Source organism: Salmo salar, chromosome ssa04 (assembly GCF_905237065.1).
Source record: "Salmo salar chromosome ssa04, Ssal_v3.1, whole genome shotgun sequence".
In the NCBI taxonomy this organism is placed as follows: Eukaryota; Metazoa; Chordata; class Actinopteri; order Salmoniformes; family Salmonidae; genus Salmo; species Salmo salar.
Genome location: NC_059445.1, coordinates 41,694,690 through 41,829,320, shown reverse-complemented (window position 1 = coordinate 41,829,320; position 134,631 = coordinate 41,694,690). Strand labels below are relative to the sequence as shown.

Here is a 134,631-nt window from a genome sequence, read left to right as displayed (position 1 = left end):
TGTCAGCTTTGCCTTTTTGGAGACGGAGGGTTAATCAAACCACACAATTTAGTTTTGGTGGGAAATACATAGTTGTGATTAGTTCCAGGTGCAAAATGTTCATATGCCTAATCATACAGGTCTGTATTGGGACCTGTTAATAACTCCAATAGTTTATAGACAGGTCATGGCACCGACGTGATTATGTTCCCTTCTCCCTGATAAGAAAAGGCGTGTACCTCTATTCCAAAAGGACCTGTAGGCCACAGAGGTAAAATTAGTTTTATATCAGATATTAGGTGAATATTCCGTTTTCTCATCAATAGCTATTGAACCAAGCATTCCATGACTATGAAGAAGGCATATTCTGTATCTGTATTTTATTTTTTATAATACGATTTAGGATTTCAATCTTCAATAGCTCTTACACAAAGCATGACATGACTATGAAAATTAAATATTATTCTTACACAAAGCATGCCATGATTATGAAAATGATATATTCTGAATCGGGGGATGATGGACATAAATTCACTTATATCTTTGAATTTTTTAGCAGGAATACATTTTTTCTTCTAATTAAAAAAAAAAAAGGATTTCTGTATAATATTTCCTAGGATTTTTTACATGCAGCAAACCTAGTGTATCATGCTGGAAATAAAAAGCAAACTACACCCTCCAAAAAAAACGAGAAAAAGCATGGCCCTAATCGTGGTTCAAGTCTCAAATGCTGCGTTTACACAGCCAGCCCAATTCTGATCTTTTTCCACTAATTGGTCTTTTGACCAATCACATCAGAGATGTCAAAAGACCAGTTAGTGAAAAAAAGATCAGAATTGGGCTGCCTGTGTAAATGCAGCCAGATACAGCTGAATAGTGGTGCATGTACGGAATACCCGTGTTGTACACTTTTTAAACTACTAGATGGCACCACCTCTGCTGAAAGTTGACAGAGGAAGTTAACTGTTTCAAAGGGTAACGTGAGCATAAAGCCCATTTTCCAATCGTTTTTTGGTCTCAGAGTAAAACAAAGTAAAACACACCAATCCCAGTCCTAATTTCAAAGTAGGATATCTCACTAAATCTGGTTGTGAAACTGAGCCAAATATTTTGACCTATTTGCAACTTCAGTACCTAAATGTTCTTGCTGCTCCCACGGATATCCTAAAGCTGAAAGTAGAAACTGGGTTCAAAAGCCCTCATAGGGGCTTGACAATTTTGTTGGGTGTTATGCTGGCCCAAAGATTCCATGGCCACAATAAAACGAAATAATGCATGATAAATAATGTCATGGTAATTTTAATGCCAAGTTGGAGAATAGTTTGCCTCACTATGGCTCTGTCCCTACCTAATATTGATGTTGCTGCTAATGGGCTAAGGGATGGTTTCCCAGACACTGATTGAGCTTAGTCCTAGTGTTAAAAGCAAGATCAAGGGAGATTATTCATTTAAAGGGCTTTTTAGTCTAGGACTAGGCTTAATCTGAGACAGGGAGATCTGATCAGTTGTACCACAGGTACCCTTTACTTTCATCTAGTGTTTTTTTTAGACATCTCCTGGTGCAATGTATATAGTGTTGCATATTGCTGTATCTGTTTACCATTTACGGTTGTATTGCTCGCTTCTTGATAGTATAGGTTGCTTGTACTAACACTACATTTAACATGTGTTTTGGTAGAGATACAGTACATTTATAAAATGACTTGTACTTTTAAGAATCTCTGTCAGTATGATATCTAGTGGCCTTTTTGGGTTCTTCAATTATCCGCTGGTGTCCGAGGTCTTTGTGTGGCCTTGTCTGCCCGCTAATGTTTGTGGAGATATGCTTGAAAATGAAAGGTCAGGGTTGAATGCATTGAGTTGCAGATTCGACAAGTCATCTTGGCTATTAGGCAATACATCAACAATAGGAGCGCAAGCCTTAAAACAGCAATAATACTACCACTGCGGTGCTACAATATAATGAAATGTGTGGTTTAAAGCATTGGACCAGTAACTCGAAAGGTCGCTTGTTCGAATCCCCAAGGCAACTAGGTGAAAAATCTGTCGATGTGCCCTTGAGAAAGACATGTAAACCTAGTTGCTCTGGATAAGAGTTTATGCTAAAATCTATACATTTTCTAGTGCATTTCTTTGATGCAATTCAGCCAATACATTAGTCCAGAAATGACAACACACATCCCCCGGGGTCTGGCTTCCCTGTCTTATAAGCTCTCATCACTGACCATACAGTCTTTTATGATCTACAAAAAGCCTTTTGGGACAGATAGAGGATCCGTTTTTACTATATTGTATTGACAATGGAGACCTTCTCAGTGAGCAACAATCTGCCTTCCTCAGGCTTTGAGAATACACGCCTACATTGTCACAGCTGTCGTAGGAATGAGAGGGCCAAGGTGCAGCGTGTGTATCGGTCCACATTTTATTTACTCTGTGAAACTATGCAATAAATAAACAAAACGTGACGCAGAGGTGAAACAAACACTACTCAAAAATAATCACACAAAACCCAGGAAGAAAAACCCCTACTTAAGTATGATCTCCAATTAGAGACAACGAGGACCAGCTGCCTCTAATTGGAGATCATCCCAAAAAAAACAACATAGAAATACAAAAACTAGAACCTAAGAACATAGAAATAGAACACAGAATAAACTCCCCTGTCACGCCCTGACCTACTCTACCATAGAAAATAACAGCTTACCATGGTCAGGACGTGACAGTACCCCCCCCCCCCCCAAAGGTGCAGACTCCAAATGCAACAAAAAAAAAAACACTAAAATAAAAAATAAGGGAGGGTAACCAGTGTATGGCGGCTCTGGTGCAGTACCCAGAACCTTATCATCCAGCGCATTGTTACGAATCCCTTTGGCCCTGCAGTCTAGGGGGGATGGCAACAAAACCCGTAACATAACTCATGCAAATTATAACAGTGAAAAAGTAACAGTGAGAACAAAAACCACAGAACTTAAATTTACCATCAAACTCTATTGGTTTATTGCCTAAAAACACAGTAATGGGGTGTGGGAAGAGGGGCTGAGCTGGCCCCACGAAATAAACAATAATCCAAAAACACCCCTAAGCTAGACTAGCCTATTTCAATAACAGCTAGCTTACTAACCAAAAATACAGTGGCTGGTCCGCCCAGTTCTAACTAGTGCATTTAGACACTGTATTCCTACGTGTAATGTAGGCCCATGGGCGACTGGTCTTTGTACCCCCTTTTCCCACCATTAAACAAACAGTCAAACAAAAGAATACTCACAGGTACCGGACAAATGTGACATGTATGGGTAAAAACAAACGATCTGCATACAAAGAGAGATTGAGCTTGAGACAGAGATTTAACACAGAGAGATTGAACTGTTGAGAAAACTACTGACTGGGTTTTTAAACCAAGGGAAAGGGGATGTGATTGGTTGACGGAAAAGGAGCAGGTGTCTTGGTTGGTGACTGATTGCAGAATGATGATTGTCACCTGTGAGGGGAGAAGGAGAGAAAAGAAGCACAGGATACATACTTCCTGTATCCGTAACAGCATCCTCCAGTAGAGGAGGCGGCTCTGGTTCGGGGCGTGCGGCTCTGGTTCGGGGCGTAAACCCCGCTCCGCCCGCTGATCCCTCTGCTTCTGTGCCACCGGACCGTAGACCATTGCCGGAGGTTTCGGGCTGCAGGCCATCGCCGGAAGCTCCGGACTGGGAGCTGTCGCCGGAAGGTCCGGACTGGGAATGCACACTGGAGGCCTGATGTGTGGGGCTGGCACAGGTGACGCCAGACTAGTAACATGCACCTCAGGGCGAGTGCGAGGAGCAGGCACAGGACGTACCAGGCTGGATAGACTTACTGGAGGCCGGGTACGTGGGGCAGGCACAGGATATACTGGGCCGTGGAGGCGCACCGGAGGTCTCAAGCGTATAGCTGGCACAACCCATCCTGGCTCGATGCTTACTTTCGCGCGGCAAACGCGGGGAGCTGGCACAGGACGAACTGGGCTGTGAACACGCAGTGGCGACAGTGCGCAGCGCCGGCGCAGGATATCATGGACCGAGAAGGCGAACTGGAGACCAGGAGCGCTGAGCTGGCACCACCCTTCCTGGCTGAATGCTCAACCTAGCACAGCGAATGCAGAGCGCGGGCACAGATCACACCGGGCTGTGAATGCGCACTGGCGACAGTGCGCATTACCGCATAACACAGTGCTTGCTTCTTCACTCACTCCACCTGGTAAGCACGGGGAGTTGGCTCAGGTCTCCACCCTGACTCTGCCAAACTCCCCGTGTGCCCCCCCAAAAAATGCCTCTCGCACTTGCCTCGTGGTTGGTATAGTGCCTCATAATAACGCCACTGCTTTTGCTGCCTCAATCTCCTCCCTCGGGCGGCAAAACTCCCCAGCCTGACTCCCGGGTCCTTTCCCATCCAGAATCTCCTCCCAGGCCCATCCCTGATCCCGCTGTTTGGTCCTTTGGTGGTGGGTGATTCTGTCACGGCTGTTGTAGGAATGAGAGGACCAATGTGCAGCGTGTGTGTCGGTCCACATTTTCTCTGTGAAACTATGCAATACATAAATAAACTGAATAAACAAAACAACAAACCATGACGCAGAGGTGGCACAAACACCACTCAAAAAAAATCACCCACAAAACCCAGGAAGAAAAACCCCTACTTAAGTATGATCTCCAATTAGAGACAACGAGGACCAGCTGCCTCTAATTGGAGATCATCCCAAAAAACAACATAGAAATACAAAAACTAGAACCTAAGAACATAGAAATAGAACACATAGAATAAACTCCCCTGTCACGCCCTGACCTACTCTACCATAGAAAATAACAGTTTACCATGGTCAGGACGTGACAATTGTCCATAACTTTTATGTGTAAGTGCACCCAGTCATCTGTTTGTTGGTTGTGACTGTCGGTTTGAAGCCTGGCTGACGTGACCCAAATGACCACACTATGAAGAGCTGGGACTCACTGGTCTGGACAGGAGGCCGTTTGTTATTACAATATTCGCTCAGAAATTGTGCAGACTCATTGATTGATTCTTTCAAAATGGTAGTTTTTTTCTGGGGGGCTGTGTGTGGCTCTGCCTGTGGGTGTTTGAGTGAGAAAGACACAGAGGAGAACCAATCGGTAAAAGAGCACAGCCCCCTTTATTATCAACACATCGTGCTGACAACATTAAAAGAGCCTTTCCAGACCCTGAAGTCAGGAGGACTTTGAATTAGGCGTCAGCCAGGCTAGTAGGTTCGGGCCTTTGGCTATGAATCTCTTTTACTCTAATCCATAATCATGCAGAGCCGCAGCAAACCTCTCATATTACACTTCTTTGGAAAAGACCCAGTGAGACAGTGTAATTACAATTTTTTTAGGTTATACTATATTGCGCATGGTTGTTAGTGGCCTACAGGATTAATCTGCATTTGAGGTTAAGGTAAACTACCCCTAAAGAACAAAGGTTGGGCCTCTAATCACTATTTGAACTGGACCAGGTCAATCGTGTTCCTGAGGTGGGTAACACATTACTGCCAACAACTGGATGAAAAATCAGTAACTTCAACCCTTGTCAGATTTAAGAAGTAATCAAGTAATATACGACTGGCTCCGTTTCATTGATCATCAGCCCCCCCAGACAATGGGTATGTATACATTCAGAGAAGTAGGCCAATTGCCACAACAATAGTCTTGTTCACAACTGAAGAGTATAGTCAACGTCTGCCTCTCAGTGAGTAGGAAAGGATGTTTGTATACCCATACCAATAAAAAGGCTCACTTTAACTTACTGTATTGGCTGATGGAACTAAATTAAGTTCATGATGATCTGCTCAGATGCCATACTGTGCCATACTCCTACGGGCACATTCAGCACACATACAGTCGGACACACACATACACACACACACACACACACACACACACACACACACACACACACACACACACACACACACACACACACACACACACACACACACACACACACTGACGATAGCTTAATTTGATATTGTTGTATGTGTAAGCAACAGGTATGTTATCTATGCAAAGTGCCAGATAGGTAACCATTTACAGTAAATGCAGTTGATTATTACTCAGTCAATTATCACCATCAGCCAGCCAGAAGATCAAGCTAATTCAGCTACAGAAAGCAATGGCGAAATCTCACCTTTCTGCAGCAGATAGCGCTGGAAGGGCAGCTAAATCTTGTAGCATGTTGAGGTATTAACTACTACTAGCTACAATGGTTCTTTCGTTAAAAGTTGTGCCATATTGCAGCACAGCTTGAGGGCTGTCGCAGAATTCTATGGCACTTTATTTAAGTGTCAGCCATTGTTGCCATTAATGCTAGTTAGTGCTAGTTTGACCACCAGAGGGCATCTTTGAGAAGCATTTGACTGTTTTAATATTGGCTGTACTAGAGAATTTAAAACCTTTTTTTGTAAGAACATAGTATATGGGATTGATTTTAAGAAATGTAGCTTAATTAATTTGATTAATATTATGGTGTTTCTATTCCAAGAAAAACGAAAAACGAATCTCTCAGGGTTTTCGTTAGGAAAATATGGCGCTGAATGTGAACATTCGGGAGTAGGCTACTAAGTGACTGTGAGTGAAGAGCAAAATAATCTTAACATTTCCACACCCTAATTGTAGGCTAACCAATACCCAAACGTAGATTCAGTGAAAATAAAAAATCGAATTGATTTATTAAGACCAGTCCCCATGCTTGTCTCAGAGGAGCGTGAAACGGTGCTGAAATAGTTGACCACACGTGGGTAGGCTATTGCTTCAAATTCTATTATAACAATTGGCTATAATACTGTAAAGTAGACCTAATAATGCTAAAAATAATGCTTAAATAAATCAACTGCTGGTCTTTACTGTCTGCTGCACATTTTTTAATTGTATTTCATTTCCAGCGAGACTATTCATGCCATCAACTCACTGATGGTTGAAGATGATGAGCGATCAGCAAAGGCAATCTGGGATCTGCTGGCATCACGGCTCAACATCACTCTAATCACAGTCAGAAGACAGTTGAAGAAACTTGAGTGGACTTATGGAAAGGCTCTGTAAGACATATATATATATATATATATATATATATATATACTCACACAATCGTTCAAAAGACTGGGGTCACTTAGAAATGTCCTTGTTTTTGAAAGAAAAGTTCATTTTGCTTATTAAAATAACATCAAATTGATCAGAAATACAGTGCAGACATTATTAATGTTGTAAATGACTATTGTAGCTGGAAACGTCTGATTTTTTTATGGAATATCTACATAGGCGTACAGAGGCCCATTATCAGCAACCATCACTCCTGTGTTCCAATGGCACGTTGTGTTAGCTAATCCAAGTTTATCATTTTAAAAGGCTAATTGATCATTAGTAAACCCTTTTGCAATTATGTTAGCACAGCTGAAAACAGGCCCTCCGATATGACACACTGAACTCTATCTGAGAAGTAGTTGGTGAACCAGGCGAGGCAGTCATTTGAGAAGCCAAGGCTATTGAGTCTGCCGAAAATAATGCGGTGATTGACAAAGTTAAAAGCCTTGGCCAGGTCGATGAAGGCGGAAGCACAGTACTGTCTTTTATCGATGGCGGTTATTATATTGTTTAGGACCTTGAGCGTGGCTGAGGTGCACCCTTGACCAGCTCGGAAACCAGATTGCATAGTGGAGAAGGTACGGTGTGATTTGAAATGGTCGGTGATCTGTTTGTTAACTTGGCTTTCGAAGATTTTAGAAAGGCAGGGCAGGATGGATATAGGTCTGTAACAGTTTGGGTCTAGAGTGTCTCCCCCTTTGAAGAGGGGGATGACCGCGGCAGCTTTACAATCTTTGGGAATCTCAGATGATACGAAAGAGAGGTTGAATAGGCTAGTAATAGGGGTTGCAACAATTTTGACTGATAATCTTTAGAAAGAGAGGGTCCAGAATGTCTAGCCCAGCTGATTTGTAGGGATCCAGATTTTGCAGCTCTTTCAGAACATCAGCTGTCTGGATTTGGGTGAAGGAGAAGCGGGGGGGGGGGGGGAATTAGTTCTACAGAATGCACATTTCTGTTTGAAAAAGCTAGCCTTAGCTTTCCTAACTGACTGAGTATATTGGTTCCTGACTTCCCTGAAAAGTTTCATATTGCGAGGGCTATTCGATGCTAATGCAGAACGCCACAAGATGTTTTTGTGCTGGTCAAGGGAAGTCAAGTCTGGGGTGAACCAAAGGCTATATCTGTTCTTAGTTCTACATTTCTTTGAATGGGGCATGCTTATTTAAGATGGTGAGGAAGGCACTTTTAAAGAGCAACCAGGCATCCTCTACTGATGGGATGAGGTCAATATCCTTGCAGGATACCCGGGCCAGGTCAATTAGAAAGGCCTGCTCACTGAAGTGTTTTTAAGGAGCATTTGACAGTGATGAGGGGTGGTCGTTTGACCGCAGACCCATTACGCACACACGCAGGCAATGAGGCAATGATCGCTGAGATCCTGTTTGAAGACAGCGGAGGTGTAATTAGAGGGCATGTTGGTCAGGATCATATCTAAGAGGGTGCCCATGGTTACGGATTTGGGGTTGTACCTGGTAGGTTCCTTGATAATTTGTGTGAAATTGAGGGCATCTAGCTTAGATTGTAGGACGGCCGGGGTATTAAGCATGTCCCAGTTTAGGTCACCTAACAGTACGAACTCTGAAGATAGATGGGGGCAATCAATTCACATATGGTGTCCAGGGCACAGCTGGGGGCTGAACGGGGTCTATAACAAGCAACAACTGTGAGAGACTTGTTTCTGGAGAGGGAAAGAGGGGTCAAATACTTATTTCCCTCATTAATATGTAAATCATTTTATAACATTTTTGACATGCGTTTTTCTGGATTTTTTTGTTGTTAGTCTGTCTCTCACTGTTCAAATAAACCTACCATTAAAATTATAGACTGATCATTTCTTTGTCAGTGGGCAAACGTACAAAATCAGCAGGGAATCAAATACTTTTTTCCCTCACTGTATATATGAAGAAAAATATATATACATGGGACGGGACAAGACATGCAGATGTCTGACTGCTACGCCATCTTGGTGTCACGTCCTGACCATAGTGAGTGTTATTTTCTATGGTAGAATAGGTCAGGGCGTGACAGGGGGTGTTTGTCTGGGTTTTGTATGTCTATGTTTTGGTTCTAGGTTTGCATTTCTATGTTGGTGGTGTTTGGCATGACCTCCAATTAGAGGCAGCAGGTTGTCGTTGTCTCTAATTGGAGGTCCTATTTAAGTTAGGTTTGTCCCACAGGTGTTTGTGGGTGATTGTACTTCATGAGGTTTATGTTCCTCCAGCGTCACGGTTTGTTGTTTTGTATTTACTTAAAGTGTTAATTGGTGCATTCGGTTTCACTGATTTAAATAAAACATGTGGAACTACGAAAACGCTGCCTCTTGGTCTGCTCTTTCAAACAGCCGTGACAGAATCACCCACCAAAGAAGGACCAAGCAGCGTAAGAAGGAGCAGCAGGAGGAATGGACATGGGAGCAGATATTGGACGGCAAGGGATCCTGGACATGGGAGGAGATCCAGAAGGGATGGAATCACCGTCCTTGGAAAGAAGTGGAGGCAGCAAGAGCAGAGTGGCGACGAGAGGAGGCTCTAAATGCACCTAAAGGCAAGACTGAGAGGCAGCCCCAAAACATTTTTAGGGGGGGGCACAAGCGGAGTTGGGCAGAGTTGGGATGGAGTCCTGAGACAACTTCCCGGGCTTACTATGAGGAGCAAGTGATGGAGCAGACACCGTATTTTGCGGTGACGCACACTGTGTCGTCAGGGTGCGTACAAAGGCCGATGCGAACTGTGCCCGCACCCTGCAGTGATCGAGCGGAGTTGAGTATCCAGCCAGGGCAGGTTGTGCAGGCCGTGCGCTCCAGACCTCCAGTGCGCCTCCAAGACCCAGTGTACCCTGTGCCTGCTCCGCACACTCTACCTACAGTGCGCCCCCATAGCCCAGTACGCCCTGTTCCTGCTCCCCGCACTAGCCTGAAGGTGTGTGTGACTAGCCTGGCGCCTCCTATGCCAGCCCCACGTAGCAGACCTCCAGTGCGTCACCAGAGCCCAGTACGTCCTGTTCCTGCTCCCCGCACTAGCCTGAAGGTGTGTGTGACTAGCCTGGCGCCTCCTATGCCAGCCCCACGTAGCAGACCTCCAGTGTGCCACCATAGCCCGGTAAGGCCGGTGCCTCCTGTGAGCATGCGGTCCGAAGTACGTCTCCCCAGTCCGGTGAGACCAGTTCCAGCACCCCGAAGGAAGCCTCTAATGATGGTCAATGGTCTGACGTCTCCAGCGATAATCCATGGCATGAAGCCTCCAGTGATGATCCATGGCCCGGAGCCTGTAGTGTTAATCCATGGCACGAAGCCTCCAGTGATGATCCATGGCCCGGAGCCCGTAGGGATGATCCAAAGCACGAAGCCTCCAGTGATGATCCATGGCCCGGAGCTTGTAGGGATGATCCATGGCACGAAGCCTCCAGTGATAACCCATGGCCCGGCACCTCCAGTGATGATCCATGGCACAAAACCTCCAGTGATTATCCATGACGTGGAACCAGTAGTGATGACCCATGGCACAGAGCCTGCAGCGAAGGTCCCCAGTCTGGAGCCTCCAGCAACCCTCTTCAGTGCGGAGCCTCCAGCGACGCTCTTCAGCGCGGAGCCTCCAGCGACATTCCTCAACCCGGAGCCTCCAGCGACGCTCCTCAGCCCAGAGCCTCCAGCGACGCTCCTCAGCCCGGAGCCTCCAGCGACGCCTCCCGGTCCGGAGCCCCCAGAGACGGCATGCAGCCCCGAGCCTCCAGAGACGGCATGCAGCCCCGAGCCTCCAGAGACGGCATGCAGCCCCGAGTCATCAGCGGCGGTCTGCAGCCCCGAGTCATCAGCGGCGGTCTGCAGCCCCGAGTCATCAGCGGCGGTCTGCAGCCCAGAGTCATCAGCGGCGGTCTGCAGCCCAGAGTCATCAGCGGCGGTCTGCAGCCCAGAGTCATCAGCGGCGATCTGCAGCCTGGAGTCATCAGCGGCGGTTGGTGGTCCGAAGAATCCGACGAGGACCCATGGTATGGTTCCCCCAGTCATACAGAAGCGGGGGGATCAGCGGGCAGTGGAGTTACCACGCCCGGGAACCAAAGCCGCCGCCATAGACAGTTGTCACCTACCCTACCCTCCCTTTGTGTTATGTTTTTTTAGGCGCGGTCAGAGTCCTCACCTTTGGGGGGGGGTCCTATCACATCCACCATAGTGAGTGTTATTTTCTATGGTAGAATAGGTCAGGGCGTGACAGGGGGTGTTTGTCTGGGTTTTGTATGTCTATGTTTTGGTTCTAGGTTTGCATTTCTATGTTGGGGGTGTTTGGCATGACCTCCAATTAGAGGCAGCAGGTTGTCGTTGTCTCTAATTGGAGGTCCTATTTAAGTTAAGTTTGTCCCACAGGTGTTTGTGGGTGATTGTTCTTCGTGAGGTTTATGTTCCTCCAGCGTCACGGTTTGTTGTTTTGTATTTACTTAAAGTGACAATTGTTGCATTCGGTTTCACTGATTTAAATAAAACATGTGGAACTACGAAAACGCTGCATCTTGGTCCGCTCTTTCAAACAGCCGTGACACTTGGATCACTTCACTATATATCACTATGACACAGCTGTCAATTTCTTTGGTCCTTAAATGAAACTGGTATATATTTTTATTTATCACAATTTTCTTTAACCAATTTTGGTCTTTAATGCAGGGCCGAAAGACAAGTTCCTTACTTTCCCCCCCTTCCACTTGATAAAGCTTCCAATTGATAAAGTATTTGAATTTAACCAAAATATTTGTTGTATTATTTGTTCTGTCTTTTCTGGTGGATTAAACTGAAATTACAACCAACTTCCATGGCTTGTTTAAAAAGTAACGCTATTTTGGAGATTATTTCATTTTCAAATAACCGAAAGTGAGCGGTTGTAATCTGAATAAAGGGAAAAAGGCCATTCTTCAACATGGGGTGAGACAATAGGCCCTTTTAATTTTGTCTGGCTTGCCATTCCAAATAAAATAAAAAAAATGTTGCTCATAATTTACACAGTTCGCTAGGTGTAGGCAAAACCATAAGAAAATAGATAAACTGTGATATGACTAAAGAGTTAATCAGGGTATTTTCATCAAGGTGTCCACAAAAAGGAGGTGGAGTTCCAGAGCTCACAGGTGTGCCTGGCATGGATTGGGACTCCATCTCGTTCCTCACCCTCTTCACCGCGTCATTCTCCGCCTGACTGTCTGCCAATACCGCCTGACTCTCCGCCAATGACGAGAGACTCTCCGCCAATGTCACCTGGGTCTGGACCAATGCATCAGCTGATTAATTTACAATCACGGCTAAAGCGATTTAATTAAGGGTTTCAGTTAGGACAATATGGCTCTGTACAACGGACCGGTCGGAAGTAGCCCTTAGCTGCTAAGGGACTGCAAGTGAAGAGCAAAATAATCCTAACGTTTCCAAATACAAATCTGATTTATCAGTGGTGCAGCAGTCTAAGGCACTGCATCTCAGTGCAAGAGGCGTCACTGCAGTCCCTGGTTCGAATCCAGGCTGCATCACATCCGGGTATGATTGGGAGTCCTATAGGGTGGAGCACAATTGGCCCAGCGTTGTCCAGGTTTGGCCGGGGTAGGCCATCATTGTAAATAAGAATTAGTTCTTAACTGACTTGCCCAAGACCAGTCCCCGTGCTCTGTCATTCAGTGATATTTATTCCCTATTGTCCTGCTGATAGTTGAAATAAACATCTGCATTTTGAAAGAGTATTTTTATCATTTTATTAACGAAAGCATAAATTCTGTACAGTATATGCTTGATCTGACATTTTGCGGTTACATGAGGTTACTAGTTATACATGTAAAACTTTAGAGTACTTAATACATTGCAAATTTGGGGGATTTGTTTTTCACACCTACAGTAGCCGAGCTATTACACTATCCTTTTGTAAAGGTTGAAGAGTCTATTGTCTTGCTAATAGCCCATCCTGGAAATGGTATTTGCAGCACTCACAGCCTGCTACGCTTGTGAAAAACAAAATGCCTCCAGCTGTCCATCACTACTGTAAATAAAAACACAGATTATTTTAGGGGCTTTTATATATTTATAATGCAGGGTTAATAATAATAATAATAATTTTGACACAATAAATGAGAAATCAAGTCAATTTCCGATTTTCGTTTTTCAAATGCAGAAACAAAAAATGAGCCGTTTTCCGTTTTTCCAAGTCATCTTTTGAATCAAATAACCAATAACCAGCACATTGACCATTTTTGTCCAACCTCCCCTTAATCAGAATATATCATTTTAATAGTCATGGCATGCTTTGTGTAAGAGCTATTCAAGATTGAAATATTAAATCCTATTATTTAAAACAAAAAAAGTGTGGATTTTTATCCCTCCAACCCTGTTTCAGAATATACCTTATTCAAAGTTATGGCATGCTTGGTTCAATAGCTATTTACGAGAGAAAACCGAATATCCACCAAATATCCAGTAAAAAAAGAATTTTGCATCGGCGCTAAACCGAGCCCACGCCCTCTCAGAAGCCCTTCCCCTAACGTCTAGCCTAAAGTCCCCGGAGTCTCTGCCTTGTGCGCATGGGCAGAGAAACTACCGCTTGTTATTATTGTAAGAATAATTCCTCTTATGAAAATGGCGTCGAGTCAGGGAGGTGTGGGAGCTGTAACGGCTCTTCCAAACCATCACTTATCCAACGGACCTCACTGGAACCCGGGGATCAACCAGCATCAGCTCCACACGGCCCGGAGTTTAGACCGCGCTCTGGAGGATGCTGTGTGCTCAGGAACGTTGAATCTTAGCGGGAGGAAGCTGAGAGACTACCCTGGACTGTGCTATGATCTTACTGATACAACGCAGGCAGGTGGGTTTCCGAAATGCTGGCTGCTCCTGAGACCCGCTGGCTTCAGCTGGTTGAACAAATAGGCGTGCCATACAACAAGGTAGAAAAATATGTATACAATTGAACGTGGTGCGCACTATTATATTAGCCTACCATGGGATATTTTCACAAACAGCTCTGTTTGATTAATAGTGCATTAGACACAGTGTTGCATTGGCTTTCTTATCGTGGTGTCTTCGCAAGGAATAGAATGGCTGAGCTGAATGTGTAAAAATGTGCCTTAGTATTTACGTTATCTACAATTGTGATTGCAATGCTGCGGCAACGGCTTGTTTAGTTGTTTTGGTCGTTTACTCCCCAATCGCTCCCTTGTTGATACCATATGCATGCATGAATGAAATGACAAGCGCAACCCAGTCAGGGCGATAGAGCGGCTTTACATTAACCTACATTTAGATGGTGAGTAGCCTGGCTAGGTGAAGCAAATTATTGGCGAATGGGAAGATGAATCGTAAAACCTTACCCAATGAATATTTATGCATGTTCACTGAAAGGCTATTTTGTCTCCGGCAGACGAAGACAAAAGATAGGCCGTCTCCATAGCCCCAGTGGTGGGTGTATTACGCATTACCCCCTTAGGGATGTACGAGATCGATTTGGATTGAACAGACACATTCGTTTAATTTCTGTTGAATCAAAATTCTAGTAGCTTAATTTTAAGTTATCAGATATGAAATTAGTAAATTTATATTTTATTCTCAAGAGGTCAAATATCACATGTCGATTTGAGAGCACAATGTATGCTATTCATGTGGTTGAACACATAGCAGGCCTATACTATACACTATCAATAGCCTACAGTTTATTGAATCCATGTAGATACTGTAGCTTATGTATGTTTTGGCAGAATGAAGCATTAATTTGTCTTATGAAAGGATGCTGTTGGTTTCCCACACTGCATGGTCTATAATAGCCAACTGTACATCATGCATGTGGTGCCTGATTGTGTGGCCTCTGAAGCCAGGTGGTGGAATCATTGATGGTGGTGATGAGAGGCAGAATGCAGTTCAACATACTGAGCTCCATGCTTGTTATTACTTGGCTGGACAATTTTTAGGGCCTTCCTCTGACACCGCCTGGTGTAGAGGTCCTGGATGGCAGGGAGCTTTGCCCCAGTGATGTACTGGGCAGCACGCACTAACCTCTGTAGTGCCTTGCGGTCGGAGGCCGAGCAGTTGCCATACCAGGCAGTGATGCAACCAGTCAGGATGGTGCAGTGGTAGAACATTTTGAGGATCTGAGGACCCATGCCAAATCTTTTCAGTCTCCAGAGGGGGAATAGGTGTTGTCGTACCCTCTTCACGACTGTCTTGGTGTGATTGGACCATGTTAGTTTGTTGGTGATGTGGACACCAAGGAACTTGAAGGTCTCAACCTGCTCCACTACAGCCCGGTCGATGAGAAGGGGGCGTGCTCGGTCCTCTTTTTCCTGTAGTCCACAATCATCTCCTTTGTCTTGACCACGTTGAGGGAGAGGTTGTTGTCCTTGCACCACATGGCCAGGTCTCTGACCTCCTCCCTATAGGCTGTCTCGTCGTTGTCTGTGATCAGGCCTACCACTGTTGTGTCATCGGCAAACTTGATGATGGTATTGGAGTCGTGCCTGGCCATGCAGTCATGAGTGAACAGGGAGGACAGAAGGGGACTGAGCATGCACCCCTGAGAGGCCCCTGTGTTGAGGATCAGCGTGGCGGATGTGTTGTTACCTAACCTTACCACCGGGGGTAGCCCGTCAGGAAGTCCAGATCCAGTTACTGAGGGAGGTGTTTAGTCCCAGGGTTCTTAGCTTATTGATGAGGGCACTATGGTGTTGAACGCTGAGCTTTAGTCAATGAATAGCATTCTCGTATAGGTTATTCCTTTTGTCCAGGTGGGAAAGGGCAGTGTGGAGTGCAGTAGAGATTGCATCATCTGTGTATCTGTTAGGGCGGTATGCAAATTGGAGTGGGTCTAGGGTTTCTGGGATAATGGTGTTGATGTGAGCCATGACCAGCCTTTTAAAGCATTTCATGGCTACAGATGTGAGTGCTACGGGTCGGTAGTCATTTAGGCAGGTTACCTTTGTGTTCTTGGTCACAGGGACTATAGTGTTCTGCTTAAAACATGTTGGTATTACAGACTCGGACAGGTAGAGGTTGAAAATGTCAGTGAAGACACTTGCCAGTTGGTCAGCGCATGCTCAGAGTACACATCCCGGTAATCCATCTGGCCCTGCGGCCTTGTGAATGTTGACCTGTTTAAAGGTCTTACTCACATCGGCTGCGGAGAGCGTGATCACAGTCTTCCGGAACAGCTTGTGCTCTCATGCATGTTTGTGTTATTTGCCTTGAAACGAGCGTAGAAGTCATTTAGCTCGTCTGGTAGGCTCGTGTCACTGGGCAGCTTGCGGCTGTGCTTCCCTTTGTAGTCTGTAATGGTTTGCAAGCCCTGCCACATCCAACGAATGCCAGAACCGGTGTAGTACGATTCGATCTTAGTCCTGTATTGACGCTTTGCCTATTTGATGGTTCATCTGATGGCATAGCGGGATTTCCTATAAGCTTTCGGGTTAGAGTCCCGCTTCTTGAAAGAGTCAGCTCTAGCCTTTAGCTCAGTGCGGATGTTGCCTGTAATCCATGTCTTCTGGTTGGGGTATGTACGTACGGTCGCTGTGGGGATGAGATCATCGATGCACTTATCGATGAAGCCAATGACTGATGTAGTGTACTCCTCAATGCCATCAGAGGAATCCCGGAACATATTCCAGTCTGTGCTAGCAAAACAGTACTGTTGCTTAGCATCTGCTTCATCTGACCACTTTTTTTATTGATCGAATTATTGGTGCTTCCTGCTTTAAGTTTTGCTTGTAAGCAGGAATCGGGAGGATAGAATTATGGTCAGACTTGCCAAATGGAGGGTGAGGGAGAGCTTTGTATGCTTCTCTGTGTGTGGAGTAAAGGTGGTCCAGAGTTTTTTTCCCCTCTGGTTTCATCTTTAACATGCTGATAGAAATTTGGTAAGACCGATTTATGTTTCCCTGCATTAAAGTCTCCGGCCACTAGGAGCGCCGTCTCTGGGTGAGTGTTTTTCTGTTTGCTTGTGGCTGAATACAGCTCATTTAGTGCAGTCTTAGTGCCAGCATCAGTCTGTGGTGGTATGTAGACAGCTACGAAAAATACAGACGTAAAATCTCTAGGTAGATAGTGGGGTCTACAGCTTATCAGGAGATACTCAGGCGAGCAAAACCGTAGATATTGTGCACCAGCTGTTATTTACAAAATGGCATAGTCCCCCGCCCCTTGTCTTACCAGATGCTGCTGTTCTATCCTTCCGATACAGCATATAACCAGCCAGCTTTATGTTGATAATGTCGTCGTTCAGCAACGACTCCGCGAAGCACAAGGTATTACAGTTTTGAATGTCCTGTTGGTAGTTTAATCTTCTCCGTAGGTCATTGATTTTATTTTCCAAAGATTGCACGTTTGCAAGCAAAATGGAAGGCAGTGGGGGTTTTCTCCGCCTTCTCTTCACGCAAATGACGGAGATCTGGGCCTGTTCCCGGGAAAGCAGTATGTCATTCAGGTTGGGCTCGTCGGACTCGTTAAAGGAAAAAAAGGATTCTGCCAGTCCGTGGTGAGTAATCGCAGTTCTGATGTCCAGAAGTTATTTTCGGTCATAAGAGACCGTATCAGCAACATGTACAAAATAAGTAAGTTACAAACATCGCAAAGAAACAAACAAAAAAGCACAATTGGATAGGAACACGTAAAACGTCAACATTCTTCTCCGGCTCCATCTTAGCTGGCAAGCCTGCAAAAATCACTGAAGCTGGAGACCCATATCTCCCTCACTAGCTTTAAGCACCAGCTGTCAGAGCAGCTCACAGATCACTTCACTTGTACATAGCCCATCTGTAAATAGCCCATCCAACTACCTCATCCCCATACTGTTATTTATTTTATTTATTTTGCTCCTTTGCACCCCAGTATCTCTACTTGCACACTCATCTTCTGCACATCTATCACTCCATTGTTTAATTGCTATATTGTAATTATTTTGCCACTTTGGCCTATTTATTGCATTACCTCCCTTATCCTCCCTCATTTGCACACACTGTATATAGACCTTTTCTATTGTATTATTGACTGTATGTTTGTTTATTCCATGTCTAAGTCTGTGTTGTTGTTTGTGTCGCACTGCTATGCTTTATCTTGGCCAGGTCGCAGTTGTAAATGAGAACTAGTTCTCAACTGGCCTACCTGGTTAAAGAAAGGTGAAATAAAAAAAGCCTGCTGACACCGTTGGTAGACTTTAGAAAAGAAAGCAATTACAGAATGTACTGAATAAGACTCACATTCTTTTCAGTCTTTTACCAAGATTTGAGCAGAGATGCACAATTTAGTTTATATAAAAAACAACTACCAGTCAGGAGGATGCAGATAAATTATTGTTGACATCAATTAAGCATAATGTTTATGGCTCTAGATTGTAGGAAAAAGTTGTTTCATGTGCTTGAAAAATGTTTCAATTTTCCAACTTAGCCCACCTCTGGTACAACCAAAGCCTTCCTCATGTAATTTGTGCCCCCTCAGATTTTGGGGGTGCATGACTCTCCTGGTGTACAGTACCGTAGTGGGCTTAATCTGTCAATTCTTCTGTGAATAGGACAGTGATCTAGTATGACAATGATTCTAAAGGGCTATTCATAATGTGCGTGTATGTGAAGTTGTCTGTTTTGGTTGCAGTCAAGGCCTCTGATGGAGTTAGTGTCCAATGTGTTAAAGCAAAACTAGCTGTTGTTTCTGGGTCAACCCCCCCCCCTGTCACCTCCTGAATTAACACACCCACTGTTTCCAAACAAGTCACTAGTTTCAGAGGAACAGAGTCTTCCTTTTGCAAACCCAGGGTAACTAACTCAAGAGGAAGTGACTGTATATGAGTTGGTTTGTGTTTCTGTGTGTTTGTTTGTATTTGTTGTTTGGGTGTCTAATTATGTCATTGCATGGTCTTGGTGGGCAATGTAGGCTATTCGGGTGAGCTAGTTGACAAATGCAAACACTGAGAAGTATGATGTCTCATATCAAATGAAGGGGAAATGGCAAACACCAGCCTAGTCAGCAGCCTCTTGTTCAGATTGAAAATAGCTCCTAGCCTGTGATGTTAGGGAAATGATTTAAATTGGGTTTCACAAAGGTCTTAGTTAAAATGAATACAGAGTAATGAAGTTCATTCCCACTGGGCACGTACTGGTTTCTGTTGAACCAACGTGGAATAGACGTTGAATTGAGGTCTGTGCCCAGTGGGTTGTGATTTATGGTGTACATTTAGGTAAAGAATTGTGTCCTATATGCAAGAGTCCCCTCTACTTATACTGAACAAAAATATAAATTAAATGCAACATGCAAGAATTTCAAAGATTTTACTAAGTTACAGTTCATATAAGGAAATCAGTCAATTGAAATATATTAGGCCCTAATCTATGGATTTCACATGACTGGGAATACAGATATGCATCTGTCGGTCACAGATACCTTTTAGAATAAGGGGCCTGAATCAGAAAACCAGTCAGTATCTTGTGTGACCACCATTTGCCTCATGGAGTGTGACAAATCTCCTTCACATAGAGTTGATTAGGCTGTTGATTGTGGCCTGTGGAATTTTGTCCCAGTCCTCATCAATGGCTGTGCAAAGATTCTGGATATTGGCAGGAACTGGAACGCTGTCGATTCAGACCATACCAAACATTCGCAATGGGTGACAGTTGTGAGGCCGGTTGGAGGTACTGCCAGATTCTCTAAAACCACGTTGGAGGCGGCTTATGGTAGAGAAATTAACATTAAATTCTCTGGCAACAGCTTTAGTGGACATTCCTGCAGTCAGCATTCCAATTGCACGCTCCCTCAACTTGAGACATCTGTGGCATTGTGTTGTGACAACTGCACATTTTAGAGTGGCCTTTTATTGTCTCCAACACAAGGTGCACCTGTGTAATGATCATGCTGTTTAATCAGCTCATCTCAGATGCATTTGTTAGCTGCTAAAAACAAACATACTAACTTCACAGTTTTATCAGTTGTAGAACTGATGATCTGACTGATTTCAATCTTGTGACATGATGACCGTGTGAGTTGGTTTCAGCACATAATAATAATAATAATAATAAGTGTTAAATGTATACTGTTGCTATGGTCTATCACTGGAGAAGAATACCAGAGCGATGTGTTAAAAATAATGCATCATACCGAGTCATGAGAAGCTGTGAATACAGGAAGTTTGTGTGCACTATTTCTGGCCTGTGTGTGTGTAGTGGTGACAGAGCAGGCTTATTGTCTTATCAGGTAGTATGTAATGTTCCCATCAAAGGCAAGACCTGCCAGTGAGAAGTTACTTGACAAGTTATTTAAGTATAAGGATAGTGAGGACCTGTGGAGGTATGCCGTCCATGTTGAGATTGAATGCATGCAGTGTTGATAGTAATTTAGAGTATTGTTGCAGATAGTATATAAGGCAAGAAGACAATTGGCTGAATATACTGCTATGGGTGTGGTGTGTTTGGTCAGTGCTTCTACATGAACCTTTTTCTCTCCTCTACAAAATGATATATTTGCTGTAGATTAGTGCTGCTAAAGGAAGTGAGGACAAGCAGTGCCTTTCAGATGGATAAAGATGGCTGTTTTGTTTTATAGAAGGTGCATTTCCATTCACACATGATTGTAACACCTTGTAGTTTAGAATGTGAGGATAAGTGAACAGTGACGAAAAAGGCTTTTGCATGAAAGGAATAGGCTCTGCCAATTTTTTTCTCCCTTTTTGCCATTTTCCACAAGGGATTCCTCATGATGATGACTTTGTCATCTTTGAGAGAGAAAAAAAATGAAAGAAATGGAAGGCATACATTGTTTAAGCTGGCAATATCAAATCTCAACTGGCAGATGGAGATAGTCCTGTTCAAAGAACACTGTTGTGATGAAAGGAGAAATGTGTCAGTTGCATGAATAATGTGTTCTATTTCTACGCTGATTTTTAAGTCCAAGTACATGACTTCTGGTTCAGAAAACGAAACCTCTCTATTTTGGTTTTTGGGTCGATGTAGTACTTTGAATAGCAGTTAACAGACGGATCATGTAAAGAGTAGGTTTTAATGATTTTGATTTCTTTATCCATGATACTGTAAGTCAGTAGACAATTCTTGCACATGACACTGACAGTCATGCCTTGAAAATAATTGTCATTACTTCAGAAAAACACATTACAGATAGATGGTTGGACGAACTAGGGCAGGCACTTTGATAAGACTCTCCTCTTCATGGAGGATCTGTTCATGGTAATTTCCATGTAGAAGGACACATGAGCACCAGGGCATTTCCATGTAAAAGGACACATGAGCACCAGGGCATTTCCATGTAAAAGGACACATGAGCACCAGGGCATTTCCATGTAAAAGGACACATGAGCACCAGGGCATTTCCATGTAAAAGGACACATGAGCACCAGGGCATTTCCACCGTGTAGAAGGACACATGAGCGCCAGCAAGTTAAATTCATAGGAGTATATCAAATTGGGTGTCAAATGAAAGCTGAGAAATGAAGGCATATATTGTAAATTTTTCAACAATTTTCCATCTTAAAATTTGGAAAAAGCAAAGGATTTTTTTTCTGGTCAAACAAATAGAAAAGGAGTCTTAGAAAACATCTAGCAGAAAAAGTCTTAAAAGGTACTAGAAATACATCAAACACAATAATGTTGAAGTAAAGACACCTGACAACTAATATCAACGCTTTTATATTTAGTTTGTGAGAAATTCTGTTAGCAAAAATTTTGCACCACCATCAAACCCTGCACCTATACACTATCCCCAAAACCCACCACCCCATCCCACTACTTTGTCCCTAAACAATCCTACACCAGGCTGTTGGCCTGGGAGGATGGAACCCCTTCTCTCATCTCAAAACTTCCTGTAGATTTTCTGAACTAAAATATCTCTTACATTTCTCTGCTGCCGCAACTACCACATCCATCTTCTGTGATTTCCGCTCCTTCAGCGCAGTGCAGTTGATCAACATGGCTATAAATGCAAGAAATCCAATCTTACTTAACCTGTTAGGGCTAGGGGGCAGTATTGACACGGCTGGATAAAAAACGTACCCGATTTTTATCTGGTTACCACTCCTACCCAGTAACTAGAATATGCATATACTTATTACATATGGATAGAAAACACCCTAAAGTTTCTAAAACTGTTTGAATGGTGTCTGTGAGTATAACAGAACTCAAATGGCAGGTCAAAACCTGAGAGATTCCTTTTACAGGAAGTGGCCTGTCTGACCATTTCTGGAACTTCTTTGCCATCTCTATCTTTTACTAAGGACCTCTGCTCTAACGTGACACTTCCTACGTCGTCCATAGGCGCTCAGAGCCCGGGAAAAACCTGAATGTCGTCATCCCAGCCCCAGGCTGAAACACATTATCGCCTTTCTCAAGTGGCCGATCAAGGGACTCTGGGCTTAGGCGCGTGACCTGACCGCCCCCGTCTTTGTGATTTTCTTTCCCTCTGTTTGCCGAAAAGGAGATTCCCGGTCGGAATATTATCGCTTTTCTACGAGAAAAATGGCATAAAAATTGATTTTAAACAGCGGTTGACATGCTTCGAAGTACGGTAATGGAATATTTCGATTTTTTTGGTCACGAATTGCGCCATGCGCACGACCCTTCTTTACCATTTCGGATAGTGTCTGGAACGCACGAACAAAACGCCGCTATTCGGATATAACGATGGATTATTTTGGACCAAACCAACATTTGTTATTGAAGTAGCAGTCCTGGGAGTGCATTCTGACGAAGACAACAAAAGGTAATCAAACTTTTATAATAGTAAATATGATTATGGTGAGTGCTAAACTTGCCGGGTGTCTAAATAGCTAGCCCGTGATGCCTGGGCTATGTACTTAGAATATTGCAAAATGTGCTTTCACCAAAAGCTATTTTAAAATCGGACATATCGAGTGCATAGAGGAGGTCTGTATCTATAATTCTTAAAATAATTTATGCTTTTTGTGAACGTTTATCGTGAGTAATTTAGTAAAATGTTAGCGAATTCCCGGAAGTTTGCGGGGGTATGCTAGTTCTGAACGTCACATGCTAATGTAAAAAGCTGGTTTTTGATATAAATATGAACTTGATTGAACAAAACATGCATGTATTGTATAACATAATGTCCTAGGGTTGTCATCTGATGAAGATCATCAAAGGTTAGTGTTGCATTTAGCTGTCTTCTGGGTTTTTGTGACATTATATGCTAGCTTGAAAAATGGGTGTCTGATTATTTCTGGCTTGGTACTCTGCTGACATAATCTAATGTTTTGCTTTCGTTGTAAAGCCTTTTTGAAATCGGACAGTGTGGTTAGATTAACGAGAGTCTTGTCTTTAAATAGCTGTAAAATAGTCATATGTTTGAGAAATTGAAGTAATAGGATTTTTAAGGTTTTGAAAATCGCGCCACAGGCTTCAAGTGGCTGTTACGTAGGTGGGACGAATTCGTCCCGCCTAGCCCATAGAGGTTAAACGTGTACTTTCTGGATCTCTCTCTCTCTTCAGGCCTACTCACTGGGGGGCTCCCAGTCGAATCACTAACGCTTGGGCTATCCTCTACTTTCTTCACTGCGTCAGCATAGGAAACTTATTGCCCCACGCAAACTCTGGCACTCTCTCAACCTGTCTCTCTCTCACAGGGTACTTCGAATCAGCAAGTGTGGCAACTGGCCCAAATACCTTAGGTGAAGCAACTGGCCACAATGCTTCATCAAGCGCCACGACTGGCCCAAATACCACTCTCTCTGACTATGCCCTCCTGCACATTTCTCACATCATGGGTTCTCCTTTCTACACACTGCTGCAACATGTCCGAATCCTTGGCACCTAAAGCAACGTAGTGGGTCCGGGATTTTTTGTTGTCAAAGACTCCAGTCACCCAAGTCATAGACTGTTCTCTCTGCTACATGTACAAATTACCTCGGCTAACCTGTACCCCCGCACATTGACTTGGTTCCAGTACCCCCTGTATATAGCCTCCTTATTGATATGTAATCTTACTGTGTTACTTTTTATGACATTGTTTTAAATTTAGCAAATATTTTCATAACTATATTTCTTGAATGCATTGTTGGTTTAAGGGTTTGTAAGTAAGCATTTCACAGTAAGGTCTGCACCTGCTGCACATGTGACACTTTTTTAAATTTGAATATAGGCACTCACAGAATAACAAATATAACCTGACCTGACCATGTCAGGTAGAAACTCTAAGGGTTTCTCATTACCGTGCTCTGAGTGCATTCTCCAAGGATGTTCTTATGCGGACGAGAGTGTGGACAACGCATAAAACATGGATGTATTAACATATCAAGATATGCCAGATGATTCTGTGTTGTCATTGTATGCTGTAGCGTTAAGATTTCCCTTCCCTGGAACTAAGGGGCCTAGCCCAAACCATGGAAAAACAGCCCCGGACCATTATTCCTCCTCCACCAAACTTTACAGTTGGCACTATGCATTCGTGCAGGTAGAGTTCTCCTGGCATCTGCCAAACCCAGATTTGTGATTCATAACTCCAGAGAAGGTGTTTCCACTGTTCCAGTGTCCAATGGCAGTGAGCTTTACACCCACTCCAGCCGACGCTTGGCAATGCGCATGGGGATCTTTGGCTTATGTGCGGCTGCTCGGCCTTGGAAACCCATTTCATGAAGCTTGCTTCCAGAGGCAGTCTGGAACTCTGTAGGGAGTGTTGAAACTGAGGACAGAATTTTTACGCAATACGTGTTTCAGCACTTGGCGGTTCTGTTCTGTGAGCTTGTGTGGCCTACCACTTCACGGCTGAGCTGATGTTTTGTGTCGGCCAAAAAGCAGGAGTCCACTCTTTCCAAAACTCTCACTCCCACCGGTCCAAACTCTTCTCTGGTAGGATTCTACCACACCTGTCGCTGCAGGTAGACCCACTTCATCCTGGTCTGGCTCAGCTTCAGAGTGCTCACCACTGCCAACCTACTCCATTTCGGGATCCTCAAGGTTCTGAGGAGAGCAAGAAGACCTAAAGATACGGTTTTTACTTGGTTTGTATTCAGGAGACGACGATGTGTACTCCGGAGACAAAGGTCCAAACTTAGCAGCATTCTTAAGCTTTCACGTCATAGGGCTTGGGCCAAGAAACATGAGCAATGGACATTAGACCGGTGGAAATCTGAGATTTTTGGTTCTAACCGCCGTGTCTGTGTGATGCAGAGTAGGTGAAAGAATGATCTCCACGTGTGGTTCTCACCATGGAGGAGGAGGTGTAATGGTGTGGGGGTGCTTTGCTGGTGACCCTGTCAGTGATCTATTTAGAATTCAAGGCACAGCATGGCTACCGCAGCATTCTGTAGCGGTACACCATCCCATCTGGTTTGTACTAAGTGGGATTATCATTTGGTTTTCAACATAACAATGTCCCAACACACCGCCAGTCTAAGGGCTATTTGACCAAGAAGGAGAGTGATGGAGTGCTGCATCAGATGACCTGGCCTCCACAATCACCCAACCTCAACCCAATTGAGATGGTTTGGGATGAGTTGGACCGCAGTGTGAAGAAAAAGCATCCAACAAGTGCTCAGCATATGTGGGAACTCCTTCAAGACTTGCAAAGCTGTCATCAAGGCAAAGGGTGGGTACTTTGAAGAATCTCAAATAGAAAAAATATATTTTGATTTATTTTCCACCTTATGGTGGAAAATAAGTATTTGGTCACCTACAAACAAGCAAGATTTCTGGCTTTCACAGACCTGTAACTTCTTCTTTAAGAGGCTCCTCTGTCCTCCACTCGTTACCTGTATTAACGGCACCTGTTTGAACTTGTTATCAGTATAAAAGACACCTGTCCACAACCTCAAACAGTCACACTCCAAACTCCACTATGGCCAAGACCAAAGAGCTGTCAAAGGACACCAGAAACAAAATTGTAGACCTGCACCAGGCTGGGAAGACTGAATCTGCAATAGGTAAGCAGCTTGGTTTGAAGAAATCAACTGTGGGAGCAATTGTTAGGAAATGGAAGACATACAAGACCACTGATAATCTCCCTCGATCTGGGGCGCCACGCAAGATCTCACCCCGTGGGGTTAAAATTATCACAAGAACGGTGAGCAAAAATCCCAGAACCACACAGGGGGACCTAGTGAATGACCTGCAGAGAGCTGGGACCAAAGTAACAAAGCCTACCATCAGTAACACACTACGCCACCAGGGACTCAAATCCTGCAGTGCCAGACGTGTCCCCCTGCTTAAGCCAGTACATGTCCAGCCCCGTCTGAAGTTTGCTAGAGAGCATTTGGATGATCCAGAAGAGGATTGGGAGAATGTCATATGGTCAGATGAAACCAAAATAGAACTTTTTGGCAAAAACTCAACTCGTCGTGTTTGGAGGACAAAGAATGCTGAGTTGCATCCAAAGAACACTATACCTACTGTGAAGCATGGGGGTGGAAACATCATGCTTTGGGGCTGTTTTTCTTCAAAGGGACCAGGACGACTGATCCGTATAAAGGAAAGAATGAATGGGGCCATGTATCGTGAGATTTTGAGTTAAAACCTCCTTCCATCAGCAAGGGCATTGAAGATGAAACGTGGCTGGGTCTTTCAGCATGACAATGATCCCAAACACACCGCCCGGGCAACGAAGGAGTGGCTTCGTAAGAAGCATTTCAAGGTCCTGGAGTGGCCTAGCCAGTCTCCAGATCTCAACCCCATAGAAAATCTTTGGAAGGAGTTGAAAGTCCGTGTTGCCCAGCAACAGCCCCAAAACATCACTGCTCTAGAGGAGATCTGCATGGAGGAATGGGCCAAAATACCAGCAACAGTGTGTGAAAACCTTGTGAAGACTTACAGAAAACGTTTGACCTGTGTCATTGCCAACAAAGGGTATATAACAAAGTATTGAGAAACTTTTGTTATTGACCAAATACTTATTTTCCACCATAATTTGCAAATAAATTCATTAAAAATCCTACAATGTGATTTTCTGGATTTTTTTTTCTTCTCATTTTGTCTGTCATAGTTGAAATGTACCTATGATGAAAATTACAGGCCTCATCTTTTTAAGTGGGAGAACTTGCACAATTGGTGGCTGACTAAATACTTGTTTGCCCCACTGTATATGCATATTCTAGTTTCTGGGCAGGAGTAGTAACCAGATTAAATCGGGTACGTTTTTTATCCTGCCGTGAAAATACTGCCCCCTATACCACAACAGGTTAACACTTTTGTTTTTTACTACATGATTCTATGTGTTATTTCATAGTTTTGATGTCTTCACTATTTTTCTACAATGTAGAAAATAGTAAAAAATAAAGAAAAACCCTTAGACACACCTAATCTTTCAAACTTCAGGGTCGTCCGTTTTGGCCGGGGTAGGCCGTCATTGTAAATAAGAATTTGTTCTTAACGGACTTTCCTACTTAAATAAATAAAAAATATAAAATGTATTCAGACCCTTTGCTATGAGACTCAATTGAGCTCAGGTGCATCCCGTTTTCCATTGATCATCCTTGGCGTTTCTACAACTTGATTGCAGTCCACCTGTGGTAAATTCAATTGATTGGACATGATTTAGACACCTGATATAGACACCTGTCTATATCAGGTCCCGCAGTTGACAGTGCATGTCAGAGCAAAAACAAAGCCATAAGGTCGAAGGTATTGTCCATAGAGCTCCGAGACAAGATTGTGTCGAGGCACACATTTGGGGAAGGGTACCAACATCTTTCTGCAGCATCGAAGGGCCCCAAGAACACAGTGGCCTCCATCATTCTTAAATGAAAGAAGTTTGGAACCACCAAGACTCTTCCTAGAGCTGGCTGCCTGGGCAAATTGAGCAATCGGGTGAGAAGGGCCTTGGTCAGGGAGGTGACCAAGAACCCAATGGTTACTGTGACAGAGCTCCAGATTTCCTCTCTGGAGCTGGGAGAATCTTCCAGAAGGACAACCATCTCTGCAGCACTCCACCAATCAGGCCTTTATGGTAGATTGGCCAGATGGAAGCCACTCCTCAGTAAAATGCATATGACAGCCTGCTTGGAGTTTGCCAAAAGGCACCTAAAGACTCTCAAACCATGAGAAAAAAGATTTCTGGTCTGATGAAACCGAGATTGGAATCTTTGGCCTGAATGCCAAGCGTCACACCTGGAGGAAAACAGGCACCATCCCTACGGTGAGTCATGATGGTGGCAGCATCATACTATGGGGATGTCTTTCAGTGGCAGGGACTGGTAGACTAGTCAGGACCAAGGGAAAGATGAATGGAGCAAAGTACAGGGAGATCCTTGATGAAAACCTGCTCCAGAGTGCTCAGGACCTCAGACTGGGGTGAAGGTTCACCTTCCAACAGGACAACGACCCTAAGTACACAGCCAAGACAACGCAGGAGTGGCTTCGGGACAAGTCTCTGAATGTCCTTGAGTGGCCCAGCCAGAGCCCGGACTTGAATCCGATTTGAACATCTCTGGAGAGACCTGAAAATAGCTGTGCAGCGACGCTCCCCATCCAGCCTGACCGAGTTTGAAAGGATCTGCAGAGAAGATTTGGAGAAACTCTCCAAATACAGGTGTGCCAAGCTTGTAGCGTCATACCCAAGACGACTCGAGGCTGTAATTGCTGCCAAAGGTGCTTCAATAAAGTACTGAGTAAAGGGTCTGAAGACTTATGTAAATAAGGTATTACTGTTTTTTTATTTTTAATATATTTGCAAACATTTCTTTAAACCTGTTTTTGTTTTGTCATTATGGGGTAGAGTGTGTCTGTCTTAAGGAACAATTAAAACATATTTTTTTTAGAATAAGGCTGTAACAAAAAATGAGGAAAAAGTCAAGGGGTCTGAATACTTTTCGAATGCACTGTAGACGCACCCTATGTTTGAATAAAATCAATTATACAGTATGTAGGCTAATTTGACTGATGCTTTAAGCACTGAAATTTAAAAATGAAGACACACAAATGACTAAAGAGGGAGCCAGAAACCAATACAACCTAACCAGAAGAAAAAACACAGTTCCCCACTGCTGCTAGCCTTCGTGGATTTTTCTACACCAGCGGTCAGCAACCTTTTCCATTTGGAATGCCATGTCATTGTACCATTTCTACTGATCTGTGTGCTAGTAATGATTTCATATGCACATTTTGGAACAGTTTCATTTAATTATAAAAAAAAGTCTTCATATTGCGAAATCAATGTTGTGGTTAATACAAATTATATCTCAATGAAAATTATACAAATCTAAAAGTAACTTATTACAAATATGTAAAAATAGCCTACATAAAGTCAACAAACATTGCAGCCCGCAGGTAGAAAATAACCTATAAATCACATGGGCTATGAATGGCATGTCGGCAAGGAAACATATCAAAAATTAACTTAGATACAGCCTGAGGTTCACTCTAGCAACACTGTATAAAATGGTCTGAGCCCTCAGTTTCCTGTGCCAGCAAGCCCTGTACAGACAGACACAGCCGTAGGCTAATTGCGCAAGAGATGAGTAATCAGGTAGGCATTTTCTTTCTTTTTCACAGGATCATCCCCGCGGCCTCAGCAATGGACTTGTCCGTGAATCAGACCGGTGTCTCGTGCGCCATAACATTTAAAAAAATATATATATTTGCTCGGCTAACAAAAATCTATCGACCAAACAATCTACCTGTCAACTAAATGGGGTCAGCTCTTGACAGAACCCCCCCATGGCAGAACCTGTCACGGCTGTTGTAGGAGAGAGAGGACCAAGGCGCAGCGGGTTGCGTGCTCATTATTATTTCTTAAAATGTGAACACGGAAAAACAATAAACAAAGAAACGACAGGAACAGTGTTACAGGCTATAATAACAAGCAGTGCAAAATCAACTACCCACAAATCCCCAGGTGAAAACACGCAACTAATATGACTCCGAATCAGGAACAACGACGTACAGCTATTCCTGATCGGGAGCCACACAGAAATAAACTAGAAAACCAACCTAGAATACAAAACCCAGAACATACACCAAAACCCCGTAATACATAAATAAAACACCCCTCTACAATACTCATAACCCCCGAACCACATAAAACAAATACCCTCTGCCACGTCCTGACCAACCTACAAATACAAATAACCCCTATACTGGTCAGGACGTGACAGAACCCCTGATGACAGAACCCCCTGATGACAGAACCCTATATATAATCCGTAGATAAACCTCCCAAATGGAATCCTCAGCAGACAGAACTCTCAAACAGAATCATCAAAGATGGAATGCTGGAGCATGAAACCACATCACAGAATAGAATCAGAGGACTTTGAGAATGCTTCACAACTTAGAGCAGCACAGCAACAGTGTTGTAAAATAATTAGAAGAAAAATGCTATTTCCATTGTTCTTTAGTGGTTGGGTCCTTGCAGGAGCTGTCAACATAGACCTAGGCCATGTGTTCATGCAAAACTCATGAGATGGAGCGTGTGTGTGTGTGTGTGTGTGTGTGTGTGTGTGTGTCGTATTTACGTGAGATGCATACAAAGACCGAGAAAGGCAAGCTGACACAAAGTGTGTGTGTGTTTGCAGTATGTTGTTGACAGTTTGCCGGCAGTCCAGTTTGTTTTCCCATGGCAATGTGAGAGCTGTAAGCCGATGCCCTGACCTTCGAGAGGCTGGAGAGCAGAGGCCCAACCTGGCCAGATGTTTGAGCCAACATGCTGTATGACCCTACTCTACGCTATGCAACTCTACCCTACCCTACGCTACCACAAAGGGCACCAACACGCTGCGCTGCACATACAGGAGAATGAGAGAGACTTTCCCTCCAACAAAAAACAATGATAGGATGGGGGTAAATGCTGTAGATATAGGATATTTGAACATGAACATTTGGTTCTGTGATTGTTTCATTGTGTCGTGACTCCTGAGCACTATAATATTTCACTTGACTTTCTGTCATGTGATCACTTACAACCAATGGAAACAAAAGAGGGTATGGTTATACTGGACACCAGCACCCTCCATAGTCCCCTCAACTACAGTACCACCTCCCCCACACACCAACACCCTCCATAGTCCCTTCAACTACAGTACCACCTCCCCCACACACCAACACCCTCCATAGTCTCCTCAACTACGGTACCACCTCCCCCACACACCAGCACCCTCCATAGTCTCCTCAACTACAGTACCACCTCCCCCACACACCAGCACCCTCCATAGTCTCCTCAACTACAGTACTACCTCTCCCACACACCAGCACCCTCCATAGTCCCCTCAACTACAGTACCACCTCCCCCACACACCAGCACCCTCCATAGTCTCCTCAACTCACAAGAGACAATAATACAAGAAACAACACTTCTGTAGCTTGTCAACTATGCGTCTGTCTATCCCTGTTCTCTCCTCTCTGCACAGGCCATACAAACGCTTCACACCGCGTGGCTGCTGCCACTCTAACCTGGTGGTCCCAGCGCGCATGACCCACGTGGAGTTCCAGGTCTCCGGCAGCCTCTGGAACTGCCGGTCTGCAGCCAACAAGGCTGAGTTCATCTCAGCCTATGCTACCCTCCAGTCCCTAGACTTCATGGCGCTGACGGAAACATGGATTACCACAGATAACACTGCTACTCCTACTGCTCTCTCTTCGTCTGCCCACGTGTTCTCGCATACCCCTAGAGCATCGAGCCAGCGGGGTGGTGGCACTGGAATCCTCATCTCTCCCAAGTGGACATTCTCTCTTTCTCCCCTGACCCATCTGTCTATCTCCTCATTTGAATTCCATGCTGTCACAGTTACCAGCCCTTTCAAGCTTAACATCCTTATCATTTATCGCCCTCCAGGTTCCCTTGGAGAGTTCATCAATGACCTTAACGCCTTGATAAGTTCCTTTCCTGAGGATGGCTCACCTCTCACAGTTCTGGGTGACTTTAACCTCCCCACGTCTACCTTTGACTCATTCCTCTCTGCCTCCTTCTTTCCACTCCTCTCCTCTTTTGACCTCACCCTCTCACCTTCCCCCTCTACTCACAAGGCAGGCAATACGCTTGACCTCATCTTTACTAGATGCTGTTCTTCCACTAATCTCATTGCAACTCCCCTGCAAATCTCCGACCACTACCTTGTATCCTTTTCCCTCTTGCTCTCATCCAACACTTCTCACTCTGCCCCTACTCGGATGGTATTGCGCCGTCCCAACCTTCGCTCTCTCTCTCCCGCTACTCTCTCCTCTTCCATCCTATCATCTCTTCCCTCTGCTCAAACCTTCTCCAACCTATCTCCTGATTCTGCCTCCTCAACCCTCCTCTCCTCCCTTTCTGCATCCTTTGATTTTCTCTGTCCCCTATCCTCCAGGCCGGCTCGGTCCTCCCCTCCTGCTCCGTGGCTCGACGACTCACTACGAGCTCACAGAACAGGGCTCCGGGCAGCCGAGCAGAAATGGAGGAAAACTCGCCTCCCTGCGGACCTGGCATCCTTTCACTCCCTCCTCTCTACATTCTCCTCTTCTATCTCTGCTGCTAAAGCCACTTTCTACCACTCTAAATTCCAAGCATCTACCTCTAACCCTAGGAAGCTCTTTGCTACCTTCTCCTCCCTCCTGAATCCTCCTCCCCCTCCCCCCCTCCTCCCTCTCTGCGGATGACTTCGTCAACCATTTTGAAAAGAAGGTTGACGATATCCGATCCTCGTTTGCTAAGTCAAACGACACCGCTGGTCCTGCTCACACTGCCCTACCCTGTGCTTTGACCTCTTTCTCCCCTCTCTCTCCAGATGAAATCTCGCGTCTTGTGACGGCCGGCCGCCCAACAACCTGCCCACTTGACCCTATCCCCTCCTCTCTTCTCCAGACCATTTCCAGAGACCTTCTCCCTTTCCTCACCTCGCTCATCAACTCATCCTTGACCGCTGGCTACGTCCCTTCCGTCTTCAAGAGAGCGAGAGTTGCACCCCTTCTGAAAAAACCTACACTCGATCCCTCCGATGTCAACAACTACAGACCAGTATCCCTTCTTTCTTTTCTCTCCAAAACTCTTGAACGTGCCGTCCTTGGCCAGCTCTCCTGCTATATCTCTCAGAATGACCTTCTTGATCCTAATCAGTCAGGTTTCAAGACTGGGCATTCAACTGAGACTGCTCTTCTCTGTGTCACGGAGGCTCTCCGCACTGCTAAAGCTAACTCTCTCTCCTCTGCTCTCATCCTTCTAGACCTATCTGCTGCCTTTGATACTGTGAACCATCAGATCCTCCTCTCCACCCTCTCCGAGTTGGGCATCTCCGGCGCGGCCCACGCTTGGATTGCGTCCTACCTGACAGGTCGCTCCTACCAGGTGGCGTGGCGAGAACCTGTCTCCGCACCATGCGCTCTCACCACTGGTGTCCCCCAGGGCTCTGTTCTAGGCCCTCTCCTATTCTCGCTATATACCAAGTCACTTGGCTCTGTCATATCCTCACATGGTCTCTCCTATCATTGCTATGCAGACGACACACAATTAATCTTCTCCTTTCCCCCTTCTGATAACCAGGCGGCGAATCGCATCTCTGCATGTCTGTCAGACATATCAGTGTGGATGACGGATCACCACCTCAAGCTGAACCTCGGCAAGACGGAGCTGCTCTTCCTCCCGGGGAAGGACTGCCCGTTCCATGATCTCGCCATCACGGTTGACAACTCCCTTGTGTCCTCCTCCCAGAGTGCTAAGAACCTTGGCGTGATCCAGGACAACACCCTGTCGTTCTCCACTAACATCAAGGCGGTGACCCGATCCTGTAGGTTCATGCTCTACAACATTCGCAGAGTACGACCCTGCCTCACACAGGAAGCGGTGCAGGTCCTAATCCAGGCACTTGTCATCTCCCGTCTGGATTACTGCAACTCGCTGTTGGCTGGGCTCCCTGCCTTAGCCATTAAACCCCTACAACTCATCCAGAACGCCGCAGCCCGTCTGGTGTTCAACCTTCCCAAGTTCTCTCACGTCACCCCGCTCCTCCGCTCTCTCCACTGGCTTCCAGTTGAAGCTCGCATCCGCTACAAGACCATGGTGATTGCCTACGGAGCTGTGAAGGGAACGGCACCTCCATACCTTCAGGCTCTGATCAGGCCCTACACCCAAACAAGGGCACTGCGTTCATCCACCTCTGGCCTGCTGGCCCCCCTACCTCTGCGGAAGCACAGTTCCCGCTCAGCCCAGTCAAAACTGTTCGCTGCTCTGGCACCCCAATGGTGGAATAAGCTCCCTCACGACGCCAGGACAGCGGAGTCAATCACCACCTTCCGGAGACACCTGAAACCCCACCTCTTTAAGGAATACCTAGGATAGGATAAAGTAATCCTTCTAACCCCCCCCTTAAAAGATTTAGATGCACTATTGTAAAGTGGTTGTTCCACTGGATATCATAAGGTGAATGCACCAATTTGTAAGTCGCTCTGGATAAGAGCGTCTGCTAAATGACTTAAATGTAAATGTAACTACAGTACCACCTCCCCCACACACCAACACCCTCCATAGTCCCCTCAACTACAGTACCACCTCCCCCACACACCAACACCCTCCATAGTCCCCTCAACTACAGTACCACATCCCCCACACACCAGCACCCTCCATAGTCTCCTCAACTACAGTACCACCTCCCCCACACACCAACGCCCTCCATATAGACGCATAAACACTCTTAGATTTTCCCAGCCGACCAAATTGCACAACCCACCACTCCCACACTCACACATATAAATACACATTCCACTGGCTCCAGAATGCTAACACTTTCCCATTTTGCGCACATGTATTGACTCATGAAGCTGCTACGCTCTTGGCAATCTGATTGGGACTTTCACAGATGGCTGAAAATCCCAACTCCCATTTCGCCCCTCGGGGTTCTGTGTAGATTTGCTAGTCTGCCTCAACATGTCTGGGGGAGAAACAGTCTGAAAACATGTACACCTGTCAGACCAGAGTTCTATTGTTTAAATATTTAGTTGATAAAGTCTACGTGCTCATTGTTAACATACAATAACATTAAAGTGAATCAGATATCAGTCTTTTTGCCAGTGACAATATTATATTTCCAAAACGGTTGATTTATACATTCTATGCCACTTTTGCATTAATTGACACTTATCCATGCTAGTCCATTAACACTTATCCATGCTAGTCTACTAATTTGTTACAAGTAACAGAAAGGATCATGTGAGAAGGTTAATCCAGTACACAAAATGAAATGATGGAGGCCTATATTAGGCGAGAAGAGCTCTCACCGTCACCCACTGTTTCTGTTGATGCCTGGTGTGCTTTAGACTGCTGATCATTCTATTAAGGACAGAATTCTATTTGGGAGTTTTATCTCGGTCCAAATGAATGTGATTAGCCGAGGAGAACATTGCTTAGAATGTGTTTTAATTTGAAGCCATGTGTGTGCTGTGGTAACTGCAGAGGGCCCTGTGTGCGGAGCAACTGCCCACGGGTCTTCTCCCTCGATCAGCAGCTAGCATTCTGGAGATACACATCAGATTAGCCTAGCAGCCCCAGTCAACCAACCACTGGTACGATACTGTTTCCTTTGTTAAGCTGCTTTGCAGGAAAGGCAAACGGACCGAGTTGCTACATTTCATTGGGGCCAATCTCTCTTGCTCCATACAATGTACCATGGTCGCATAAGGCATTTTAAGACAGAATTTACACTAAAAACTGAATTGAAAGGAAATGTTCCAGTAAAAGGTGACATTTGTGCCTCTTCTTCATCCACCAACGGTGTGCTACCCTAACCTTGGTGATAAATGGCAGCCATTTTACAGCTGAGCGCACCCCACGCCTCAATGCCTTATGGCTAAGTGAAGATTTATTCTGCCACGCTACCGGAGGGGTAATTATCTGATGGTAGAACCAGATAGTATGAGCTAAATGTCATGGTTTGGTTAAGTCCAGTTCATACTTCCACTAAAATCAAGCCTTGCCTAGTCACATATCGAGCCTATCTTAAGGCTAATTTACATCGGTCTGTTGCGAGACAATAGGCCACATCCACTGGAGAAGGTGTGACGGGGGTATTACCTTTTCACATTACAAGTTCATTCAACCCTCCTACCTCCTTCTGCTCTCAGCGTCACTACCAGCCAGGCTTCATCTATTAGGTTGAATGTCCTTTGAATTAAAGAGCCCTTTCTGGACTTGATGAAGAGGCTGCAGCATGATGGTTTGGCTGGGGGGGGTAGTCAGCCTGGCCGGCCGTGTTTTGCTGGAAGTCTGTGGGCACTAACAAAGGGCCTGCTGTCTGCCTGCCTGCCTGCCTCCCTGCCACAGATGGCGTTTGGTCAGGGGCAAGGATGGAGACAGAGAAACGGACAGCATCACAAAAGCAAAGCAGCACTCTTCTCCCTACCCCCTTCGTCATCGACTCCGTGCGCTTCAAACGCACCCCAAACAATAGTGGCTAGGCCTTTGTTGAGCCCGGCGGGGGGGGGGGGTCCCCTTCATGTACAGATGGGAGCCTGCATCATCAAAACCTCCAGTTGTAGACGAGGGCCTTGGCCAACTTTGGTCTTCCCCTCAGGGGGAAAGGGGAATTGGGCTGATGTTTTTACATTGGGACATGTCTGTCAGTTGATTTTTATTTTATTTTTAATGGGAGAGATCCCTTTGCCTTTACATTCACAGCACATCCACCCGACCTTTCTCTTCCTGTATATATTATCAGAAGAGCGACGTGATGCTCGAATCTGTCTCTCTCATGTCTGTCTCTTATGTCTGTCTAGCCGGTCTGTCTGCGCCCATGATCCTCTCTGTCTTTCCTCCAGCTTTGTCCGTCTATCTCTCTCTGTCAGTCAGCCATTCTCACTGTCTGTGTCTGTGGGTACGGTCTGGGTTATGTTCAGTCAGTGGAAAGGGGGATACCTAGTCAGTTGTACAACTGAAATGTGTCTTCTGCATTTAACCCAACCCCTCTGAATCAGAGAGGTGCAGGGGCACTGCCTTAATCGACATCCACATCATCTTGGCCCGGGGAACTGCCTTGCTCAGGGGCAGTACGACAGATTTTTACCTTGTCAGCTCGGGGATTCTATTCAGTAACTTTTCAGTTACTGGCCCAATGCTCCAGGTAGCTAGGCCCTGTGTGCCTGGGCCATGTGAGAGAACAAAGGCCTGTAGGATGGACTGCTCTCACTCGGCGCTCCCATGCAGCGCTCCTACGCTCTGACCTCACAGGATTGGGACGAGGGGGTAATATCTGCACACGCATACATGCATTTTGGATGCGTTTTCATGCCAGGAAGTGGAAATCAATGCTCACCTATGCTGTACAACATGAATGATGCATGTAGGAAGACTAGCTCTCAGCATAGAATTGGCCGCAAAGCCTTTACTAGCTGTTAACCTGTTGGGGATAGGGGGCAGTATTTGCACGGACGGATAAAAAACATACCCGACCTGCCCAGTAACTAGAATATGCATATAATTATTGGCTTTGGATAGAAAACACCCTAAAGTTTCTAAAACTGTTTGAATGGTGTCTGTGAGTATAACAGAACTCATATGGCAGGCCAAAACCTGAGAAGATTCCATGCAGGAAGTGGCCTGTCAGACAAATTGTGTTTCATCTTGGCTCTTTTTATTGAAGACTGAGGATCTTTGCAATAACGTGACACTTCATACGGCTCCCATAGGCTCTCAGAGCCCGGGAAAAAGCTGAACGATATCGAGGCAGGCTCTGGCTGAAACACTTTATCGCTTTTGGCAAGTGGCCGATAAGAGTACTATGGGCTTAGGCACGTGCCCGAGTCGACCGAATGCTTTATTTTCTTTCGTCTGTTTACCTAAACGCAGATTCCCGGTCGGAATATTATCGCTTTTTGATGAGAAAAATGGCATAAAAATTGATTTTTAAACAGCGGTTGACATGCTTCGAAGTACGGTAATGGAATATTTAGAATTTATTTTGTCACGAATTGCGCCATGCTCGTCACCCTTATTTACCCTTTTGGATAGTGTCTTGAACGCACGAACAAAACGCCGCTGTTTGGATATAACTATGGATTATTTTGAACCAAACCAACATTTGTTATTGAAGTAGAAGTCCTGGGAGTGCATTCTGACGAAGACAGCAAAGGTAATAACATTTTTCTTATAGTAAATCTGACTTTGAGTGCTAAACTTGCTGGGTGTCTAAATAGCTAGCCCTGTGATGCCGGGCTATCTCCTGAGAATATTGCAAAATGTGCTTTCACCGAAAAGCTATTTTAAAATCGGACATATCGAGTGCATAGAGGAGTTCTGTATCTATAATTCTTAAAATAATTGTTATGCTTTTTGTGAACGTTTAATTCGCCGGCAGTGTTCGGTGGAAATGCTAGTCACATGCTAGTCACATGCTAATGTAAAAAGCTGGTTTTTGATATAAATATGAACTTGATTGACCAAAACATGCATGTATTGTATAACATAATGTCCTAGGGTTGTCATCTGATGAAGATCATCAAAGGTTAGTGCTACATTTAGCTGTGGTTTGGGTTTATGTGACATTATATGCTAGCTTGAAAAATGGGTGTCTGATTATTTCTGGCTGGGTACTCTGCTGACATAATCTAATGTTTTGCTTTCGTTGTAAAGCCTTTTTGAAATCGGACAGTGTGGTTAGATTAAGGAGAGTCTTATCTTTAAAATGGCGTAAAATAGTCATATGTTTGAAAAATTGAAGGTTTCGCATTTTTGAGGAATTTGAATAACGCGCCACGGGATTACACTGGCTGTTGAGTAGGTGGGACGCAAGCGTCCCACCTAGCCCATAGAGGTTAAAGCTGTGCCAGACACCTTAAGCCTCCCATTTGGGAGTCCAAGCGAGAATTTATCTGTCTGTATGTTTATTTGTTATCTTATTTAACCTTTATTTAACTAGGCAAGTCAGTTAAGAACAAATTCTTATTTACAATCACGGCCTACCCTGGGGTAGGCCCCCTAACCCGGACGGCGCTGAGCCAATTGTGCTCCGCCCTATGGGACTCCCAATCCCGGCCGGTTGTGATACAGCCTGTAGTCGAAATAGGGTCTGTAGTGACTCCTCTGGCACTGAGATGCGGTGTCTTAGACCTCTGCACGACTCGGGAGCCCTAATATGTCTCTGTGTTTAGTCTGAGAGACAGAGATAAGGACAGTATTGGCTATGTGTTTGTGTGGGAGAGAAAAGAGATGTTCCTGAATCTACATGACTCTACATACATACAGTACTTCCCAAAAGCTATGGGCTTGTATTCAGTTAAGCCAATTAATGTATTGACCAATAGTTTATTTGGTGCTGCTGTACTTATGTACTTGTATGTACTAATGGAGATTGTGTGTGAGCAGCCATAAAGAGAGTAATTGAAAAGCCTGTGCTGTGTGTGTTTACCAGGGGCTGTGCAGCTCCTTAAAGGGGTCTCTAATTACTGTATCAGCTCAGGCCCCAGCACACACAGGCCCACATGGGCCAATTAAACCTGCATCACCAGCACACACACATGAAAATATGTGTGTCGAAAGTGGATGAGTTTCTGGGAATGGGCGTGTCTTAATGCATCTCATAAATGCGTCAGAGTTTGTGTGAATAAACATTTTTCTTTAGAAACGGTGCAAACAAGGCATAAATCGACTCGCAACCTTCCAATGTTTATGAGATTTGGGTGCAAGGACATGAGATAATTTGAGGTCCATCTACTGACCTGGCAGGGTTCCAGTCTAAAAAATGTTTTCAGTTGGTGGCAGCAACCCATGATTTGGTCGCCCCATTTTTGGTTGTTGTTGTGACGTATAGTTACATTGTTGCTTCTGTTTGCTGTGAGGAAACAATCGAATCTTATTTCTGAAAGTCGCATTTTCATTCAACCGGCATCTTAGGTCATTCACAGTGCTTTATTAAGAAGTGTAATAGACTACTGAGATGGTTTTCAACAAATGTTTTATTTAACATGGTGCGATTAAAAATATTTGAATGTGCAACCTAATCCAGTGATTGTCATGAATTGTAAGTTGACAATGTTATGTTTTACTGTTTAAAATAGGGCTCCAAAATGTTCCGATGTTGTTTAGTAGATTCATTTGCCAGCATCTATGCGCACTGATATCAAAGGCTACTTTATTCAGGGATAATTCACCACCTCAGTAGGTGGAAAGTTGTGCATTTTGCGCGCTCTGTACCCTAAAGCCATATCAAATATATTGGTTGTAAAATAGTCGCTATTGAGCTCAAACATTATACCTACACAAAACTGAGAACCTCTTCGACTGTGACAGCAGTTGCTGTGTTTTCCCCCGCAATTGGATTTGAAAATGTTATACAGTCGGACCACATTTTCTTTCTCACTGGGCAGCTGTATTGCGGTGTCTCCGGCGGTAGCTAGTAATGTGGCCCATTTTTCTCCCCTCCCAAGATTATATTTCAAGTAGGTAACAGTTAACACAAGAAATATACATATACACTGAGGGTACAAAACATTAGGAACACCTTTCTAATATTGAGTTGCACTCCCTTTTCCTCTCAGAACAGCCTCAATTAGTTAGGGGCATGGACTCTACAAGGTTTTGAAAGTGTTCCACAGGGATACTGGCCCATGTTGACTCTGTTTCCCACAGTTGTGTCAAATTGGCTGGATGTCCTTTGCGTGGTGGACAATTCTTGAGATCACATGGGGAAACTTGAGCGTGAAAAACCCAGCAGCGTTGCAGTTCTTGACACACTCAAACCGATGTGCCTGGAACCTACTACCATACCCCGATCAAAGGTACTTCAATCTTTTGTCTCGCCCGTTCCCCCTCTGAATGGCACACATACACAATCCATGTCTCAATTGTCTCAAGGTTTAAAAATCCTTCTTTAACCTGTCTCCCCTTCATCTAGACTGATTGATGTGGATTTAACAGGTGACATCAATAAGGAGTCGTAGCTTTCACCTGGTCAGTCTGTCATGGAAAGAGCAGGTGTTCCTAATGTTTTGTGCACTCAGTGTAGATGTCACTGTGATAGTCTACTCAATGGGGAGAGCATTAACGGCAAAAACACTGAGACACAGTGTCCCTCACTCCTGTTTTCCAAGCACTGCTATCCCACAATGCCGTGGGACGTAGCTACAAGTGTAGCCAATGCCAGGGGGTGTCAGTATCAGCAAGCACACTCATGCAACGCATCTAGCACTCATCAGTACTTTCATCAAAAACACTAGTCGGTTTTACTAACTGAAACTGTACAATTATTTTGTGTGTAAAACTAACAGTGAAATCTGACTCATCCTCTCTGGCCAAGTCCGAACTCTCGCAGTAGTTCAATGGTAAACTCGTCAATAAAACGGGTTGCTACTGCGACCCGTAAAACGAGGAAGTAGCCAGGAGCCAATGTAAAGACTGGGTGGGTTTTCCCTGGAGGGTGCTTGCATGCTCAGGTAAGAACCGTCCAGGACGATTCGCAGTCAGACCATATTGAGTGAAACCGGCACTGGGGCAGGCAGAAACTTGAATTACAGGAATCACGAGCAACTTATCATGGTTTTAGCCTCCCAAAAAAATAGGATGTTTTTAAGTGAGGTGACCATGTACAATGTTCAGCTCGCACTGATGCCAATAATTAAAATCAAGTGGTCACAGTCTGGAGCCCTGCTTTGGTCAGGACTATTTTTAATTCTGATTAAATCACCTAAAAACAGAGTATGTAGGTCAAGGTTGTGGTGATTAATGAGGGCTGGGGGTTGCATCTCTGTTGTGGTCCACTGCCCCCAAACAATGCTGTGGGCCTGCTTTCTCCCCTCATCCCCTCTGGCTATTAGAGGAGAAGAGCCCTACATGTATCCATTTGCAGCTCTGTCTCTGGAGAGGTGTAAGTGATACATCCTCAGTTTGGGGGGCAGGTTGTGAGTGGGAGTGATATAGGGTGACCCTGCTGTGGAGGGAGATGGTCCATGGAGGGGTGATGTGGGGCAGGGGGATTATACCCCCCTCTGGTACACAGCTGAGACGATTGGTACCCCGCCCCTTTCCATCATGAGCAGCCCCGAAACACAACCCTCCACTTGAAAAGCTGTGAAATAGGCCACGGCAGCGACTAATGTGATTTCTCTACTTTACAGAAACACACACGCTAAGCAGTAAGGCAGTATCAGGGGTTAGTGTGTGTGTGCTAGCCCACCACCAGGGTATAAGATCTATTGGTGTATTTGCCTGGCTGTCTCTGTCATGTAGCCAGGCAGGCCAGGGTTATACAGCAGTCCTCTCAGGCATGTCATGCCCCACCTCTCTGGCTGTGTTGAATAGGAGGTTGAGGATTAGAGAAGTCACTGTCACATGGGGTTCCCAACACTGCCTCTCCCTGCTGTCTGTCCTGTCCCGTCCGTCCGTCTTTGTCTCTTTCTTGTCTGTCTCATGCTAAACCAAAGGACAGTGTTGCCAGGTCTAGAACACTGCTAGTTTGATCTTTGTTATAAAGATTATCGCTAACGAATGCATTTTGTAATTATTAGAGCAATTCTTTCTATGTTTGGCAAGGATGGGGTTTAGCTTAGGTTGAGGAACTGTTGTCTGCTTCTCTTCCTGTGTTGCTCTGAATGATTCCTCTCGGTGCTGTGCTCTACATGTCTACAGCCAAGTTGATGATAGGGTGTGGAGAAAATCAATGGGACTCTCAAGACATGGAGCACGCAGGAAGGGGATTTCAGATACACATAGAGAATGGGGAGGGAGAGTTGTGGGTAATGTAGTTTGGTTTGGGGACACCCATTTCCCACATTGTGTGGGTGCTGGCTCCCCTCTCTATATCCCATAAGGGCTGAAATCTAGGCCAGCTCTGAGTGCATGCCTGAGCTCATGTTTCGCTTGCTCTTTCTCGCTCTTGCGCTCGCTCTCATATGCGTGCCAGTCATATGCTGACCTCACTGAACGGGCTGCCGTCTGAATATTTGAGGTGCCCAGGTTTCCTGCAGGCAGGAGTAGAGGAACGGGCTGGTGCTGCTGCTGTGGTTGACTGGTGAGAGGCAGGAAGGGTCTCTTATATTATGGTAATCACTAATCCTCATGTTGTGGAATGGAAAAGCACACAGTCTCCAGACCCTAGTTGACTAACTGGCATTCCTTCTCACTGATGAAGTGGGTCAAGTTCACCTGTCAAGGATAGTGAATTAGCATTATTCATTATTCTACAAGGACACTGATTTTGATATTATATTGGAATAAGTGTATGTATACAGTACCAGTCAAAGGTTCAGAGAGTCCTATTTCCAGGGTTTTTCTTTTATTTTGACTATTTTCTACATTGCAGAATAATAGGGAAGACATCAAAACTATGAAATAACATGTATGGAATCATGTAGTAACCAAAAAAGTGTTACACAAATAAAAAAATATTTGATATTTGAGATTCTTCAAATTAGCCACCCTTTACCTTGATGACGGCTTTGCACAATCTTGGCATTCTCTCAACCAGCTCCATGAGGTAGTACCTGGAATGCCTTTCAATAAACAGGTGTTCTTTGTTAAAAGTTTATTTATTTCCTTAATGTGTTTGAGCCAATCAGTTGTATTGTGATAAGTTAGGGGTGGTATACAGAGGATAGCCCTATTTGGTAAAAGATCAAGTCCATATTACGGCAAGAACAGCTCAAATAAGCAAAGAGCAACGACAGCACATCATTACGTGAAGGTATGTCAATAAGAAGAGACTTGCTTGGGCCAAGAAACATGAGCAATGGACTTTATACCGGTGGAAATCTGTCCTTACTGTCCAAATTTGAGATTTTTGGTTCCAACTGCGGTGCCTTTGTGAGACGCAGAGTAGGTGAACGGATGATCTCTGCATGTGTGTTTCCCACCGTGAAGCATGGAGGAGGAGGTGTGGGGGTGTTTTGCTGGTGACACTATCAGTGATTTATTTACACTTAACCACCATGGCTACCACAGCATTCTGCAGCAATACACCATCCCATCTGGTTTGCGCTTAGTAGGACTATCACTTTTTAACAGGACAATGACCCAAAACACCTCCATGCTGTGTAAGGGCTATTTGACGAAGGATAGTGATGGCGTTCTGCATCAGATGACCTAACCTCCACAATCACCCGACCTCAACCCAATTGAGATGGTTTGGGATGAGTCGAACCGCAGACTGAAGGAAAAGCAGCCAACAAGTGCTCAGCATATGTGGGAACTCCTTCAAGACTGTTGGAAAAGTATTCTTCATGAATCTGGTTGAGAGAATTCCAACAGTGTGCAAAGCTCTCATCATGGCAAAGGGTAGCTACTTTGAAGAATCTCAAATATAATTTTTTTTTTTTATTTGTGTAACACATTTTTTATTTTTTTTTGGTTACATGATTCCATGGGTGTAATTTCATAGTTTTGATGTCTTCACCATTATTCTACAATGTAGAAAAATAGTAAAAATAAAGAAAAACCTTTGTCTGAGTAGGTGGGTACAAACTTTTTACTGGTACTGTATGTCTTGAGGACCCGTCTCACTGGAATGCAGATTGTGTTTCCTGTACTACAGTCTTTTTATTTTTTATTTTTATTTTTTATTTCACCTTTATTTAACCAGGTAGGCTAGTTGAGAACAAGTTCTCATTTGCAACTGTGACCTGGCCAAGATAAAGCATAGCAATTCGACACATACAACAACACAGAGTTACACATGGAATAAACAAAACATACAGTCAATAATACAGTAGAAAAAGTCTATATACAGTGAGTGCAAATGAGGTAAGATAAGGGAGTTAAGGCAATAAATAGGCCATGGTGGCGAAGTAATTACAATATAGCAATTAAACAATGGAATGGTAGATGTGCAGAAGATGAATGTGCAACTAGAGATACTGGGGTGCAAAGGAGCAAGATTAAAAAATACAGTATGGGGATGAGGTAGGTAGATAGATGGGCTGTTTACAGATGGGCTATGTACAGGTGCAGTGATCTGTGAACTGCTTTGACAGCTGGTGCTTAAAGCTAGTGAGGGAGATATGAGTCTCCAGCTTCAGTGATTTTTGCAGTTCGTTCCAGTCATTGGCAGCAGAGAACTGGAAGGAAAGGCGACCAAAGTAGGAATTGGCTTTGGGGGTGACCAGTGAGATATACCTGCTGGAGCGTGTGCTACGAGTGGGTGCTGCTATGGCGACCAGTGAGCTGAGATAAGGCGGGATTTACCTAGCAGAGACTTGTAGATAACCTGTAGCCAGTGGGTTTTTGCGACGAGTATGAAGCGAGGGCCAACCAACGAGAGCGTACAGGTCGCAGTGGTGGGTAGTATATGGGGCTTTGGTGACAAAACGGATGGCACTGTGATAGACTGAATCCAATTTGCTGAGTAGAGTGTTGGAGGCTATTTTATAGATGACATCGCCGAAGTCGAGGATCGGTAGGATGGTCAGTTTTACGAGGGTATGTTTGGCAGTATGAGTGAAGGATGCTTTGTTGCGATATCGGAAGCCGATTCTAGATTTAATTTTGGATTGGAGATGCTTAATGTGAGTCTAGAAGGAGAGTTTACAGTCTAACCAGACACCTAGGTATTTGTAGTTGTCCACATATTCTAAGACAGAGCCGTCCAGAGTAGTGATGCTGGACGGGCGGGCAGGTGCGGGCAGTGATAGATTGAATTGCATGCATTTAGTTTTACTTGCATTTAAGAGCAGTTGGAGCCCACGGAAGGAGAGTTGTATGGCATTGAAGCTCGTCTGGAAGTTAGTTAACACAGTGTCCAAAGAGGGGTCAGAAGTATACAGAATGGTGTCGTCTGCGTAGAGGTGGATCAGAGAATCACCAGCAGCAAGAGCGACATCATTGATGTACACAGAGAAGAGAGTCGGCCCGAGAATTGAACCCTGTGGCATCCCCATAGAGACTGCCAGAGGTCCGGACAACAGGCCCTCCGATTTGACACACTGAACTCTATCAGAGAAGTAGTTGGTAAACCAGGGAGGCAATCATTTGAGAAACCAAGGCTGTCGAGTCTGCCAATAAGAATGTGGTGATTGACAGTGTCGAAAGCCTTGGCCAGGTCGATAAATACGGCTGCACAGTAATGTCTCTTATCGATGGCGGTTATGATATCGTTTAGGACCTTGAGCGTGGCTGAGGTGCACCCATGACCAGCTCTGAACCCAGATTGCATAGCGGAGAAGGTATGGTGGGATTCGAAATGGTCGGTAATCTGTTTGTTAACTTGGCTTTCGAAGACCTTAGAAAGACAGGGTAGGATAGATATAGGTCTGTAGCAGTTTGGGTCTAGAGTGTCCCCCCCTTTGAAGAGGGGGATGACCGCAGCAGCTTTCCAATCTTTGGGAATCTCAGACAATACGAAAGAGAGGTTGAACAGGCTAGTAATAGGGGTTGCAACAATTTCTGCAGATAATTTTAGAAAGAGAGGGTCCAGATTGTCTAGCCCGGCTGATTTGTAGGGGTCCAGATTTTGCAGCTCTTTCAGAACATCAGCTAACTGGATTGGGTGAAGGAGAAATGGTGGGGGCTTGGGCTGGTTGTTGTGGAGGGTGCCGGGCAGTTGACCGGGGTAGGGGTAGCCAGGTGGAACGCATGGCCAGCCGTAAAGAAATGCTTATTGAAATTCTCAATTATAGTGGATTTATCGGTGGTAAGTGTTTCCTAGCCTCAGAGCAGTGGGTAGCTGGGAGGAGGTGCGCTTATTCTCCATAGACTTTAGTGTCCCAGAACGGTTTTGAGTTTGTACTACAGGATGCAAATTTCTGTTTGAAAAAGCTAGCCTTAGCTTTCCTAACTGCCTGTGTATATTTGTTCGTATCTTCCCTGAAAAGTTGCATATCATGGGGGCTATTCGATGCTAATGCAGGACGCCACAGGATGTTTTTGTTTTGGAGGGCGAGTTAGTTAGGATGATATCTATGAGGGTGCCCGTGTTTACGGATTTGGGGTTGTACCTGGTAGGTTCCTTGATAATTTGTGTGAGATTGAGGGCATCAAGCTTAGATTGTAGGATGGACGGGGTGTTAAGCATGTCCCAGTTTAGGTCACCTAGTAGCACGAGCTCAGAAGATAGATGGGGGGCAATCAATTCACATATGGTGTCGAGGGCACAGCTGCGGGCAGAGGGTGGTCTATAGCAAGCGGCAACAGTGAAAGACTTGTTTCTGGAAAGGTGAATTTTTAAAGGTAGATGCTCGAATTGTTTGGGTACAGACCTGGATAGTAAGACAGAACTCTGCAGGCTCTCTGCAGTAGATTGCAACACCGCCCCCTTTGGCAGTTCTATCTTGGCGGGAAATGTTATAGTTAGCTATGGAGATTTCAGGGTTTTTAGTGGTTTTCCTAAGCCAGGATTCAGACAAGGCTAAGACATCCGGGTTGGCAGAGTGTGCTAAAGCAGTGAGTAAAACAAACTTAGGGAGTAGGCTTCTAATGTTAACATGCGTGAAACCAAGGCTTTTACGGTTACAGAAGTCAACAAATGAGAGCACCTGGGGAGTGGGAGTGGAGCTAGGCACTGCAGGAACTGGATTAACCTCTACATCACCAGAGGAAGAGAGGAGAAGTAGGATAATGGTGCTGCTAAAGGCTATACGAACTGGCCGTGTAGCACGTTCGGAACAGAGAGTAAAAGGAGCAGGTTTCTGGGCATGATAGCATAGTGTACAGACAAAGGTAAGGTGGGCATTGAGTACATTGGAGGTAAACCTAGGCATTGAGTAATGATGAGAGAGATATAGTCTCTAGAGATGTTTAAACCAGGTGATGTCATCGCATATGTAGGAGGTGGAACAACATGGTTGGTTAAGGCATATTGAGCAGGGCTAGAGGCTCTACAGTGAAATAAGACAGTAATCACTAACCAGGACAGTAATGGATGAGGCATATTGATATTAGAGAGAGGCATTCGTAGCCAATTGATCGTATGGGTCCATTGAGTGGTTGGGCTGGCTGGGGACACGGCGATTCAGACAGTTAGCAGGCCGGGGCTAATAAGCTAGCAGTTAGCAGGCCGGGGCTAATAAGCTAGCAGTTAGTAGGCCGGGGCTAACAAGCTAGCAGTTAGCAGACTGGGGATAGCAAGCTAGCAGTTAGCAGACTGGGGATAGCAAGCTAGCAGTTAGCAGACTGGGGATAGCAAGCTAGCAGTTAGCAGACTGGGGATAGCAAGCTAGCAGTTAGCAGACTGGGGATAGCAAGCTAGCAGTTAGCAGACTGGTGATAGCAAGCTAGCAGTTAGCAGACTGGGGATAGCAAGCTAGCAGTTAGCAGACTGGGGATAGCAAGCTAGCAGTTAGCAGACTGGGGATAGCAAGCTAGCAGTTAGCAGACTGGGGATAGCAAGCTAGCAGTTAGCAGACTGGGGATAGCAAGCTAGCAGTTAGCAGACCGGGGCTAGCAAGTTAGCAGAAGGGCCTTTGGGACTCGTCGCGATGGGGGTAAGTCTGTTTTTGCATCTTCGTGCGGCGAAGTCGATGGACCAGTCGTGGATTAGTGGGGTTCCAAGTAGCTCTAGGTAGCTAGCAGGCCGCGGTTAGCAGAATGGGCCTTCAGCGGACTTCGCGCCAGAGGGGCCTGTTGGAATCCTCTGGCAGATTGTCAGTATTCCTGTCTTAGAGGATCGGCGGGGTTCAGTGCCCCGTACCGGCAGTAGGAGGGGTCCGGATATTGTAGCCCAGGAGTGGGCTGCGGTGGTAGCCCAGGAGCCCTAGCCGGGCTAGCTTTAGGCTAATTGGCGCTTGCTCCGGGATGGAAACGATCACCTGGAGTAGTCACCCGGGATTGCGGTTAGCTAGTTGCGAAGATCCAGATGAAAATGTTCAGAGTTTGCTGTAGGAATCCGGGGATATGGAGAGAAAAAAATAGGTTCGTTATGCTCTGGTTTGAGTCACGATTGTACGAACTGGCAAGAGCTTTCCGAGCTGAAGGTTAGCTGATGACCCCTAGCAGTGGTTTGCTGGCTGGTAGCTAGTTAGCTGACTAGCTTCAGTTGAGGGATTCCAGATCCGAAGTAAATAGAAATACTTTAGAAAAACACTGATCCACGCCACATTGGGTGAGGCGGGTTGCAGGAGAATATTTAGAAGTTGAAGTTTAGGAAAATATTTTAAAAAGATATATACAAGGGACACGACAGGACAAAGATGTCTGACTGCTACGCCATCTTGGATATTAAGAAGTGGTGTGCTGACATCTCTGAGGAGGTTATTGGGGTTTTGTCACATTTCATTAGTTGTGTGATGTGTTCGACTGAACAGCCTGGCTGGTGCTCTGTGTGATGGAGAGACAGATCTGTTGGTCTCCTCAGCTCTATTTTTGGTCTGTACCTTTTGTACCGGACTGTGTGCTTGTGTTAGTGGTGGCTGTTGTTCTGTGGAGCAGGGATGTATCTCCGCTCAGAACTCTCCCATCCCACTGCCTCAGGAATGGAGTTAAACACAAACACTTCCTTATGCAAAATGTCTCCCACACAGTTAATGCTGCAATTTGTAACGGGCTTGCTCAGAGATGGCCCTCCTTATGTTCGGCCAAAACAACTTGTCACATCTCTTTCTCTCTGAACAGAGAGTGGGTGACTGAGTAAGAGAGTGGGTGACTGACAAGTATTGATTTTTGTTATGTTCCCACTCTGCCTTTAATGGCTTGTCTGCCATGTGGGATCTGACTGGATGGCCCCAGGTTCCTCTTATTCTCATTTGCCTGACTGGTTATTCCCAGAAAACCCGAAAGAAAGGAATACGTTTCTTGTGAGTGGAGGAGATCAAATTGGAATTCATCCTGATTGGGCTTTAACTGAGCTTAAAGATGTACATGAGACTCAGTCAAATATCTGGATTTTAGATTTTTTTTAAATGCAACGATTCCTTGGGCATCTTTATGCAGTCTTGGGTTTAGTGATGAGAGAAAAATGAGGCCATTATATCAGGTAGGCTGCCAAGGCCTGTGAGTGGCCTAAAGTTTTAGTCCTGCTGCATCTGCCCTCTCTCTAATTAAATAGCCAACGTAGTTTTGGCAGCTAACACCCTCCTACTCGCCATGCTGAACACTCGCCCCTACACACAGACACAGGGCTGGGGTCAGTTTATTAGACTGCTCAGGAACCAACTCCCTCTGTATTTGGGGAACTCAACCTATGTTAAACTTTCATTTAGAAATCAGTTGTATCAGCACAACCTCCTTCCCTCTTTTGCATGCGCTACTGAAGCAAACAAAGACACACATAAATGCGGATAAACGCACACGTCCCCTCACGTGAGCATCTTGCAGATTCAGTTGCTTGCCGCTCCCCTTCACTCTGCGTATAGTTGCCATGGTATCGGTAGCCAGGGCCTTCACATAATCCTTCACGGAGCACTGCAGAGCTCTCCTTCACAGACCTGCCTGTGCTCTACAGCAGAGCCCCAGCCTCAGGGACACAGCATCTACTGGGTCCCCAACAACCCGGATGTTCCAGGGCAAATGGAAAGGGAGCCTGTGAAGTGACTTTCACTTTTGAAGTTAAGGCGACACTCCATCTTAACTCCTCCTCCACTTTTACTGGATTGGTAGAACAGTGCAGAAGAGAACCTCCACCGACAGTTTTTCTTCTCGTCAAGACCAGTATGTAGGGGATCTAGTTTCAGGTGTTTCTTTTACGCCTGCTACGTTAGGGACACACAGGCAGAGACTAGACTACTGATTTATGGGATCAGACACTAATAGGCTGCAATTGGACTCTGGAGCAGTGGAAACGCATCCTCTGGAGTGATGAATCTCGCTTCACCATCTGGAAGTCCAACGGACGAATCTGGGTTTGGCAGATGCCAGGAGAATGCTACCTGCCTGAATGCATAGTGCCAACTGTAAAGTTTGGTGGAGGATGAATAATGGTCTGGGGCTGTTTTTCATGGTTCGGGCTAGGCCCCTTAGTTCCAGTGTTACGACCCTCCCACTCTGTCTGCCGTATTTTCTCTCTTTGCTCTTGTTCCTTATTAGGATGCTGGTGGGCGGAGTTGGGAGGGTCGTCAGCTACATGGGAAACACCTGGGCCCGGGTGTGTCCCAGGATAAAGGCACCTCTTCCACATTCATTGGGGAGACTCTCTCCATGCAGACACCTTGTTGTTTTTGGTTGTGCTAGTTGTGGCTTTTTGGTTGCTTGCTTTGGCACCCTTCAACACCTTGCATTATTACATTCAGGTATGCAAAACACTCACTTACACTACTGATTACACACACCATGGTTCATTGTTCTTAGGTTACTTTATTTAATAAATATATATTTTGATACTCCTTGTCTCCACGTTGTCTCCCTTTTGTTGCGAACTCTGAGCCGGTTCGTAACACCAGTGAAGGGAAATCTTAATGCTACAGCATACAATGACATACTAGACCAGGGTTCCCCAACTGGAAGCCCGCGGGCCAAAGTGGTTTTGGCCCCACAAGTTTTTTTTGTACATATGTTATTTTAATTTTGGAAATATGTTCCAAAGTATTCACATACATAATAGAGGGAAGGAATTGTATAATAATTGATTGGATTTATATAGTACTTTTCTACTAAATGAGGTACCTCAAAGTGCTTTACATAGTAGGGGGAATCTCACCTCCTCCACCGTCAATGTGTAGCACCCACCCCAGTGATGCACGCCGACCATTTTTGTGCCAGAACGCTCACCACACATCAGCTATCAGTTGATTAAGGAAAGGGGGGATTCCTAGTCAGTTGTACAACTGAATGCCTTCAACTGAAATGTGTCTTCCACATTTAACCCAACCCCTCTGAATCAGAGAGGTGCGAGGGGCTGCCTTACACTACATGACGTGGATGTCGATTATCTAGACGTTGTTAGAATAGACAGAATACATAACGAACAGAGGGATAGTAAGCATTCCAATTACAGTGTAAACTAGGTGACGGAATATCAGTTTTATAATGTAAAGTGTGGTTGTGATAGAGTAGTGTGTAAATAAGAATTGAGGTGGTAAACCAGAGTAGCCAGCTTGTTGTGAATGGAGGGGTTTGAAGTAGGTATCTACAGTAGTTGTATTGCAGACAGTGTTATTTGTGAATGGAGGAGCTACAGTGAGTGTGTTTTTAATATTTCCTTTTTATTTAGCAAATATTTGTCTTATTTTCAGTCTGTATTGTTGGGAATAGGCTCGTAACTAAGCATTTCACTGTAAAGGCTGTTGTATTCGGGGGATGACAAATTGTATTTATTATTTGATTGGAGGAGGAGGCTCTTCCTCCAGGCAGCGCCTGATTCGCTGGCTCGTAGAGAGGCAGTGGGGGCTGCCAGATAGCACAGCTGGGGCTGAGGAGGGGTACAGTAATCTGTGCTGTGCACTCCACTGGCTATCACATTAATTATTGGACAGAGGGATGGGCCTCCCGCATCACAACAATACCATTTTATCTGAAGGGGACAGTGACGTGTTCTTTGTGGCTGTCTGAAATTAGTGTTCGCTCTGTGAGTCTAATTAATTCAGCGAAATATTTGTGTAATGAGGGAAGCATAATTATACACTCCTTACCCTAACCTTTTGTTGTAGCGGGGTTAAATTGTACCTGTCATTGAAGCCTATGAAATATTATGTGATTTCATGATGAGGTCTGAACTCTGGCTGATTTTAAATGTCTCAGATTCACCATTGGTCAGTGAATCCCTAGCATATATTTTATAAAAGTATCCACTGCAACAGCGCCGCAAAGGAGCAATTGCACAGATACAGCAGCGGAATAGGCCGGACTACTGTAACTCGATCGATATATCGATATGGGAAAGACTGACTGGATCTGGTGGTAGTCTGTGTGTAATATAACTGTGCTAAGGCCTAGTGTCATTTCAGCTCTGTCTTTGAGGATCATGCCTTGTTCCCATCGATCGCTCATTCAGACATATTGATCAGTCAAGACTGCCTGGTATCAATCTACTCTCCCAGAGGATTTCATCCGACTCAGCCTATAGCAGTTTCTGGAGCCACTGTTTGGATCCTTTCTTACACTACATTTGGATACATATTGCACACCTGATCTGTGCTGCTTGATGAAGAATGTTATTTACCATATATACAAAAGTATGTTGACACCCCTTCAAATTAGTGGATTTGGCTATCACACTCGTTGCTGAGAGGTGTATAAAATCTAGTAGAATGGCCTTACTAAAGAGCACCGTGACTTTCAACGTGGCACGCTCATAGGATTCCACCTTTCCAAAAAGTAAATTTGTAAAATTTCTGCCCTGCTAGAGCTGCCCCGGTCAACTGTAAGTGTTGTTATTGTGAAGTGGAAACGTCTAAGAGCAACAACGGCTCAGCCGTGAAGTTGTAGGCCGCACAAGCTCACAGAACGGGACCACTGAGTGTTGTAGCGCGTAAAAATGATCTGTCCTCGGTTGCAACACTTACTACCAAGTTCCAAACTGCCTCTAGAAGAAGCAACAGCACAATAACTGTTTGTCTGGAGCTTCATGAAATGGGTTTCCATGACCGAGCAGCCGTACACAAGCCTAAGATCACCATGCGCAATACGAAGCGTCGGCTGGAGTGGTGTAAAGCTCAGCACCATTGGACTCTGGAGCAGTGGAAACGCCTTATCTGAACTTGACTGGCTTGCACAGAGCCCTGATCTCAAACCCATCGAACACCTTTGGGATGAATTGGGATGCTGACTGCGAGCCAGGCCTAATCACCCAACATCAGTGCCCGAGCTCACTAATGCTCGTGGCTGAATGGAAGCAAGTCCCCGCAGCAATGTTCCAACATCTTTTATTTTTTTATTTAACCTTTTTATTTAACTAGGCAAGTCAGTTAAGAACATATTCTTATTTACAATGACGGCCTACCAAAATGCAAAAGACCTCCTGCGGGGACGGGGGCTGGGATTAAAATAAATACATAAATAACATAAATATAGGACGAAACACGCATCACGACAAGGGAGACAACACTACATAAAGAGAGCCCTAAGACTACACCATAGCATGGCAGCAACACATGACCACACCGCATGGTAGCAACACAACATGACAAAAACATGGTAGCAACAAAAAACATGGTACAACCATTATTGGGCACAGACAATAGCACAAAAGGGCAAGAAGGTAGACAACAATACATCACACAAAGCAGCCACAACTGTCAGTAAGAGTGTCCACGATTGAGTCTTTGAATGAAGCCTCTTCCCTGTGGCTCAGTTGGTAGAGCATGGAGCATGGTGTTTGCAACGCCAGCATGGTGTGTGCAACGCCAGGGTTGTGGGTTCGATTCCCATGGGGGGCCAGTACAAAAAAATATATATATTAAAAGAAATGCATGAAATGTATGCATTCACTACTGTAAGTCGCTCTGGATAAGAGCATCTGCTAAATGACTAAAATGTAAATGTAAGAGATTGAGAAAACTGTCCAGTTTGTTTGTTGCAGCTTGTTCCAGTCGCTAGCTGCAGCGAACTGAAAAGACGAGCGCCTCAGGGATTTGTGTGCTTTGGGGACCTTTAACAGAATGTGACTGTCAGAACGGGTGTTGTATGTGGAGGATGAGGGCTGCAGTAGATATCTCAGATAGGGGGGAGTGAGGCCTAAGAGGGTTTTATAAATAAGCATCAACCAGTGGGTCTTGCGACAGGTATACAGAGATGACCAGTTTACAGAGTATAGAGTGCAGTGATGTGTCCTTTAGGAGCATTGGTGGCAAATCTGATGGCCGAATGGTAAAGAACATCTAGCCGCTTGAGAGCACCCTTACTTGCTGATCTATAAATTATGTCTCCGTATTCTAGCATGGGTGGGATGGTCATCTGAATCTGGGTTAGTTTGGCAGCTGGGGTGAAAGAGGAGCGATTACGATAGAGGAAATCAAGTCAAGATTTTACTTTAGCCTGCAGCTTTTATATGTGCTGAGAGAAGGACAGTGTACTCTCTAGCCATACTCCCAAGTACTTGTATGAGGTGACTACCTCAAGCTCTAAACCCTCAGAGGTTGTAATCACATCTGTAGGGAGAGGGGCATTCTTCTTACCAAACCACATGACCTTTGTTTTGGAGGTGTTCGGAACAAGGTTAAGGGTAGAGCAAGCTTGTTGGACACTAAGAAAGCTTCGTTGTAGAGTGTTTAACACAACATCCAGGGAGGGGGATGAGAGAGCTTCCTACTGCCTGAGCTATGTTGTTGATGTAAATTGAGAAGAGCGTGGGGCCTAGGATCGAGCCTTGGGGTACTCCCTTGGTGACAGGCAGTGGCTGAGACAGCAGATTTTATGACTGCCTTCCAAGCAATGGGAACGAGACAGGTTAACCTCTATGGGGTGTGGGATGTTACCGTCCGACTCGGCCAACATCCAGTGAAATTGCAGAGCGCCAAATTCAAAAACAGAAATACTCATTATAAAAATTCATCAAACATACAAGTGTTATACATCGGTTTAAAGATTAACTTCCTGTTAATCCAACCACGGTGTCAGATTTCAAAAGACTTTACGGGGAAAGCAAACCATGCGATTATCTGAGAACAGCGCCCAGGAGACACATCATTACAAACAGTAACCAGCCAAGTAGACGAGTAACAAAAGTCAGAAATAGCAATAAGATTAATCACTTACCTTTGATCTTCGTATGGTTGCACTCACAAGACTCCCATTTACTCAATAAATGTTGGTTTTGTTCGATAAAGTCCCTCTTTATATCCAAAAACCTCCATTTTGTTCAGTAATCCACAGGCTCAAATGCAGTCACAACAGACAGATGAAAAATCTGAAAAGTTCGTAGAAACATTTCAAATGATGTTTATAATCAATCCTCAGGTTGTTTTTAGTCATAATAATCAATAACATTTCAACCGGAAAACAAAAAAGGCACGCTCTCGGTCGTGCGCAGAAAACGGGTCTGGCGACTTCCAAGGGTCCACTCATTCAGACTGGTCTTACGCTCTCATTTTTCAGAATACAAGCCTGAAACTATTTCTAAATACTGTTGACACCTAGTGTGGTGTTTGCAACGCCAGGGTTGTGGGTTCGATTCCCACGGGGGACCAGTACGGGGGGGGAATTTTTTTTAATGAAATATATGCATTCACTACTGTAAGTCGATCTGGATAAGAGCGTCTGCTAAATGACTAAAATGTAAATGTAAAAATGAAGTGCAATTTGAGTCCTAAGTCAATGGATACTTTAATGCCATTCAATAGAAAACTACAAACCTAAATCCATCCAGGAAGTGGGATTATTTTTTCTCAGGTTTACGCCTGCCATAACAGTTCTGTTATACTCATAGACATTATTTTAACAGTTTTGGAAACTTTAGAGTGTTTTCTCTCCAAATCTACCAATTATATGAATATCCTAGCTTCTGGGCCTGAGTAGCAGGCAGTTTACTTTGGGCATGCTTTTCATCCAGACTGGCTATCGTTCAGGCAAATGAGAAATAAGTGTACTCAGGCTATCCGGAAGGCCAAAGTTAGTTACTTTAAGGAGCTCTCTCTGTGTGTCTAACCCCAGGAAGTTCTGGAAAACGGTGAAAGACCTGAGCTCAGCCATGTGCTTCTTGTCAGTAACAACCACATCATACATTTTAAGGGACATGGGCAGCTGTGAGGAGGAGGGTTTATTCTCCAGGTCTTTAACCGTTTTCATTACATTACATTACATTACATTACATTACACTGATGCCTATCAGGATTATTTGTGAGGATAACATCAAGGAGAGTAGACTTTTCTGTGTGTTTGGAGTAATACCTTGTGGGATTGGTAATAATCTGAGAAAGATTTAGGGAGTCCCATTTGCTTTAGGACTTGGTCAGGTGGTTTAAGCATGTCCCAGTTTAGGTCACCTAGCAGGACAAGTTCAGACTTTGTAAGGGGCCAGGAGAGAGCTTAGGGCAGGTTGGGTACAGCCCGCTGCTGATGGAGGACGATAGCACCCAGCAGCAGTCAACAAAGAGCAATTTGAAAGTTTAATACTTAAAACCAGCAAATCAAATTGCTTGGGGACAGACTTGGTGGAGACAACCGAACACTGAAGGTGATCATTGGTAAAGATTGCCACTCCCCCACCTTTGGAAGATCTGTCTTGCCAAAAAAGGTTATAACCAAAAAGGTTAACATCAGTATTCAAAACACTCTTCCTTAACCACGTCTCAGTAATGACCAACACATCTGGATTGGAGCTGCGAACCCACACTTTCAATTGATCCATTTTAGGTAATAAGCTTCCGGAGTTAACGTGCAGAAAACCCAGGCTTTTACGGGAGAAGAAATCAGTGAAGCAGATATCAGCACACAAGTCAGAATTGGGGCAAGCAACAGTAGATGGGCCAGGGTGTACATGCACATTTCCAGATATCATCAACAGTAATACAATCAAGGCACGGCATAGTACAGGGAGAGCTCTGCAGTGCTGATTTATGAATGTGTATCAGATGGCAACAAGATCATATTGTACAGCAGTTTCATCAGGTAACATGAATACAAAGCCGGCGAGAGGTGGTTAGAATAGGATGGGAGGCCAAAAGTCTGTGTAAACAATAGAGAGTCAGAGTCCTGAGTGTGGGAACAAACATAGTGTGTCCCACGGTTGGGTGAAGAAAGTTCGTAGTCAACAAAGCATGCAGGAGTCATGAGGCTCATAGCAAAATGCACAAGGAAAAAAATACAACATATAATGACTTGGGGGTAGCCATTTGTAAATTTAGAGTCACTCGCCCCAACAGTGCATGTGTGCTGGAGGCGAGAGATAGATGGGGGAGAGATAGATGGGGGAGACAGGCCAGGGCAGACGGTGAACAGATCGCCATGTGGAATCCAAGAAGTAGTGCAGCAGGCAAAGGGAGTAGGTGTCACCCACTTGGGGTAGCCTGCCATTTGTTGGGCTAAAAGGCTTCGACACCTCTCGCTTCACACGTCAGTGCTAATTGAAGTTGTATCTCTTTGTCCTAGCAAAGCTTGGTAGCCTGAGCATTCAGTCCTTTTTAAGTAGAATATAGAATTGAAATGTATTTTTCTTCTTGGCTTTTGAAAGTAAAAAATTTGCTTACGACTAAGTGCTACTCACTCAGCTCCAGGTTGGATGGGTTTTTCAGGTCTCAGCTTGTTTGCCAGAACATTTGATGTATAGGTTGGGAAAAATAATCATTGAGTGTAGGAAACAAGTCATTCCAGCCAAAATCAGGTTGTAGGTTTGGAGTTTCGATTTGGAATGAAGGTTATCTTGTTTAGGGTAGCATCTTATAAATCTCCATCCCAAAAAATCTAAGTTTGTCTAAATATCTATTTTTAAAAACATGCTGAAAAATGTGGGAGCTCATCTGCTTTAGTGGAAAGCCTTCCCAAAAGAGTGGAGGCTGCCATAGCAGCAAAGGGGGGACCAACTCCAATGACACTAAATTCTAGCCGATTTTCGGCGAGCAGGTGTCCACATACTAATGATCATGTATTGTACGTACAGTACTGTGTATATAGTTCCTGTGTACCCATGACCCTCACCTGCTGTCTGTCTCTCTCTTTCCCTCCCCCAGATCTGTCGAAGAACAGGCTCACAGAGATTCCCCCAGAGGTGTGTCTGTTCGCCCCCCTCGAGTCCCTCAACCTATACCACAACTGCATCAAATGCATCCCAGAAACCATCATCAACTTGCAGATGCTGACCTATCTCAACATCAGGTCAGTGATGACTCGTGGAGCACTGTGGTGTGATCTGTTGATCCAGTGACCTCATACTGTTTGATATCAACATGATATCACCAAGAAACAGGAAATACAAAGGCCCACATTAAGGTGTTCACAGCAAAGCTTTTGTTATACTTGGATTATTTTTTTTCCCTTTGACATGGTCAAATAACTCAGGCATAGATGGCAATGGCACCGATTGGCCTTAAGGTGGAGCTGTTATAAGCACTCTCACTTAAACCCTCATATCCACCACCCCTTTTGACTTAGGGACTTTAAACTTTGTATCTAGGTATCTTCTCTCATGCGGAACAAATTTGCTTGAAGGACCCATAATGTCCGTCAGGATAGATTTTCCTCCATCTTGGACATTTTGGATAACCTTTTGAAAAATGTATTCTCATGAACCAAAAGTCCAAGTAACACCAGTAATTAAATCCAATCAAATTGTATTAGTCACATGCGCTGAATACAACAGGTGTAGACCTTACAGTGAAATGCTTACTTACAAGCCCTTATTAAGCAACAATGCAGTTTTAATAAAAATATCAACAAAAAAATGAATTAAAAGTAACAAATAATTAAAGAGCAGCAGTAAAATAACAATAGTAGGCCCATATTTTAAATCCTTTGTCAATCCACTTCACAATGGCCTATCAACTTGAAACTTTTTAGGTTAATCAACTACATTACCATGATGAACCATGTTACCGTCTTACAAAATAAGGAAACTATTAACGATTCACTTTTTGACTGTGTAACTAATGCTTAAAATAATCATAACATATATTTTTCTCGTGGACTAAAAGTCAGATTCACTACAAATTTGGTCTTTGGACTCATTACAATAGTCCCTAAAGAGTTTGAGAAAATAAACTTGATGCATTCAAAGATACCACACTATAAATAAAAAAATAGTCTCATGAAGTCATAGGACAAAATAACACCAAATTCTAGGCCCATGGTATATATCTTAACTGAGTTTGAGAAAAGCTAACGGATTGGTCAAAAGATGGCTGAGTTATTTACAAATATCAGATTTGATGTCTATTTAAACCACTGTAAATCCACTCCACAGTGGCCTATCAACTTGAAACTTGTCATCGCTGTCATGGACATCCCTAAGATGAACCACACTGTATTTGGTATTCATATCTCAAACTATTAGCAACTCATTCTTTGCATAAGTAACGCTCCAAATCATCTTCTCCTCGTGAAACATACGTCAGATTCACTCCAGATTTGGTATTTCTGAATAATTAGATTAGAGAGTTTTTTTCCATCAGTGTTTGTTGGTAATGAGAAATAAGTTGCTGCATTTTAATATGGCCGCACTGTACCTATAGATGCACATTAGCACATATGCTAATGCTCAAAATCATCTTCTCATGAACCACAAGTCAGATTGACTCCAGATTTGGTTTATAGACTCAATGAATTAGCCTCAAATGAATTTGAGAAAGATAACCAACATACAGCACTAGACTGAACTTCAACCTACAGCACTAGACTAACCTTTATTGCACATAAAGAAAGACAAGGAGTTGCAGTCAGTTTTAGAATAACAGTAATAAACTGGTCATGAACATCTCCAAAAACGAAGAGCATTGTGTTTGGTACAAATCATTCCCTAAGTTCTAGACCTCAGCTGAATCTGGTAATGAATGGTGTGGCTGTTGAACAAGTTGAGGAGACTAAATTACTTGGCGTTACCTTAGATTGTAAACTGTCATGGTCAAAGCAAAGATTCAATGGTTGTAAAGATGGGGAGAGGTCTGTCTGTAATAAAGAGATGCTCTGCTTTTTGACACCACACTCCAAAAAGCAAGTCTTGCAGGCTTTAGTTTTGTCTTATCTTGATTATTGTCCAGTTGTGTGGTCAAGTGCTGCAAGGAAAGACCTAGTTAAGCTGCAGCTGGCCCAGAACAGAGCAGCACGTCTTGCTCTTCATTGTAATCAGAGGACTGATATAAATACTATGCATTCCAGTCTCTCTTGGTTAACAGTTGAGGAGAGACTGACTGCATCACTTCTTTTTATAAAAAACATAGTTGAAAATTCCTAATTGTTTGCATAGTCAACTTCAATACAGCTCTGACACACACACACTTACTCTACCGGACATGCCAGCAGAGGTCTCTAAATCCAGAACAAATTCAAAAAAGCATACAGTATTATATAGAGCCATTATTGCATGGAACTCCCATTTCATATTGCTCAAATGAACAACAAAACTGGTTAAAAACCCCCAGATAAAGCAACATCTCACAGCACAACTCTCCCCTATTTGACCTAGATATTTTGTGTGTTTGTATTGATATGTACAGTTGAAGTCGGAAGTTTACATGCACCTTAGCCAAATACATTTAAACTCAGTTTTTTCACAATTCCTGACATTTAATCCTAGTAAAAATTCCCTGTCTTAGGTCAGTTAGGATCACCACTTTATTTTTAGAATGTGAAATGTCAGAATAATAGTAGAGAGAATGATTTATTTCAGCTTTTATTTCTTTCATCACATTCCCAGTGGGTCCGAAGTTTACATACACCCAATTAGTATTTGGTAGCATTGCCTTTAAATTGTTTAACTTGGGTCAAACATTTCGTGTAGCCTTCCACAAGATTCCTACAATAAGTTGGGTGAATTTTGGCCCATTCCTCTTGACAGAGCTGGTGTAACTGACTCAGGTTTGTAGGCACACGCTTTTCCAGTTCTGCCCACAAATTTTCTATAGGATTGAGGTCAGTGCTTTGTGATTGCCACTCCAATACCTTGACTTTGTTGTCCTTAAGCCATTTTGCCACAACTTTGAAAGTATGCTTGGGGTCATTGTCCATTTGGAAGACCCATTTGCGACAAAGCTTTAACTTCCTGACTGATGTCTTGAGATGCTGCTTCAATATATCCACATAATTTTCTTTCCTCATGATGCCATCTATTTTGTGAAGTGCACCAGTCCCTCCTGCAGCAAAGCACCCCCACAACATGATGCTGCCACCCCTGTGCTTCACGGTTGGGATGGTGTTCTTCGTCTTGCAAGCATCCCCCTTTTTCCTCCAAACATAACAATGGTCATTCTGGCCAAACAGTTCTATTTTTGTTTCATCACACCAGAGGACAGTTCTCCAAAAAGTACGATATTTGTCCCCATGTGCAGTTGCAAACCGTCGTCTGGCTTTTTTTATGGCGGTTTTGGAGCAGTGGCTTCTTTCTTGCTTGATGGGCCTTTCAGGTTATGTTGAAAAACTAGTTTGAATGACTTCAACCTAAGTGTATGTAAACTTCCGACTTCAACTGCACGTGTTATGTGTGCCATTTTTAAATGTACGCTACCGGTCAAGTTTTAGAACACCTACTTATTCAAGGGTTTTTCTTTATTTTTACTATTTTCTACATTGTAGAATAATAGTGAAGACGACATCAAAACTATGAAATAACACATGGAATCATGTAGTGACCCAAAAGGTGTTAAACAAATCCAAATATATTTTATATTTGAGTTTCTTCAAATAGCCACCCTTTGAATGCTTCACAGAGTTCAAGTAACAGACACATTTCAACATCAACTGTTCAGATGAGACTGTGTGAATCAGGCCTTCAGGGTCGAATTGCTGCAAAGAAACCACTACTAAAGGACACCAATAAGAAGAAGACTTGCTTTGGCCAATAAACACAAGCAATGGACCGGTGGAAATTTGTCCTTTGGTCTGGAGTCCAAATTGGAGATTTTTGGTTCCAACCGCTGTATCTTTGTGAGACGTGACACGGATGAACTCCGCATGTGTATTTCCCACTGTGAAGCATGTAGGAGGACGTGTGGGGGTGCTTTGCTGGTGTGACCATGTCTGTGATTTATTTAAAATTGAAGGCACACTGAACCAGCATGGCTACCACTGCATTCTGCAGCGATACGCCATCCCATCTGGTTTGGGCTTAGTCCCACTACCATTTGTTTTTCAACATGACAATGACCCAACACACTTCCAGGCTGTGTAAGGGCTATTTTACCAAGAAGGAGAGTGATGGAGTGCTGCATCAGATGACCTGGCCTCCACAATCCCCCGACCTCAACTAAATTGAGGTGGTTTGGGATGAGTCGAACCGCAGACTGAAGGAAATGCAGCCAACAAGTGCTCAGCATCTTTGGGAACTCCTTCAATACTGTTGGAAAAGCATTCCAGGTGAAGCTGGTTGAGAGAATGAAAAGAGTGTACAAAGCTGTCATCAAGGCATAGGGTGGCTATTTGAAGAATCTCAAATATAACATATATTTTGATTTGTTCAACACTTTTTTTTCAGTTACATGATTCCATATGTGTTATTTATTAGTTTTGATGTCTTCACTATTATTCTACAATGTAGAAAATAGTCAAATAAATAAAAACCCTTGAATGAGTAGGTGTTGTAAAACTTTTGACCGGTAGTGTATGTAGTTCTGTCCTTGAGCTGTTCTTGTCTGTTAATGTTCTGTATTATGTTTCATCTTTTGTGTGGACTCCAGGACGAGTAGCTGCTGCTTTCGCAACAGCTAATGGGGATCCTAATAAAATACAGAAAAATATAGTTGCTACATGACAGAGTGCTTGCTTTGTCATTGCTTTGTCATCCAACTGATCATGTGTCCTTTGTCATCCTGTGAATCCCGTTCATTGCTGATCACAACTATATTCAGTTTTATTCTGCTTTATCTCAGGAGAATGGTGTTCCCCTTTCAGGGACTCCACAGGATCAAGTAACAAGAGCATTTCCTCTTTCATAGTGTGAGAAATACACTGTGATGTTGTTTTTAAAGTTTTGATGATTATAGCTAGAGTCTAGATTCTAGACAGTAAGGTTGGTTTCCTAGACACAATTAGATGGCAATCTCCTCTGGTCCTCTGTTTCACTAATATTATTTTAAGACCGAGTCCTTTGTTGCTTGATCTTTTCCTGATGTATCCAGATACTGCCCCTTGCACACAGGATAAAGCTTGTATACTGACTATAGTGTATATGTGTATTTTGTGTTTCTGTAGCCGGAACCTTCTCTCAACATTGCCAAAATACCTGTTTAGCCTCCCCCTCAAAGTGCTGGTGGTGAGCAACAACAAGCTAGTGTCCATCCCAGAGGAAATTGGGAAGGCCAAAGAGCTGATGGAGTTGGTGAGCACTGGCCCAGAGCAGTGTGTGTGTGTGTGTGTGTGTGTGTGTGTGTGTGTGTGTGTGTGTGCGCGGGTGTCTTTCCACATGTATTTGTGATCCATGTCCAGTTATTTGTAGGCCTCTGTATGACCACCTGCTCTCGGTCTTCCCCCTGTAGGACATCAGCTGTAATGAGATCCAGGTGCTGCCCCCTCAGGTGGGGAGGCTCCAGGCCTTACGGGAACTCAACATCAGGAGGAACTGTCTTCACATGCTGCCTGAGGGTATGTAGCAGTTTACGTTCTCTCCCCTGGTCCTCTTCACTCTTTCTCCCTCCCCAACACCTCTCTGGACCCCAGAGCAGTGACAGATACCAACTATATAGGTTTACCGTACTCTCTCTCCTTATTCTATATCCAACCCCATGCCTTTTATGCTTTCTTTATTTTTCTCTACCCCTCGCTCTCTCTCCCTCCAGAGTTGGCGGACCTGCCACTCACCAGACTTGACTTCTCCTGCAATAAGATCACAGAGATCCCTCCTGTCTACAGGAGACTCAGGCAGCTGCAGCACATCATCCTCGACAACAACCCCATGCAGTCCCCACCTGCACAGGTGTGTGTTCTTGTGTGGCAACATCTGTGGTAGTTTGGGCTGTACTTGACATTTGGCGCAGCATGGGAATATCCGCTGCCATCTGGATGTGTTTCAGGGATGTGGTTACAGTAATACACAGGTTAACCTCAGCTCGGCAACGCGCCTAGAACCCCCCCCCCAGCTGTGACAGTATTCATGAAATACCACCATCTCCGAGGAACAGTTGCACCATCAGTTGGACACTTCATTTAATCAGCTATTTGTGTATTTCAGATCTGCCTGAAGGGCAAGGTGCACATCTTTAAGTACCTGAACATCCAAACATGTAGGCTGAATAAGAAGCCTGACTCTCTGGACCTCCCCTCCCTGGGCAAACGCTGCCTTCCCCAGCCTCTGACAGACAGGTACACTCTTATATCATATCATACTACTACGTATACTACAGACAAGACAATAGACCATATGCATCATGAATGGTGTGTTCCATGAAACTATAATGACAACTGGTATAACATATTTGAAGATTAATGACACAGGTTCGACATATTATGAAGTGCTTATGATGTCATGATTGTGACTTAAACGAAACTGTCTGACTCTTTCATTTCCGACTATCCCTTTATATGTCTCTGCAGCATGGAGGATTTTTACCCCAGTAAGAACCACGGTCCTGACTCTGGTATCGGCAGTGACAACGGGGATAAAAGACTGTCTACGACGGAGGTCAGAGTTCACCCACTGTAGTGAGGCTTAGACTGTACGAAGCCTATTGGTGTGCGTTCAACCACGGCAAATTGATACTGCCCCTTTGTATTTATTCTATAGTCAGTGCTTGACTTGGACTGAAGTAGGTGCCGGTACTCATTTTAGGTGCTGGAACACTACAATATTTTGCAGAAACTAAAGCAGTAGAATATTTGAGGTGCCTGTACAATCTTCCTGTCAGCTCCGGCCCAAGTCAACCACCTTCTGTAGTACGTGCAGACATGTTCAGTACACTCGTTTATGGTTCATGCTCACTTACCTCTTAAGTTCCCTTCTCCTCCTCGCCCCTCCCTCCCTTCCTCTAGCCTTCTGACGATGACACCATCAGCCTGCACTCTCAGGTCTCAGAGACGGCCCGCGCCGACGCCCTCTCTCTCCTCTCCAAGATGGACTCAGGCAAAGGTGAGGCCTGTTTTTAGATGCAGTGGATTTGACTGTTAGGAAACGGTATTTGAGCAATATTGTGCTCAACTGGCAACAAGCAGATAGTCTTGAGGTTCAACCTGGTGTGTTGTGCCCGTAGATCAGGAACCCTATGATTTCATCGAGCCCAACCCAGAGGAGGATAATGCCCTGTCAGAGGGGGACGGGCAGCAGAGTGTTGGACCCTACATCTCCTGTATAAAGGTACGTCACAAGAAATCCATAGGGAGCTGTATGGCCACTACACGTACACCACTAACTAGCCTGTCTTCCGCTGTCGAGCTATCCGCGGGTGAGGTACTGTCCTACCACTGCCTGTTCCTTTTCCACTATTAGCTCTGGGGTATAGGAGATTGTCAGTACAAGCTTAATCCGTGCTTAAAACTAATCATACCTTTCATCAAGTCATACAACTTGAGATCCCATGCCTGGCATTCACAGCTCTTAAGTGCCCTAAATCAGGCAAAGAATTAAAGTACAATACATTTAAAAAATATATATATATTTAACCTTTTATTTAACTAGTGTTTGGTTGTGAAAATATGAAATATACTTATTAATGTCACTGAGGGAGAGAGGGTGATGTATAACGTTTACATTATGTCATGATATGTTATTGTTAGCCATCAGGGATCCTCTGGGAGGAGAGGAGACACAGTCTGGTACGAGTCAACATGACAGCCGTGAGTTGGGGAGGAGTGAGCACTTTGGGGCAGAGGTCAGGTTAGAGGAAGTGAGGAAGAATAAATATCACTAAGGTTCTGTCTAGCAACAGAGATGCATTGGCTGTTCAGATGTGTAGGAGGAGACTCGGGGTTAAATATCAGTGCTTGTGTGAATGTCTTTTGTCTTATATAGCTGTATGGACCCAATGGGTGAATAAACTTGGTTGGAGCTTTCATAGTGTCCGTCGATTTCTTACTCTGATATTTAGAACCTAACACTAGGCAAGTCAGTTAAGAACAAATTCTTATTTACAATGATCGCCTAGCAAAAGGCCTCCTGCGGGGATGAGGGCTATGATAAAATTCCCAGACTATTTGCAGTGCCCCCCCTTTACACCACTGCTACTCTCTGATGCCATCTATGCATAGTCACTTTAATAACTCTACCTACATGTACATACTACCTCAAATAACCGGTGCAGCCAGCTACCCAGACTATTTGCATTGCCCCCACGCTGCTTCTACTCTCTGTTGTTATCTATGCATAGTCACTTTAATAACTCTACCTACATGTACATAATTACCTCAACACCGGTGCCCCCCCAACCCCGCACATTGACTCTGTACCAGTACCCCCTATATATCTTAACTGCATTGTTGGTTAAGGTTTTGTAAGTAAGCATTTCACTGTAAGGTCTACTACACCTGTCGTATTCGGCGCATGTGACAAATAACATTTGATTTGATTTGAAAGAAGGTAGAGACAACAATAGATCACGCAAAGCAGCCACAACTGTCAGTAAAAGTGTCCATGATTGAGTCTTTGAATGAAGAGGTATAACTGTCCAGTTTGAGTGTTTTGTTGCAGCTTGTTCCAGTCGCTAGCTACAGCGAACTGAAAAGACGAGCGACCCAGGGAAGTGTGCGCTTTGGGGACCTTTTAATTAACAGAATGTGACTGGCAGAACGGGTGTTGTATATGGAGGATGAGGGCTGCAGTAGTTTGGCAGTTGGAGTGAAAGAGGAGCGATTACGATAGAGGAAACCCAGTCTAGATGTAACTTTAGCCTGCAGCTTTGATATGTGCTGAGAGAAAGACAGAAGTATGTGGACACCTGCTCGTCAAACATCTCATTCCAAAATCATGGCCATTAATATGGAGTTGGTCCCCCCCTTTGCTGCTACAACCACCTCCACTCTTCTGGGAAGGCTTTCCACTAGATTTTGGAACATTGCTGCGGGGACTTGCTTCCATTCAGACACGAGTATTAGTGAGGTCGGGCATTGATGCTGGGCAATTACTCCTGGCTCACAGTCAGCGTTCCAATTCATCCCAAAGGTGTTCGATGGGGTTGAGGTCAGGGCTCTGTGCAGGCCAGTCAAGTTCTTCCTCACCAATCTCGACAAACCATTTCTGTATGGACCTCGCATTGTGCACAGGGGCATTGTCATGCTGAAACAGGAAAGGGCCTTCCCCAAACTGTTGACACAAGTTGGAAGCACAGAATCATTTAGAAGGTCATTGTATGCTGTAGCATTAAGATTTTGCTTCCCTGGAACTAAGGGACCTAGCCCAAACCATGAAAAACAGCCCTAGACCATTATTCCTCCTCCACCAAACTTTACAGTTGGCACTATGCATTCGGGCAGGTAGCGTTCTCCTGGCATCCGCCAAACCCAGATTATTCCGTCGGACTGCCAGATGGCATTGTGCATGCTGAGCTTAGGCTTGTGTGCCACTGCTCAGCCATGGAAACCCATTTCATGAAGCTCCCGACGAACAGTTATTGTGCTGACGTTGCTTCCAGAAGAAGTTTGGAACTCTGTAGTGAGTGTTGCAACTGAGGACAGACGATTTTTAACGCGCTTCAGCACACGGCGGTCTTGCTCTGTGAGCTTGTATGGCCTACCGCTTTGCGGCTGAGCCGTTGTTGCTCCTAGACGTTTCCTCTTCACAATAACAGCACTTACAGTTGACCGGGGCAGCTCTAGCAGGGCAGAAATTTGAGGATCTGACTTGTTGGAAAGGTGATATCCTATGCCACGTTGAAAGTCACTGAGCTCTTCAGTACAGGCCGTTCTGACTTGCCTAGTTAAAAAAAAACTTTTAAAAAACGGGCCATTCTACTGCCAAATTCCCCCCCACAAAAAAACCTAACAAGATGATCTATTTGCCTATTCCATTTGTAAGGGAGGCCATCCTTTTGGTGGAGGTTTCAGTGATGAGGCAACAAGAAGAGTAAGTACAATGTCCAGGTTGGACATGTATTTACAGTACAGGAGTGGCAAACTGTACGCTACGTATAAATGTACAAACAACTAAACAAACAGGACGTAGACAGGTATCATAAACAAACAATAACAGAAAATAAATCAAAAGGTTGAGCCCAATAAATCAAACAAACCCCAATTATGCCTGAAACCAATGGCAGCATTCCATCCTTACCCTGTCTCTGTCTGCCCAACAATGAAATGACAGGGCTTAAGTACTGTAAATTCCGGACTATAAGCCGCAACTTTTTCCCCAGGTTTGAACCTCGCGGCTTAAACAATGACGCGGCTAATATATGGATTTTTCCCGCTTTCAATTTTTAAAAAAAATTAAAAAACACATTCTGTGACGTGCTCAGTTTTTTGGCGGCATGAAGCTTTCATTAGAACAATGAAATTGCCGAACGGGTTAAGGTCAAACAACTTTTTTGTTTACTGTTTAGATTAAATCGAGCGCTCTCAAACTTCCCATCATTCTGATTACGGTAGTCATTTTGTCACCCTCATCATGGCAAAGACACGGAGAAATGCATATGATGCAGCTTTCAAGTTGAAGGCGATTGACCTGGCTGTTGGAAAAGGAAATAGAGCTGCTGCACGGGAGCTTGGTCTTAATGAGTCGATGATAAGACGTTGGAAACAGCAGCGTGAGGAATTGACTCAGTGCAAAAAGACAACTAAAGCTTACTGCTAATTATAAAAAAAATGTACAAGCCGTGTTTCATTAAAGCCTATTTATTTTTGTTACAAGCCGTGTTTCGTTAAAGCCTGTGTAAAGTTAGTTTCAATGTACCGGTAGGCACTGGCGGCTTATAGACATGTGCGGCGTATTTATGTTCAAAATAATACTTTTTTTAAAATTCAGTGGGTGCGGCTTATATTCAGGTGCGCTTAATAGTCCGGAAATTACGGTACATCTCAACACGGCCTTCACCTTGGAAGAAACCACTTCCGACCAATCACAAATACACGGTCAAAAATACATACTTGAAATCATCAATAACCACAATAAGGTAACCCCATTGACATTTCATAAATATGCACACTTCAATTAATAGTATCACACCATGCATAAAGCAGAAATAGATGCATGGTTGTGAGCTCAATTTTGTACACCTGCCAGCAACACCTGTGAGCTGAAATAGCCAAATCCACTAATTTCAAGGGGTTTCCACATGACTTTTGCCATGTAGTGTAGATTAGTGCGATTGTGGAGTTGTCACAGAGCTGGTGTCAGCCTGTATTCTGTTCATATATACTCTGTTACAAACTTACGTGTTAAGCATTGTTGATTGAAGAGGTAAATTATTTCTTCCTGCTGCGTCCGCAGTCTGAGGTCCACAGTCTGAGGTGCTAGATATCCTGTGTGTTGGCTAGTGCCAAGCTGGCCAAATCCAACAGGGGAGCTAAATGATACCTACTATCTATTTCTGCTTTATGCATGGTGTGATACTATTAATTGAAGTGTGCATATTTATGAAATGTCAATGGGGTTACCTTATTGTGGTTATTGATGATTTCAAGTATGTATTTTTGACCGTGTATTTGTGATTGGTCGGAAGTGGTTTCTTCCAAGGTGAAGGCCGTGTTGAGATGTACTTAAGCCCTGTCATTTCATTGTTGGGCAGACAGAGACAGGGTAAGGATGGAATGCTGCCATTGGTTTCAGGCATAATTGGGGTTTGTTTGATTTATTGGGCTCAACCTTTTGATTTATTTTCTGTTATTGTTTGTTTATGATACCTGTCTACGTCCTGTTTGTTTAGTTGTTTGTACATTTATACGTAGCGTACAGTTTGCCACTCCTGTACTGTAAATACATGTCCAACCTGGACATTGTACTTACTCTTCTTGTTGCCTCCTCACTGAAACCTCCACCAAAAGGATGGCCTCCCTTACAAATGGAATAGGCAAATAGATCATCTTGTTAGGTTTTTTGGGGGGTATATTTTGTGGAATAAGCCAAGGCACAGCGCTTAAAGGCCAAATGAAATTTATCTCGGCCTGACTTGTATCGATAATGGAAAACAGGCTTGTGATTGAACCTGGATAGTAGTGTAGGGGTTTTACACATCTAGTTATAAACTGGGAGGTTCGAACCCTGAATGCTGATTGGCTGACAACCGTGGTACATCAGACCGTATACCACGGGTATGACAAAACATTACTTTTTACTGCTCTGACTACGTTGGTAACCAGTTTATAATAGCAATAAGGCACCTAGCAATAAGGGCTCTATCCAAGCATTCTGCGTTGCGTCGTGCATAAGAACAGCCCTTAGCCGTGGTATATTGGCCATATACCACACCCCCTCTGGCCTTATTGCTTAACTATAACTTTAAAAAAATAAAATGTTTTATTGAATTAATGAATCTGACTTTTTGTTCTGTGTTTCAGGAATTGGAGAAGGTTCTTAACAAGTCACACCAAAGCAAAGATAAGGAAACCTGGAAAGAGGAGTCTGGGTAAGTCCTCACTACACAGATAGACAGGAGGAGGAAGGGAAGAGAATTCACCTTCAAGTTATTTAAGTCTGAACTGAAATAATATTGATCTATCAGTCTCCTTAGATCATTTATTTACAACCCTGGTTAATGTACTGTAGGTGAGTTGATACTTAGCAGCTAGATGATAGCGGTAGTGAAATAATAATAGCAACAGGCCGGGACAGTAGACATGCTGAGAAGGCCATGTCGTTGGATAGATGCCACTATAGTATGGCCACGTTGTGAGTTCATGCTATTACATTGAGTGTGAAGCAGTTGGTGTAGGTTTCTAACTGTCACGTCCCTGTGGCCTGCAGCTCTGATAAAGATCAGCTAGCTGAGGAGGAGGAAGAGGAGGAGGAGGAAGAGCTGAAGGAGGTGCTGGACCTGAGGAAGATTGCCGTCCAGCTTCTGCAGCAGGAGCAACAGAACAGGTGAGAGGCTGACCTCTGACCCCATGGTTGTTCCCTCCTCTCCTCTCTGACCTCACCTCACTCTGAGCCCTGCTCCTAACCCCATATCTCTCTGTCCTCCTCGCCTCTGCTGAGCTCAGCATCCCCCACCCTCACCTCTGCTCGCGCTCTCTCACTCCATCCTTGACCCCTTATCAGTGACAGGGCAGGAAGATCCTGGGATGTTCTTAGAGGAGAGGGTTGGGAGGGGGAAGGACTCTTCTTTTCATTCTCCAAGACAGGAAAGAAAAGGACTTGATTTACAACCTTGACAGTCATGGGTTTCTGACTGGTTATTGGGGTTCTACCCATAGTTATTAGGTTAACAATAATCAATTGTCAGCGTGAGCCAGCCATAGCTGTTGCAGACAGCAGGTGATACGTGAAGAGTGCACGTTATCATTTCTCTTGCATTAGGTGCTTATATACACTCTCAGAAGAAAGGGTTCCAAAAGGGTTATTCGGCTGTCCCCATACGAGAACCATTTTTGGTTCCAGGATGAACCTTTTTGGTTCCATGTAGAACCCTCTGTGGGGAAAAGGGTTCTGCCTGTAACCAACAAAAAAAAACGGTTCTTCAAAGGGTTCTCCTATGGGGACAGCTGAAGGACCCTTTTAGGTTCTAGATAGAAAAAAAAGGTTCTAAGAGTGTATTACCTGTATTTTATCCATTTCCAGACATTTTACTACTCTTCTTTCTCCTGAAGTTACCCCATCACCATGCTCTAACTATCTCTATTCCTGCTCTGCATCTAACGAACCTCCCTGTCATTGGCTCCCCTCTTCTCTCCTCTTCTTCCCTCCCTGCTTCATCCATCTCCTGCTCCCCCACCTCGCCTCTTCCTTGGACCTGATTGGTGCACACATGATGTGTGGCTACCAGACGACGGTCCTTAATTTGTAGAGCAGAGAGTCTAATTCATCGAAGGAGAGTTGCCGGCCGTGCACACAGGTAGAGACAGATGTGAGATTGTGAAAGTTTAAGGAGGTGGATGTATATATAGAAAACTAATGTGGTGTCTGTTAATTACAATCGTGAAAAATGTCAAGCTGGAGAATGAAATGCATGTTTCTGTGCCTTGTGAGATGAATGCACACCCTTAGATTGTCTGTTGTTCTCCAGTTCTTAAATCCACCCGGAACCCGTACCATATCATGGCTGCCTGAACACATTGTGCCTGCAGAGAGAAAATGGAGAGATGGTACTAACCACCGCTCTGTCTACCTGTCCAGGTTCCTCAGTCACTCTGGCAGCTCCAGCAGCAAGCAAAGGTCCCCCTCTCAGGCTATCCGCAGGTACGTGCAGCACAGCTCTACCTAAACACATTACTCCTGCCCGTTACACTCTAAGACCTTGGGTCGCTTGCATAAAACTATCCGGTTTCCTGGGCGCAAGTTAACCCTTGTCATAGACTCAAAAGCATGCCATTCATGCCTCATCGAAACTGTCCCCATGACTCGTGTTATAGGATCTTGTCTCAAAATACAGTGCATTCGAAAAGTATTCGGACCCCTTGACTTTTTCCACATTTTTGTTACATTACAGCCTTATTCTAAAATGTATTAAATAATTGTTTTTCCTCATCAATCTACACACAATATCCAATAATGACAAAGTGAAAACAGGTTTTTAGAAATGTTTGCACATTTATTAAAATAAAAAACAGAACAACCATATTTACATAAGTATTCAGACCCTTTGCTCTGAGACTCAAAATTGAGCCCAGGATCATCCTTGAGATGTTTCTACAACTTGATTGGATTTCACCATGTGGTAAATTCAATTGATGGGACATGATTTAGAAAGGCACTCACCTGTCTATATAAGGTCTCACAGTTGACAGTGCATGTCAGAGCAAAAACCAAGCCATGAGGTCGAAGGAATTGTCTGTTGAGCTCCGAGACAGGATTGTGTTGAGGCACAGATCTGGGGAAGGGAACCAAAATATTTCTGCAGCATGGAAGGTCCCCAAGAACACTGTGGCCTCCATAATTTTTAAATGGAAGGCGTTTGGAACCACCAAGACTCTTACTATAGCCGGCCGCCCGGCCAAACTGAGCAATTAGGTGAGAAGTGCCTTGGTCAGGGAGGTGACCAAGAACCCGATGGTCACTGTGACAGAGCTCCACAGTTCCTCTCTGGAGATAGGAGAACCTTCCAGAAGGACAACCACCTCTGCAGCACTCCACCAATCAGGCCTTTTATGGTAGAGTGGCCAGACGGAAGCCACTCCTTAGTAAAAGCACATGACAGCCTGCTTGGAGTTTGCCAAAAGGCGCCTAAAGGACTCTCAAACCATGAGAAACATTGTTCTCTGGTCTGATGAAACCGAGATTGAACTATTTGGCCTGAATGCCAAGCGTCACGTCTGGAGGAAACCTGGCACCATCCCTACGGTGAAGCATGATGGTGGCAGTATCATACTGTGGGGATGTCTTTCAGCGGCAGGGACTGAGAGACTAGTCAGGATCGGGGGAAAGATCAACTGAGAAAAGTACAGAGAGATCCTTCATGAAAACCTGCTCCAGAGCACTCAGAACCTCATACTGGGGCGAAGGTTCACCTTCTAACAGGACAACAACCCTAAGTACACAGCCAAGACAACGCAGTGGCTTCGGGACAAGTCTCTGAATGTCATTGAGTGGCCCAGCCAGAGCCCGGACTTGAACCCGATTGAACATCTCCGAAGAGACCTGAAAATAGCTGTGCTGTGATGCTCCCCATCAAACCTGACAGCGCTTGAGAGGATCTGCAGAGAAGAATGGGAGAAACTCCCCAAATACAGGCGTGCCAAGCTTGTAGTGTCATACCCAAGAAGACTCAAGGCTGTAATCACTGCCAAAGGTGCTTCAACAAAGTACTGAGTAAAGGGTCTGAAGACTTATGTAAATGTGATATTTACATTTTTTTAAATATATAAGTTAGCCCAAAAAATTACAAAAACTGTTTCTTCTTTGTCATTATGGGGTATTGTGTGTAGATTGAGGCGAAAAAACTATTCAGTCCGTGTTAGAATAAGGTTGTAACATAACAAAATGTGGGGAAAAAGTCAAGAGGTCTGAATACTTTCTGAATGCACTGTAGGTATAACTACGAGTAATTACATTTTACATTTTAGTCATTTAGCAGACGCTTTTATCCAGAGCGACTCAGTTAGTGAGTGCATACTTTTTTTTGTACTGGTCCCCCGTTGCAACCACCATGCTCTACCAATTGAGCTACACCAAATCAAGTCAAATTTTATTGGTCACATACACATATTTAGCAGAAGTTATTGCCAGTGTTGCGAAATGCTTGTGTTACTACTGCACTGGAGCTAGTATCTAACAATTCACAACAATACACACAAATATAAAAGAATGTTATTAAGAAATATATAAATATTAGGATGAGCAATGTCTGAGTGGCATTGACTAAAATACAGTAGAATAGAATACAGTATATTCATATGAGATGAGTAAGCAGTATGTAAACATTATTAAAGTGACAAGTGTTCCATTATTAAGGTGGCCAGTGATTCCATGTCTACGTAGTAAAGGCTCCATTGTCTGTCTGTCTGTTATTGATTGTTGGCTGCCCTAGTGATGACACACTGTTCCATAAATGAGGGTATTGTCCATGAAGGTAAATATGTGTGAGTCAGTGTGTTTTTCTTTCTCTCTCCTAGTGCCTCTCTAGATGAAGGGAGCAGTGGCACGTCAGTGCTGAGTGGGCAGGTAAGGACTTAATGTACTTCTCTGTTTTCTACAGGAAACATGCTACTCATTCTTCCCATTTTGTGCGAGTAATACTACATCATGGTCGTGTTTTCAGTTCCACTTTTTAATGTGTCCGTGTGGGAGGCCTTGGTTTTGGTGTCTGGGTTTCACTCATGTTGTTCACCTCTCTCTGTCTGTCTCTGGAAAGGACCCTGACTTCACAGACGACGACGCCGCTTTCTCTGAGGTCCCCCATTTTTATTCGTGCCTTTTGTTTCCTCACCCTCATCACCGTCCATGTGAAGACGTGGCTGTGTGCATGTTAGCCTTTTATAACTGAGTGACGTAGGGAGAGGCTTTAGGTCAATCATCTCTTTAAATGAAATGCTAGTGCTGCCTAAACAAAGGGGGTTTTGTCCATTATTGCGTTGCCATTTGGTTAATACAGTGTCCCAGTATCTTGACCTGTCTCTCTCTCTGCAGCCCTCCTCTTCATGCTCCTTCGATGGCAGCCTGAAGTCCGAGTCAGACACGGAGCCAAAGTGGCCAGAGGTTCCACCTGTACTCAACCAGAATGAGGAGCGCAGGAGGAACAAGTATCTGAGGAAAGATTATCTGAAGGTAGGAGACCATGGCTACCGAGTTGCACTCTGAATCCCATGATGTTGATTTCTATATGTATTTATTAAGGATCCCCATTAGCTGTTGCCAAGGCAGAAGCTACTCCTCCTGGGGTCCAGCAACATTAAGGCAGTTTTATATACAATTCTAAATATTATATTACATTTCATAACACTTTTCACAACACATTAAGTGTGTTCCCTTAGGCCACTACTCTACTACCACATAGCTACAATACAAAATCCATCTGTACGTGTGTGTCTTATCATGTGTATGTTTAAGCGTGACTGTGTGCGTCTCTTCACAGTCTCCACTTTCCATAAGGTGTCTTTAAAAAAAATATATTATATGATTCTACTGCTGGCATTAGTTTCCTGATGTGGAAAAGAGTTCCATGTAGTCATGGCTCTATGTAGTACTTTGCGCCTCCCATACTCTGTTCTTGACTTGGGGACTGTGAAGAGACCTCTGGTGGTATGTCTTGTGGGGTATGCATGAGTGTCTGAGCTGTGTGCTAGTAGTTTAAACAGACAGCTTGGTGCATTCAGCTTGTCAACAATTCTTACAAAAACAAGTAGTGATGAAGTCAATCTCTCCTCCACTTTGAGCCATGAGAGACTTACATTCATGTTATTAATGTTAGCTCTCCGTGTACATTTAAGGGCCAGCCGTGCTGCCCTGTTCTGAGCTAATTGTAATTTTCCAAGGTCCCTCTTTGTGGCGTCTGACCACGCCTGTAGTCCAGGTGCGACAAAACTAGGGCCTGCACGACCTGCCTTGTTGAGTGTAGGCAGAGCAGCGCTTTATTATGGACAGACTTCTCCCCATCTTAGCTACTGTTGAATCAACATGTTTGACCGCGACAGTTTACAAACCAGGGTTACTCCAAGCAGTTTAGTCACCTCAACTTGCTCAAATTCCACTTTATTAATCACAAGATTTAGTTGAGGTTTAGGGTTTAGTGAATGATTTGTCCCAAATGCTTTTAGTTTTTTTAATATTTAGGACTAACATATTCCTTGCCACCCTTTCTTAAACTAACTGCTGCTCTTTAAATGCTGAGCTGTAGTTGATGAACAGCTTTCTTACATAGGTATTCCTCTTGTCCAGGTGGGTTAGGGCAGTATGCAGTGTGATTGCGATTGCGTCGTCTGTGGATCTATTGGGGCGGTAAGCAATTTGGAGTGGGTCTAGGGTGTCAGGTAGGGTGGAGGTGATATGATCCTTGACTAGTCTCTCAAAGCACTTCATGATGACGGAAGTGAGTGCTATTGGGCAATAGTCGTTTAGCTCAGTCACCTTAGCTTTCTTGGGAACAGGAACAATGGTGGCCCTGTTGAAACATGTGGGGACAGCAGACTGGGATAGGGATTGATTGACTATGTCCGTAAACACACCAGCCAGCTGGTCTGCGCATGCTCTGAAGCAGCGGCTAGGGATGCCGTCTGGGCCGGCAGCCTTGCGAGGTTAATACGTTTAAATGTTTTAGTCACATTGGCTGCGGTGAAGGAGAGCCTGAAGGTTTTGGTGGCGGGCCATGTCAGTGGCACTGTATTGTCCTCAAATTGAGCAAAGAAGTTGTTTAGTTTGTCTGGGAGCAAGACATGGCCTTTCTCTCGCATTTCAAAGATGATGGTACAAAAAAATACAAAAGAACAGGTGTTTTTTTTATTTGTATTATGTTTTACCAGATCTTTTGTGTTATATTCTCCTACATTCCGTTCACATTTCCACAATCTTCAAAGTGTTTCCTTTCAAATGGTACCAAGAATATGCATATCCTTGCTTCAGGGCCTGAGGCCGTTATATTTGGGTATGTCATTTTAGGCAAAAATGGAAAAAAAGGGTCGATCATTAAGAGGTTGTTGCAGTCATTTCACTCGCTGTAGTAGCTTACGTGTACAATACAGTACATTTGGAAAGTATTCAAACCCCTTCCCTTTTTCCAAATTTTGTTACGTTATACAATACCCCATAATGATAAAGTGAAAACAGGTTTTTAGAAATGTTGGCAAATGTATTAAAAATAAAAAACTGATACCTTATTTACATAAGTATTCAGACCTATGAGACTCAACATTGAGCTTTTAATTGAGTTTCTACAACTTGATTGGAATCCACCTGTGGTAAATTCAATTGATTGGACATTATTTGGAAAGGCACACACCTGTCTATGTAAGGTCCCACAGTTGACCGTGCATGTCAGAGCAAAATCCAAGCCTTGAGGTCAAAGGAATTGTCCGTAGAGCTCCGAGACAGGATTGTGTCGAGGCACAGATCTAGGGAAGGGTACCAAAAATAGTCTGCAGCATTGAAGGTCCCCAAGAACACTGTGGAGCTGGCCGCCCGGGCAAACTGAGCAATCGGGGGGAGAAGGGCCTTGGTCTGGGAGGTGACCAAGAACCCGATGGTCACTCTGACAGAGCTCCAGAGTCCCTCTGTGGAGATGGGAGAAGCCAGATGGAAGCCACTCCTCAGTAAAAGGCACATGACAGCCCACTTGGAGTTTGCCAAAAGGCACCTAAAGTACTCTGACCATGAGAAACAAGATTCTCTGGTCTGATGAAACCAAGATTGAACTCTTTAGCCTGAATGCCAAGCTTCACGTCTGGAGGAAACCTGGCACCATCCCTACAGTGAAGCATGGGGGTGGCAGCATCATGCTGTGGGGATGTTTTTCAGTAGCAGGGACTGGGTGACTAGTCAGGCTCGAGGGAAAGATAAATTGAGCAAAGTACAGGGAGATCCTTGATGAAAACCTGCTCCAGAGCACTCAGGACCTCATACTGGGGCGAAGGTTCACCTTCCAACAGGACAACGACCCTAAGCGCACAGCCACGACAACGCAAGAGTGGCTTCGGGACAAGTCTCTGAATGTCCTTGAGTGGCCCAGCCAGAGCCCGGACTTGAACCCGATTGAATATCTCTGGAGAGACCTGAAAATAGCTGTGCAGCGATGCTCCTCATCCAACCTGACAGAGCTTGAGAGGATCTGCAGAGAAGAATGGGAGAAACTCCCCAAATAAAGGTGTGCCAAGCTTGTAGCGTCATACTCAAGGCTGTAATCGCTGCCAAAGGTGCTTCAACAAAGTACTGAGTCTGAATACTTATGTAAATGTGATATTTCCATTTTTTTATTATTTCATGATGGGGTATTGTGTGTGTATTGATGGGGGGGGGCAAATACATTTTAGAATAAGCCTGTAACGTACCAAAATGTGGAAAAAGTTAAGAGGTCTGAATAATTTTCCGAATGCGCTATAGACACACTGGCTTTACTCAAATCTGCTGGCATGTCATTAGTAAAGATTGAAAAAAGTAAGGGGCCTAGACCGCTGCCCTGTGGAATTCCTGATTCTACCTGGATTCCATTAAACAACACACTCTCTGTTCTGTTAGACAGGTAAGTCTTTATCCACTATATAGCAGGGGGTATTAAGCCATAACACAAGTTTTTCCAGCAGCAGACTATAATCTATAAGTCTAACAAAACAGCTCCCACAATCAATTTCTCTCAGCCAATCATCGGTCATTTGTGTGTAAGTGCCGTGCTTGTTGTGTGTCCTTCCCTATAAGCGTCCTGAAAGTCAATTTGTTCACAGTAAAATAGCATTGTATCTGGACAAACACAATTTTTTCCCAACGTTTTACTAAGGGTTGGTAACAGGCTGATTGGTTGGCTTTTTGAGCCAGTAAAGGGGGCTTTACTATTCTTGAGTAGCTTAAGTACTTTTGCTTCCCTCCAAGCCTGAGGGCAGAATTCAGATATCGCATTGTTTTAGCACTATCCACAGAGTTTTTAAACTGTGGCTCATATCTACTTTTTCATTTTTACAAATTGCTGGAGTCGTGAAGCAAAAATTTAGATCACGTAAACTCTGCTAATGACCATACAAAAAAAGAGTAACGAAGAGCAATTTACAATACTGCGAACTAGGTTCTAGGGCATGGATTAAATATTTTTCTTAATGCATCTTCTCTTCTCACAGAACAAGTGCCAGAGTGCCCGAAGAAACTCCAGTGGGAATGACGAGTGTGAGGTGAGATTCGCTATCCAATCACATGCACAGTAAAAGCACATTACAATCAAATTATGTAAGCACATACTCAAGCAAATATCCTCATTGGTTGTTCTGTCTGACCAATAATCAAATGATGTATTTTGTGTGCAGGAGGTATTGCGGAACGCTGATTTCAGCACCACCCTCACAGTGTTTGGCCTTAAACCAAGATCAGGTAAGCCTGTATGAATTAAACTGTTCAGGGGTTAGTCATTCCTTTTATAAGGATTTTATTTATTATTGTATGATTAGGCAATACAAGTGGCACATATTTTCAAGTCAAGGTTTTTAACTCTAAATAATTGTAAAACAGAGAACATGTGGTGGAGCAATGAGTTTGAATAGGTTGTTGTGCAATTATGATGCAGGCTATTAATCGTGCCATTTTACTGTATCTGTAATGTAATATAGTGATTCTGGTGAAGTATGGACTGATACAGCTTGTCAGTCAGGGCAAGTCCCAAGCATGGCGATACATTGCTTATGACGTCTTCGGCATTCTATTCTGCTCTCTCAAGCAAAAAGGCAGTAACTGCTCATAGAGTGGAGCTGAGAAAAATGGCTTTAAAGTTTTTTTAATTGTCCAGCCAAATGAATTCTAGGGAGATCATTGGAGATGCAATGATCTGTTGCCTTACTATGAGTACATTGTTTTATTCATGTTGACCCTGACCTCTGACATGACCTTTGACCCTTAAACGGCAGTTACTGCCTTCTTCCTTGGCATGATATGTTATTGTCAAGATAATTTTCAATCCCAATGATAATAACTAACAATCAATAAGCTTTGACTAATCCCCAAGGTTTGTAAGACACTGGGTTAATAATAATTAGGCAAAGACTCAGCTTATGCAAAAGGTTCGTACAGTTTATTCAGAGAATGTTCTGAAGTCCATAATACAGAGACATTCATTTTATAGTTCATTCCCTACTTACGCACATACATCCACACAAACAGTAGATATCCTACGCACATACATACACACGAACAGTAGGTGAGTTGTATCCCTCCCCAGAGTTCTCACCACTGTTTATCACTACCTAGCGCTGTCCGTTCCATTCCCCCGAGATTAGAGGAACCTTGAGAAGTACTCCCTGTCCTATGATACATTTCTGAGTTCTAGCCACGTCGAGCCAAACAGTCTCAATTGTTCTCGGTATTCTCTTAGGCACACACATACACACATACATTTCTCTTCCTCACAGGTCTCTACTAAACATTATGGGACTTACGTTTAGTACTTTAATTATTCACTATACATGCTACATAACTAATAATCACTAATAGTTAAGTTTCAGGGTAGAATTATTTAATCATTACATTTAAACATATAAATCCCTTATCAGTTATAAATTGCAGGGTAATACCAAAGCAAAGAGCAGTATCTGCCATTTTCATTTGTTAGTTTACTATACTTCTCATTTATGCTATTAGTACAAGAGGAGTGTAATTACTGACAGTGTAACAGAGATGAAACTGCATCCTTTGTGTGTCTTCCACTAAGATACCAGTTGAATTTACATAGAGATGTAGGGTCTGCGTCAGTCACATTACATACTGTGTTTGACAAGTAGCCCATGTCTTGTTATAAGAATAAATGTGAAAAGCAGCACTGCAATTGTTTGAATTACATGAAATGATTACCTGTCTTGTAATATATATATATATTGATGGAACATGATAGAAGTATGATGTAAGATAATACAAATTATAAAAAATGACCATGAGATTGTAATAATAGCATTATAACATAATAACATGCTAATAACATTCTATTTGTATTTTTTTCAAAATACACTTTTTTGACTGATTCAATAAATAACAGCTTTAAGAATATATTTTAAACATATTTACATGTTCATATTCATATTGCTAGCTAACTAATTAATTTTGATCTCAGATCTACTTAGCTAGCTCGTTCTTACCAGTGTCTGGATGTCGGCGTTTCAGAGCAAGTTCAACCATCATTTTCCCCCGGGAATGCTGTGCCATGGTGTTGTATCTGTAGATTATCAATGTGTGTGTGTGGAGCTGTCAGTCAGCATCTTACAGGTTCGATTGCATCACTATCAGAATAAAATGATATGAAACCAAGGTAAAACGCAGTAACTGCAGCCAAGGGCAGGTTGAAACCGAGCTAAAAGGCAGTAAGTTCAGTTACTGCCATTTACTTTGGTTTCACAGTAACTTTTTGCAGTTACTGCTAATACGACCTCCATTTTCTCCAAAACACAATACAATAGAGGCAGGATACTTGTCCACATGATTAAGCATGTATTTAATGTAACAAAAATGACCTTAACTCATTTTCGACCAAATGAGCAGTTACTGCCTTTTTGCTTGGGAGGGTGCTGAGCTAAATGAGGGTGATGAGCTAAATGTCATACCCCATATAGTTATCATTATGTGTGACTCAAGATATTTTTGTGTGATGCAAATACAATCAATGTCAACTGTTGTGTGTACATTTTACATATCAGTAATTTAGTAGAAGCTCTTATCCAGTAGTCCATGCATACTTTTTCGTACACGTAAAAGGTTGAATTTACCTCTGGGCGGCTTTAAAGGGGCAATCTGTGATTGCTACATCAATTTAAATTAATGACATACACTACCAGTCAAAAGTTTTAGAACACCTACTCATTCAAGGGATTTTCTTTATTTTTTACTATTTTCTACATTGTAGAATAATAGTGAAGACATCAAAACTATGAAATAACACATATGGAATCATGTAGTAACCAAAAAAGTGTTAAACATATAATTTATAATTGAGATTCTTCAAATAGCCACCCTTTGCCTTGATGACCACTTTGTACACTCTTGGCATTCTCTCAACCAGCTTTATGAGGTAGTCACCTGGAATGCATTTCAATTGACAGGTGTGCCTTCTTAAAAGTTAATTTGTGGAATTTCCTTTCTTCTTAATGCGTTTGAGCCAATCAGTTGTGTTGTGGCAAGGTAGGGGGGTATACAGAAGATCGCCTTATTTGGTAAAAGACCAAGGCCATATTATGGCAAGAACAGCTCAAATAAGCAAAGAGAAACGAAAGTCCATCATTACTTTAAGACATGAAGGTCAGTCAATGCGGAAAATTTCAAGGACTTTGAAAGTTTCTTCAAGTGCAGTCGCAAAAACCATCAAGTGCTATGACGAAACTCGCTCTCGTGAGGACCGCCACAGGAAAGGAAGACCCAGAGTTACCTCTGCTGCAGAGGATAAATTCATTGGAGTCCTCAACTGGCAGCTTCATTAAATCGCACCTGCAAAACGCCAGTCTCAACGTCAACAGTGAAGAGGCAACTCCGGGATGCTGGCCTTCTAGGCAGAGTTCCTCTGTCCAGTGTCTGTGTTCTTTTGCCCATCTTCATATTTTTCTTTTTATTGGCCAGTCTGAGATATGGCTTTTTCTTTGCAACTGTGCCTAGAAGGCCAGCATCCCGGAGTTGCCTCTTCACTGTTGACGTTGCGACTGGTGTTTTGTGGGTACTATTTAAAGAAGCTCCCAGTTGAGGACTTGTGAGACGCCTGTTTCTCTAACTAGACACGAATGTACTTTCTTTCTTGCTCAGTTGTGCACCAGGGCCTCCCTTTCCTCTTTCTATTCTGGCTAGAACCTGTTTGCGCTGTTCTGTGAAGGGAGTAGTACACAGCCTTGTACCAGATCTTTAGTTTCTTGGCAATTTCTCACCTTCATTTCTCAGAACAAGAATAGACTGACGAGTTTCAGAGGAAATGTCTTTGTTTCTGGCCATTTTGAGCCTGTAATCGAACCCACAAATGCTGATGCTCCAGATACTCAACTAGTCTAAAGAAGGGCAGTTTTATTGCTTCTTTAATTAGAACAGTTTTCAGCCTTTTAAAATGGTCAACTTGGATTTCTAACACAACGTGACATTGGAACACAGGAGTGATGGTTACTGATAATGGGGCTCTGTACGCCTATGTAGGCATTCCATTAAGAAATCAGCTGTTTCCAGCTACAATTATCATTTACAACATTAACAATGTCTATACTGTATTTCTGATCAATTTGATGATATTTTAATGTACAAAAAAAATGTGCTTTTCTTTTAAAAACAAGGACATTTTTAAGTGACCCCAAACTTTTGAACTGTAGTGTAGTTGAGAGTGCAAGCGTGTGCAAAGCTGTCAAGGCAAAGTCTGGCTATTTGAAGAATGTCAAATATAAAATATATTTTGATTTGTTTAACACTTTTTTTGGTTACTACATGATTCCATATGTGATATTCACCTATCTAGATGGATATATATCTATCTCGCTCTCGCTCTCGTAGGCGTTTTGGTAGTGTATTGACTCTTGAATAATTTTACTTAGAAATGCCTCATGAGCTTAGTTCAACCCGTACCCCATCAGAACATACGCTTTTTTACTCAATTGTTTGTAAACAATTTAATTGTAATTTTTTTTGTTTTTTAAATAAAACATGTATAGCCTCAACATATAATTTTGATATCATGGTCAGTCCTTGCATCCATAGCTCTATGAATTTGTGAGTGGTTACTTTTCTCCAGCCCCATCCCTCAGCTGTTTACCAAATCAGTGGCACTTTGTTTGAACTGCATATTCCCCATTTAAAAATTATATAAATAGAGAAGAGGAACTATTTAGGGATTTCATAGAAATCCAACAAACAGGGCAATGTGTTCCTGACCGTTACACTCTGTTCTGTGCTCCCCGGTCAATCACTGGACATTTTGACTGCAGTTCCAGTTACCAATGCAAAAGAGACAAAGTTAACAATGATGCATGAGATGACCTTCTGAACTGTACTTCCAAGTAAAATTGTTGGAGGAGTTCAGTGGAATTTCCATGGTATTCGGCTATCAATAAATAGTTTACAAAAACGAAGAAATGTTGTGTTGAACCCACAGAAAGGCTACTAAGGAGTTTCCTTAGGAGTAGCAATAGTTTTTTATTATATAATGTATAGTATTTATTATCCTCCATGCATGTACATCTTTAGTGAGGGCTCAGGATTTCCACACTAAAGGGAGTAACTAAACAAAACTTGTTTGACACTGAAATACACATTCCACTGGCCTAGAAGTAACCATGGTCTGGACATTCCAAAGTTACAGTAATGGTTGCCCAGTGTAGATTGCGGTGTAGATTGCGTTTTGATCAGCTTACAGATGACAAACGGATCAAGGTTGGTGTTTTATCTTTTTATTCACTGATAATGACCGGGAAAAACTTCCATCAACAAATGCTGTGCTGCCCTAACACGCCAAACTCCTGTCTTCCACATGGGTACCGTAGACAGGGCTAAGAATAACAATCTCCTTTGACAACGATATAGATTCCCTGTGGCTCAGTTGGTAGAGCATGGTGTTTGCAACGCCAGCATGGTGTGTGCAACGCCAGTGTTGTGGGTTCGATTCCCACGGGGGGCAAGTATGCATGAAATGAAATGTATGCATTCACTACTGTAAGTCACTCTGGATAAGAGCGTCTGCTAAATGACAAATGTAAAATATAATGCAATGTACAGTATAAAATGTAGCCAATGTACAGTATAGCCTACGGGCCTAACTTGTCACACGCTATGTTTCCTATATGTTGTCATAGCTTTTTGTCGAAGCAGCCGTCAGGAGCCGTCAGACCCCAGTTTCACCATGCGGAGGAAGATGGAACACCTGAGGGAGGAGATGGAGCAGGTTGGCCTCCTACGGCAGGTCAGGAGGTTCAGAAAACACAGGATGACACACCATGATCAAAAGACACCACCAATAACCTGATTTAGACTTTATAGACTTCACAAAAGGTGTTATGTAGCAGTCCTTTTCATTATACAAATTTCCTGCATTATTTCTTCATTAATTTTAACCCCTTATTGGCCTATATGGATGAGGATAAATTGAAATAATATTTCTTACAGAAGAAATATGAAAAGCATATGCATAACCATGGTAGCAATTCAAAGGGAAGAGTTTAGAGATGATGGTAAAACTATTAGACCAAAGGTGAGGACACAACAGTTCACCTCAATCTGTTCAGAACATCCCAGGGTATGACGCCATGTCATCTTGTAACTGTACATCAAACATAGTGATCGTAAAGGTTGATGCTGTATATGACATGAGTTTTATGATATGGAAATGTGAAGTGCACGGCTTGCTTGTATGACATCAAAGCGGTATTTATTTTACTCCTCAACGTCTTATCTTTCAAAATACACAGTCATCTTTATTTACAGCATTTCCTTCACTTGGACAACAGAAAATGTCCTAAAGTTGCACAATTAGCAGGAGGGCAACTTCTTATCACCCGAGGTCCGTCAAGTTCAGAACGGCTGTCAGTCAAAACCCATGCAGCGCTGTGATGTTACGTTACAATTTAGCTGTTTATCTATGCCCAAATCTGCCCTTTTCAACCTGTATACGGGTACGAGTGAAACGGCTATGGAAAATCACCAGCTTTCCAACAGAGGTGTGAACAAAATAGTCTATTGGCAGAGTTGACAGTGAGCAGTTGACTGAGTTTACCAAAGAATACAGTATAATACTACAATTCTGTGATGTTTTCCTCTGATGGGCCTTGAATGGGCTCTTTAATGTTGTCTGGAGTTCCTCGGAATTCTCAACGTGTCACTACTTGTTCCTCCAGACAGCTGCAGGTAGCACAGTATCCCGGTGGGTCACTCTGGGTAACACTGTGGGTTACTTCAAACTCCTCCTGTAAAATAATCTTCCTGTATAATAATCTTCCTGTAAAATAATCTTCCTCCATGTCTTGCGATAGCGGTTGTAGTAGGTGATCGACAGTATTCCACAGGGATCTACAGAATCCATGTTGAGCGTGTTGTTTCTGTGACTCCTCTTAGAACCTGGAGTCCAGACTGAAGGTCTTGCTGCCGGACGATGTGGGAGCTGCTCTGATGGATGGCGTTGTCTTGTGCCATCTGGCCAATCACATTCGTCCTCGGTCGGTGGCCAGCATCCATGTACCCTCGCCCGCAGTGGTAAGCACCAGTTGAAAACCTGTTGTTTGAAATCCCCAAAGCCGAAGCAAACCACCAGCCGAGAATAAACAAAATGGCTGTAACTGTTGACCAACTCTGTCCCACAGCCGAAGCTTAGCATGGCCAAGTGTCGCAGGAATGTGGAAAACTTCCTGGATGCCTGTAAGAAGCTTGGTGTGCCACAGGTAAACACACACCACTTAATTAAGCAATAAGGCCCAAGGGTGTGTGGTATATGGCCAATATACCACAGCTAAGGGCTGTTCTTATGTACAACACAATGCGGAGTGCCTGGATACAGCCTTTAGCCATAGTATATTGGTCATATAACACAAACCCCAAGGTGCCTTATTGCTATTATAAACTGGTTACCAACGTAATTAGAGCCGTACAAAAAAATATATGTTTTGTCAAACCCTTGGTATACAATCTGATATACCACGGCAGTCATCACCCATAGATCTGATATACCACGGCTGTCATCACCCATAGATCTGATATACCACGGCTGTCATCACCCATAGATCTGATATTCCTCTTTCCCCAGTTGTGGTACACTCCCTAACCAGGAGAACAGCTACAGATATGAAAAACATCTTTGGATAACCATCTGTAAATAAACTTTTGTCCGATTTACTGAAGTTAATGTGGATAGGTTGAGCTGTGCCACTCTTTGGGGTTTAGCCAACTGCGTTGTCTTGCCAACAACAACATCTTTCAACAAATAAATAGACTGATACCCAGAGCAGCATGACAGAGATATAAACATCAATTCACTTGTACTGTCCTTTTAAGTGTTTTGAAAGGTCTGGTGATGACTGCATGCTGTGTTTTGGCCCTGGCAGGACAAGCTGTGTTTGCCCCACCACATCCTAGAGGAGCGTGGGCTGGTGAAGGTGGGCATGACTGTCCAGGCTCTACTGGATCTGCCAGCCTCCAAGCCCACCCAGCTGTCTGCTGTCTAACAGCAGCCTGGACACTGCCTCCACCCACCCTGTCCAGTCAAGCCATTCACCCCCTCAGTCCTACACCCCACAGAGGAGGGGGCTTCCAGCCCGCTCCGCTCATCACCAGAGAACCCTTAGGGGCGAGGGGCCGGGGGTTGCATGGAGTCCATTATCAGCTGATTGAGCCAGGAGATGGAGGGGTTAATTCAGATCCTCTATATGATGTCAGCTGGGACCTGCCTCCCATCCATCAGATTGTTAGCTTCTGTCATGTCCTACCCTCAGGGGACCCTACTGTACTGTGTGTGTGTGTAGAGTACCAGTGTGACTCTGTGTGACCTGCGCAGTGTGGACTTTATGAGTGCTGGTGAACATAAAGCCAGGTCAGAGGTCAGACTAAGGAGGGAATCGCAGTGAAGATGAAGACCTGTCTGTCACCATGGTGATATTGACTGGCCCATGGTCAGACACCATTGAACCTAGTGGTGCCAACACTGAAGTCACTGGGTTTTCAACTCTCGGTATTAAAATACATTGGTAGTGAAGCGATAGCTGTTTTAAAGGCATGTACTCACACTCTTACCCAGAGAACTTAACTGCATGCAGGCCCACCAGCCATACCACATAACTCAAGTGGTCCTTAACCTCTTTGACTTTTCTTTGTAGAACAAATTAGCATTCAAATTGGATTTTGAGTCATATTTGTACAAGAGCATTGTGTTCTATCACAGTATACCTCTGTTTGATATCTCAGAGGTAAAGCTTGGGATGTCCTTAACAGTGCTTTACCTCAGAGGAGCCAGCAGTAGCTAAACCCCAGTACACACACTTCTTACAGTCTGCATTTGACTAGAGTTATTGTACTGTCCATAACAGTGCTATTTGGGGGAAGAATGCTAAGTTTACTTTTAAAAGCATGGTGTCCATGATTCAGATGGATGTTAAAACTGCAGCACATCCGCGTAGAGACTTTCTCTCCTGCACAAGGTTGCTGATGGTGTTGGTCTCATGTTCAGTGACCCATCTGTCTACTGCTCTGCTGTGGTGAAGGGAGGATGCTCTGAGGTACTGCAGGTGGTTTTAATAGCTCACCACACTGTACAGTATACGAGAGAGCCATCCCACTGTCACGGGACCTTCTGTCAAATGCAGACCTAAAGACATAAGACTACTGTGACTGCATGTAGCTTTGATTTGAACCACATGTTCATTTTCAATAGGACTAGTTGAAAGCACAGGGGTATGTTGTTGGGATATTGTACCATATACACATACAATCCTGAGATTTTATCTTTTGGTCATTTGATGCAATGAAACATATTTTTTTTGAAACTTTTTTTATTATGTTGAAATATTTCATCTTTAAGTTTACAACTTGCTCCTCTGGTTGGATTCACATCTGCAAAACGTCGAATAAGGAAAACAAAATAAGCAATTAGGTGATCCCATAGATTAATCTTACATATTTTCAGGGAGACTATTTATCTATTTATTTTTTTCTATTTATGTGCTTTGTTTGTTTGTTTGTTTCATCCCTGATGACCCCCTTAAGTTATGTGACAGGAGTTTTTAGCTCCAAACTGATGATATTGTCCTGCTTTAATGCTGCATTTGTAAAAATACAAATAGTGGGAAGTGGTAATTTACCACCATAGAGTTAGATAGAGGACTCTATTTGATAAAACTTGTTTTGGCATTGCCATTGAGGGCTTCACCATTTTTAAAGGAGTCAACTGGGTGGGACTTCCTGTGGGTGAAGGAAGGATCACATCATTCCATCCGGGTCATCAGGAGGCATCAACCAATAAATTATACTCATGAGCAAACATTCCATAACTCTAGGTGGCAGTAAATTGCCATCCTTGGCTTTATACCTGTTCAAACAACACACTCTAGATGGCAGTATGCACCCTTTCAGTTTGTTTGCCAACTCACAGAAGTAGTCAAATTGACTACAGCCTCAATGGCGCTGCCTGTGCGCTCACAGAGGCCATAATGAAACATGTATGAAGATCTCTACCATTCTCTATGTTTACCACATACAACTAGGAAAAATCCATTTGAACAGCCCTCCAACTGGTAATTACTAGTGGAAAACTTGTCTCATCCTTGAGTGGGAGGTAGGAATTTACCAGTTGTGAAAACGTAAATACCAGTTGGATGCATTCACGTGCCTTGATCTCGTTGAGAAACCCCCGATTGGCTAATAGCCAAAAAGCTGTCTCAAACATTAACTAAAAGTATAGCTATCAGGTTTGTAAACAAATTAGTGTTTAAAAAAACATATTAATATATTAGCTTTTGGGTACGGTTTGTCCTTAGGTGTCTCAAAGTCCGATTCAATTAACCTCAAATTGCAGGAAATCTAAACCATTGTTCCTGCTGCGAATAGTTTCACTTAAAGGGAGTTTCATTTGGTTTCCATTTAGTAATGATGGTCCTATTATTGCAAATATCCATTCCTAACTTCAAATGTGCTTTTGTGTGGGATGCAGGAACAATGGTATTTCAAATCAAATTTTATTAGTCACATGCACCGAATACAACAGGTGTAGACCTACTGTGAAATGCTTACTTACGAGCCCCTAACCAACAATGCAGTTTTAAAAAATACGGATAGGAATAACAAATAAAAGTAACAAGTAATTAAATAGCAGCAGTAAAATAACAATAGCGAGACTATATACAGGGGGGGGTACCGGTACAGAGTGAATGTGCGGGGGCACCGGTTAGTTGAGGTAATATGTGAGTTATATAGGTAATATAGAGTTATTAAAGACCCATGCCAAATCATTTCAGTCACATGCGGGGGGAATAGGTTTTGTCGTGCCCTCTTCACGACTGTCTTGGTGTACTTGGACCATGTTAGTTTGTTGGTGATGTGGACACTCCTTACTCATACTGCTGTTTATGTTGTCAGTAATACTGTTGTTCCCACTCCCATGTCTATCGGTTTTTTTACTGTCACTTTCCCAATGAAGCTCATCTCTTATTTGCGTGTGTGTGTGTGTGTGTGTGTGTGTGTGTGTGTGTGTGTGTGTGTGTGTGTGTGTGTAGCTCATGTATGGTCACAGTTTTTTAAAGGTCAAGCATTTTATTAATGACATGATGCTGGGATGCTGTAAATACATTGCCAATACAAGAGAGAACATTCCATTCTTTTAGTTGGCTTTGTGTCTGTTTATCTGTTGATTGGAATGTGCTGTGCTTTGACTAACGTTTTTGGGAATGTATCTCTGATGCAGTTACATTTTTGTGTATAGATGATTTTATTATGTTCTAAGTGATGATTGGTGGTTTCGGTATGTATTCCGTTTGGCTGCCTCCCCTGTTCAGAATGCCTTACGCGTCTTTTATCTGCCAGTGAACACCCACCCCACTACATCGCCAGAACAAGAGCTGTTGTCTCTGACTTATAAATAGTTAGTGTTCCCATTTGTTTATCTCTATACTCATCCCAGAAACATGCAACATAGCCCATCTCCTCTATTTTAAAGTCCCAAGGCCCTCAAGGCAACACTTCAACAAGGCTTAGTTGTAATTATAGTCATCAAGTAGCCTACCAATGTGACAAGACTCTTTAACTGGTGTTTGAGTTGGACACAGCGATCATTCCTTGAGCTTTTCTTGACACAAGACATAAAGATTTACAATTGTTTGTTGACAGAACATAATTACCAGCTATTGTTCCTTATTCTTTATATCAAACAACTTTCATACAAGCCTTATACTTCGGTAATCCTAAAACCAAATGAATTGTTCATTCCTAATTGGTTGCCATGTCAGAGCATTAGTAAGCTTTGTGTCATGGTATACTGTATATGTTATAAACCTGCACCATCTTCCTCCAGACCCATCCACATTAGCCTAGTCTGCTTTCCCACTTGTCCCTCACGTCTACGTCACTCATGCTGTTTTGAGCTTTCAATTCTTTGATTAAAAAAGCAGGAAGAATCATCTACACACTATACTGCCGAGAATCATTCTGATGTATTCTGTACATACAGGTTTTGTATTTAAAAAGAAACAATGCATGCAAGGATCCCGGATGAACGAGCCCCGTGTGTGTATATATCCTCTGCATAAATTGTGGGGTGTTTCTAAAAAATAAAAACAAAGGAAAAATAAAGTGAAATTCTTTAAAATAACTGGTTACACTTGAAGACAGTCCTTTATTTTCTTGGATGGAAATCATTGTTAAAAGCTACAAAGTATAACTAAATAATAACATCGTAATTACATGTTTTTATTGCCTTGTGAAAGATTTTGTATCGGGTAGTTAGGTCTGACAGTTAGGCCTTGTGTGGATCTTTGATGTACCAACAAGTATGCATTATCATAAGTAGTTACTGTATGCCATTTTCAACATACGCTTTTATCCAAAGTGACTTGCAGTCATGCATACATACATTTTTGGTATGGGTGGCCCCAGCGGGAATTGAACCCACAAACTTGTGTTGCAACCACCATGCTCTACTAACTCAGTCACACAGGACAATGTAATTAGTGAAATGTCTCTCAGCCATTATACAGGAAAAGGTAGCTACATGTTTCAACAATAACTCTAGTGCTAGTAACTAAAATTGGATCAAGGCTGACTGGTTGATACTGGTGCACCAAAGTGCTTAGAGTCAATATGTACGCCAAGTTGCTATAATTTACTGTGAACTTCAAGAGAAGCATTGCAACTTTATTCACAGGAACCAGGACCTGATTTCTGGGAAGAGGGAAACCAAAACATCCAACAGGATGAGAAACCATTACCCTGAAGCACCCCCCCCATCTAGATCAGTGCCACAGCCCAGCCCTGATTTCCCTTCCACCTCAGTACATCCATGATCACACTCAGAGGCTGGGAGGACAGTTTGGCAAGGTCCAGACGTACAGGCAGCGTACAATACATGACCCCTGCTGAGACCTTGACTCGATTCACAGTAAGTACTTCTTGTCTGTGGATATGCACTTTTATCCTCTGTTCTTTCTGTTTTGGATCCAAATGATCTCATCTTTATATTCTCATAAACTGTTTATATAAAATGGTATGGTTTTCATTGTGGGGTGCATTTGTATAGACATAATTTGATTTAAAAGCATGCTTGCACTGTGTAAGCATTCTTTACTGTATATGCTTGAAAAACATGTACTTTGTATATTAACTGTATGTCTACTGTATTTTAATCCCTTAATGATTTTTATGATTTTTTCCCACTGTGAATTTAATGAATATAGCTACTGTACAATAGATTATAATTTGTGCATATGAACTATGTATTATTTTCACATGATTCTTTAAAGCTGTGAATTGTAGTTTGCTTCACAGTCACATGAAATATGTATGTCTGTTTTAATAGTTCGATCTCAATATAAACAAAGATTTATAGCAAGACTATTACACATTTAACCCTATTTTGAATAAGTAAGGGATAATGAACGCTCATTATTTTCCAGAGAACGCATAGAGCCCCGATTTGATATGTCCCTTTTATACCATGGCTATAATTGAATCCACTGAAGTAGCTAGCACGTTTACTGGCATTTATTATTATGGATTGTCTTGAAGGGCATTCTAGAACGTACATCATTTCCCTATATCAGCACGGTAGAATTCAGTGGCTGTAGTTCATTCTTACATGTTCTATGGTCCCGTGTGTCTCAGTTGGTAGAGCATGGTGTTTGCAACGCCAGGGTTGTGGGTTCGATTCCCACAATGAAATGTATGCACTCACTACTGTAAGTCGCTCTGGATAAGAGCGTCTGCTAAATGACTAAAATGTAAAAATGTAATGTTTGAGCTGCATTTGAAAGCAAAAGTCGAATTTAAAACATTATTGGCATTGCTGAATTCGATTTTCATAATAGCAAGCTAGGACTGCTGGTTTGAAGCAAGTCTGTTTGGTTACCAAGGAAACTACTATAGATATCTGGTCAATTTGCTAGCTAGCTTACTTCAGTGAATGTTGAACATTTCCACCGGCAAATTAGCACATTTCTAGAGGCAAATGTGTTACATTATAGCCATGGTATTGTAGTATACCCTACTATGGTGTCGAGCGTGCTGACACAGAGTTTGCAGTTCACAATAATACATTTGGCTATTAAACACAGAATGTCACGCAATAGCCAAGCAGAGTTCGTCACACTGTGCGTATTCACGTAATCCTCTTTGGCAGAACGGCAAGTTTGTATTTAGGCAACGACTCTTCGGCTCCAGCCAGACTCCGTCTCATAATGAATAGTGTAAACCGTGCTCTTCTTCAGACCAAAGTCCTGATAAAGTTCAGTGAGCACCCCTCTTCGGCCGATGCCAACATAGTCCTCCTAATCGCCCAATTCTTCAACCGAGTCCAGAAACGCGGTCAGTATGAAATGGTTCCTCAGCTTCTAAATCTTCAAACGAATGCCAAACGCCCGCCTTCGATGACACACTGCCATTTTCGGCATAAACCAGGCTAAACTATGTTAGCCAGCGCAGTCTAGTCTCACATTACACGTTACATAGTAAACGTAAATCCGGAACGTTCTATTTAGTATGATATATTATGTTTGGTATGGTTACATAAGACAAAGTTACTTAACCCTTTTAACTTCTCTAGGGCCAGATTTCGTCCCACCTACGTAACAGCCAGTGGAATCCCGTGGCGCGTTATTCAAATACCTTAGAAATGCTATTACTTCAATTTCTCAAACATATGACTATTTTACACCATTTTAAAGACAAGACTCTCGTTAATCTAACCACACTGTCCGATTTCAAAAAGGCTTTACAACGAAAGCAAAACATTAGATTATGTCAGCAGAGTACCCAGCCAGAAATAATCAGACACCCATTTTTCAAGCTAGCATATAATGTCACATAAACCCAAACCACAGCTAAATGCAGCACTAACCTTTGATGATCTTCATCAGATGACAAACTTAGGACATTATGTTATACAATACATGCATGTTTTGTTCAATCAAGTTCATATTTATATCAAAAACCAGCTTTTTACATTAGCATGTGACGTTCAGAACTAGCATACCCCCCGCAAACGTCCGGTGAATTTACTAAATTACTCACGATAAACGTTCACAAAAAACATAACAATTATTTTAAGAATTATAGATACAGAACTCCTCTATGCACTCGCTATGTCCGATTTTAAAATAGCTTTTCGGTGAAAGCACATTTTGCAATATTCTAAGTAGATAGCCCGGCATCACAGGGCTAGCTATTTAGACACCCACCAAGTTTAGCCCTCACCAAAGTCAGATTTACTATAAGAACATTTTTATTACCTTTGCTGTTCTTCGTCAGAATGCACTCCCAGGACTTCTACTTCAATAACAAATGTTGGTTTGGTTCAAAATAATCCATAGTTATGTCCAAATAGCGGTGTTTTGTTCGTGCGTTCAAGACACTATCCCGAAAGGGTAAAGAAGGGTGACGTGCCCAACGCGTTTCGTGACAAAAAAATTCTAAATATTCCATTACTGTACTTGGAAGCATGTCAACCGCTGTTTAAAATCAATTTTTATGCCATTTTTCTCGTAAAAAAGCGATAATATTCCGACCGGGTATCTGTGTTTTAGCTCAAAGAGAGAGAAAATAAAAACATGAGGTCGCCCCGTGCACGCGCCTCAGTCTGATGGTCCTCTGATAGACCACTTACCAAAGGCGCTAATGTTTTTCAGCCAGCGGCTGGAATTACATCATTCAGCTTTTTCCCGGGTTCTGAGAGCCTATGGGAGCCGTAGGAAGTGTCACGTCACAGCAAAGATCCTAAGTTTTCAATAAACAGAGCCAAGAAGCCCAAGGAATGGTCAGAGAGGGCACTTCCTGTTTGGAATCTTCCCAGGTTTTTGCCTGCCATATGAGTTCTGTTATACTCAGACACCATTCAAACAGTTTTAGAAACTTTAGGGTGTTTTCTATCCAAAGCCAATAATTATATGCATATTCTAGTTTCTGGGCAGTAGTAATAACCAGATTAAATCGGATACGTTTTTTATCCGGCCGTGTAAATACTGCCCCCTAGCCCTAACAGGTTAACTAACCTTAACTCCTAAACTTAAACCTAACCCCTCACCCTTGCCAGCGAATCAATGTTAGCATTAGCTACCTAGCTAACGTTAGCGAGCTAGCTAATGTTAGCCACCTAGTCACCTATCTAGAATTCTTAACATATCATACATTTTAGCAAATTCTTAACATATTTTACATTTAGCAAATTCATAGTATATTGTACGTTTTGCAAATTCGTAACATATAATGCCAATTGTAATTCTTAACATATCATACGAAATCGGTGATGGACATCCACAAATTAATACATACCATAGTAACATATGATACTGATTTCTCAGATTTTCGTACAGAATAATACAAAATACTCTGAGACCATATTGCAACAACCCAAGCCAAACTACTAATGAAACCACACATTTTATTGCAAAAATAACAAATTGTAAGCGAAGTAGGCAGACCTGCCTAATTCTCACTTGAAACATTGTTTTTGTGTTTAAAAGGCTAAATTACACATTCTGTTAATATATGACCCCAGATTGATCTGTCTTGCAATTTGTAGTCTGATATTTCAGATTAAGATATGATAATTTTTCCCGAAGTAGTTTGGATGTAGTGAACTACTTTTTCAAAGTGACTTTAGTTAAGTAAACTCTGTTACTTATTTGTAGTTTTATTGTAGCTTAACTTCTTCCAGTATTTAGTAATTGGTATCTTAGTAAACTATATTTTCAGAGTACTGTAGCTTCCCCAAACCTGGATAGATATGATTGATTTATCAATAGTAAATTCTACAATTACATTCTCATTATGTTCCAGGGGCCAGAAGAATGTTGAAGAGTAAAATGTGGCAGTTGACAGCCATATTAATGCTTATATCTGATTGGAGTCAGTGCATCAAGTCACAAGAAATTACAGGTTAGTCTCTGCAGGTGTCTTTCCATTCATTAATCACTGTTTTACTGTGTAATATCTCATAATCCCAGGCAGATTTCCATTAAAAATTATGTTTGTACAAGAATGTGATGGGCTGTCAAATACACTGTACTATATAGGCTATATAGGTGGTTATATCCAGACAGCACATGGCTAGGTGGGTGGCGGGGAGTGTGGGAGGTTGAAATGAATGTGCACTGCACAGTCACATGGCCGCTCAGCATCACAGAGAGTGTTTGCACATTGGCAAGATGTCGCCAAGACATCTGCATTAGATCACATTTTCCCTTAAGCCGCTATTTGGACTATGCATGTGAAAGCTACTAAATTATACTGGCAATAATAAAAAGTTACAGTAGTGATTAAATACATTTTTATACTTTTCATTTTTCATACTTATCCTCTGTGGGAATCGAAGCCACAAAGCTCCATGTTCACCAACTGAGCTAAATGAGACTATAATAGATTGGAAGTGATTTTGTTTGTGGGTAAAATGAAGAGGGAAGATTAGAGTTAATGTCAAGTTTATTAACCTATTGCTATACCATCAAATTCTTAAAATTACTCTGGCACAAAGAAGAAAGGAACAGAGAAACAGAAACATCACATTTAACAAAAATATAGCGTATGCAGGCTGTAGACCACACAATTTACCAAGAGGGTTTTCACCTATATTTTTAGCTGTCTATTTACCACCACAAACTGATGCTGCCACTAAGACCGCACTCAACGATCTGTATAAGGCCATAAGCAAACAAGAAAATGCTCATCCAGAGGCGGCAGGGCTTGCAAACTATCACGGACTACAAAGGGAAGCACAGCCAAGAGCTGCCAGTGACTCAAGCCTACCAGACGAGCTAAATTGCTTCTATGCTCGCTTCGAGGCAAGCAATACTGAAGCATGCTTGAGAGCACTAGCTCTTCCGCACGACTGTGTGATCATGCTCTCCGTAGCCGACGTGAGTAAGACCTTGAAACAGGTCAACATTCCCAAGGCTGCAGGGACAGACGGATTACCAGGATGTGTACTCGAGCATGTGCTGACCAACTGGCAAGTGTCTTCACTGACATTTTCAACCTGTCCCTGACCGAGTCTGTAATACCAACATGTTTCAAGCAGACCACCATATTCCCTGTGCCCAAGAACACCAAGATAACCTGCCTAAATGACTACCGACCAGTAGCATTCATGTCTGTAGCCATGAAGTGCTTTGAAAGGCTGGTCATGGCTCACAACAACGTTATCCCAGAAACCCTAGACCCACTCAAATTTGCATACCGCCCCAACAGACCCACACATGAAGCAATCTCTATTGAACTCCACACTGTCATTTCCCACCTGGACAAAAGGAAAACCTACCTTTTCTATTTATTTACCTTGTCTTTTTTCTTTTACTTCAGTTTATTTTGGTAAATAATTTCTTAACACTTATTTTTCTTAAAACGGCAATGTTGGTGAAGGGCTTGTAAGTTAGCATTTCACTGTAAGGTCGTCGGCCAAAGATTGTATTGTTGTATTCGGCGCATGTGACGAATAAAATTTGATTTGAATATGTGATGAATATATTTACAAAAAAAGGTGAAAATAATGCATGGGACAAGATCTGTAATCAGAAAATGCGCATTTATTTAAGCCTATTGGCTTTATACATATTTTCTGATAAAAGTATTGCCAACCATGACCTGAAAATGTTTGACTGTCCATGGGTAAGCTATGCCTAAAAGATGTGATACGTGGCCCCCACGGGTGAGGAATGATTATACATCCAGAGAAGGCCGCATTGTGACACTCGACGCCAGTCAGCACGCAAATCTTTGGCCGACGTATCAAAATGCGTAGGGAATATGACGTTTGGAGAGCGTTTGCACATTGGTAAAATGATGCCGAGACATCCGAATAGAATGTTGATGCCTGGCCTATTTATATAAACGATGTAGAATGTAGGCATTCTACATACATCTGCAAAACGTCTTGCCTATATGCTAATGCTCTCTACAGTTGTGGCCAAAAGTTTTGAGAATGACACAAATATTCATTTTCACAAAGTCTGCTGCCTCAGTTTGTATGATGGCAATTCGCAAATACTCCAGAATGTTATGAAGAGTGATCAGATGAATTGCAATTAATTGCAAAGTCTCTCTTTGCCATGCAAATGAACTGAATCCCCAAAAAACATTTCCACTGCATTTCAGCCCTGCCACAAAAGGACCAGCTGATATCATGTCAGTGATTCTCACAGGTGTGAGTGTTGACGAGGACAAGGCTGGAGATCACTCTGTCATGCTGATTGAGTTTGAATAACAGACTGGAAGCTTCAAAAGGAGGGTGGTGCTTGGAATCATTGTTCTTCCACTGTTAACCATGGTTACCTGCAAGTAAACACATGCCGTCATCATTGCTTTGCACAAAAAGGGCTTCACAGGCAAGGATATTGCTGCCAGTACGATTGCACCTAAATCAACCATTTATCAGATCATCAAGAACTTCAAGGAGAGTGGTTCAATTGTTGTGAAGAAGGCTTCAGGGCCAAGAAAGTCCAGCAAGCGCCAGGACCGCCTCCTAAAGTTCATTCAGCTGCGGGATCGGGGCACCACCAGTACAGAGCTTGCTCAGGAATGGCAGCAGGCAGGTGTGAGTGCATCTGTATGCACAGTGAGGCAAAGACTTTTGGAGGATGGCCTGGTGTCAAGAAGGGCAGCAAAGAAGACACTTCTCTCCAGGAAAAACATCAGGGACAGACTGATACTCTGCAAAAGGTACAGGGATTGGACTGCTGAGGACTGGGGTATAGCCATTTTCTCTGATGAATCCCCTTTCCGATTGTTTGGGGGCATCCGGAAAAAAATGCTTGTCCGGAGAAGACAAGGTGAGCGCTACCATCAGTCCTGTGTCATGCCAACAGTAAAGCATCCTGAGAACATTCATGTGTGGGATTGCTTCTCAGCAGGTGGGCTCACTCACAATTTTGCCTAAGAACACAGCCATGAATAAAGAATTGTACCAACACATCCTCCGAGAGCAACTTCTCCCAACCATCCAGGAACAGTTTCGTGACGAACAATGCCTTTTCCAGCATGATGGAGCACCTTGCCATAAGGCAAAAGTGATAACTAAGTGGCTGGGGGAACAAAACATAGATATTTTGGGTCCATAGCCAGGAAACTCCCCAGACCTTAATCCCATTGAGAACTTGTGGTCAATCCTCAAGAGCGGGTGGACAAACAAAAACCCACAAATTCTGACAAACTCCAAGCATTGATTATACAAGAATAGGCTGCCATCAGTCAGGATGTGGCCCAGAAGTTAATTGACAGCATGCCAGGACAGATTGCAGAGGTCTTGAAAAAGAAGGGTCAACACTGCAAATGTTGACTCTTTGCATCAACTTCATGTAATTGTCAATAAAAGCCTTTGACACTTATGAAATGCTTGTAATTATACTTCAGTATTCCATAGTAACATCTGACAAAAAATCTAAAGACACTGAAGCAGCAAACTTTGTGGAAATTAATATTTGTGTCATTCTCAAAACTTTTGGCCATGACTGCTATACTACATCTTCCCGATGTATCATGTATACATCGTAATTACGTTGGGCAGACGTATGTGTGCTATCTGGGTCCCAATTTCAAAATCTACAATATCTACAGCCGACTCTGGGATTCTGAGCGGCCATGTGACTGTGCAGCGCGCATGCATTTCGACCTCCCACAGCCGCCCTCCGGCCGACCTTCTCCACGGAACACAATCTACTAACGGTATACCGCTGTCAGGCCGACGTCGGCGAGATGTATGTGTGCTGTCTGTGATAGTTATGGCTGCAAGGACTGAGCATCCATGATAGCAAAATTATAGCTCTAACCATGTTTTGAGGCTATACCGTGCTTATTTACAATTAAATTGTTTACAAACAGATAAAACAAGCTTATATTTTGGGCTCGATGGGTGAAGGTAGGCCTTGAAATACATCCACAGATTGCCTCTTTTAATGCTTACTGCAAGCTTGCAGGTGCCTTTTCTCTATTAACCTTTGACCTGAAAATACTGTGTACCTCATGGACTTCCAGTGGATCCTCCTGAGAACATTGGGATTGATGACCCTGGCCACCTCGGGCCGCTCTACATCTACTGGACGGCTCCAACCAGCCTGACCAACCTGACTGCCTGCTCCATGAGATACCATCTGGAGTACTTCAACACATATCAGAGCAGATGGACTGTAAGTCACTGGACAACAAAACTAGACATTGTCAAACGTGTACCTGCCACACCAGAGGGTTATCCTGGCAACACTTGTCTGCCAGGACAGGACTGTGTGTCCTAATGCTACGGTATTCTTATACACAGAATAACAGAGAAACGTGACACCATCCATAAACATCCTGCCAAAACCAGTTATGATTTACGTTAGAAGTCAATATTTCCCAATTATATTATCTCCTAAGACCTGTCTAGATTTGTGGTTGACTAGGTGTAACTGTATTTAGCTTCAATGGAATTATTCTGGTGTTTTCCTGTAAATGTAAAATAGCCTACAGCATTTTTAGGGGAAGTAAGAATGAAAAATTCAGGAATGAAAGATTCATGAATGTATTCATGAGAACATCATGAATACATTGGAGATTTTTTAAATATTTTCAATATAACTGTGGTTATGGCTCAAAGGCCATAGTAGTGGCCAGGTGCCTGAGGTATGCATAATATTAATGCGATATTGTCTGTGAATGGTTAGGTGATCAGGACTGTACGGACATGGTACCGTGCTCAGTTTGACCTGGAGAAGGAGGTCAGGGTGCGGATCTCCACCTTACTGAAGGGAGCCTGCACCAACGGCACTGAGCTCAAGAGCCCCTTCACAGAGATGGTCCTGCCACCCAATAACACAGGTGAGGTCAGGAGGACAATGTGCTTTTCTAGGTATGGCATCGTTTGGATTAAATGACACCGATAGGCTGACAGAAAGCGGGATTCGTTCTATCCTCTTAACATCCTATATAGGAATGAACAATGTGCTGTATAGCTGGAATTCTCTACAGGCACCATTATGGACAGGGGCGAAATGGGGCGGTTCGATTTGTTCGACCAGCTTCAACCATCTATTAATCTTTTAACCTCTTTTAATTTGCTTCCAGGCCCAGTTGGCTCCAGGGTCCAGGGGTTTGGCTGTGTGTTTTATCAGAAGGAGTTCATGGAGTGCACCTGGGAGACGAGCTTGGAGGAGCCAACCCCATCCCAGTACAGCCTGTACTATTGGTAGGTCACCCTAAATGGGCACATTAGAACATCTCTCCTAATGTATGGCCTACCTACATGTCTGTACCTTTATATACTGGACAAATGTGGCGTGTTGATGCCTGAGTGTGTCTGTGTGCTTCTCCAGGCATCGGGAGATGGAGCAAGCTGAGGAGTGTCCTCAGTACATCCACTCCAATGGGGTCAGGACTGGCTGCAAATTCACAGAGGAATCTCTCCCAGAATTCAGTGATTTCAACATATGTATAAACAGCTCTTCTCCCAAGGTGGTCTTGAGGTCGGCGTTCTTCTCCCTGCAAATTCAGAATTATGGTACTTCACAACAAGGCATGATATGCCTCACCTATTCAATGCAATAATGCTATATTATTTTCCCATAAACATTCTTCCACTGCACATAATGTCCTTTGTTCATAATGTCCTTTGTTCATAGCATATCCAAACAGATATTATCCGCACAGTTCTATCTCTAATCTCTCCTCCTGTCTCATTACACCCACCGGTACTTGCAATGACATCATGATGTCTTCTCTGTTCAGTTTTCTTTGTAAACAATCCACTGACTCCTTCGGGTCTCTCTGTACTCTAGTGAAACCTGCAGCCATTGAGACAGTGCATCTGGAAGCTAGTCCAGACAGGAGGCTCCAGGTGCAGTGGGACTTGCCCAACGAGAGGATTCCCAGGCACTGCCTTGAGTATGAGGTGGAAGCCAGAGAGGAGGGCGTAGGCGGGCAGCTGTTGTTGGTATGTCCTTCTTTAATCTTCAATTAGGTTATCTTCAATGACGTTATGTGTCAAAACATTGTGTAATTCCCTGAGATAACAGGTAGCGTAGTAACTTGGCCATTGCTCAGTCTGCAAGGTATAGTAAAGACAGCAATGCATGATCTCAGATAATGCAGGCACATACTGTACTGAACATAGTTCTCCTTTTGCTTGATACATAACGTCATTGAAGATAAACTTTGAAGAAGCAAATAATAATGTTATTAGTTAGAGAATAGACACAATCTGTCTGAAGTTTTGTTCAGATCTGATATTGTTCCTGTCACCAGCAGCAGAGGAATGTAACCAATGAGATGACACTGACTTCCCTCTCAATGGATGGCGCCCAGAGGAAGTGCTTCCGGGTCAGGTCTAGGATGCACCACTACTGTGCTGACAGAGGCTTCTGGAGTGACTGGAGCCGTTGGTCCTGTCACTCAGGTAACAGATTTCTCCATACAGAAATCATCTCCTGGTGTATATCCTTAAATTCAATTCATAGATTTGCCTGTTTGTTCTCCTCCATGCATATTCTTTCCCCTGTATATACAGTTGAGGTCAGAAGTTTACACACACTTAGGTTGGAGTCATTAAAACTCGTTTTTCAACCACTTTTTCAACCACTTTCAACCAAGTCAGTTAGGACATCTACTTTGTGCATGACACAAGTAATTTTTACAACAATTGTTTACAGACAGATTATTTCACTTGCAATTCACTGTATCACAATTCCAGTGGGTCATAAGTTTACATACACTAAGTTGACTGTGTCTTTAAGCAGCTTGGAAAATTCCAGAAAATGATGTCATGCCGTTAGAAGCTTCTGATAGGCAAATTGACATAATTTGAGTCAATTGGAGGTGTGACTGTGGCTGTATTTCAAGGCCTACCTTCAAACTCAGTGCCTCTTTGCTTGACATCATGGGAAAATCAAAAGAAATCAGCCAAGACCTCAGAAAAACAATTGTAGACCTCCACAAGTCATCCTTGGGAGCAATTTCCAAACGCCTGAAGGTACCACGTTCATCTGTACAAACAATAATACGCAAGTATAAACACCATGGGACCACGCAGCCGTCATACCGCTCAGGAAGGAAAGCGTTCTGCCTCCTAGAGATGAACGTACTTTGGTGCGAAAAGTGCAAATCAATCCCAGAACAACAGCAAAGGACCTTGTGAAGATGCTGGAGGAAACAGGTACAAAGTATCTATATCCACAGTAAAACAAGTTTTATATCGACATAACCTGAAAGACCACTCAGCAAGGAAGAAGCCACTGCTCCAAAACCGGCATAAAAAATCCAGACAACGGTTTACAACTGCACATGGGGACAAAGATCGTACTTTTTGGAGAAATGTCCTCTGGTCTGATGAAACAAAAATAGAACTATTTGGCCATAATGACCATCGTTATGTTTGGAGGAAAAAGGGGGAGACGAAGAACACCATCCCAACCGTGAAGCATGGGGGTGGCAGCATCATTTTGTGGGGGTGTTTTGCTGCAGGAGGGACTGGTGCACTTCACAAAATAGATGGCATCATGAGGGAGGAAAATGATGTGGATATATTGAAGCAACATCTCAAGACATCAGTCAGGAGTTAAAGCTTGGTCGCAAATGGGTCTTCCAAATGGACAATGACCCCAAGCATACTTCCGAAGTTGTGGCAAAATGGCTTAAGGACAACAAGGTTGTCACGACAGTGACGGATGGTGGCGCCCCTCCTCGGCCGGGCGGAGCTCGGCGGTCGTCGTCGCCGGCCTACTAGCTACCATTTGTTTCACTTTCTGTTGGTTAGGTCTAGGTAGGCACGCACCTGTTTTTGGTTAGTCATTAGTAAGGGGGGGGTTATTTAGTTTAGCGTAGGATGTATGTGTTTGTACGTGATTGTGTTGCTTGTCTGGGTTCTTTGTGCTAGAGGAACGTGTACTGGGTTTTTCCCCTCTGCCTGTGGTGTATTTTCATTGTGTACACCACCGCAGAATAATTTAAGGGCTGCGCCTCTATACTTTTGGCGACCACATCCAGTTGCTTTTAATAAAGAAGTGTGGTCAAGAACTCTCTGTCTCCTGCGCCAGACTCTTCCTCTCCTGTTGTTTTTCGAGCCAGCCCATGACAGAAATCACGTACCACAACTTGATGGAGTCAGCAGGAGCTTCAGCGCCAGCCCTGTCCATGGAGGAAACCGTAGACCAACACTCCACCCTGCTCCACCGGCTGGGGAACGCCATGGATCAGGTGTTGGCGCGCCTGGAGAGCTGGGACCGACGCGCTCTCGGCCCTCTGAACGCGGCAGGCCAACAGCCTGCGCCCCCACCAGCACCCACAGCACCCAGTACCAGTGGGGTGAAACTCGCTCCCCCCAGGGAGTACGATGGGACGGCCGCTGGGTGTAAGGGCTTCTTACTCCAGTTGGAGTTATACCTGGCGACCGTTCGTCCCTCTCCCTCGGGGGAGGAGAGCGTCAGCGTCCTCGTCTCCTGTCTCACGGGTAAGGCCCTGGAATGGGCAAACGCCGTGTGGGACAGTCCGGACTCAGCCAGGGACAACTACCCAGAGTTCACCCACCGCTTTCGGGCAGTATTCGATCATCCCCCGGAGGGGAGAGCGGCGGGTGAGCGGCTGTTTCACCTGAGGCAGGAGACGAGGAGCGCGCAGGATTTTGCTCTCGAGTTCCGGACCCTGGCCGCGGGAGCAGGGTGGAATGAGAGGGCCCTTATAGATCACTACCGTTGTAGTTTGAGGGAGGACGTCCGCCGGGAATTAGCCTGTCGGGACACGACCAACACACTGGACCAACTGGTAGATCTGTCCATCCGACTGGACAATCTGCTGGCCGCCCGCGGACGTCCGACCCGGGCCCTGCTCATTCCACCCTCCAGCCCTCCTGCTCCCACGCCTATGGAGATAGGGGGGGCAGCAGCCAGGAAGACTGGAGGGGGAGGTCGCTCCTGCACCTCATGTGGACCGGTGCTGGGGAGACCTCCCTAGGAGTCCAGAAGGCAGGCAGAGCACTCCTTTGACACCTCAGGTGAGTCAGCACCAGCCTCACCCAGACCCCCCTGTCCGTCACATGTATGTGTCAGTGTCTTTTCCTGGTTTCTCCCCTCACTCCCGGTTTAAGGCGCTAGTAGATTCAGGCGCGGCGGGGAGTTTTATGGACCGTGGGGTCGCGGCTAAGTTAGGGATTCCCCTGGTCCAGTTGGACCAACCCTTCCCCGTGCACGCCCTAGACAGTCGACCACTAGGGTCAGGGCTGGTCAGGGAGGTCACTGTGCCTCTGGTCATGGTAATGCGAGGGGGTCATGAGGAGCGGATTAGTCTTTTCCTCATTGATTCCCCAGCGTTTCCAGTGGTTCTAGGGATTCCCTGGCTAGCCACTCACAACCCTAAGATTTCGTGGGGACAGAGGGCTCTTAAGGGGTGGTCAAATGAGTGCTCGGGCAGGTGCATAGGAGTTTCCATCGGTGCGACTACGGTGGAGAGTCCAGACCAAGTCTCCACCGTGCACATTCCCTCAGAGTATGCCGATTTGGCTATCGCCTTCAGTAAAACGAAGGCGACCCAATTACCACCTCATCGACGAGGAGACTGTGCGATAAACCTCCAGGTGGGCGCTGCCCTTCCTCGTAGTCACGTTTATCCCCTGTCTCAGGAGGAAACAGCGGCTATGGAGACATACGTCACTGAGTTTTTGAGGCAGGGATACATTCGGCCATCTCACTCACCCGTCTCCTCGAGCTTCTTTTTCGTGAAGAAGAAGGAGGAAGGTCTGCACCCGTGCATTGACTATAGAGGTCTAAATGCCATCACAGTGGGTTTCAGTTACCCACTACCTCTCATCGCCTCGGCGATGGAGTCATTTCATGGGGCGCGCTTCTTCACGAAATTGGATCTCAGGAGTGCATATAATCTGGTGCGTATCCGAGGAGGGGACGAGTGGGAAAACTGCATTTAGTACCACATCTGGCCATTATGAGTACCTCGTCATGCCGTATGGGTTAAAGAATGCTCCCGCAGTCTTCCAATCCTTTGTGGACGAGATTCTCCGGGACCTGCTCAGTCAGGGTGTAGTGGTGTACATCGATGACATTCTGGTCTACTCCGCTACACGCGCCGAGCATGCGTCTCTGGTGCGTAAAGTGCTTGGGCGACTGGTGGAGCATGACCTATACGTCAAGGGCTGAGAAATGTGAGTTTTCCAAACCAGCCGTCTCTTTCTTGGGGTATCGCATTTCCTCATCAGGGGTAGTGATGGAATGTGACCGCGTCTCAGCCGTGCGTAATTGGCCGACTCCCACCACGGTGAAGGAGATGCAGCGGTTTTTGGGATTTGCCAATTACTACCGGAGGTTTATCTGGGGCTTTGGGGAGGTGGCGGCTCCCATTACCTCACTGTTGAAGGGGGGCCCGGTGCGGTTGCAGTGGTCCGTGGAGGCGGACAGGGCCTTTAGCCGTCTGAAGGTTTTGTTCACCGACGCTCCGGTGCTGGCGCACCCGGACCCTTCTTTGCCCTTCATAGTGGAGGTGGACGCGTCCGAGGCTGGGGTAGGAGCCGTGCTGTCCCAACGCTCGGGCGCCCCCCCAAGCTCCGCCCCTGTGCCTTCTTCTCTAGGAAGTTGAGTCCGGCGGAGCGTAACTATGATGTGGGGGACAGGGAGCTGTTGGCTGTGGTCAGAGCCCTGAGGGTGTGGAGACATTGGCTTGAGGGGGCGCGTCACCCTTTTCTCATCTGGACTGACCACCGCAATCTGGAGTACATCCGGGCGGCGAGGAGACTGAACCCGCGTCAAGCCAGGTGGGCGATGTTCTTTACGAGATTTCGGTTTAACATCTCGTATAGCCCAGGTTCCCTGAACACTAAGGCCGACGCACTGTCTCGTCTCCATGACGCCGAGGAACGGTCCACCGATCCCACGCCCATACTTCCAGCCTCCTGCCTGGTGGCACCGGTGGTCTGGGAGGTGGACGCGAACATCGAGCGGGCGTTACGGACGGAGCCTACTCCTCCGCAGTGTCCAGTGGGTCGTAAGTACGTTCCGCTCGGTGTTCGCAATCGTCTGATTCGGTGGGCTCACACGCTTCCCTCCTCGGGTCACCCAGGGGTTGAGCGGACAGTGTGTGGTCTTAGTGGGAGATACTGGTGGCCCACCTTGGTGAGGGACATGAGGCACTATGTCTCCTCCTGTTCGGTGTGCGCTCAGAGTAAGGCTCCCAGGCACCTGCCTAGAGGGAAATTACAACCCCTCCCGGTTCCACAACGACCATGGTCCCACCTGGCGGTGGATTTCTTGACCGATCTCCCGCTGTCTCAGGGCAACACTACGATCCTGGTCGTTGTGGACCGGTTTTCTAAGTCCTGCCGTCTGCTTCCGTTACCCGGTCTTCCTACGGCCCTGCAGACCGCGGAAGCCTTATTCACCCACGTCTTCCGGCACTACGGGGTGCCCGAGGATATCGTCTCAGATCGAGGCCCCCAGTTCACATCCCGAGTATGGCGGGCGTTTATGGAGCGTGGTCAAGAACTCTCTGTCTCCTGCGCCTGACTCTACCTCTCCTGTTGTTTTTCGAGCCAGCCCGTGACAAAGGTCAAGGTATTGGAGTGGCCATCACAATGCCCTGACCTCAAATCCTATAGAAAATGTGTGGACAGAACTGAAAAAGCATGTGCCTACAAACCTGACTCAGTTACACCAGCTCTGTCAAGAGGAATGGGCCAAAATTCATCCAACTTATTGTGGGAAGCTTGTGGAAGGCTACCCAAAATGTTTGACCCAAGTTAAACAATTTAAAAGCAATGCTACCAAATACTAATTGAGTGTATGTAAACTTCTGACCCACTGGGAATGTGATGAAAGAAATAAAAGCTGAAATAAATCATTCTCTCTACAATTATTCTGACATTTCACATTCTTAAAATAAAGTGGTGATCCTAACTGACCTAAGAAAGGACATTTTTACTCAGATTAAATGTCAGGAATTGTGAAAAACAGAGTTGAAATGTATTTGGCTAAGGTGCATGTAAACTTCTGACTTCAACTGTATGCATATACACTGAGTGTACAAAACATTAACACCTTCCTAATATTGAGTTGCGCCTTATTTCGTCGGGGCATGGACTCTACAAGGTGTTAAAAGCATTCCACAGGGATGCTGGCCCTTGTTGACTCCAATGCTTCCCACAGTTTTCAAGATGGCTGCATGTCCTTAGGGTGATGGACCATTCTTGATACACTAGGGAAACTGTTGAGGGTGAAAAACCCAGCAGTGTTGCAGTTCTTGACACACTCAAACCGGTGCGCCTGGCACCTACTACCATACCCCATTCAAAGGCACTTAAATCTTTTATCTCGCCCACTCACCCTCTGAATGGCTCACATACACAATCCATGTCTCAAAGGTTTCAAAATCCTTCTTTTAACCTGTCTCCAACCCTTCATCTAGACTGATTTGAAGTGGATTTAAATCACTAAGGGATAATATCTTTTCATAATGGTTTGTACACTCTGTGTATTTCCTGTACGGAGTAGTATCTAAACCCGTCTCTTTCCATAGATACAGAGTCAGATGCTGTGGTGGGCAGTGCCGTGATCATCGGGATCATCATCTCTGTGTTGATCCTGTCTCTGTTTGGGTGGGCACTATGGAGAACGTGAGTATACACGCACACAAAACCGTCTAGTAAGCACTGAAATACTGGTGAAGGATCATTGCATATCTTGATCTACTCTCTGTCTCTTAGGTGGAAAGCCAGAGAGGGGGAAAGGATGCCTTTCGGTCCTCTGCACAAACTGATGGAATATTCCAAAGAACTCTCTGCTCACAGTAATTTCAATAAAACAAGAGAGAACCAGTAGTATGGCTTTTGCAAGCATTACCTTTGGGCAGAAAAAGGATAAAGAGATACGAGTTAGACAGGTGTTCACACTTATTTGAAACACCCATGCAAACATGCTCAAACACACACAAGCACACACCCATGCACAGACACAAAAGGAGAGACAGTAAAGCACTGTGTAATTTCATATTCAATACAGAATTGTCTTGACTTGTATGCTGATATTCATCTCTTATGCATCGATATGTTACTCAGTAGAATATGAAGTGTTCTTACCAAACCGTTTACGTAATGTAATACTCCAGGGTTTACTTTACACAGTATAGACTTAAAAAATGCCATAGCTCTTTCTGGTTTGTTTACTTTCCACATGTCTTTCATTTATATCACAAATTATACTTATTGGAGTCGGTTTTTGTAGTTTTAGTTTGATGCCATTGTATCCAGTCGAATGTATCTTTTAAGTGCTTTGCATAGAATTCCCCGGCCTGTTAAAATTGAATGCATTGGATGGTGTTGAACTTATGTTATGTTTAATACATTTTTTTGCTGCTCTATAGCTATAAAGATGTGTTGTTTTGGTATTTTTTTTACAGTCTTGTATTTGCAGTGATTGTTGTTTCAGAGACCTTGAGATGTATGTTATTTGGCCCCATCATGTGGCCAGTCAGGATGACTGTCCTCCAAGTGTATATTGTTGCTCTTGCAATGAAAGGTTGCTGAACTGTCTTATGGATGTATTTATATCACGAGCATGGAGAAATTAAAAGCAATGGAAGTTGTCTTGACTTTGATACAGAGGAAGACAAAGGTCCATCATCTCAGACTGTCCTATGTGCCCATGCAAATCCAGCTCCTGACATGGATTCGTTCCCAGAGGGAGGGTTTGGCTGGCTTGTTGTCCTGGCAGCCACCTGGTGTAATGGATCAATCTTCGGCCCTCAGAGGTCTTTTAGAATCATACATATATGCTAGTAAATGCTCATGAGGACTCAAATAATGAAGTTTCTACATTTGCAATAGGTGAAAGGTCAGTTTTGCTTGGATATCTATTGTTCAGACAATGCTGTGAATAGTTGATCGATCTTAGTTTTGATTTGTTCAAACATTGATGAGGCATGATGCCAGTGGGGCCACTCTGCTTGACACAGATTATTGGACACGCACAAACACGCATGCATGTACACAATCATGTTCATACTTGCTTCTCCCACAAAATACCTCATAACTGTACTGCTGTATTACCCTATAAATAAGAAATTGGAGGATCTTCACTCCCTTTCTCTCTTCTCAACCTGGGTTGGTGCTTTGGCCATTGGGTATGATCTGTCTGCTTCCCCCTGGCAGTGGTGGAAAAAGTATGCAATTGTCACACTTGAGTAAAAGTAAAGATACCTTAATAGAAAATGACTCAAGTGAAAGTCTAAAAGTATTTGGTTTTAAATATACTTAATAAGTATAAAAAGTAAAAGTATAAATTATTTCTAATTCTGTATATTAAGCAAACCAGACGGCACCATTTTCTTGCTTCTTTATTTACGGATAGCCAGGTGCACAATCCTACACTCAGACATAGTTTACAAACTAAGCATCTGTGTTTAGTGAGTCTGCCAGATCAGAGGCAGTAGAGAGGACCAGGGATGTTCTCTTATAAGTGTGTGAATTGGACCATTTTCCTGTCCTGCTAAGCATTCAAAATGTAACAAGTACTTTTGGGTGTCAGGGGAAATGTATGGAGTAAAAAGTACATAATTTTCATTAGGAATGTAAATTGTCAAAAATATAAATAGCAAAGTACAAATACCCCCCAAAAATACTTAAGTAGTACTTTAACGTATTTGTACTTTACTCCGCTGCCTCCTGGTCAGCATGTCCACAGATCACCTCGACTGCAGGGTGACTTTCTTTGGACAATTTCGATCACCATGTAATTTAGGAAAATTCTATTCTACCATATTTGCTCTCATAAATTATTGCATTGAGGAAAACTGGTTAATCTGCAAATCCTAGTGATATAATTGTCATTTATTTTCAAGAATTCAATCAAATCTATTCATACATTTTGTACATTAATTTCATGTTATAAATACTAAACATGTTGGTGCTGTTTTTTGTGTCCAAGGTTCAAGGGTTTGTGGTACTTCACCCATGGGGTTCTGTTTGGCTGTGGCCTGGTGATCCAGACATGCTACTTCCAGCACTCTTTGTGCCTTTGTGTCTAAATATTTTGGATCTTTCTGACCTTCGCTGGGATTCAGTCTAAGGCGTATTTTAGCAAGCTTGACAATTAAAGGTAATTTACGATTAATCTGACATCTGCAGCGTCTAACGTGAATGCGATCTCTGCGAACATGGGATCATTGCCTTTTTGAATCCCGGCCATACCGTTGTTAATATTGATCGTTCTACAAAAGCTGCCCGTTGATTCAGTGTATCCTATTGATGTCTCTTGTCAGATGAGTTTTGCGGAGGAGCAGTTTGTTGAGAGCTCAGTGAAGGAGTGGGTCCTGCTGCTGTGCATTGGGGTGTTCTCTGACATGGTCCACCTGCTGTTTGGCAGGATGGGAGATCTTGCTCCAAGGGGTATGCAGGATATTCCTGCAGTTAACCACATCCAAGAGAACATACTGTGAACAAGATTGGAACGCAGTCCTCCGTCATTGGGTTGTGACTTTTCGTAGCAGGTCAGGAGTGCAATTTAGCTAACTCAGTCTCCTAACCTGCTATGCTAATTCTCCTAACCTGCTCCAAAAAAACATTATGTGGTGTCTGAGGTTGTCCTTAGGACTCAATGTTGAATAGGATTAGAAGGAAACATCATCATGGCATCATCCTCTAGATAGGCTGGTGCTGGGCTTGGTGTCTATGCTGGTTCCTCTGTATGTCAGGTTTGAAGGGCTGGTTGTAGTGTGTCTACTGCTGGGGGCTGTGTGACGGCTGCTCCGTCAGCTTCATGGCCCCTGTGGCCTTTGAACTGGTGGGCCCCCTGAGAGCTTCCCAGGCCATTGGCTACCTGCTGGGCCTCATGGCCCTCCCAATGACCGCCTGACCCCCCCCTCGCAGGTCTACCCTCCCTTCACCTCATTTCGGACTGTAATAAAATGGGCCACTAATTTGATGTGTGCTTTTTTATCACATACACCCTGTTGTAAACTTTAGTTGATCTATTGTTAAAATCGTCCTACTCTATACACACATGAGCCTTATTGTACAATTGGTTTATCTTTGACACTGCTTTTGTCAGTTGTGAATGAATCATCATGAAGTAATCCTCAATGACGCCTCTCTGTGTGATACTGAGTACTATGTCTTCACAGGACTACTCCATGACAGACCATGACCGCTTTGGGGATTACTACATGGCCTTCTACCTGACTGGGGTTCCTCCTCTCCTTTGTCCCGTACAGTATATTCTTCAGCGCCTGCAGGAGGGTCAGCAAAAAACTCTCCCCTGACCTGCAGCTTTTCCTTCCTGGCTCTGACTACCAGTCCCCTTCCATCCCTGGTCACCAGCTCCCCCCAACCAGCCCTGACCACCATCAGTTGCCACAACTCAAGGATGTTGCCAACAGTAACCATGTGACAGGCCACTGTGGTGAAGACTCATCTGTGATACGTTAGAGATCCCATAAGATGTAAATGGAGTGGATACAGTTGAAGTCGGAAGTTTACATACACCTTAACCAAATACATTTAAACTCAGTTTTTCACAGTTCCTGACATTTAATCCTAGTAAAAATTCCCTGTCTTAGATCAGTTAGAATCACCACTTTATTTTAAGAATGTGAAATGTCAGAATAATGGTGGAGAGAATTATTTATTTCAGTTTTTATTTCTTTCATCACATTCCCAGTGGGTCAGAAGTTTACATACACTCAATTAGTATTTGGTAACATTGCTTTTAAATGGTTTAACTTGGGTCAAATGTTTCAGGTAGCCTTCCACAACAAGTTGGGTGAAATGGCCCATTCCTCCTGACAGAGCTGGTGTAACTGAGTCAGGTTTTATAGGCCTCCCTTGCTCGCACACGTTTTTTCAGTTCTGCCCACAAATTTTCTATAGGATTGAGGTCAGGGCTTTGTGTTGGCCACTCCAATACCTTGACTTTGTTGTCCTTAAGCCATTTTGCCACAACTTTGGAAGTATGCTTGGGGTCATTGTCCATTTGGAAGACCCATTTGTGACCAAGCCTCCTGCAGCAAAGCACACCCACAACATGATGCTGCCACCCCCGTCCTTCACGGTTGGGATGGTGTTCTTCGCTTGCAAGCCTCCCCCTTTTTCCTCCAAACATAACAATGGTCATTATGGCCAAACAGTTCTATTTTTGTTTCATCAGACCAGAGGACATTTCTCCAAAAACTACAATCTTTGTCCCCATGTGGATTTTACCTTGCTGAGCGGACTTTCAGGTTATGTTGATATAGGACTCGTGTTACTGTGGAAATAAATACTTTGTGCCTGTTTCCTCCAGCATCTTCACAAGGTCCTTTGCTGTTGTTCTGGGATTGATTTACACTTTTAGCACCAAAGTACGTTCATCTCTAGGAGACAGAACGCGTCTCCTTCCTGAGCGGTATGACGGCTGCGTGGTCCTATGGTGTTTATACTTGCGTACTATTGTTTGTACAGATGAACGTGCTCCCAAGGATGAACCAGACTTGTGGAGGTCTACAATTTATTTTCTGAGGTCTTGGCTGATTTCTTTTGATTTTCCCATGACATCAAGCAAAGAGGCACTGAGTTTGAAGGTAGGCCTTGAAATACATCCACAGATACACCTCCAATTGACTCAAATGATGCCACTTAGCCTATCAGAAGCTTCTAAAGCCATGACATCTTTTTCTGGAATTTTCCAACCTGTTTAAAAGACACAGTCAACTTAGTGCATGTAAACTTCTGCCCCAATGGAATTGTGATACAGTGAATTGTAAATAATCTGTCTGTAAACAATTGTTGGAAAAATTTCTTGTGTCATGCACAAAGTAGATGTCCTAACCGACTTGCCAAAACTATAGTTTGTTAATAACAAGAAATTTGTGGAATGGTTGAAAAATGAGTTTTAATGACTCCAACCTAAGTGTATGTAAACTTCCAACTTCAACAGTATATGGATTTCATATTTTCAAGGGGCGTTTGTTTTAAGCATCTTTAGACCATCAGTCTAAAATCATTTAATTCTGAATAAACTCTACTCAAATGCCCTATAGCGGATTTGTGCATTGGTTTTTCTAACATTGTTGGCCTTAGAGCAGTGGAAGTCACTAATATTTCTGAGGGAGACACTTTTGTGAAGCAAACTCGCTGTGCGAGCCGCCATACCCATCGGTGAAGGGGGATTGGGAGAAGTCACAAAGTCAAATGGATTCACACAGGATATTTTAAGATACTATTAACATGGACCATCAAGTTATTTCATTCACTATTTCAGAACACTTGGGGGTATCAGAAACAAATGTGTAAAAATCATTTGATGAATCTTTTGAATCTGGCGTTATTGCCATGACCTCAATGAAAGCACTAAGATGTGTCACAACAGTTCATTCCAAATTTCAGTCTGAAGGAAGTACAGTGAGGTCTGAAATTATTATGCCATTTTGGGGGGGGAAATTATAGTAAACAAAAATATAAACTCAACATGCAACAATTTCAAAGTTTTTACTGAATTACAGTTCATAGAAGGAAATCAGTCAATAGAAATAAATTCATTAGACCATAATCGTTGGATTTCACATGACTAGGCAGGGGCGCAGCCATGGCTTGGCCTGCGAGTCCATAGGTCCACCCACTGGGGAGTCAGGCCCAGCCAATCAGAATTCGTTTTTTCCTAACAAAAGGGCTTTATTACAGACAGAAATACTGCTGTAATTTTGGCACTCTTTTTTTAAAGATTTAGTCAAGTCAGTCATTCTGACTAAAGTATCATTGTCAGTCACATTTTTGTAATTAGAATTATGATTTATTCTAGTTACTGTCAAATTATGAAAAAAGGGGGCCCTTTTAACTAAATGCCCTTTCATTTTAGTAACATCACATTTGTATTGCCTCATTAACCTATAGTAAACATAAAACACTCACTTCCATGTGGACAAACATACAGACATCCTGTCTTACCAACATATTTTCTGCATAACATTCTATTCTCTTCCAAACAGCAGAAATATGAGCATACAAAAAATGAAGAACACCTGTCTATATAAGGTCCCACAGTTGACAGTGTATGTCAGAGCAAAAACCAAGCCATGGGTCAAAGGAATTGTCTGTAGAGCTCAGAGACAGGATTGTGTCGAGGCACAGATCTGGGGAAGGGAACCAAAACGTTTCTGCAGCATTGAAGGTCCCCAAGAACACTGTGGCCTCCATCATTCTTAAATGGAACAAGTTTGGAACCACCAAGACTCTTCCTAGAGCTGGCCGCCCGGACAAACTGAGCAATCGGGGGAGAAGGGCCTTGGTCAGGGAGTTGACCAAGAAACCAATGGTCACTCTGACTGAGCTCCAGAGTTCCTCTGTGGAGATGGGAGAAAGTTGTCCTTCTGGAACAATCTCTGCATCTCTCCACCAATCAGGCCTTTATTGTAGAGTGGCCAGATGGAAGCCACTCCTCAGTAAAAGGCACATAATAGCCAACTTGGAGTCTGCCAAAAGGCACATAAAGAGCTCTCAGATCAAAAGAAACAACATTCTCTGGTCTGATGAAACCAAGATTGAACTCTTTGGCCTGAATGCCAAGCGTCACATCTGGAGGAAACCTGGCACCATCCCTACGATGAATCATGGTGCTGTTGGAAGCATCATTATGTAGGGACTGAGAGACTAGTCAGGATTGAGGGAAAGATGAACAGAGAAAAGTACAGAGAGATCCTTGATGAAAACCTGCTCCAGAGCGCTCAGGACCTCAGACTGGGGGCGAAGGTTCACATTCTAACGGGACAACGATCCTAAGCACACAGCCAAGACAACGCAGGAGTGGCTTCGGGACAAGTCTCTGAATGTCCTTGAGTGGCCCAGCCAAAGCCCGGACTTGAACCCAATCGAACATCTCTGGAGAGACCTGAAAATAGCTGTGCAGCAACGTTCCCCATCCAACCTGATGGGGAAAAAGTCAAGGGGTCTGAATACTTTTCACAATTTCCACTGAAAATGTTACAAAAACACATTTACAGGAAGAACTGTGCAGATACAAAGTTTGGTAACAGATTTTTCAAGTAAATTATATATTTTTTCATTTACTGTGCACGTTGTTCAAAGTAGTTATTGTGCAGAGAGTTGTATGATTTGTTAAACTTTGAAATCAATGTTTTTCTGCTTGTATACATTTTAAAGTGAAAAATCTGAGTCTCAGCTTAATTCTGTACTGTGGAATTGCCTTTGTGTAGAAAATGAGGTATCCTTAAAATGAAATCCTGCTATAATTTGAAACCAAATTTAGATTCAAGAGCTTATCTGATAAAAATAATAAAATGGATAAAAAATAATTTGCAGCTATCTTTTTCTAAGAGTTTTTCATTCAGGGTTCCCTTATGAATATTGCACCATTAGAGCTCTAATTACATTAACACACAGTGACAGTCAGACACTCTGCTCTCACGGATCACGAGAACAGATTGTCTCTCTGAGAAAATGGTGCCCTGTAAAGAAGAATCTCAAAGCCTCATTAAAAAGTAAAACAAACAAAACATGTGCAGTTGAAGTCTGAAGTTTCCATACACTTAGGTTAGAGTTATTAAAACTAGTTTTTCAACCACTCCACAAATTTCTTGTTAACAAACTATAGTTTTGGCAAGTTAGTTAGGACATCGACTTTGTGCATGACACCAGTCATTTTTCCAACAATTGTTTACAGATTATTTCACTTATAATTCACTGTATCACAATTCCAGTGGGTCAGAAGTTTACATACATTAAGTTGACAGTGCATTTAATCAGCTTGGAAAATTCCAGTCAATTGAGTCAATTGGAGGCGTACCTGTGGATGTATTTCAAGGCCTACCTTCAAACTCAGTGCCGCTTTGCTTGACATCATGGGAAAATCAAAAGAAATCAGCGAAGACCTCAGAAAAAAATGGTAGACCTCCACAAGTCTGGTTCATCCTTGGGAGCAATTTACAAATGCCTGAAGGTAGCACGTTCATCTTTACAAACAAAGTACGCAAGTATAAACACCATGGGGCCACGCAGCCGTCATACCGCTCAGGAAGGAAAGTGTTCTGTCTCCTAGAGATGAACGTACTTTGGTGCTAAAAGTGCAAATCAATCCCAGAACAACAGCAAAGGGCCTTGTGAAGATGCTGGAGGAAACGGGTACAAAAGTATTTATTTCCACAGTAAAACTAGTCCTATATCAACATAACCTGAAAGTCCGCTCAGCAAGGAGGAAGCCACTGCTCCAAAACCGCCATAAAAAAGCCAGACTACGGTTTGCAACTGCACATGGGGACAAAGATTGTACTTTTTTGAGAAATGTCCTCTGGTCTGATGAATCAAAAATAGAACTGTTTGACCATAATGACCATCGTTATGTTTGGAGGAAAAAGGGCGAGGCTTGCAAGCCAAAGAACACCATCCCAAACGTGAAGCATGGGGGTGGCAGCATCATGTTATGGGTGTGCTTTGCTGTAGGAGGTACTGGTGCACTTCATAAAATAGATGGCATCATGAGGGAGGAAAATTATGTGGATATATTGAAGCAACAACTCAAGACATCAGTCAGGAAGTTAAAGCTTGGTTGCAAATGGGTCTTCCAAATGGACAATGACACCAAGCATACTTCCAAAGTTGTGGCAAAATGGCTTAAGGACAACAAAGACAAGGTATTGGAGTGGCCATCACAAAGCCCTGACCTCATTCCTCAAAATTTGTGGGCAGAACTGAAAAAACGTGTGCGAGCAAGGAGGCCAACAAACCTCCTGTCAGAAGGAATGGGCCAAAATTCACCCAAATTATTGTGGGAAGCTTGTGGAAGGCTACCCAAAATGTTTGACCCAAGTTAAAAAAGTTAAAGGCAATGCTACCAAATACTAATTGACTGTATGTAAACTTCTGACCCACTGCAAATGTGATAAAAGAAATAAAAGCTGAAATAAATCATTCTCTCCGCTGACATTTCACATTCTTAAAATAAAGTGGTGATCCTAACTGACCTAAGACAGAGATTTTTACTTGGAGTAAATGTCAGGAATTGTGAAAAACTGAGTTTAAATGTACTTGGCTAAGGTGTATGTAAACTTCCGACTTCAACTGTAAATGATGGAGATGGCATTTGAGGCAGTTTTGGCTGGGAAGGCAGTGTAGGTTCAGTGGAGGGGGCATCGATGGGACAGCCAATGAGAAACAAAGAAAGTCTAAAAAAACAGGCCTGGAGCTCTTCAACAGCCCACCACACCTGCTTCTCTGAATGGTCCATTTCCAGGAATGTAGTACCCACCTGGGTGATGCAACGGCTGCTGAAAAGCACACGAAAAGCCACCACATCTTGGCGGTGGTTAGGAGCATTCCCTGAACAGTCCCTGAACTTCCTCTGCCACCTCTGGAAACAGCATGCAGTCCTCGCTGTAATTCTTCCAAACAGATTAAACAAAAAGCTGCATTACCTGTCTGTCGGTTGGTCGGTACAAAACATACAACATTTACTGAGCTCTCTGCCTAGGCTACCTCACGGTGCCATGGCAACTATGGACTCTACCATGCCGATGTCTATCAGCCTCTTCTTACTTTGCAATCACTTTGTTTCTTTAGTTCTGAAATGCTGATGGTGATGGATAATTAGTAACCAATAAAGGGAGAACGATAAAGGCTATATGAGAATATGTGTGTGATCAGATCAAACATAATGGCCAGGAGGCATGGATCTGTATGCTGTCATTAACCCTTCACTAACACATGGATCTGTATGCTGTCATTAACCCTTCACTAACACATGGATCTATATGCTGTCATTAACCCTTCACTAACACATGGATCTGTATGCTGTCATTAACCCTTCACTAACACATGGATCTGTATGCTGTCATTAACCCTTGACTAACACATGGATCTGTATGCTGTCATTAACCCTTCACTAACACATGGATCTGTATGCTGTCATTAACCCTTCACTAAAACATGGATCTGTATGCTGTCATTAACCCTTCACTAAAACATGGATCTGTATGCTGTCATTAACCCTTCACTAACACATGGATCTGTATGCTGTGATTAACCCTTCACTAAAACATGGATCTGTATGCTGTCATTAACCCTTCACTAACACATGGATCTGTATGCTGTGATTAACCCTTCACTAAAACATGGATCTGTATGCTGTCATTAACCCTTCACTAACACATGGATCTGTATGCTGTGATTAACCCTTCACTAACACATGGATGTGACTGAGGGAGAGAGTAGGGAACCGACATATGTGCCTTGCATATGCCACACGTAGTCTTACTGGCACTATTCCAGGAGGCTGTCCGTCCCAAAGACAACTTAGACATGAGTGCCAGCAGGGACACGTATGCAACAGTGTCCCAGTGGGTTATCTTCAGACATCTTCATCATCTATGTGGTGGTTCTGCTCCTCGTCCTCCTGGCGCTGAGAGCAGTATGCTGGGTCGTCAGAAACAATAGAACCCAGAGGACTACAGCAGAGTAAGAGAGGGATGACCTCATCGGATCAAAGTCTGGTAGCTAAAGGGTCACAATGACGTGGAGGCATATATATATATATTTTAACATAGACCATATGTGAGCATGCAATGCATAGGTTAACAAAGTCTGTCTGATGTTTTGCAGGAAACTGACTGACAGAGATAATCTCAGCAGGTGATGGACCAGAGAGAGACACCCAGGCCAAATTCACCCTGAAGATCAGGACTGATCCGAGGCATGCCACTCAGCTGGTGGAGATGCTTGTGGGGCGTGTCTGTCGCTTAGAGGGAGCTGTCCCAGATAACCCACTGGCACCCCTTACTTCAGTCACATTACCACTGTGGTGTCACCCACTGATATGATGGCATCACCTGCACCTGCATCACTTCCTGTACCCACTGAGAACATGCTAAAAAACAGTTTGTCCCAGCCCACTCCCCACCGGTGCCCATGCCCAAGGCAAGAAGTCCCCATCCATACTACCTCAACACTCCTAACAGACCACAGCCATCAGAGCAGTTTTCCTCAGATGAGGAGGAAGAAGATGCATCTGAATATGAGGATGATGTTTCTGAGTAATCCAGCATCACCTATTAACCTGATTTTTCTTGAGAGGGCAGTCTCAGACCCAGTCAAACAAAGCTAAAGACCATAATCCACTGTGAATAAAAAAATATATATACATATTTTAAATGATTCTAAGTAATGGGGTGATGTACTGAATCTTTTTGATATGGTAGTATTATTGAGAATATGGATATAGGCTACCTACCTCCTTGTAGCTTAGCTAACTGAAGTTGGAGGCAAACAATTGGTTACAGTTTTAATACCACCCATCAAGCACCTTGTTTTTATATTGGCACTGCTGCGGAAGGTTGATGGGCACTGCTAGTCGTCTAATATTAGATGCGCTGTGGCACTGGAGAAGCCTCCTGCATCCTGATCACCAGAGATGTCTGAGAGCTCCACCGTCGACACAGCTCCGCTCAACCGTCCTCCTTGCCATGCAGTCGGTGTCCCCTGTCACCAAAGCCATATTCATTGCTTTGTTTCTCTTCGCCATCCTGCTCATTCTATACGTCATCCTCTGGTATATATGCCGAGACGCCGACAATGACTACATTTAAACAAGCGAAGGTCATTTATCGAGATAACAGAACTGTCCAAGGTAAGGAAACGGTATTGATCGAACTGCTGCCATTTAAACGGGGCTTGATATGGCATCTATGGCTTTTGTTGGACAGTGGCATTTGGTGACATTCCTTTGAATATTTTTGGTTTTTAGCCAACAGATGTATGAATTGATGCTGCCGGACGTTTTCCATTGTGTGCTTAGGCTACTTGTTGAATGACAGCTGATGTTGCGTCTTCCAAATGAAATGTTGATGTTTTAGCTCCCATATCAATTTGGTAAGTCAATCGTTAACAGTTCGATATTTTTTATTGAATAATCTCTGTTTTATTCAGTAATTTTGAACATGTCATTTTTTTTTTTTACAAGGTCAAAAGTGGACAACAATAGGCCTATAGGCTGTATGGGTTTATCCATTAAGATGAGATTTTCTGTGTAAAAATATTGCCTTTGTGTTGTATTTCATCCCACTCTGTAAAATGGAGTACATATAAGGTAGAGCTGGTGATGGTGTTCTGTCCCCCTACAGATGCAGCTCCATGGACAAGTGAGGATGACCCCACCCCACCCCACCCCAGGCCTACAGACCTATGGCATAGATAGAAGGAGCCTGTCCAACCACTGCCAGTGAGACTGTTGGGCTCAGTGGGATTCATCAGACTTAGCGGTCAAACTGGGACATGCTCTAACAGTGTGGTAAGATGTGCTTGGAGGCCACAGATAAGAGGAAGAGGAAGATGGCAGAGAGCAGTCACTGCCAAGTGTAAACAACCAGGGAAGAGGGTGACTTCATAATCATCCTTCTCTCTGGTGGACTGTCCACCTAGAGGATGACTCAGCTTGGCCTTAGGATATAACCCGAATACATTGTTAAATATACTCTGTGTATGTTTACTACAGCTGTCACATTGCTGTATGCTTTCAGTCTGTGATGGTGGTATTGTGATAATGAAATTGTAACATGTTGAGCTTAATGCTATCCTAGTTGTCTAATAAATGTTTTCTTTGGCAAGTTATGCAGCAATTTCTGTTAGCCAATACATTTTTCTGTAAAGATCCTATAGATCCAATAGATACCTCCTTCACATAGCTTGGGCTTATAAATACTAATGATGATGATACTACCTTCATGTTATATTGCCTTATAGACAGCCTTATAGACAGCCTTATAGACCTGCATTCAAAGGAGACACTCAATTACACCAGCTCTGTCAGGAGCAATGGGCCAAAATTCACCCAACTTATTGTGGGAAGCTTGTGGAAGGCTACCCGAAATGTTTGACCCAAGTTATACAATTTAAAGGCAATGCTACCAAATACTAATTGAGTGTATGTAAACTTCTGGCCCACTGGGAATGTGATGAAAGAAATAAAAGCTCAAATAAATCATTCTCTCTACTAATATTCTGACATTTCACATTCTTAAAATATAGTAGTGATCCTAACTGACCTAAGACAGGGGATTTTTACTCGGATTAAATGTCAGGAATTGTGAAAAACTGAGTTTAAATGTATTTGGCTAAGGTGTATGTAAACTTCCGACTTCAACTGTACATACAAAGCTCTCCACGGCTCTATGTTTCCAATGGGTTTTCTTCAGAGGATAAATGGACCTCTGGAAATTGACTCTGATCATATACTTCTCTCTGAGATTAGAGGCTAGCCCACACCTGCACAGAGCCATTAATAGACTTACCATAACACAGTTTCAGTCCGACCAGACTCCACTTGATACAGTTCACAGACTAAAGCTAACATTCAGCCTAGATTAAACCAACACCTATAACAATAAATATGGGGTTTTCTGTTTTTCTGCCTCCATAAGTTTGTTTGAAAGAACATACACTGAGTGCACAAAACATAGAATGACCAGGTGAATCCAGGTGAAAACTATGATCCCTTATTGATGTCACTTGTTAAATCCACTTCAATCAGTCTAGATGAAGGGGAGGAGACGGGTTAAAGAAGGATGTCTAAGCATTGAGACAATTGAGACGTGAATACTGTATGTGTGCAATTCAGAGGGTGAATGGGCAAGACAAAAGATCTAAGTGCCTTTGAATGGGGTATGGTAGTAGATGCCAGGCGCACCAGTTTGTGTCAAGAACTGCAACGCTGCTGGGATTTTCAAGCTCAACAGTTTCCCATGTCTATCAAGAATGGTCCACCACCCAAAGGACATCCATCCAACTTGACACAACTGTGGGGAGCATTGGAGTCAACATGGGCCAGCATCCCTGTGTAACGCTTTCGACACCTTGTAGAGTCCATGCCCCGACGAATTGAGGCTGTTTTGAGGGCAAAAGGGGTGAGGGTGCATCGCAATGTTAGGAAGGTGTTCCTAATGTTTGGTATACTCAGTGTATATTTTAGATGCAACACTGCCGCTCTGCCACCTCTCAATTGAATACATGCCATGCAACACCACTAGATGGCGATATTACGTGTTATCACTTTGATATGCACACAAAAATGTTTTCACCAACCCTGTCCACATAGTAAAAGTTAATTACCTCATGTAACGGAACATTTATAGTCAGCAAAAAAAAAGGGCACACTACAATATACACTTCCATGTATTTATTATAGTGCCATTCAACCCATTGAGACCTGATGAAAGGTCAAAGCCGTCTTATAATAGACACACTAGGGAGCATTTCTTCTAGTGTGCAGAGGAGTCTTTTTTGCTAATGAACATTTGTGTACGGCACCTGCTCCAAACCTTTGGGTATGCAAGTTTTCCACCATTTTTCAATATAACTGCTTGAAATGTTCTGTTTTACTGCGATGTCACTTTTAGGGTTGGTCTGTTTCGACTCAATTTAATCTTCTGAGCTGCCTTGAGTAGATATGTAACTCATTACCCTCTAGCTGTGCTACAGAGTGTAAATATGATTAAATAAATACCCTTTGCGGTGTTGGGAGAATGACCACCTGGTTTGTGTTTGTCCTGGTAGTTCTCCTCTGTACTGTTTCACCGACGGACATGCCCAAGGCCACAGAAGCAGCTGAGCACTTCCCACAGCATTGGGGCTCTCTGTCCAGGACACATGATAAAGACCACATACTGGTCTACTCTCACCAGGTTACATGAAAGGAGTACTAGTAACACTCTCCATGCTGTGTGTCTAATTTTACCGTTATATAATGGACTCATCCCAGTGAGGAGTCAGAGGAGTTATACAGCCAGACAATCCTGCTGTTCTACTATCACTCAGGAACACTTCTCTACTAATTATTCACAAACCGCCAGAGACAGAGGACAGCTACACACACTCACACACACACTCACACTCACACACGGTTCGGTTCAATAGCTCAGGGAACAGAGGCACTGATGTGACAAGACTGCTGAGGAAAGCAGAGCTAGTGCCCCAGGGATGTGTCAGAGTGACAGACTGGCTCGCACACTCATAGACACATACACGTGGACACACACACACACACACACACACACACACACACACACACACACACACACACACACACACACACACACACACACACACACACACACACACACACAAAATTGTCAGATTTTGATCTCGCATGTTTTGTAATAGCGCATGACGAGTGCCGGTAAATACCTAGATGGAATGTGGCTGTTGTGTAGTTATTATATAACATCAGAGGAATCGAATGATTGAGTCCAACAATCGGTTTGGGAGCCAAAGCCCTGACTCACACAGCTGAGTTCACTAGGCATTCAGCATTGATGAATCATTTGTTACTAATTGCAATTCACTGATAATTAATAAGGCAATACACTTGAATAGGCCCAGCCTCCATGGGGTGTGAGCACAGAGCACCCGGCCAGCATGGTGCGTAGAGAGCAGATGCTTGGCAGAGTGGGGGGGGGGGGTTGTTTGTTCCTCTAGTTAATATTTAATTTAGGAGGGGCTATGTTGAAGTACAGGGTCATGGGGGAAGGTCCTGCTCTGGGCTGTCCAGGTGCAGAGCTACAGAACACCTCTCAGGCTCTGACATAGGGCTGGGACAGCTAGGGAGCTCTCTGGTCCACTCAGGCTGCTGGTGGGTGTCCCACCTGCTCTGTTCCACCTGTTCCTGGGCCATGTGGTGGAGTTGCTGTGGATCCCTCGCCTCAGGAGGAAGGTGCCAACCAGAGGTAGTCTTTACTTTTAGCAACAATTTGTTTGGAATTTGACTAACTTCTTTACATATATTTTTAATTACTCAGTTATTATGCTTTATTAATTAACAGTGCTGACAATGGCCCTTGGTCAGGGCAGGCCCAAGCCTTTTGAGGGCCCTAAGCAAGATTTTTTTTTAAGTTGACAAATTCATTTCCTGTAATTCTACACATTTTGCCATGGGGTAGAGACACTTTTTGCAGGTTAAAAGTGAATTTCCTGCAATTCTACACATTTTGCCATGCTAATATGATATCTGAGTGAGAGTGACTAACAAAATCAATGGGGGCCCCTGGAGGTCAGGGCCCCTGGGTAATTTGGCCATGATTACTACAAGGTTTAGATAGCTGGTTAGACGTAGGCTAATTGAGTGAATGTCAGTGACTGACATAACAAGAGAAAAACTGATGATGCACAACCAAATTCCAAAATGCCACCCTATGTATTCTACTTACTCTCAACTGTTTTTTTATGTGCTTTTGTCTTTATTTGTTTTTAGGTCAGGAGTCACTAATCGACCTCTTATTACTTATGCCCAGGGCCGGCCCTGCCCTTGTTAATGGTTTCACTGCCCAGGCCTGTGATTGCATCCCCTGCCTACCTCTGTCCCCCATGCTCAGTAACTGGAATCTGTCCCTGCAGACACACTGTAGAGCAGGGCCGGCTGGTTACTGCGCCCTGGGGTCAGGCTGCTCGCCCTGGCTGCTCACGCTTATAGAGGACTCACTGGGGAGTTATATGTACTGTATATAGTTTGCATGTGGGAGTTTTTTGTTTGTATAGCTATATCACTGACTGCATATCAGCATTTGGACTCACGTCTGTAATGTTTAGGCAGGAGTGGCCAGTGCAGTAACATTGATTACATTGTAATGTGTATTACATCACATTTACATTTGAGTCATTTAGCAGATGCTCTTGTCCAGAGCGTCTTACAGTTAGTGCATTGACTTTAAGGTAGCTAGATGGGACAACCACATATCACAAGTAGCTATCAGTAGAGTCAGAGCTAAAGAAGGGGGGGTGAGGAGGAGGATTATTTAAGAGTGTTTGAAGAGGAAGGGTTTCAGATGTTTTCGTAAGATGGGCAGGGTATGTTTGCGTGAACCACGCAACACTTGCAAATAAAGGACCATCAACTCCATTTGTGTCTGAACTTGTTATTTATATTGAACACATGGGCTATTTCATCTGTTTTTCCAACCAGTTGCACTTCTAACTGGTTTTGTTGTAGTCCTGGGATACTATTTCCTACTTTGTTTATTTAGCAGTGTGAATGTTGACCTAGAGCTGAGCTGGTGTAAGTCTGGGGAGGGGAGAGAAGGGCCAGGTGTGATGGTGTCAGGACTCGTCAGGACCAGTCAGGAGGTGCTGACTGTGGAGCCTGTATGGTGTCACCTTCCACACCTCCAGAGGTGAGCAGCAGGACCTGTAGCTGCAGCTGTAGAAACATCCTGCCCAAGAGGGGACACCCTCAAGACAAAGGCCCTACTCAGGAGACAGCATCTACAAACAACCACACATCATCACAAAAACGTCCAGGCAAGTGAGGCCATGCCTTTTCCCAGCCGTAGCTCAGTGTTAGGTTTGTCCACTAGGAGGCGAGAGGGAGACATGTTTATAGCGCAGGTGTGGTCAGACTAAATTCTCCAATGACCTCGATGCTGTCGGATGCTCTTCCATAACGAGAGGGATTGTAAAGTGAACCAAATAATTGTGGCAGTGAACATGTTCTTTAGCTCCATAAAGTTGATTGTTGATTTTTTTTCTCATTTTAAATAATGACAGTGTGCAAACTTTTATTGCGTATTCATAAGTGCATGTATGCATGATGAAATAAATACGTGGTACTCCTTTGCTACCAAACTCCACATGTCAGTGCATCATGACATGAGCCACAGATTAGACTCCTCCAGTTACAACCTAGGATACGCCCTTGGCATAACACAGCTGCACACCTGTCATTCTATAGAAGCTCCCCCTATGTAAAGTATATGTACCCAATACTCCACACACCACGTGACCATGCACCACTAACCAACCAGCTGCAGTCCGTGGATTTTTGGAACGTCCTTTCTAAAATAAGAAATTGATCAACTTTGACCCTAGCACAGCCACTCCAGTAACGATCAGAGAAGCTAAGCATCCATTTTGACCTAACGCCCTCCAGACTCCTGTGAGAAGCTGCTGACAGCTTGGGGACAAGAGGCCGACACCGTGGCAGAAGTGTTTTACAAGAGCCCCCACGCACAATAACTTTTCTCACTGGTGCAGCTAAAATACAAAACAGGTTGAAGTTAGATGGTGTTGTGAATCTCCCTGGTCCAGGCAGAGAGCCCCAGCTGCTGCAGTGTGCGCTCTGCTGGGCAGGGACAGAGGAGTGGGCAAGCAGCACCAGGGAGGACAGGCACCAGGTGGTCAGACTCTCCACCTGACACCTGAGAGTCAGTGGTTCGGGAGGAACAGCTGAGCACTGGCGTGCCTGGACACGTCCTCTGGGTCCTGCGTTACTGAACACACAGTTACACAGTTACATAGCAACCCCGCTGGGGCCCGCAGACACAACATGAGTCTCATTACTGAGAGCATGACAAAAAGGGAGAGTGGCTCAAGACCTCCCTCGCTGAGTATGCCATCATCGTTTTTGGTTTCTTGAAGAATTTTTTTTTATATCAAGGCTAATTTTATCACAGCCCTCAGTATCCATGGAATTGAAACCAGATGAGATGGGCTGAACTGAAACAACATCCCAGGCAGTGCATTCCCTTCCCCTCTCTGTCTTAAAAACACAGCCTGCAGGGGAAAAACAGTCTGGAGTCACAGAGGGGGAACCAGAACGCTGATGGTTTGTTTTGAGGAGCTAATAAACAAGTCATTTACAACAGCCCCTGAAACGACGGCTTGATTACGTAACAGTGAGCTTCTGTAGAATATCCAGGGGGAAACGGGAATGTATGGAACGGTAGTTACAGCTGATTACGTAACAGTGAGCTTCTGTAGAATACCCAGGGGGAAACGGGAATGTATGGAACGGTAGTTACAGCTGATTACGTAACAGTGAGCTTCTGTAGAATATCCAGGGGGAAACGGGAATGTATGGAACGGTAGTAACAGGTGTGCAAAGGAATGCATTGAGGGAAAGGGTGGACTGACTCTAGGAGAATGACTTTGACTCGAATGTATTGTTATACCCATTTGTTTACCCATAGCCTGTCAATGGAATAATTCACAAGTGAAATGAATTGCACAGCCTTTGGACATGTTTGATATTTACATACCCATTACGAGGAGAGCTGACAAAATAGCTAATAATGATACTTCATCACTCTAATGGCAGCATAAGCGTGTAATACATGGGAGGTCCTGAACTATTTTGCCTCTGGTGTTTGGCCCCACTTTCATCTAGTGGACAGGAAGTAGCACTATTAGTGTCTGGTAAAGCCCTGAGAGACCATCAATATCCTGCCAGCCAATACCTCCAAACCTCATTACGCTCCAGCCCAGGAGTCTTATTCCCACGTCCCATTTAGAAGTAGATCCACAAGCAGCCACACTGGTAATGGCAACTATAATTGGGTTGGTGCGGCTGTTTCATTCTGGCCTGCGAGGCCCTTGTGTCCTGGGTCGTGAGAGAATGGTATAGTAAGAAATTTAGCAAGTGGCTCCCTGCCATGCCATTTCCTCCAAAGCAAGGCACCTATCATTTACCCCCCTCCTCCCCTGCTCAGTGGTACATTCCTGCCATAGCTTTGATTGGCTATTTCTGGTCCCGAGGTCTTATGGTAGGGGTGTTAGACAGATTCTACTCGACAAACTAAACGTGTGCAACTATTCAAAGACCCTCTGTTATGTATGTTGTTCAAATGTTTTGTGTTCTTCATTATGAAAAGACGTGAACAGATCCAAAGAATGGATAAAGACCACCAAATCAATTTGCAAAGCTCAGTTGACATAACTCAGAGCCAGAGCTATGCAAAAGCTGAAGACTGCTGTCATAATTCAAAACAAATGAGAAACACGTGTTGATTTTTGCATATGTAACAGTACTGTTTATTTTACACTTCAAATGTAAGGAGCTGGCAAAACCAGATATGTTTCAGCTATGAAGACACGTAGCTAGGGATTCACCTCTGATCCCATGTTAAGTTATCAGTGTGCAGAAACTGCAATTATCAAACAGCGACACATAAAATATATCTTCCTGTGGGAGATCGGATAGCAAGATAAATGATAACATCAATACATCCCTAATTTGATTTGTCATCATGAAATTCTAAACAACATAAAATACACCCAATAAAAGGAATATATACCAATCCCTTATATAAACACCTCAGCCCAGAGGGGAGGGCTCAGAGAATCTTTCTTGTTCCTCTACGAATGGAGATCCATGGGATGTGCTGTAGAAAAGTTCATAGGTCGAGTGGCCCATCTCTGTCCAAAACCATCTCTGTGCTTTAACAGCATCGCCATCTGTCTGACCGTGGTGGGGGTCTCTGGGAGCCCACTGAGGACAGACAGACACTCCACACAGCTGTTCCTCCGACTTCATCTCTCCTGTTGATCAGCCAGAGCCAGGAGCCCTGTCTTAGAACAGGTCCTCACACTCTGTCTATAAATAACAGCGTGGAGTGGTGTCTGTGAGATATATGTAGGTGTCTAAGCTTGTCTATGGTGGCAGAGGAAGGCGATGTGTGTGCATGTGTGTGTATGTTTATGTGTGTGTGTTGTTGTACCAGAGTATGGGTGTGAATATTGATTTGTTTGTGTGTGTGTGTGTGTGTGTGTGTGTGTGTGTGTGTGTGTGTGTGTGTGTGTGTGTGTGTGTGTGTGTGTGTGTGTGTGTGTGTGTGTGTGTGTGTGACAGAAAGAGCAAGAGAGAGATAGAGAGAGTAGGAGAAGGAGAGATAAGGACTCAGTACATAGCATCCTCATACATGTCTGTCCGGAGGCAGAAGAGGATGCCTCCTCCTAGCATGAAGATGGTGGCTCCCCAGCCCAGTCCGTAGCCCCAGTTGAACTCATGGTAGGTCTGCAGGACGGTTCCATCAATGAACTTGATTGGGTAGAGGACCAGTGCACAGGCCTGAAGGACCACTGAAAGAAAGGGGAAAAAATCAAGATAATAGTTCCACAGAAAGATATAAACATGTTAACATTTTATAGTCAGACAATGTATGTCTTCTATCTCTGTACACTATTTTAGGGCCCTATAAAATCCACATTGCCAACGGAATCACGGAATACAGACATTAAAACGGAATTCAACAATATAAAAAAATGTAGGGAAGTAAGAAATCAACTAAATGTATTGAACTTATTGCAACATTCATTAATATGCCCATGATTATCATAAGACATGAAAAAAATGCATCAATGATTTATATTTTCCTTCAACTTTATGAAGAGGCAATGACACAAGAACGCCCCTGTCTGTGAGTGCGTGTTTGTCTACCACTTTGTGTAGCCGTTAGCGATGACGCTAATGTAATGACAACTGTCTTCTGGAAGATGGAAATCTTCTCAGTTAAATGTTAACTACAAAGTAGCCTTTGCCTACCTGGCCGAATGACATCATTATTATTTGCATAAATCCAGTGGCCATTTGTTTTGCAAACTCTGCAATCACATGAGCGCTACAGAAACATCACTAAAGTAACAACATTCTCTCGTTGGTGCACAATGGCATTAAAGGGTAACTGCACCCCAAAATCGAAATTTCTTAGATTTTTTCCAGACCTCAGAAGGGGTCTTCTGATGTGGTTTAAGCATTGTCATGGACATCGAACACCCAATTGTGGTGTTTTTATACAGGACCTCTATACCAGGCGGTGTCAGAGGAAGGCCCAAAAAATTGTCAAAGACTCCAGCCACCCTTGTCATAGACTGTTCTCTCTGCCACCGCACGGCATGCGGTACCGGAGCGCCAAGTCTAGGTCCAAGAGGCTTCTAAACAGCTTCTATGTAACGCCCTGGCCATAGAGAGGGGTTTTTTGTTCTTTATTTTGGTTAGGCCAGGGTGTTACATTGGGTGGGCGTTCTATGTTCCTTTTTCTATGTTTTTGTATTTCTTTGTTTTGGGCGGAGTAGGGTTCCTAATCAGAGGCAGCTGTCTATCGTTGTCTCTGATTAGGAATCATACTTAGGCAGCCTGTTTTCCTTTGGGGTTTTGTGGGTAGTTGTTTCTGTTGTGTGGTTTGCACCGACAGAACTGTTGGCTTTCGTTTTCCCTGTTTGTTTTTTTGAAGTGTATCATTAAAAATCATTATGACCACTTACCACGCTGCATCTTGGTCCCCTCTTCCAGACGATCGTTACAATCTACCCCCAAGCCATAAGACTCCTGAACATCTAATCAAATGGCTACCCAGACTACTGGTCCCTCTTTTACGCCGCTGCTACTCTGTTATTATCTATGCATAATTCACTTAAATAACTCTACCCACATGTATATATTACCTCGACTAACCAGTGCCCCCGCACATTGACTCTGTACTGGTACCCCCTGTAAATAGTCTCGCTATTGTTATTTTACTGCTACTCTTTATTTATTTGTTACTTAATTTTTTTGTTGTTGTATTTTTCTTACAACTGCATTGTCGGTTAAGGACTTGTAAGTAAGCACTTAACTATAAGGTCTACACCTGTTGTATTCGACGCATATGACAAATAAAATTTGATTTAATTTGATAAAACACATTGTATAGGGCCCTACTATTTGAGATGTGTTCTGGTAAAAGGGAACCAGCTAGCCTTGTTGTATGAATGACTACCTGTGTGCAGGTAGAGAGCTAGTGATGCCAAGTCTGCTGATGGGAAACTGGAGCCACGTGCGAGTCAGAGTAGGGACCACAGCCAGGCTCGGAGAGGGGTGATAGATACCCCCAACCAGCCGCTACACAGGGGGTCCTATCACACCCCCTCCCCTCAATGTCCTCTACACTCTACAAACCCTGTTCCTCCCCCTGTGTTCCCCTCACACTCTCTGTGTCCCTCCCTCAGAGACCCAACAGCTGCTAATTACTGCAGCCAGCAGCCAACAACAAACCCACCCGCCCATGCTCCGCTACACAGTAAACAAACAAAACATACTACTGCATCCTGTATCCAATCTCTAGTTCTCTAAGGAAGTTCTAATGCATCCTCCTTAGGTTGCCACTGAGAAACGCTCTACCATATGCTTGTGTCAGAACTTTCCTAGCCTTTACTGACCACAGCCTAAATATAGGATTATTGTACTGAAGAATTCTGGTCCAGCATTTTACACGCTGAACTGAAGTCTGTAGGTAAAAGCCTATTATAATTCTAACTCTTTGTGGGTTTATACTGTCAAGTGGCCAAAGCCTATAACCCTGAACTTCTAAAGAAAAGTCAAAAGTGTGCTTTTATAACTTGTGACGTTGTGTTCCACTGGACTGTGGTCGGAACTGTGGTGGCAGACCTTATAACAGAAAACACATTGGGTCACACTAAAATATCCCTAGAGCGACAGAACTTTTATTGTGTGTATCCTGTGTTACCATTTCTCTGTGTACTTTGTATGTGGAGTAAGAAAGGTTTGACGCACTCGTTTCCACACAGTTGTTAGACTGTTGTAAGGATCAGTGGGTGTCCTGTTCATCCTGTGGGATAGTCGCCAATGTTAGTCGATTGAACTTTGTTAAAATACCAACACAGACATAACTATTAACTTTAGGATTCACATTGTGTAAACTCATCCATCACATCACATTCCGAGTCAACACATTCCTAATGAATATATTTAAGAGCAGGAAAGCAGTCACTGTGTTGGGCAAAGAATCAGAGCGAGTGTTGGTCCGTCTGTGTGTGTGCGTGTGTGTGTGTGTGTGTGTACTCACGTGTGTGCGGTGAGGCATGTGTCTTCCTCCTACTTTTATGGTCAAACAGTAAGGCGTCAAGTTGAAAGAGGAGGAGAGGAAATACCACACGGTGGGCTCTCTAGACATAAAGTTAACTACTGTTCCTTTTCCCTATTAAAACCTGTGTACGTGCACGTGTGAGTGTGCGTATATGTCGACTGACTCAGAGAGGGGACATTTACTGAGACTCCACCTGGAGGAGAAGGGGTGAAGAGGCGTGAGACATAAGCTCAGGAACGTGACTGTTGACAGAGGCCAGACTGAGGCGGCTGGGCTGGGGCCGTACTTCTGGCCAGCAGACAGGCACAACAATGACTCTCAGCCTTTCTCTCTGACTGGGGGCATTTACACAGCCCCCCCTGCCCCCTCCATCCTGTGACTGAAGGCTCTCCTGCATAAGGAGACCTTTATCCTTAACAGGCCTGAAAGCAATTACAGAGAGGGAAAGAAAACACTGCATCTCCCACATTTCTCAGCAAATGACAAACGGCGAAAGCCTCAGACATCTACCACAATCTATCCCACCACATACTGGTCCTACAGTATTGGAGACTTCTTGGCTGTTTTGGCTTTTTAGAAGAGCAACTGGCTAAGTAACTAGCTGATGGAACCAATGGTTGCTTGTATACATCCTGACACCTGTCTCTCAATGGACTCCAGTGCATTTGGAAAGTATTCAGACCCATTCACTTTTACCCACATTTTGTTACGTTACAGCGGTGTTCTAAAATGTATCAAATAATTATTTCACACCATACCTAGGTGTCTGGTTAGACTGTAAACTCTCCTTCCAGACTCACATTAAGCATCTCCAATCCAAAATTAAATCTAAAATCGGCTTCCTATTTCGCAAAACAAAACATCCTTCACTCATGCTGCTAAACACACCCTCGTAAAACTGACCATCCTACCGATCCTCGACTTTGGCGATGCCATTTATAAAATAGCCTCCAACACTCTACTCAACAAATTCGATGCAGTCTGTCACAGTGCCATCCGTTTTGTCACCAAAGCCCCATACACTACCCACCACTGTGACCTGTACGCTCCCGTTGGCTGGCCCTCGCTTCATACTCGTCGCCAAACCCACTGGCTCCAGGTCATCTACAAGTCTCTGCTAGGTAAAGCCCCGCCCTATCTCAGCTCACTGGTCACCAAAGCAGCACTCACTCGTAGCACGCGCTCCAGCAGGTATATCTCACTGGTCACCCCCAAAGCCAATTCCTCCTTTGGCCGCCTTTCCTCCCAGTTCTCTGCTGCCAATGACTGGAACAAACTGCAAAAATTACTGAAGCTGGAGACTCATATCTCCCTCACTAGCTTTAAGCACCAGCTGTCTGAGCAGCTCACAGATCACTGCACCTGTACATAGCCCATCTGTAAACAGCCCATCCAACTACCTCATCCCCATAGTG

The 134,631-nt window shown here is 43.8% G+C and overlaps 3 protein-coding genes across 10 annotated transcripts in view; 2 read left to right on the top strand and 1 right to left on the bottom strand.

The window, feature by feature from the left end:
* Nucleotides 1-13,614: 13,614 nt before the first annotated feature.
* LOC106603105 (leucine-rich repeat and calponin homology domain-containing protein 2) lies at nt 13,615-91,772 on the top strand. Of its 4 annotated transcripts, XM_014196330.2 has the most exons (22): nt 13,615-13,915; nt 58,377-58,521; nt 63,544-63,670; nt 63,828-63,933; nt 64,128-64,264; nt 64,520-64,650; nt 64,882-64,969; nt 65,317-65,413; nt 65,535-65,638; nt 70,768-70,835; nt 71,174-71,290; nt 72,192-72,260; nt 72,542-72,604; nt 74,977-75,025; nt 75,216-75,254; nt 75,491-75,628; nt 79,618-79,668; nt 79,801-79,864; nt 85,285-85,391; nt 86,540-86,677; nt 86,785-86,862; nt 87,523-91,772. In XM_014196330.2, exons 1-22 carry the CDS (start codon nt 13,681-13,683, stop codon nt 87,640-87,642), a joined length of 2,271 nt encoding a protein of 756 aa, XP_014051805.1. In that variant the 5' UTR covers nt 13,615-13,680; the 3' UTR covers nt 87,643-91,772. The 4 variants fall into 4 exon arrangements, with proteins under 4 accessions (XP_014051805.1, XP_014051807.1, XP_014051806.1 ...); XM_014196332.2 differs by lacking the exon at nt 72,192-72,260; XM_014196331.2 differs by lacking the exon at nt 75,216-75,254.
* A 544-nt stretch (nt 91,773-92,316) lies between these two features.
* LOC106603109 (interleukin-13 receptor subunit alpha-2) lies at nt 92,317-110,203 on the top strand. Of its 5 annotated transcripts, none has more exons than XM_014196343.2 (10): nt 92,317-92,558; nt 96,449-96,547; nt 100,634-100,785; nt 101,299-101,452; nt 101,699-101,819; nt 101,947-102,146; nt 102,409-102,563; nt 102,875-103,025; nt 109,139-109,235; nt 109,326-110,203. In XM_014196343.2, the coding sequence occupies exons 2-10, from the start codon at nt 96,460-96,462 to the stop codon at nt 109,438-109,440; spliced, it is 1,233 nt and encodes a 410-aa protein (XP_014051818.2). In that variant the 5' UTR covers nt 92,317-92,558; nt 96,449-96,459; the 3' UTR covers nt 109,441-110,203. The 5 variants fall into 5 exon arrangements, with proteins under 5 accessions (XP_014051818.2, XP_014051814.2, XP_014051815.2 ...); XM_014196339.2 differs by lacking the exon at nt 92,317-92,558 and adding an exon at nt 93,677-93,979; XM_014196340.2 differs by lacking the exon at nt 92,317-92,558 and adding an exon at nt 93,736-93,979 and having other exon boundaries at nt 102,878-103,025.
* A 19,155-nt stretch (nt 110,204-129,358) lies between these two features.
* The window catches only part of LOC106603112 (transmembrane protein 47), a 14,705-nt gene continuing 9,432 nt past the window's right edge, over nt 129,359-134,631 (bottom strand). The window contains exon 3 of the mRNA XM_014196349.2: nt 129,359-130,433. Within this exon, the coding sequence (XP_014051824.1) occupies nt 130,252-130,433 (182 nt within the window). The 3' untranslated portion in view covers nt 129,359-130,251. The remainder of the gene's footprint in view (nt 130,434-134,631) is intronic.

Coding starts and splice junctions, on each gene's coding strand:
- LOC106603105 (XM_014196330.2), top strand. CDS start 13,681: ATGAAAATGGCGTCGAGTCAGGGAGGTGTGGGAGCTGTAACGGCTCTT. Junction 64,651..64,881: donor CCCCAGCCTCTGACAGACAG/GTACACTCTTAT, acceptor ATGTCTCTGCAG/CATGGAGGATTTTTACCCCA. Junction 79,865..85,284: donor TGGCCTTAAACCAAGATCAG/GTAAGCCTGTAT, acceptor ATGTTGTCATAG/CTTTTTGTCGAAGCAGCCGT.
- LOC106603109 (XM_014196339.2), top strand. CDS start 93,853: ATGAATAGTGTAAACCGTGCTCTTCTTCAGACCAAAGTCCTGATAAAG. Junction 101,453..101,698: donor CCTGCCACCCAATAACACAG/GTGAGGTCAGGA, acceptor ATTTGCTTCCAG/GCCCAGTTGGCTCCAGGGTC. Junction 102,147..102,408: donor TTATGGTACTTCACAACAAG/GCATGATATGCC, acceptor TCTGTACTCTAG/TGAAACCTGCAGCCATTGAG.